Source organism: Eutrigla gurnardus (genome assembly GCF_963514095.1).
Source record: "Eutrigla gurnardus genome assembly, contig: SCAFFOLD_64, whole genome shotgun sequence".
Classification (NCBI taxonomy): Eukaryota; Metazoa; Chordata; class Actinopteri; order Perciformes; family Triglidae; genus Eutrigla; species Eutrigla gurnardus.
Genome location: NW_028155407.1, coordinates 1 through 141,825, shown reverse-complemented (window position 1 = coordinate 141,825; position 141,825 = coordinate 1). Strand labels below are relative to the sequence as shown.

The 141,825-nt window shown below is 43.5% G+C and overlaps 14 protein-coding genes and 6 pseudogenes across 22 annotated transcripts; 6 read left to right on the top strand and 14 right to left on the bottom strand.

Moving 5' to 3' along the window:
- Window positions 1-3: 3 nt before the first annotated feature.
- On the bottom strand, window positions 4-959 carry LOC311010311 (C-C chemokine receptor type 4-like). The gene has a single exon (XM_084040843.1). It carries the CDS (start codon window positions 945-947, stop codon window positions 27-29), a length of 921 nt encoding a protein of 306 aa, XP_083896969.1. The 5' UTR covers window positions 948-959; the 3' UTR covers window positions 4-26.
- Window positions 960-5,699: 4,740 nt separating this feature from the next.
- LOC311010298 (inactive serine protease 35-like) lies at window positions 5,700-7,897 on the top strand. The gene is made up of 2 exons (XM_084040834.1): window positions 5,700-5,853; window positions 6,419-7,897. The coding sequence occupies exons 1-2, from the start codon at window positions 5,801-5,803 to the stop codon at window positions 7,827-7,829; spliced, it is 1,464 nt and encodes a 487-aa protein (XP_083896960.1). The 5' UTR covers window positions 5,700-5,800; the 3' UTR covers window positions 7,830-7,897.
- A 1,087-nt stretch (window positions 7,898-8,984) lies between these two features.
- On the bottom strand, window positions 8,985-10,450 carry LOC311010317 (leukotriene B4 receptor 1-like; the record flags this gene model as incomplete). The annotated part of the gene is made up of 1 exon (XM_084040847.1): window positions 8,985-10,450. The coding sequence occupies one exon, from the start codon at window positions 10,448-10,450 to the stop codon at window positions 9,440-9,442; it is 1,011 nt and encodes a 336-aa protein (XP_083896973.1). The 3' UTR covers window positions 8,985-9,439.
- A 1,628-nt stretch (window positions 10,451-12,078) lies between these two features.
- LOC311010316 (uncharacterized protein) lies at window positions 12,079-30,415 on the bottom strand (the record flags this gene model as incomplete). The annotated part of the gene is made up of 7 exons (XM_084040846.1): window positions 12,079-12,101; window positions 13,686-13,897; window positions 14,651-14,726; window positions 14,889-14,994; window positions 15,121-15,250; window positions 29,315-29,337; window positions 29,600-30,415. The coding sequence occupies 7 exons, from the start codon at window positions 30,413-30,415 to the stop codon at window positions 12,079-12,081; spliced, it is 1,386 nt and encodes a 461-aa protein (XP_083896972.1).
- Window positions 30,416-32,373: 1,958 nt separating this feature from the next.
- LOC311010297 (inactive serine protease 35-like) lies at window positions 32,374-34,695 on the top strand (annotated as a pseudogene). Its single transcript, XR_014599435.1, has 2 exons — window positions 32,374-32,552; window positions 33,118-34,695. The product of XR_014599435.1 is annotated as an inactive serine protease 35-like (transcript).
- Window positions 34,696-47,870: 13,175 nt separating this feature from the next.
- On the bottom strand, window positions 47,871-56,128 carry LOC311010306 (uncharacterized protein). Its single transcript, XM_084040839.1, has 15 exons — window positions 55,699-56,128; window positions 54,560-55,010; window positions 53,770-53,865; window positions 53,206-53,592; window positions 52,899-53,000; window positions 52,001-52,233; window positions 51,704-51,882; window positions 51,512-51,605; window positions 51,053-51,397; window positions 50,833-50,950; window positions 50,665-50,756; window positions 50,452-50,566; window positions 49,817-50,086; window positions 49,523-49,699; window positions 47,871-49,434 (listed from the first exon to the last, which is right to left on the bottom strand). Exons 2-15 carry the CDS (start codon window positions 54,768-54,770, stop codon window positions 49,232-49,234), a joined length of 2,622 nt encoding a protein of 873 aa, XP_083896965.1. The 5' UTR covers window positions 54,771-55,010; window positions 55,699-56,128; the 3' UTR covers window positions 47,871-49,231.
- A 509-nt stretch (window positions 56,129-56,637) lies between these two features.
- On the bottom strand, window positions 56,638-57,276 carry LOC311010315 (C-X-C chemokine receptor type 4-like; the record flags this gene model as incomplete). The annotated part of the gene is made up of 1 exon (XM_084040845.1): window positions 56,638-57,276. The coding sequence occupies one exon, from the start codon at window positions 57,274-57,276 to the stop codon at window positions 56,638-56,640; it is 639 nt and encodes a 212-aa protein (XP_083896971.1).
- A 4,719-nt stretch (window positions 57,277-61,995) lies between these two features.
- On the top strand, window positions 61,996-64,099 carry LOC311010300 (inactive serine protease 35 pseudogene; annotated as a pseudogene). The gene is made up of 2 exons (XR_014599424.1): window positions 61,996-62,088; window positions 62,654-64,099. The product of XR_014599424.1 is annotated as an inactive serine protease 35 pseudogene (transcript).
- A 2,266-nt stretch (window positions 64,100-66,365) lies between these two features.
- On the top strand, window positions 66,366-92,789 carry LOC311010301 (inactive serine protease 35-like; annotated as a pseudogene). The gene is made up of 3 exons (XR_014599413.1): window positions 66,366-66,614; window positions 87,471-87,580; window positions 91,315-92,789. The product of XR_014599413.1 is annotated as an inactive serine protease 35-like (transcript).
- Window positions 68,308-87,457, bottom strand: LOC311010296 (C3a anaphylatoxin chemotactic receptor-like; the record flags this gene model as incomplete). Its single annotated transcript, XM_084040833.1, has 8 exons — window positions 68,308-68,330; window positions 69,909-70,120; window positions 70,874-70,949; window positions 71,112-71,217; window positions 71,344-71,473; window positions 74,034-74,063; window positions 75,050-75,165; window positions 86,714-87,457. Coding segments are annotated over 8 exons (1,437 nt in total), but the record flags the coding sequence as incomplete, so codon positions are not given.
- Window positions 92,790-94,402: 1,613 nt separating the features above from the next.
- On the bottom strand, window positions 94,403-95,320 carry LOC311010310 (leukotriene B4 receptor 1-like; the record flags this gene model as incomplete). The annotated part of the gene is made up of 1 exon (XM_084040842.1): window positions 94,403-95,320. One exon carries the CDS (start codon window positions 95,318-95,320, stop codon window positions 94,490-94,492), a length of 831 nt encoding a protein of 276 aa, XP_083896968.1. The 3' UTR covers window positions 94,403-94,489.
- On the top strand, window positions 95,254-98,816 carry LOC311010308 (inactive serine protease 35-like; annotated as a pseudogene). Its single transcript, XR_014599374.1, has 2 exons — window positions 95,254-95,362; window positions 96,905-98,816. The product of XR_014599374.1 is annotated as an inactive serine protease 35-like (transcript).
- Window positions 98,817-99,923: 1,107 nt separating this feature from the next.
- LOC311010314 (C-C chemokine receptor type 7-like) lies at window positions 99,924-100,938 on the bottom strand (annotated as a pseudogene). The gene has a single exon. The product of its transcript is annotated as a C-C chemokine receptor type 7-like (transcript).
- Window positions 100,939-119,868: 18,930 nt separating this feature from the next.
- Window positions 119,869-120,879, bottom strand: LOC311010313 (leukotriene B4 receptor 1-like; the record flags this gene model as incomplete). Its single annotated transcript, XM_084040844.1, has 1 exon — window positions 119,869-120,879. The coding sequence occupies one exon, from the start codon at window positions 120,877-120,879 to the stop codon at window positions 119,869-119,871; it is 1,011 nt and encodes a 336-aa protein (XP_083896970.1).
- Window positions 120,880-123,037: 2,158 nt separating this feature from the next.
- Window positions 123,038-124,297, top strand: LOC311010312 (inactive serine protease 35 pseudogene; annotated as a pseudogene). Its single transcript has one exon. The product of its transcript is annotated as an inactive serine protease 35 pseudogene (transcript).
- Window positions 124,298-125,116: 819 nt separating this feature from the next.
- LOC311010303 (C-C chemokine receptor type 4-like) lies at window positions 125,117-130,573 on the bottom strand. The gene is made up of 2 exons (XM_084040836.1): window positions 129,211-130,573; window positions 125,117-125,459 (listed from the first exon to the last, which is right to left on the bottom strand). Exon 1 carries the CDS (start codon window positions 130,364-130,366, stop codon window positions 129,365-129,367), a length of 1,002 nt encoding a protein of 333 aa, XP_083896962.1. The 5' UTR covers window positions 130,367-130,573; the 3' UTR covers window positions 125,117-125,459; window positions 129,211-129,364.
- On the bottom strand, window positions 125,451-126,661 carry LOC311010302 (C-C chemokine receptor type 4-like). The gene has a single exon (XM_084040835.1). The coding sequence runs from the start codon at window positions 126,612-126,614 to the stop codon at window positions 125,598-125,600; it is 1,017 nt and encodes a 338-aa protein (XP_083896961.1). The 5' UTR covers window positions 126,615-126,661; the 3' UTR covers window positions 125,451-125,597.
- A 2,246-nt stretch (window positions 130,574-132,819) lies between the features above and the next one.
- Window positions 132,820-134,653, bottom strand: LOC311010304 (C-C chemokine receptor type 4-like). The gene has a single exon (XM_084040837.1). The coding sequence runs from the start codon at window positions 134,062-134,064 to the stop codon at window positions 133,066-133,068; it is 999 nt and encodes a 332-aa protein (XP_083896963.1). The 5' UTR covers window positions 134,065-134,653; the 3' UTR covers window positions 132,820-133,065.
- A 52-nt stretch (window positions 134,654-134,705) lies between these two features.
- On the bottom strand, window positions 134,706-135,683 carry LOC311010305 (leukotriene B4 receptor 1-like; the record flags this gene model as incomplete). The annotated part of the gene is made up of 1 exon (XM_084040838.1): window positions 134,706-135,683. One exon carries the CDS (start codon window positions 135,681-135,683, stop codon window positions 134,715-134,717), a length of 969 nt encoding a protein of 322 aa, XP_083896964.1. The 3' UTR covers window positions 134,706-134,714.
- Window positions 135,684-138,438: 2,755 nt separating this feature from the next.
- Window positions 138,439-141,771, bottom strand: snap91b (synaptosome associated protein 91b). 3 transcript variants are annotated; one of them, XM_084040840.1, is made up of 6 exons: window positions 141,513-141,771; window positions 141,041-141,102; window positions 140,185-140,238; window positions 139,965-140,042; window positions 139,743-139,856; window positions 138,439-139,054 (listed from the first exon to the last, which is right to left on the bottom strand). In XM_084040840.1, exons 1-5 carry the CDS (start codon window positions 141,544-141,546, stop codon window positions 139,770-139,772), a joined length of 315 nt encoding a protein of 104 aa, XP_083896966.1. In that variant the 5' UTR covers window positions 141,547-141,771; the 3' UTR covers window positions 138,439-139,054; window positions 139,743-139,769. The 3 variants fall into 3 exon arrangements, 2 of the variants coding, with proteins under 2 accessions (XP_083896966.1, XP_083896967.1); XR_014596763.1 differs by lacking the exon at window positions 140,185-140,238 and having other exon boundaries at window positions 141,071-141,102; window positions 141,513-141,758; XM_084040841.1 differs by lacking the exon at window positions 140,185-140,238 and having other exon boundaries at window positions 141,513-141,767.
- Window positions 141,772-141,825: the final 54 nt, after the last annotated feature.

The following is a 141,825-nucleotide window of genomic DNA, read 5'->3' as shown; positions in this document are numbered from 1 at the left end:
ACAAGAACAAAGATAATTTCTCTAGTTTACTCATCTTCATCATCTTCATCATCAAGTTTCTGCACTCTTGGTGGATTTTCATCTATCGTACTATGACTAGACTTCCTGGAACAGTGAGTATCTGCAATAACAACAACATCTACTGTATGTTCTGTTTTTCGGCACTCAGTGCATATGTTTCGAGAAGCAAAGGCATAAAGGAGTGGATTCATGCAGTTATTCACAAATATCAGTGCTACACAGATGCTCCAGCTATACGTGCAAAATATCCAAAGCTTGTCATTTTGGAGTGAAATAGCCGCGACACCAAGCACATTTGTGATATGAAGTGGCATCCATAGGACAAAAAAGGTCACAACGATACTTGTGACCAGCCGGGTCGTCCGTGGGTTGTTGAAGAAAGCTGCCTGATTCACCGTTCTTTGGAGGCCGCTGTATGCAAATACCACGACAGCAATTGAGACAAATCCCAGCAGGAACTCTTCCAGAAGCACTGCCAGACCCTGGGCAGGGGTAGAGTAGTGATGTTTGCAGGCTGTCCTGTGCTGGTCTGAGGTCAGCTGTCGAACCACCAGAACAGGGATGGACAGGATCATTGCAACCAGCCAGAGTGTAACCAGCAGCATCCTCTTTCCTATCTGATCCAAGCCCCTCAGCTGGTGCACCACCTGTAGGTAGCGCTGGACACTCAGGGCCGTCACAGTCAGAAGGCTACTAAAAACTGTGCAGCACACAAGATACGACACAAGCTTACAGGTCACCAGTCCAATGGTCCAGCTGTCCAGGAGAGTGTAAATCCATAGAGGCAGTGTGAGCAGGCAGAGCAGGTCTGATATGGCCAAATTCAGCATCAAACTCTGGTTCAGACTGGACATTTGCTGCCAGTTTGGTCTGAGGACAATCACAGCGATATTGCCAGGAACTCCCAGCAGGAAGCAGAGGGACATCACCACCGCAGGGACCAGATGACTGAAGACCCAGGTGTCATCAGATGGAGATCCAGGAGAGGAGAGGTTCAATGGGACCAGAGTGGAGTTGAGTTGTTCCATGCTGCAAACTTGCTGGCTGACAAGCTGGATATTGTCCACTGAGCGAGTGATGATTGAACCTATGCCAGTCTGTCAGAGAAACGAGATGTTGTCTTTTGATGTTTCCAAAGAGGAACGAATAACAAATTCACAGATTAGTAAGGATAAACTGGAATCTTACCCGGATATCACGTGTTCTTTTGTGGCTACGTGGTTTTGCATGGCTTTGTTATCTGATGCAAAGATGCATAGTTCACCACAACACCTCCAGGAAAGTAAAAATAAAACCAGAGGACTACTTTTTGCATCTACTGCAACAGTGAAGACTCATATTCAAACATCGGGCCCTATCTTGGCGGTCTGTAACGGGAAAAACTAGTGTCTTTGTGGGCGGATCTCGGACACTGTTATTATAATGGCGGATAAATGACTCTTGCGCCCGACGCATATCTAAAAATTGTTTGTTTGCCGATGAAGATCATGTGATAAGATTGAAAGCTCCAGAAACCTCACAAAATGTTGGTTCCAAACACTAGCGGCGCCAGGATTTTGATTGTGGGTGGGCCACAAGAAAAGTGGATGGGCCAATTAAAATAAGCCAAAAAAAAAAAAAAAAAAACGGGGTTCCCCTTCATCTCTGTTTCAGCACTGAGGACAGCGACTCAGTAGCCTACCTGTGTGGCTCTTGTGTCGCTGTCCTCAGCTCAGTGCTGAAGCGGACAAAGACCTTGGCAGTAAGCCTGACTTCATTTATCTCTTTTGAACGTTCATACAACAAGACTGAAACGGAATTATATCTTTGGAGGGTCTATTTCTCTCTCCATTTATTTACTCAGCATGGCGGGCAGGGAACTGTCCAAAATTATTTAACTGTTTCTAATAGGCCTACATTCAGAATGACAGAAGAACATATCGACATGAATTGAAATAACAGCAGCATTGAATCCGAAACAGCTGCTAAACACAAACAGCAGGAAAACGATCCAAAATGATTTCTCCTGTAGCTTATTTCTTCAGAATAATTAAATGAATAACATATCTAACCATATACACAACAGCATAACAATCCGAGATAGCTGATAAATAATCACACATGCACACAATTTAATTCAAACGTGCTTGTGGGACTTGGGGCTTGTTACAGCAGGAGACGGCGGGGTTTCGTGCTGAACACAGCAAGAATTTCTTGATATCCCAGTGAATCAGTCAATTCCCTTTCAAATGAAAGCAGGGACAAAGCGTTCAGTCTACCTGTCAACATTGTTGCCCTGGTGCCTGTTTTTATCCGACTGACAGCTGAAAAGAGTCTCTCCACAGTACATGTCGTCATGGGCAATGTGAGGAGGGCCCGCAGGAGACTGTTCATGTTGGGGAAAATATCACGGGGGCATGCGTCGAGCACTTCTACGAGTGTTTCTCTTTTCTCGGTCTTGTTGGCCTTTGCCTTTCTTTTAAGCTGCTGCACAAACACAGTGTGCTCTGCGTCTTCCATGGGAATGGAGAAGTGCGCGCAGGCGGGCCGGATGAGAGCCTTGTCACCAAAGGTGTCTGACCATGGCAAGCAGGCAGCAGCGGCTCTCATAAAGCCGTATGTGTCGGGCTTGAAACGAGCGTTCAGCTCCATCATCTGCTTGTCCAGTATGTCATTCCACACTTTCTGTAGGTCCGAGTTTTGCTGTACAGGTGATGATTTGCCCAGAGTAGAATCAACGTGCGTATTGTCTAACCTGGCCGGCAACTTCCTCTTGCGTGATCCACTGATATCCCAGCGCACAATCTCATGTTTATTCATCAGCTCATCCGTCAGTGCCATTACTTTAGCAAATGCATCATTTTCATTCCTGAATTGTGTGTAGCTGTCCTTGAGCCCTTCAATCAGATCAATACAATCTGTAACTGAGAGTGTGGGAGATTGCAAGCCCTTAGTGGCGTAGTCGCTGACTTCAAACAACTGGTTGAATGTGACAAGCAGAAACAAAAACTTTTTTGTTTGCATTTGGTGCAGTAGGGAGTCAGCTTCAAGTTTTGTTTGGCCAGAACTTTCGGAGAATGTTGCGAGGGTCTCCAAAATAGGTCCCAGGAGCGTCAACACCTTACTGACTGCATTTGACCATGAGCTCCACCTCACATCACAGGATCTCTCCAGCTCCAGTGTTTTTTGCCCCGGTCGCATCTGCTTTTGGATTTCCAGAAATTTGGCGTGTCTGTGCGCCCCAGTCATAAAGTTGTGCAAGCTGTTTATAATATCGAAAAACGTTGAAATGCTAGGAGACACTTTAGCTGCTGTGCAGAGGACAAGGTTGAGTCTATGTGAGTTACAATGCACATATAAAGCGTGGGGAAACGTCTTCTTCAGTATCACATGTACCCCTCCTCTGTTCCCCGACATGACTGATGCGCCATCAAACCCAAATCCGACACACAGCCCCGGGTCCAGCTGCAATGGCTCCAGCACCTCCAAAATCTTAGCCGATATTGCCTCTGCAGTCATGTTGCCCGTTTCCACAAATCCCACAGCCCGTTCTTTCAGTGTGCCGTTGTGCAGGTATCTGACGCATACTGCCACTAGCTCTCTTTTTGAGATGTCTTTGCACTCATCTGCTAAAATCGCATAATATGTGTCCGGTTCATGCAAATCTGCCTTTATTTTTTTTAGAAGGAGTGATGCTGCGATTTCCAGTATCTCATTCTGTATAGAGTGGTGCAGCAGTTTACCATTCTTGGGTAGTTCATCCAGTCGCCTTTTTATTTCTGGGTCATATTTGGAAACCAGGTCAAGTAGCTCCAAAAAGTTACCCTTGTTTGACGCATCTGGATTTTCCCGATGCCCACGCAATGGGATTTCTTGTTTTGCACAGAACAGGACGAGATCTATTACCATCATGATGTGCTGCCTATGTCTTTCAATGAAGGACTTGTCACTGGCATCGTTGTTCAGCTGGTTAATAATATTTCCCCGTCCTGGCTGGTGACTTTGCTTAAAACCATCCATTTTCCCCAGCGCTGCAGCATGTGCCCTGCTGGCTTCATGTTTGCCACAACCCTCGGAAAAATGTTTCCAGTCTTTGAAGCCCGTATTAATGAACCTATTTTCATAAGCTGCTTCAGGGAAATGACGACAAGACTTACAAAATACAGCATCTCTTGAGATGCTGTATTCAAGCCACGGGAATTTTGAGTACCACCTGTCAGAAAAACTCCTATCTTTCCCCGATATGTGTGTGGCTGGGAATGTACGGAGTTTGGGCTGGCTTGCAGGCTCATCTATTGATGACAGGTCTAGCGGAAGTTGTGACAGGTCTTCTTGGGGAACGGCATTTGTGCCAGGCTGCTGAACCCTGTCTCCTATAACACATCAAACGATTTCATAAGTTACCTCTGCCTACTGCCAATATTATTTTTCCCTCTAGAAAATGTGCATACGGACACTATACCTTATACTATAACGTTAACGTTAAACTATAACGTTAACGTTAGCCTAACCGTTACTTGCCTTGCTGGTTTGAGGGAGTGGCTAGGGGAGGACTTGACGTGGAGAGGCCGGCTGAGCTGGATGGTAATTGATCACTAACGTTACTTAAAATGGTAGTTTTCTTCTCCTGCTCCTCGGAGCGTTTCTTGGAAAATTGAAATGAAAACAAGCTGCTTTGCTTCGCCATGCTAAGTTTCATATAAGCTAATAGCTACCGTCTGTGTCTATCTCATGGATCATGGTCTGTCTGTTCTGTCTGATTTCTCATCTCAAAGCTTGCGCGCCAAAGTCATTCATTTTATTGGATCACTTGCTGGTGACGATGCAGCCTGTGGGCGGGCTTAGTAGTCCACACGGGGTAGAAGCCGCTGATTGGCTGAGAAGCTTTCACTCAAAGCTTTCCTCAGGCTGCTTATTGGATGAACAGCTAGAAAGAAAATCACTCACTAATCAGTAGGCATGAGTCAAAATGGGCGGGCCCAGGCCTAAAATGGGTGGGCCCAGGCCCACCAGGCCCAATAGTAGCGCCGCGCCTGGTTCCAAAGCCAAGTAAGAACTTGGCATCTCATTATGAATCTCATTTTATAGAACCTTTCTAACTCTCTCTCGCTCTAACTAAACTGCTATGGTTGCAAGTGCACGTCATCTGTTAGGATAACAGTAGCCTAATAATTGAGCCTTTGACTGATGTGTGTGTGCCTGTAGGTCCACGTGTGTGTTGGTGTTACAACATCTAATCACGGAGAAAAGAGGAGTTCCTGCTCTGAATGAACTCTTGTTGCAGAAAGCAGAGCGACACTAGTGAAAATAAACCAACAGGGGTTAATATACTGGTTCCCCTGAGAGGTGTGTGTGTGTGTGTGTGTGTGTGTGTGTGTGTGACCACACACTTCAAATGTCACCTGACATAAATCAAATTGTTTTGGCCGCGAAAGCACCGGATAAACAAGCTGAAAGGCAACATTTTATTGGTAGATCTATCTGCAAAAAGCTTGACATCTAAACTAACTTCTGTGTAAATTTCCGACGTAATCAAAATATTTGCAGAATGCGAAAAAAACGACTCAATTTTTGACATAAAATGTAACGTCATCACATGATTAGTACCTTCATTCATGCTTGACTCCCCCTTTCTGCCTGTTTGCTCATCGCCTTTTTTCTGCATCAGAGTGGGATGTAGATTTCTCTGAGGATCTTGCACAAAGCTTCTGCTCGTGCTCCAGCTTCTTTTTTTTTTAGCCCATTAAATGATGGAAGTCAGTCTGCTGGGAGCCGTTTTGATGGAGAGGATTTTTTATTGATGAGAAGGACAACATTTACTGGAAGTTTTGTGTGTTTTTTTTATGTTTGCAGGTAGGAAGAGACATTTGTATTTCTTGATAGTCTTCTCAAAATACAATCACATCAGTCCTCTTAATATTGTTTACAAAAGCTATGTTTTCTCTGTATCTTCTTTCTCTTTTCATATTAGCTATACTGGGGTTTCACTGCTTTTCTAAGATGTATAACTTTGAGTAAGTTATACACTAATATCAGACTTACATACTTAATTAATATGAAAACAAGTCTCAAATGTCCTTCACATCACTGAATTATTGTTACATGTAGTAATAACAATAGCATTACCTGCATTTTGAACCATGTATTCTTTTAATTGAATTGTTGAAGTAAAACATCACAGTAGCAGTTTACTGCTCAGTGGTTTGTTGTTTAGAAGTTGAGCTTGTGCACCCTCTGCTGGCCATATAACATATGGAAGCGACATCATTGCTACTAATATGAGCTGTGGGAACATGCATAGAAGTCTTCTCTTGGCCTGATGAAAAAAATAAGAGATGTTAAGAGGTTTGAATCCATATTATTTGTCTCTTACACCTTGGTACTGGATATTTCTATCTCGGTGTCTCTTTCTTTTCAGTGGGATGGGACTCAATCACTACCTGTGTCTCCTGCTCTGTGCAGCAGCACTGACGTTTTCTGAAGTTACTGGTAAAGATGGGAACAGCGGCGCGTACAGGTGGACCAGGCAGAGCCTCCCAGTGCTGCTCGAGACAAACACAGAGCCTCTAAACATGCCGTTGTTCGGCGGGCAGGAGGAGGAGGAGAGAGGGGGGATGAAGACACTCTGTGGAATAGAGTGTCAAAGCAGCCTACCACCCATCGACCTTGCCGAGCAAGAGAGGATTCTGGGATATGAGACAATGCATGAGAATGGCACTCGCACGCATACAGATATCAGTCTGCAGGGTTTTAACAGGACGTCTGCAGGAACACCAGCCCTCTCGCCGGCTCATGCCCGCAGGAGACGGCAGGTTTATGGAGCAGATGGACGCTTTGTGATCTCTGATTCATATTTCATCACCAACTATCCTTTCTCTACGGCTGTTCGCCTCTCAACAGGCTGCTCTGGAGTCCTAATATCCCAGAAACACGTGCTAACAGCGGCACACTGCATCCATGATGGGAGAGACTACCTAGAGAGTGCCAGGAGGCTTAGAGTAGGGGTGTTGCAGCTCAAGACTAAGAGGAGAAGAGGAGGTGGGAGGAGAAGAGGGAGGCAGAAGGGTGGGAGGAAAGGAGAGGCAGAGTGGGGTGAGGAGCAGATGATAGAGGAAGGTGAGGAGCAGAATGGTATAGATGAAGATGTAGTGAGAAAGAGAAAGGGAGGCAAAGGCAGGAGGTATAGGAGGAGAAAAGAGGGTGAGGAGGGTGTAGCTGAGTTAGTCAGAGGAGGGAAACAAAAAAGTCCCAGACGTATGCCACGCAGTGCTGAACCCAGGAAGCAGCCTGTCTTCCGTTGGACACGAGTTAAACAAACCAAAATCCCTCAAGGATGGATCCAAAACAAGAGCTCCGCCAGCTCAGTGTCCCCCGACTACGACTACGCTCTTCTGGAGCTGAAACGACCCCTGAAGCAGAAGCACATGGAGCTTGGGGTGGCACCCTCCGACACCCCCCTGGCACGGATACACTTTTCAGGCTACGACGCTGACAAAAGCCTGCTGGACGGGCGTGGAAATGAGAAGGTGGTTTACCGGTTCTGCTCAGTCGCAAATGAGTCCGACGATTTGATGTACCAGCAGTGTGACGCACAGCCGGGCGCCACAGGGGCAGGTGTTTACGTCCGTCTGAGGCAGGAGGTGGGCGAGGAAGGCAAGAAGGGGAAGTGGCAGCGGAGGGTGATTGGAGTGTTTTCAGGCCATCAGTGGGTTGAGGTTGCGGGAGGCGAACAGAGAGACTTTAATGTTGCGGTGAGGATTACGCCACCCAAATATGCCCAGATCTGTCACTGGATCCACGGAGATCAAAGACTCTGTAAAGAGGTTTGACTGCAAAGTGATGGATTGAGTCAGTTCAACAGTATGTTCTTGTTTTACAAAATGGTCCTAAACATTGACTTGTGGGTTGAATTTGTCTTAGTTAAAAGAAGGAGGTAGCTTTGTACAGAGAAGTCAACTTTTAGCAAAGTGTTAATCTTGATTGCAGACTGCGTTGTTTTCAATTTAGCACTACAGACATGTTTACCCATAATTGCAGTTCCTCAAGAGCTTAAACAGCCAAGAGCACGCCTCCAAAGGTTATCATTCATTGCATCCAACCTTATATTTGTTTGAATATATTGTCAAGCATGATAAATGCCTATAGAGGATATCTTCTTTAGAGGTTGTAGGTAATCCTGGTGAATTAGTCAAAAATGTATTTGAATTTGATTAGTTTGGTACTTCCCTTTCTTTCACTCTCTGAATCACCCAACTTATATAACTCTGAAACTGTAATTGTAAAGGAAAAGATTTCAACAACAGCTTTTTTTTTTACCTTTGCATACTAAATAAGTCAAACCTGCTGGTCCTTGTTTTACTTCATTTTAAAGGAATACTCGGTCTACACAATATTTATACATATTTTATGATGTTTAAAACATCTTGTGCCGTTATCTTTTCCGTCACTGACCAGAAATTTTCTTGCCACACGAACATTTTCTTGTCAAAAGAAGGAATTCATGCAGATAACACGTAAAAATGTTGAATTATCAAACGACATAACGACAAAATCAAAACCGATAAGTAATGAGCTGCGAGTAAGTTTCTGCCAGGGGGGCGCTAGCTTAGCTTAGCATAACGACAGACCAGGGAAGCGGCTAGCCTGGCTCCCTCTGAAGGAAACCAAATTAAAGTTTAAAATCAGCACGTTGCTGGACTATTACTTAACTAGGTTCAATAACTTACATCATTACTGCTTGCTAGCTAGTTTCTCCCTGTTTCCACTCATTTTGCTAAGCTAACTAAGCCAACCATGTCCCAACTGTCGCCTCACATTTACAGTAACTCCAACATTCAGGAAAAAAAGTGATGCAAAAGTTGCACAAAAGGTGGAGGTTGGTAAAATGAAAGATGACAAGGAGTGATGGATGTATCAAACTACAGTAGCTTTATTGAGAATAATTCACACAGCGACTGACCAGCATCATATTTACCGCACAAATGTTTCCTTTACATTTTCAATGCAGAGTGGCCTATTTTTATTATCACTGATGATACCACTTTTGACCAAGAAAGTACAAAAGCCCATTTATTATAAAGCAAGGTAAGACATGCATTATATCTTTATCACGGTTAATGTATTGTAATTTGTTTATAATGACATGTTACAATGTCTCAACACAGTTTGTTGTCTTACCACGTGAATCCACAATACCCACACACGAACACACACTCAAAAAAGAAAAGAACACATAAGATAATATTTTTGACCTAAATGAACCAGGAATTGTATTGTTAATGCAGCGTCACTATTTTTACAGCTCTGACTGAGGACCAGTTGTAATCAGATCAATATGCCTCACTAAACCACAAATCATGTGTAGCTTTTTCTGACAAATGAGAGAAACACACCTTCAAACATTTTTTCATATCACAAGAACAAAAATAATTTCTCTAGTTTACTCGTCATCATCATCAAGTTTCTGCACTCTTGGTGGATTTTCATCTATCGTACTAAGATTAGAATTCCTGGAACAGCGAGCATCTGCAATAACAACAACATCTACTGTATGTTCTGTTTTTCGGCACTCAGTGCATATGTTTCGAGAATCAAAGGCATAAAGGAGTGGATTCACGCAGCTATTCACACATATCAGTGCTACACAGATGCTCCAGCTATCCCTGCAAGATTTCCAAAGCTTGTCATTCTGGAGTGAAATAGCCACGACACCAAGCACATTTGTGATATGATATGGCATCCATAGGACAAAAAAGGTCACAACGATACTTGTGACCAGCCGGGTCATCTGTGGGTTGTTGAAGAAAGCTGCCTGGTTCACCGTTCTTTGGAGGCCGCTGTATGCAAATACCACGACAGCAATTGAAACAAATCCCAGCAGGGACTCTTCCAGAAGCACTGCCAGACCCTGGGCAGGGGTAGAGAATTCCGGTTGGCAAGTTGTCCATTGCTGGTCTGTGGTCAGCTGGTGATCCACCAGAACAGGGATAGACAGGATCATTGCAACCAGCCAGAGCGGAACCAGCAGCATCCTCTTTCTTATATAATCCGAGCACCTCAGCTGGTGCACCACCTGTAGGTAGCGCTTGACACTCAGGGCCGTCACAGTCAGAAGGCTACTATAAAGGGTGCAGTAAACGAGATACGACACAAGCTTACAGGTCACCAGTCCAATGGTCCAGCTGTCCAGGAGAGTGTAAATCCACAGAGGCAGTGTGAGCAGACAGAGCAGGTCTGATATGGCCAAATTCAGCATCAAACTCTGGCTCAGACTGGACATGTGCTTCCAGTTTGGTCTGAGGACGATCACAGTGATATTGCCAGGAACTCCCAGCAGGAAGCAGAGGGACAACACCACCGCAGGGACCAGACGGCTGGAGACCCAGGTGTCATAAGATGGAGATCCAGGAGAGATGTTCAACAGGACCAGAGAGGAGTTGAGTTGTTCCATGCTGCAAACTTTCTTGCTGACAAGCTGGATATTGTCCACTGAGCGAGTGATGATTGAACCTATGCCAGTCTGTCAGAGAAACGAGACGGTCTCTTTTGATGTGTCCAAAGAGGAACGAATAACAAATTCACAAATTAGTAAGGATAAACTGGAATCCTACCCGGCTACGTGGTTTTGCATGGCTTTGTTATCTCATGCATTTTCTAATGATGCTGTTTCCTGCACACAGTCCTTCCACCACAACACCTCCAGGAAAGTAAAAATAAAACCAGAAAACTACTTTTTGCATCTACTGTAACATCAAAGACTCATATTCAAACATTTGGCCTTATCTTTGCGGTCTGAAACGGGAAGCACTTGTGTCTTTGTGGGCGGATCTCGGACACTGTTGCTATTATAATGGCGGATAAATGACTCTTGTGCCCGATGCAAATCTAAAAGGACGTTTGGCACTGAAAAAATTAATCTGCCCAATAAAGATCAACAACCAGGATCAGCTTTTTCTCCAAGGTTTATTCGACAAAGTATTTTCGTCTGCAGAGGAAAATAGTGTTCACCCCTGCCTTCTAATGCAAAGGTTCAGAGTCAGCGGGAACGACCCTGAGTCTAACAGCAATCTCCCTTTTAAGGAGGAGGAATAATACCGTAGACAAAAGACTGTTCATGTCCTATCTTACAAAGACAAGATGTACAGACAAAGACAAGATTTACAGAACACAGATGTCATAATGTCCTCTGAAATTATCTTATGTCAGGTGGCACTCATGCTCATATCACCTACAAACAGGCATTCGTTTTAGTCATAGCATAACAGTCCAGAAGAGGAGATGCAGATCAACGTCTGGCCTGACAAAGATTCTGATTATAAATTACAAACATCCAAAACTCCCATTACAGTCCCCCCTTTGAACATTTTATGTTCACTAGAAAAGGTAATTTATAATTGTCTATGTCTCTAATTCACGGCAAGGTTTAACAGGGCATGCATTGAAATGGGAGAAAAAGCCTTTTATATTATGAAAGAATAAAACATAAGCTGTTCTTAATTGCATTCTTCATTACGCATGTGGAAATAGTGAACAAGCAATATTGATCAAACAAGACAATCATACCATTAAGAGCATAAGCTAAACAATTTCATATCAGGAGTTGCCATCATGGTACCAGGAACAGAACCTATTTCCCAGGAGTATACAACCTTCCATACTCTACTGATAACATGTCTACTATGAGCACAATAATCACAAATATACCAATATAAGGAAAAAGAAATGGATAATTAAAAAAGAACCCTTCAACCCTGTTTTCTCTTTCTGATACAGACCACCTTTCCCTCAAACATACAGGTCATGCGTAGTGACCTGGTGCTTTGAAACCTTCACCTTACAGGGAAAATGATGCACAAAATATGATTAGCAGGTGAAGTGAGGATATAACATACATGTATCTGAACAAATTTCTACCTCAGGGCCCCATAACCTACCGTCGTAGCTCAGCTGCTTTCTAAAATCTACAGCCCCTTGACAAAGTCGTTTGCCATTCTTCACCGGGTTGAGACGAAGGGCTTCTAAACCACCCTCCCCCTTTGTAGCGGACTAGTTGAGCTGTAGAAGGTAAAGGAACTAAGTTCAGACAGGTAGATAGGCGGTCCCTGAGTGAGACAATTTGCACACAATTACATTTCAAGGTTCACACAAAAAGGGTGAGGATTTTATTGTTAAGCATGAAGTTGTAGTGTAATCACCTTCTAACATCTATGTGTGAGTTAACATATCAGATTGACTCAATATCTGAATCCAAAAAGGGCGGTACCCATAGATCTTCATCTGGAACCATGGTGATTCTCGGGTACTGTCCCACGGCAGAGCTCACCGCCGAACCCACGAGAGCTCGGCAGCAGGGCAGTACACAACAAACGACCAGCAACATTACAACCATAACCATCAACACAGGTGATAGGAATCTGACAGCGGTGGCTTTCCACCCCCCCTCTGTGAGCCAAGACCAAAGGTCCCAGCCCTCAAAAGCCTCAGAGTCTTTGCTTTTCTCCCTGTTTAACAGTTCGTTCAGGTGGGCAACAACGTGGGTCATATTGTCATCTATTGCAGGCACGAAGCTACAGCATTTTGTCCCTATGACATGGCACACGCCTCCCTGTGAGGCTAGGGTCAAGTCGAGGGCGACTCTATTTTGCAGAGCCATGTTTCTGATGCCCTGGACAAAAGGAGACAATGCCGCAAAGCTGGCAGCTGTGAGTTCAGTCAGATTTTCGAGTTCCAGGGATATTTCATCAATCTTACGTGAATTGTTGACTGTCCCCCACCAGGGGAGGACTCCTGAGAGCCCCTTCTCGGGTTGTGAGACACATGTTGTCGTGCGTCTGGCCCCGTGAGTTCTGTAGTAGTGACTGTAATGAGTGTGAAAATATTCCAGGCTCGGCACAATGGCAACAGAAGGCAAAAGTCTGGCGAGATAACAAGACCCGCACCAGACTGGTCTCAACGACTGACTGTAGATCCCTTGTATTTTTACAGCGCTGATGCTCAAAACCTCCAACCAAGGAGCGAGGTTTGTGATGATTTGATCTGTCGTTTGCACAGGCTTAGTGGAGGCCACCATGACCCCCATGGTTTCAGAGATGTTCAGCGGCCAGGGTCCTGCACGCAGCGCCGTGCCCACTGATGACCCTGATGCCTCTGCCCACGTTGTTTGTTGCACAGATCACGCATCTTTTGCAAAGTTTTTTTGGGAGTAAAGTGAGAAGAAGTTTTAGTGAACCAATGTCTAATGTCTCTTGATGTCACATACCCCCCCCCCCCCCCCCCCTAAATTGACCATGCGTCAATTTAGTGTAATGGTGAAACAAATAGCCTGGTAGGCTTTCTCTGTGTTGGTCTGCTCTGCAGTTCTTGTAAGTCTGCATCGCGTGTTACAGCTGGGCTGGAAGTGATAGCGAGCTGTGTTATCAATTGTTGCTTAGCAGCGACCTTGGCTGCAGCATCAGCACGGGCGTTTCCTTGTGAAACGTAGTCTGTTTTATGTGTGTGTGCTTCGCATTTGCATATGGCAATGTGGCGTGGCAGCAGCAAAGCATCAAGGAGGGAAGCGACCAGCCTGTGGTGAGCGATGGGTTTGCCCAATGCAGTGAGAAAGTCCCGATTGGCCCAAATTTGTCCAAAAGAGTGGCAAACCCCCCACGCATATCTGCTATCGGTGAACATAGTGACAGTCTTACCTCTAGCCAGTTTACATGCCTCAGTCAGAGCCACCAGCTCTGCAGCCTGTGCTGAATAGTTAGATGGGAGAGGCTCGGCCAAAAGTGTCTCATGTAATGTGGTGACTGCAAACCCTGATTGGTTGAGGCCTGTTTCCAGGTTCCTTGATGCTGAGCCATCCACAAAGAGCTCCATGTCGGGGTTGTCAAGTGGTGTTTCCCGGAGGTCAGGTCTGGGGGAACAGATTTCGTTAATGACAGCCACACAATCATGGGGCTCCCCATCTTCAGCAGTGGGGAGCAAAGTCGCAGGATTTAGTACGGTGCAGCGTTGTACAGTGATGTTAGGCAGCTCCAGTAAAATGGTATTGTATCTTAGCCACCGTGCAGGGGACAGATGTGAAGTTTTCTTCTCTAAAAGGATCATAGAGACTGCATGTGGTACTAATAAGGTTAGTGGAGAGTAACCTACAATGTCACGTGAAGCTACGACCGCTTTCTCAGCTGCGGCCACAGCTCTGAGGCCAGCCGGAAGGCCGGCTGCCACGGGGTCAAGTTTGGATGAGAAATAGGCAACAGGCCTTTTTTGCCCCCCATAGTCCTGCAGTAACACGGAAGTCATGTAGTGCCCCTTCTCGTCAACAGTTTGTGTAAAAGGTCGGCTGCAATCAGGGAGCCCCAGAGTGGGGGGTGTCTGTAGAGCTAGTTTTAGGTCAACAAATGCTTTTTCCGCATCAGGTGTCCAAGTGACTTTGTCCTGTGCCGTGAGACCCTGCCTATGAGCGATCGCTGCTAACAGTGCCTCGATGCTTGCATAGTCAGGAATCCATTGTCTGCAGTATGATGTCATACCAAGAAAGCTCATAACCTGTTTCTTTGTGACTGGTTTTGGGATTTCTTGGATGGCAGAGATGCCTGATTGGGAGAGTGTTTTCCCCTCTTCTGATATGATATGTCCCAGAAAGGTGACCTGATTACAGGCGAACTGTAATTTGGACGAGCTGACCTTGTGGCCGTTGTCGGCCAGGTGTTTTAGCAGGGCCAGCGTGTCAGTCACGTAAGCTTCTCGTGTGGAAGAACAAATCATTAAATCATCCACATATGCCAGCAAAGCGCTGTTTTGTGGCAGACTTAAGGATTGTAAATTGTCGCGCAGAGCGGCGTTGAAAATGGTGGGAGATTCGGACAGGCCCTGGCACAAACGGGTGAATGTGTACGTTTTACCTTCAAATGTGAATGCAAACCAGTACTGGCTGTCGGGGTGTATGGGGACGCTGAAGAAGGCATTAGCCAAATCAACAACAGAAAACCACTTACTTTCAGGTGGAACCTGTGAGAGGATTGTGTGAGGATTTGGTACCGTAGGGGCGCGTGCGTGGATTGCTGCATTTACCGCCTGCAGATCCTGGACAAACCTCCATTCATCTGGCGCGCCTGGAGGCCGAATCTTTCTCACCGGGCATATTGACGTGCAGACGGGTGAATTTTCGCAGGGGACGATGATGCCTGCTTTGAGGAGAGCCTCAAACACCGGTTTGATGCTCTCCACAGCCTCTTTCCTTAGTGGATACTGCTGCTGGCAGGGCCTGTAGGAGGATTTTGGAGTGATTACAATTGGTTCAGCATTCCTTATCAACCCTACATCATGTTTGTGTCGTGCCCATACCTGCAGTGGTACCTGTTATAGCTCTGGGATATCACTGACATTATTGACCATCATCTCTGTGTGGAGGGATGAGGTGTGGTGCGTGAAATCCCTTTGGGTTTTGAAGTTTAATTTCGACGGTTCTCCGAGCAGCGATCACTTTTGAATTTTAACCCGGTGCACCTTTAACCCCTGATGATACTCGGTGTTGGGGTCATCCGTTTGTGTCCACTCAGTTGCATCTAGGGATGGGACGATACACTTAAACTCACGATACGATGCACCTCGATATGCCAGGGTCACGAAACGATACGTCACGATACGATATCAAAAAACAAAATAACAAACTAACAAAACAAAATATTACTGCGTAATTACAACTTATTAATTTTTGTTTCAGTTGCACACAAGGAAACACACGGCCCAACAGTTCAAACACAAACAAGAACACTCCCTTAGTGCTCTAACCCTAGTTTAAGTTATCTCAGCCTCTCTTAAAAGCGCTATATGTAAGAATGTGGCCAAAAACGATACTACACTCAAATTCAAAACACTGCGGCGAGTCGTATCCGTCTCCCCCTCCACCCTCTTCCCTCCAGAGTCAAGGTTGCCGGAGCTGTTGGCCTATCCAAACGCGCCGAAGGCGGCCGGACAGCGGAGTAACAACGTTACTCATTTCGATCGTAGAAACAAACGTTAGCAGCACAGCTCGTAACAGGACAGTGCTAATGCTGCTAGCGTCCAGCCGATGTCCGGCCGGCTGCCGTCTAGCCGCTAGACAGCCGGATGCCCGTAACAGGACAGTGCTAATGCTGCTAGCGTTAGCTGTGCTGCTAACGTTTGTTTCTATGATCGAAATGAATAACGTTGTTACTCGAGCCAATTATTTTTTAATGAGAAAATACTGCCAGACAAATGACCTGTATCCAGCGGAGCGTCCTCAAAATTTCGACCTCATTCGACTCCATTGTTCGGCGGTTTGAGGGCAAGGTAGTTGGTGCTAATGTTTGTTAGCTTGCTGTACAGTGTTGTAACAACACTGTTGTTGCAGCATGCGCTGTGACCTGCACCGTTCCTCGGATGTAATTTCTTTTTCATTTAGTTTTCCGCTGCTTAACCAGCAGATGGTGCTGCCAGCCTGCCACCATAGACTGTATGCCTGCCGCACACATATACACACCAGCTGTCGTAGGCAGCCCAATCAGCTTTGAAAAGCTCCCTGTTTCTACCCCTTCTGCCCTTCTTCCTTTCCCTGTCATCTTTCTCCCTTTGCTTGAGGTTGCTTTTTAGAATTTCTAATTGCCTGAGACTAAAACTGCCTGTATCTGGAAAACTGCACTCAGTGACCCAAAATTTAAATTGATCAACGCAAGATTCACCGTGGTTTGTGATCATATACTGGAGGTTTGGGCTAAGAGCCACGCCATTATCGCGTTTGCTTTGTGCTGAGCCCATCTCTCGTTTAATTTAGGCTTTCGTTAAGGTTGAACCAGTATGTCAGTCGTTTTTTGCTTTTGGAAACAGTCCGTAGGCTGGGTTCAAAAACAAGCAGCAACAAAACTTGGGAGGAAAGGGTTTTCCCCTTTCTATTCTCTCTCTCCTCTCCCTCTCCCCTGCAGCCGAGGAAGGGAGGGTAGAGGGGGAGCGCTGTTGATGAGACCTTGGGATACCACAAGGTCCCTATTCACAGGTTATATTACATAGGCATACAGGCAAAAGATAATTAGAGAGGAAAACGGACGAAAAAGCACTAATTATAACAGCAAACAAAGTCCTTGTCGTCGCAAGGCACCTACTTCTACAATATTGGTCACCTAATGTAACCCATGGGGTCCCTTCTAAGGAAAAAAGCGCTTATAACCCATTTACTGAACAGAATTCTGCCAGCTAACTCAGCTGTCCTACAGACTCGAGGATAGGGATGTGCGATACCACTATTTTCCTTTCGATCCAATACCAGGTGATACCAAGGCTGGTATCCCGATACTAATACCGATACCGATACTTTTAGATGTCGTACATGCAAAGGCACAGAGTTTTTCCTGGATGGATATAATCTTGTATGTGTTAATAGGACGAACAAAGGCAGTGGTGGAGTGGCCCTATTCATTGACAGTAACACCAAGTATGAGACAAAATATGTCTAAAGCTGTGGATCACTTGTTGGAATGTGTGACAATTGAAATCTGTGTAACGAAAGGTAAAAATATAGTTATAAGCTGTGTTTACAGAGCTCCTGACTCAAAAATAGAAGACTTCAATGAATGTGTGGGTGAAATATTCTCTGAAAGAAGCCAAAAGAGAGTTTTTATCTGTGGTGACATAAATATTGACTTGATCAATCCAAAACAAAACACGGGAATCGATGAGTTCATTAACATGATGAATACAATGGGCTTACAACCTCTCATCACACGCCCTAGCAGGATCACTACACACAGTGCTACTCTGATTGATAACATCTTTACTAACGTTACTGACACAGCAAGTGGACTCCTGATAAATGATATAAGTGACCACCTACCTATCTTTGCTATCTATGACTGCAAATTCACTGTGGGACAGACACCGAACAAAAACATATACAGTACATAAGGGTCAGAACTGAAGAAGGAATGAATACACTGAAAAATGAACTACTGATACAAAACTGGATAAATGTTTACAATGAAACAGATGTGAATGACGCATATGATTCCTTTTTGCAAATATTAAAAACACTGTACGACAGACACTGTCCTGTGGAAAAGAGACACCCAAATCGGAATAAGGAGCAGAAACCATGGCTCACAAAAACATTGATAAACGCCTGCAGAAGAAAAAAAAACTCGTTAAACACTATCCTAAATGAACACAAGAAAGAATATTACAGCAATTTACTAGCAGAAAACATGATATCCTAAAAAAATATGGGATATTCTAAATAACGTGACTAGTAATAAAAGTAAAAAAACAAACTACCCTCCCTACTTCAAGTATAACAACATGCAGGAGGATAACCCGGAGGTCATAACAAATAGATTCAACCAATTCTTTGTAAACATCGGGCCAGAGCTAGCGAATGACATTCCTGACTCACCCCTGCACTGGAGCCACTTTGATAAGGATGGAGACAGAAATCCCAGCTCAATGTTTCTCACACCAGTGAAGGACACAGAGATTAGACACCTGGTCAACAAATGCGTAGCCAAAACTTCTACTGATGCTGATGACCTGGACATGAGGCTAATTAAGAAAGTATTAGATGGAATCATTTCACCCCTGACATACATTTTCAATCTGTCATTTCAAACTGGGACGTTTCCCACCAAAATGAAAGTTGCCAAGGTTGTGCCACTGTTTCAGAATGGTGACACACACGAGTTGACCAATTACAGACCAATCTCAATACTGCCACAACTGTCAAAAATCCTAGAGAAGTTATTCAACAATAGGCTAGACAAAATTCATCAACAAACACAAATTGTTATATGACAGCCAGTATGGCTTCAGAAGGAACCATTCGACTGCCCTAGCTTTAGCTGAGTCTGTGGAAATCATTACCGACGCTATTGACCAAAAACAATATTCCATAGGAATTTTCATAGACCTGAAAAAAGCATTTGACACCGTTAACCGTGATATTTGAATAGCTAAACTGGAGAGATATGGCCTTAGAGGTGTAGCACTGCAGTGGGTCAAGAGCTATCTACACAACAGATCCCAATAGGTCAAAATAAATGATAGCACATCGACTAGCTTGGACATAGTCTGTGGGGTCCCACAGGGGTCAGTTCTGGGTCCAAAGCTGTTTATATTATACATAAATGATATATGCAAAGTGTCAGATACTCTGAAATTAATTCGCGGATGACACAAATATTTTCTGCTCGGGGAGTGACTTGAACCAACTTGTGGAAACAGTAAATCAGGAAATGGCCAAACTTCAAGTGTGGTTTAATATAAAAATATTATCACTAAATCTTGGTAAAACTAAATACATGCTATATGGGAAAAAAGGCTGCAACAACAGTCCCAACATTCAAGTAAACAGAGTTAATATTGAGAGGGTCCGTGAGAATAAAGTTCTGGGAGTGATTATCGATGACATGTTAAGTTGGAAGCCACACATAACACAATTGAAAAGGAAGTTGGCCAGGAGTGTGTCCATACTTTGGAAAGTACAAAAAATACTAAATCAAAAAGCACTTCATCTGTTATACTGCGCACTAGTCTCTCCGCACCTGCAATACTGTGCAGAGGTGTGGGGACACACATATAAAGGCTCCACACAGCCCTTGTTAATTCTCCAAAAAAGAGCCTTGAGAATCTTACACTATGCCAACTACAGGGCACACACAAATCACTTATTTATCGAATCAAGAATACTCAAACTATATGACTTAATAAACTATCGCACAGTACAAATGATGTACCAAGCATCAAACAGAACTCTCCCTCAGAACCTGCAAAAACTCTTCATACACAGAGAGAGACACAATCTTAGAGGGAACATGATTTTCAGGCAAAGGAAGGTACGAACTACGTTAAAATCCTTTTCGTTATCGGTCACAGGTGTTAGACAATGGAATGTGTTAGAAGAAGAAGTCAAAAAATCAGCAACACTAAGTGGCTTTAAGAAGAAGTATGTAAATTCAACCGTTGACCGGTACAGATTATTGCATGAGAGTTGATAAAGGTCTGAGGCACGAATCAGCAGACATGGTGTTGTGTCGGGATGGGAGCATAACTAATGAACATTCTGTACCCAAACAATAAGTTGAACCTGAGAAGCTTGTATGGTCCGATGTCAGTTGTACGTAGCAGGGAGTACAGCTCTCTGTACCACCTACTGCTGTAAGATGTTATGTCAAATGTCACAAGTGTTGAGACCTCACTAGAAGGACTACACAATGCGGCCTACAAAAGCCTACACATGCGGCTAGGACAAAGGGACAAAGGGGATTAAAAACTACACCGCCATTTTATTTTCACATCTCACCCAGGTGAGAAATGTGACGTCACACAACTGGTGCCCTATTGGCTGACAATCTTCAGGGAACCCCGGGGGGTCCCCTGGACCGGCCTAAACTATATAATCCGGCGCCGCCGGAGGAACGCTCTCTTTCCATCGTAACTCACGTTACACCAGGAGGTGAAGATTACGTCTGCAGCGTTTTCCTTTGTCCTAGGCCGCAGTCTTTCCCCCAAACTCGCTGGACGAGCAACAGACTGTTTTACCCCTCTTTTTCTCTACTCGTTTTATTTTTCTTTTGTTTATCATTTTGGATCCCGAGGAGACCGCCGCGACAGCGCGACTCTCCCGTTCCCCGCGGTAAGAAGAAAAACGTTCTTCGTCCCAGCTGCCAGCAGAACGGATAACTCGACCCGTCTTTGTCTGAAATCAGCTGACTAAATCGCAGAGCCCCGCTATTGTTCCTCGTTCCCTGCAGAAGGAAGAATAACTAACGGTTTTCTTCAACCAATTGGATCCGGCGCTGAACGAGCGCCCACGAACTACCGTCCGTTGCCGCCGTCAAGGAACGCCATCACCGCACGGGACAAAACCCTCACATCGACGCATCTCACATCGACAAAAGTAAGAGGCTATTTGTCTGGGCAGAAGCAAGCAAGCAAGCAAATTTATTTGTATAGCACTTTTCATAGAAGGGGTTCACAAAGTGCTTCACAACAGAGTCAGGGAGTAAAACACGAATAGACAATTAAAATACAGAGGAGCAGAGAAACATAATAGCATGGCAATATAAAACTAACTTACGACAAAAACCCAGAAAACCCGCCCCTACGTAAAAGCCAGTCGAAACAGCAGAGATTTCAGATACTTTTTAAAAGACTCAATGGAGTTTAAAGTGCGTAGGGACAATGGTAGGGCGTTCCAAAGTCTGGGGGCAAGAGCTTGGAAGGCTCTGTCCCCTCTGGATTTAAAATGGGTGAGGGGGATGATAAGCAGGCATTTACCAGAGGATCTGAGGGAGCGTGTGGGGGTATAAGATTTTAGCAGCTCTGAAATGTAGGAAGGGGCTTGACCATGTAAAGCCCTGAAAGTAAGAACTAAGATTTTAAAATGAATTCTAAAATGGATTGGGAGCCAATGGAGTTCTGCTAAAATCGGCGTGATGTGTGCACTTTTTCTCGTGTGGGTTAAAAGTCTAGCTGCGGAGTTCTGAACAGCCTGGAGGCCATAAAGTGCTTTTTGGTTAAGACATGTAAAAAGGCTGTTGCAGTAATCTAGACGTGAGGAGATAAAAGCATGGATGATCATCTCAAGTTCTGCTTTGGACACCATGGATCTAATCTTAGAGATGTTCCTCAGTTGAAAGAAGCAGTTTCTAATCAGCTTGCTGGTGTGGTGCTCAAGGGACATGGCTGAGTCAAAGATGACCCCGAGGTTCCGGAGACTCGTCTGGACGGAGGAGCCTACCGTACCCAAGTGAAATTTGATAAAGGGGATGCGATTTTCAGGTGCAATAATCAGGGTCTCTGTCTTTTCTGAATTTAATTGCAAGTAATTTGAATTTAACCATTGTTTGATGGAGGACAAACAGCTGGTTAGTGAAGACAGTTTAAAAGACTCAGACTCATTAAAAGAACAATACAGCTGGATGTCATCAGCAAATAGATGATAAGAAACATGTTGGAACTGGCTAATTATCTGACCCAGGGGAACAATGTATAGTAGGAATAGAATTGGCCCCAGCACCGAACCCTGTGGAACCCCACAGGGCAGGGAGGCTGTTTCTGAGAAGATCTGGTTTGCACATACATTAAAACTTCTTTCAGAGAGATACGATTCAAACCATTTTAAGACGAGACCGGAAAACCCTAGGTCTTTGAGTCTGTTTGCCATAATTTCGTAATCAACAGTATCAAAGGCTGAGGAAAGGTCTAGTAAAACGAGGACTGAGTCTTTGCCAGAGTCGGCTGCCATCATAATATCACTAGAAACTCGAGTCAAGGCAGTTTCGGTAGAGTGATTTCTACGGAAACCCGACTGGAATTTATCCAGGACATTATTAGTCTCTAAAAACACTGTTAGTTCCTCTGCCACTATTTTCTCCAAAATCTTGGACAAAAAAGGAAGCTTAGAGATCGGCCTGTAGTTTTTAGGTAGTGATGGATCCAGGGATGGCTTTTTAAGAACGGGTTCGACGACAGCATGTTTGAAGTACCTAGGAACCACACCAGTTGAAAGTGAAAGATTAATCAAGTTCACAACACAAGGACCAATCGAGTTGAGAACAGTTTTAAGCAGCTTAGTGGGGATAACATCAGAAGGAGACGAGGAGGGTTTAATTTTTTGCAACAGCATAGTGATGTCCTGGAGCGTCACCTGGCCAAAGGAGGACCATGTGCAGGACAATTGACCAGTAGAATCGGACAGTGCAACAGAGTCAGTTGAAGACAGTGGTGGAATATTGTCTCTAATGTCACTGATTTTAACCAAAAAGTATTTAAGAAAATCATTGCTGTCGGCATTTGAATACACAGGAATTTGCGGGACAGAGGGTGAGACAAGGGAGCTGATAGTCTCAAATAAGACCTTAGGGTTTTTCTTATTAGAGGATATGATTTGAGCGAAATACTGTGACCTCGCTTTCCTCAACATTTCATTTTGAGAGGCTCTAAGCTCCCTTAGGTGGAGTCTATGGACCTCCAGTTTAGTTGACTTCCACAGTCGTTCCACTTTGCGACAGTTTCTCCTAAGAGAGCGGACAGAGTCGTTTATCCAGTGGTGAGCTACATTTGCAGGTACACAGCTTGTTTTCACCACAGAGACTTTATCTAAGATGGACGCACAGTGACTATTAAAAGACTGGATGAAGACATCTCGGTGATCAATACCCGTCAGTAGTTGTGGCTCAAACATAGAAGAGAAACCATCAGCAGCATCCTGGTTTAAAATCCACCTTTGAGATTTTATTTTCAGAGGGGGAGGAATTACGGGAACGTTGACATTAAAAAGCACACAGCTATGGTCACTGACTTGGAAGTCCTCCACAAGCACATTTCCAACATCTAGGCCTAATGAAAAAACAAGGTCTAATGTGTGACCCTTGTTGTGCGTGGGTCCAGAGACATGCTGGGTGAGGTTAAAACAATCAGTGGTGGATAAAAAGCCAGCAGCTGAGTTACTTGAGACATCATCGATGTGGATATTAAAATCACCGATGATTAAAACTCTCTCTAGCTTAATAATGGAGGATAAAAATTCAGTAAAATCAGTGAGGAAGGCTCCCACAGGGCCAGGGGGGCGATAAATTAGAACACAATAAAAGGGGCTAGAAGACCCAACTTTTATTATCTGAGACTCAAAAGAAGAGAGAGGCTCGGAATTTACCAGTCTGCACAGGAGGCTGTCCTGCAGAGATTCGATAGTGTAGGACATGCTGGTAATTCTTGTTAATGTGTTTTAAGTTCTGATCGCGGACCGCCGAGTCCGTTGTTATGTGCTGCTGTATTTTGAATGCTGATCGTGTACCCACGCAGCTGGGTTGATTTCTGTAACAGTGTTTTCGACTAACCTCCGCCATATTCGCAAGCTCAGAAAGCCTCTACTATCAGTTAAAAGACCGGTCTCGCGGAATAAACACCAGTTCATTCACGCGCGCCCGTGTGATAGCGGCACGCCTTCTGAGCCTCAGAATATCGCTCGCGCATTCTCCCTCTCTTTGTTTGTGTCCCGCTAACACATACACACACATATACGCTGCACACACGAGTCCTAAGCCAGCTGTTTCCACGTTGTCCCTATTTAAATACGGTTACGTGAGTAGTTACACGACCCAAGTTTGGTTACACAAAATGAAACATGCCAATTTTTCTAAGCGGATAACAAGGATAACTATATAGTATGGCGGAATAACAACTGGAAGCACTTCGACGTTGGCGCAGTAATATCATCACTCCGCTCCCGTCAATAGAACCTACGTGACCTGCACGCCGTCGCCTGCACTACCTGTAGTAGTTTGTGCACAGTTGAGGAAGCATCAGGATGTAGTTAGATAGTTTGTGAACAATCAAACATCATGGTTATAACGTGCATCGTACAGGGTTGTGAAAACAAGCAGAAGGTATATAGTCCCGTCATGTTTTGAGTGATGATATTACTGCGCCGACATCTTGTGCTTGGTCGCTTCTAACTTCACCCCCCTTTGGATCCTAAGGAATATACTGGGACAAGCTACATGCTAGCAAATTAGCGCTGCGCGGAGTGCGCGCAAGAGCCATTGAGTGCACGCACAGAGGAGAGGGAGGTATGTATCACCTCGTCTAAGATCAGAGCAGAACATAGTTCAGTATGGAAATGCGGTGGTGTTTTCCTTTAATAACTGAAAGGACGGTACAACTTTAGCACTCTCATCATCATTGTTTCCAGCAACAGCTGTTGCTAGGCTACGCCAACTGCCCAGCACAAATATATGGTGGGACAAAGCGATTAGCTAGCTGGTGAATATTTTGCAGCTAAAGAGCATTGCCCTCAGGAGTTGGTGGAGACCAAAAACGGTGTGAAAAGTACAGTACATGAATCCAAATGAATGCTGATGTGCCACATCTGCTGGGAACGCAACTGTTTGCCATCTCAGTTTTATTGGATGGTTTCTTCGTTGTCATTATCAGTGTTTGTGTGTTTAAGAAAAACGATTTTGTTGTAATAGATTTTCTGAAAAGTATCTGTGTGATCAGTGTGTAAATGAAAACCTCCTACCACCCTGAATATCGGTATTTAATGCAACACTGCAAAACCAACTGAAGTCGATGGGCCCTAGTTTCGTGGCGCAGCGCAGGGCGGCGCAGGGTGGCGGAGCCGGCGCAATGCAAGTTTCGACCCGCGCAGCCTTGCGCACCGTCAGTTTGGCAGTTTGGTGGATCGCCTGCGCCAAGATGGGTGTGGCGGCGCAACAGGGGGAGGCGTCACAGATTCAGCTTGGCGTAGCGGAAGTTTCGTGGCAAAAAGCCTCGCCGAGACTGCGCTGAAAGCTCGCCAGCTCCAACCTGGTCTACTTTCGGCGCAAGGCGCAAGGCGTAAGCAGGCTTGTTTCGAATCAAGCATGCACATGCATTTGCCTCGCAAAACAAGGCATTCTGGGAAAAAAACGTCACAAATGCTGGTGATAACTTCCCTTTGCGACATGTCACATGACTTTAAAAACTCGCGGTATCTCCAGGTACCTCCCTTCGCATGCTTTTCTCTGCAGATGGTCTGAAATAAGTGCGGACATAAGACACTCCCCTCAACGTTGCCCTAGTTGGTTAGAATTATCACGTGGTATTTCCCACGTGAGAAAATTCCTCAGCCTCCGTCAACAACGGGACTTCAAATGCCTCGGCTCGAGTTCGTCAGCGACGAAGAAAGCCAGCGCCACTGAGTAGGCCATATTCTTTGTGCAAAGTCCGTGAAGTTTCCCCTGGCGCGATAGTTTTTGTTATGTATACAATTATTAATAAAGTTTAAATAAAAAAAAATAAAAAAAAGGTCCGTGAAGTGCACCTGTGTCCGAAAAACACAGCGAGCTCGAATTTCCCATAACATCGATGTTCTCCGTTCATCTCCGAGCTGTGGATGATTTGTTTACGTCTCTCTAAAAAGATGTTCATGCAGGCATCTATATGCAGCTGTGGGGAACGTCCCTGCTGTAAGTTACTGTGGAACTTGAGCTGAATGTCCATGAACCCAGATCTCATTCAAATGAAAACAAAGGTTACTGGAAAGCTGCGTTACAGATCGCTGCTCTGTTGTCTGGCTTATTTCAGGCTAATGCCTGCTATTTGATTGCACACAGACTGTATTTGCTGGGCGACGCCCAGCTCAGACTCTTTCCATTTTATTAACAAAAGCAGGTATTGATCTTGCCTGAATTAATGGCTTCAAAAGAATTGCTGTACAGCTGTGAAAATGGTGTGTGCATGAATGCCCATGCATGTATGTAGGTGGATGCACGTGTGCGTTCTGTGTTTTTAATTTGCGCATAAAATGCATTTTCTCAATGCACGAACGTAAACTCCTGAAAGGACCTCTGTCTCAGAATTCATGGGAATAGTTTGATCCGTCTGCTTGCATGCAGTTTGCTTGCAGTATCATTTTGCATTGGCACCTGCCTGAGGCCACAGTCTGCTGCACTCACATGCACATGATGTCCAGTGGTGGAATGTAACCAAGTACATTTACTCAAGTACTTAAATTCCCAGTGAAATGTAAGTAAGTTAGTGCATTTTTAGTTTCTGTACAGTGACATATTCCCCAGTGAAACAGAATATTTAAGCGGTGTCCCTCACATTTGATTGTTTTGATGGATGATGTCATGATATATTTGGTTGAAATTGGTTGGCACTAGGCAGACATCATAAGAAAAAAATTATTTGAATTTGATATAAACATACAAAGAACTTGATTCTTTTTTGGTATTTGTTTTGTATGTATAATTACAGCTTATTATTATTATTATTATTTTCCCTGAGGACTTCTATTTCATGCAAATGTATACATCTAAGAGGCAAATGTTGTATTGTGTGCAGGGGAGTATTTTCATAGTGTGCTAATGATGTGTTTACTTACAGCAAGTAACTGAACTAAAATAAGATTTAGCATGTCATTAGACATCTTACTTGTTAAAGTGTCTTTGCTTCAACACGTAACATTCTTCATACACTGGAAAGTATACAAAGAACAAGCCACAAGCTTTTTCAGAAGCTTGCAATTCAGGTCGGCACTTAATGCGGGAGATATCGGAGCAAACTAAGGCCACGTTATTAAAAATATCAGCAGGTCACAGAGAGCCTAAAAACTTGAATTTGACTGGTGATGAGTGGGGGAACTTTCCACTTAGCTGAAAAAATCCCACTCAAACTAAGGATTACAGTTGGGCAGGAACCAGTAAAGCTGCATTACAAGGAAGCCGAGATAAACCAGCTCCTCTCTGTCTCGCACCTTGCTTCTCTCCCAATGCTGCCAGCTGGAAGAAACCTGCAGGAGAGTGGCGCGAGAGACAAAGAAAAACACACTTGTCGTCTTTTAATAAAACTTAATTAAAAAGTAGATTTGAGTGAAGGAAAGGGCAAGACGTGACATTTCAGATTCCTAACTGAAGGATGAGGAGGGGGGAAAGGACGGCAAATCCTAGATGCGTGAGAAGAGAGGATTCAGGCAACGATGAGTCATCTGACATCCCCGAGCAATAATCTAACTGTTATCACTAGTTCTCCACAGACTTGACCCAAAAAAATCTCACTAAGTCACAGAGTGTCTCAGTGCTTGCCTCCCACATCTTAAGTTATTGAATTACTTTTTTTTTTGGTGGATTTACTTAAAACCACAAATTATTGTTTGACGCACGGATAAGCTTTGTTTTTTAAATGCGTCGTCCTGTCGTGTGTTCGCGATAAATATGAAGTGTCTGCCAGGAGGCGCTAGCTTAGCTTAGCATAAGACACACCAGGGAAGCAGCTAGCCTGGCTCGCTCTGAAGGGAACCAAATTCAAGTTTAAAATCAGCACGTTGCTGGACTATTTCTTTGACCAATAACTTCTGTCATCAGTGCTAGTTAGCTAGTTTCCCTCTGTTTCCACTCATTTTCCGAAGCTAACTAAACTATCCATGTCTCAACGGTAGCCTCACATTAACAGTAACTCTCCAACTTTCAGGGGGAAAAAACAACCAAATTAGTGTATTTCCAAAAATGTAGAACTATGAGCAAAACCAGCATGCTTTGCATTATTGTAAACACTCAATGATTAGATGGATTTTGCTGTGAGTTGGAATTCATCATGGTGCAGGCAGAGTGACTATAGTCAAATTATAATTTGAAAAGCAATATAAAGTACTGGATGTGATTTATAGGCATCATAACTGTACTATAATGTATTACAAACAAACACTCCGCTATGCAACAACTTTCAGCATGCACATACACTTAAAATGATTCTCCGATTATTTCTTCCTTTGTCTGCCAAAGGTCAAGATAAATTCCATTCTGATGACCAAAAAATGTGAGTTGCAGATCAAGTAAATTGTAGGCGAGCAGGTTGGCAGCAGTACATAGGCTGAATGTAGAGAAGTCATCGTTGCATGGGAAAGGGATGCTTTCACTGTTGAGAAGTAGCCAGAGAAAACCCTGCCTGGGCCCAAAGGAGCAGCTGGGGGAAATACTGAGTCACAAACAGCACATATACAAACACTCTCTCTTGTTCCATTTTTTATTATTTTTTTTAACAGTGGTGTCTAGACAGAGTTCAGCACTAAAAGGATTGTGAGTCAACTTGACCTGCTGTCCACACAGCCTGAGGAGGGAACGTAAATCGTGGCATTTTCTCAACGTCCGAGGGCACGAACCGGCAGAGTTACTGCAGGAAAAAAAAGCCCTTTCTTCTCTCACACGGGGGAAGACCCCCCTCCCGGACATCCGGGTTCACCAAACATATCAAAGTATCAGTTTCAGTCCTGCCGGAAAGTAATGCAAAGATCGCACAAAAGGTGAAGGTTGGTAAGATGAAAAATGACAAGAAATTATGGATGTAACAACAGTAGCTTTATTGAGACGGATTCACACAGCGACTGACTAGCTTCATATTTACCACACAAACGTTTTCTTTACATTTTCAATGCAGAACTTATACTTGGAGCGGCCTATTTCTATTATCACGTTTGGCCATGAAAGTACAAAAGCCCATTTATCATAAAGCAAGATGCATTATGTCTTTATCACGGTTAATATAATTTATACATGTTTAAAATGACATGTTACAATGCTTCACCACAGTTTGCTGATACAAAAAATGTATACAAAGTACAAACAAAATGCAGAATAAATGTATGAATGAGTTAAATAAATAAAATAAATTAGTTTATACATCTCCTGACATTCTAAGTGGCACATCCCTTTCTCTCTTCCCCTCCTCTGTCTCTATGTCCGTCTGTTGCTAAACATTGCAGACAAATGGTCTTCGCTCTTGTTGGATGCGCTCCAACACGAACATTTTATCATTTAATTGTAATCAGATGTTGCTTAACCTCAACATGATCATGAACTTTTTCTGACAAATGAGAGAAACACACCCTTAAATTTTTTCATATCACAAGAACAAAAATAATTTCTCTAGTTTACTCGTCATCATCATCAAGGTTCTGCACTCTTGGTGGATTTTCATCTATCATACTATGATTGGACTTCCTGGAACAGTGAGTATCTGCAATAACAACAACATCTACTGTATGTTCTGTTTTTCGGCACTCAGTGCATATGTTTCGAGAAGCAAAGGCATAAAGGAGTGGATTCATGCAGTTATTCACAAATACCAGTGCTACACAAATGCTCCAGCTATCTGTGAAACAATTCCGAAGCTTGTCATTTTTGAGTGAAATAGCCACGACACCAAGCACATTTGTGATATGATATGGCATCCATAGGACAAAAAAGGTCACAACGATACTTGTGACCAGCCGGTTCGTCTGTGGGTTGTTGAAGAAAGCTGCCTGGTTCACCGTTCTTTGGAGGCCGCTGTATGCAAATACCACGACAGCAATTGAAACAAATCCCAGCAGGGACTCTTCCAGCAGCCTTGCCAGACCCTGGGCCGGGGAAGAGAAGTGATGTTTGCAGGTTGTCCTGTGCTGGTCTGAGGTCAGCTGTTGAACCACTAGAGCAGGGATGGACAGGATCATTGCAACCAGCCAGAGTGTAACCAGCAGCGTCCTCTTTCTTATATAATCCAAGCACCTCATCTGGTGCACCACCTGTAGGTAGCGCTGGACACTCATTGCCGTCACAGTCAGTAGGCTACTATAAACGGTGCAGTAAACGAGATACGTCACAAGCTTACAGGTCACCAGTCCAATGGTCCAGCTGGCCAAGAAATCGTAAATCCATAGAGGCACTGTGAGCAGGCAGAGCAGGTCTGATATGGCCAAATTCAGCATGAAACTCTGGCTCAGACTGGACATGTGCTTCCAGTTTGGTCTGAGGACGATCACAGCGATATTGCCAGGAACTCCCAGCAGGAAGCAGAGGGACAACACCACCGCAGGGACCAGACGGCTGGAGACCCAGGTGTCATAAGATGGAGATCCAGGAGAGATGTTCAACAGGACCAGAGAGGAGTTGAGTTGTTCCATGCTGCAAACTTTCTTGCTGACAAGCTGGATATTGTCCACTGAGCGAGTGATGATTGAACCTATGCCAGTCTGTCAGAGAAACGAGACGGTCTCTTTTGATGTGTCCAAAGAGGAACGAATAACAAATTCACAAATTAGTAAGGATAAACTGGAATCCTACCCGGCTACGTGGTTTTGCATGGCTTTGTTATCTCATGCATTTTCTAATGATGCTGTTTCCTGCACACAGTCCTTCCACCACAACACCTCCAGGAAAGTAAAAATAAAACCAGAAAACTACTTTTTGCATCTACTGTAACATCAAAGACTCATATTCAAACATTTGGCCTTATCTTTGCGGTCTGAAACGGGAAGCACTTGTGTCTTTGTGGGCGGATCTAGGACACTGTTGCTATTATAATGGCGGATAAATGACTCTTGTGCCCGATGCAAATCTAAAAGGACGTATGGCACTGTTGTGGAAAAAATGAATCTGCCCAATAAAGATCAACAACCAGGATCAGCTTTTTCTGGATATTGTCCACTGAGCAAGTGATGATTGAACCTATGCCAGTCCGTCAGAGAAACGAGACGTTCTCTTTTGATGTGTCCAAAGAGGAACGAATAACAAATTCACAGATTAGTAAGGATAAACTGGAATCTTACCCGGATATCACATGTTCTTTTGTGGCTACATGGTTTTGCATGGCTTTGTTATCTGATGCATTTTCTAATGATGCTGTTTCATATTCATATTGCATATTCAAACATCGGGCCCTATCTTGGCGGTCTGAAACGGGAAACACAAGTGTCTTTGTGGGCGGATCTCGGACACTGTTATTATAATGGCGGATAAATGACTCTTACGCCTGACGCATATCTTAAAAGGGTTGGTCTTAAGTGGCTTGATTACTAATAGGTGTGTTTTGGGTGTAACATGCAATAAGACAATCAGAACATCATCTACCATTTCCTTTAAAAGCGAGAGGCACTTGTTCTATTAGCCACCAAATTGAGCCATTTTCTCACATTTTCACATATTCTGTCTATTAATATATAGAAATTACATTGTGATGCAAGTCACACTTCCTTGACCCTCCCCATCTCCCCCCCCTCTCTGTCTCTCTCACACAGTATGTACACACCTTCACCCACCCACTGACATACACAGCCCTGGCTTCAAAATTGATTTAACATATTCACCAGATTGAGCCTTTTCCACACAATTCCTTTCTCCCGCAAACGGCATCTGCCGATGAAGATCATGTGATAAGATTGAAAGCTCCAGAAACCTCACAAAATGTTGGTTCCAAAGCCAAGTAAGAACTTGGCATCTCATTATGAATCTCATTTTACAGAACCTTTCTAACTCTCTCTCGCTCTAACTAAACTGCTATCGTTGCAAGTGCACGTCATCTGTTAGGATAACAGTAGCCTAATAATTGAGCCTTTGACTGATGTGTGTGTGCCTGTAGGTCCATGTGTGTGTTGGTGTTACAACATCTAATCACGGAGAAAAGAGGAGTTCCTGCTCTGAATGAACTCTTGTTGCAGCAAGCAGAGCGACACTAGTGAAAATAAACCAACAGGGGTTAATATACAGGTTCCCCTGAGAGGTGTGTGTGTGTGTGTGTGTGTGTGTATATGTGTGTGTGTGTGTGTGTGTGTGTGTGTGTGTGTGTGTGACCACACACTTCAACTGTCACCTGACATAAATCAAATTGTTTTGGCCGCGAAAGCACCGGATAAACACGCTGAAAGGCAACATTTTATTGGTAGATCTATCTGCAAAAAGCTTGACATCTAAACTAACTTCTGTGTAAATTTCCGACGTAATCAAAATATTTTCAGAATGCGAAAAAATCGACTCAATTTTTGACCTAAAATGTAACGTCATCACATGATTAGTACCTTCATTCATGCTTGACTCCCCCTTTCTGCCTGTTTGCTCATCGCCTTTTTTCTGCATCAGAGTGGGATGTAGATTTCTCTGAGGATCTTACACAAAGCTTCTGCTCGTGCTCCAGCTTCTTTTTTTTTTTAGCCCATTAAATGATGGAAGTCAGTCTGCTGGGAGCCGTTTTGATGGAGAGGATTTTTTATTGATGAGAAGGACAACATTTACTGGAAGTTTTGTGTGTTTTTTTTATGTTTGCAGGTAGGAAGAGACATTTGTATTTCTTGATAGTCTTCTCAAAATACAATCACATCAGTCCTCTTAATATTGTTTACAAAAGCTATGTTTTCTCTGTATCTTCTTTCTCTTTTCATATTAGCCATACTGGGGTTTCACTGCTTTTCTAAGATGTATAACTTTGAGTCAGTTATACACTAATATCAGACTTACATTCTTAATTAATATCAAAACAAGTCTCAAATGTCCTTCACATCACTGAATTATTGTTACATGTAATAATAACAATAGCATTACCTGCATTTTGAACCATGTATTCTTTTAATTGAATTGTTGAAGTAAAACATCACAGTAGCAGTTTACTGCTCAGTGGTTTGTTGTTTAGAAGTTGAGCTTGTGCACCCTCTGCTGGCCATATAACATATGGAAGCGACATCATTGCTACTAATATGAGCTGTGGGAACATGCATAGAAGTCTCCTCTTGGCCTGATGAAAAAAATAAGAGATGTTAAGAGGTTTGAATCCATATTATTTGTCTCTTACACCTTGGTACTGGATATTTCTATCTCGGTGTCTCTTTCTTTTCAGTGGGATGGGACTCAATCACTACCTGTGTCTCCTGCTCTGTGCAGCAGCACTGACGTTTTCTGAAGTAACTGGTAAAGATGGGAACAGCGGCGCGTACAGGTGGACCAGGCAGAGCCTCCCAGTGCTGCTCGAGACAAACACAGAGCCTCTAAACATGCCGTTGTTCGGCGGGCAGGAGGAGGAGGAGAGAGGGGGGACGAAGACACTCTGTGGAATAGAGTGTCAAAGCAGCCTACCACCCATCGACCTTGCCGAGCAAGAGAGGATTCTGGGATATGAGACAATGCATGAGAATGGCACTCGCACGCATACAGATATCAGTCTGCAGGGTTTTAACAGGACGTCTGCAGGAACACCGGCCCTCTCGCCGGCTCATTCCCGGAGGAGACGGCAGGTTTATGGAGCAGATGGACGCTTTGTGATCTCTGATTCGCATTTCATCACCAACTATCCTTTCTCTACGGCTGTTCGCCTCTCAACAGGCTGCTCTGGAGTCCTAATATCCCAGAAACACGTGCTAACAGCGGCACACTGCATCCATGATGGGAGAGCCTACCTAGAGAGTGCCAGGAGGCTTAGAGTAGGGGTGTTGCAGCTCAAGACTAAGAGGAGAAGAGGAGGTGGGAGGGTGGGAGGAAAGGAGAGGCAGAGGGGGGTTAGGAGCAGATGATAGAGGAAGGTGAGGAGCAGAATGGTATAGATGAAGATGTAGTGAGAAAGAGAAAGGGAGGCAAAGGCAGGAGGTATAGGAGGAGAAAAGAGGGTGAGGAGGGTGTAGCTGAGTTAGTCAGAGGAGGGAAACAAAAAAGTCCCAGACGTATGCCACGCAGTGCTGAACCCAGGAAGCAGCCTGTCTTCCGTTGGACACGAGTTAAACAAACCAAAATCCCTCAAGGATGGATCCAAAACAAGAGCTCCGCCAGCTCAGTGTCCCCCGACTACGACTACGCTCTTCTGGAGCTGAAACGACCCCTGAAGCAGAAGCACATGGAGCTTGGGGTGGCACCCTCCGACACCCCCCTGGCACGGATACACTTTTCAGGCTACGACGCTGACAAAAGCCTGCTGGACGGGCGTGGAAATGAGACGGTGGTTTACCGGTTCTGCTCAGTCGCAAATGAGTCCGACGATTTGATGTACCAGCAGTGTGACGCACAGCCGGGCGCCACAGGGGCAGGCGTTTACGTCCGTCTGAGGCAGCAGGTGGGCGAGGAAGGCAGGAAGGGGAAGTGGCAGCGGAGGGTGATTGGAGTGTTTTCAGGCCATCGGTGGGTTGAGGTAGCGGGAGGCGAACAGAGGGACTTTAATGTTGCGGTGAGGATTACGCCACCCAAATATGCCCAGATCTGTCACTGGATCCACGGAGATCCAAGACTCTGTAAAGAGGTTTGACTGCAAAGTGATGGATCAAATCAGTTCAACAGTATGTTCTTGTTTTACAAAATGGTCCTAAACATTGACTTGTGAGTTGAATTTGTCTTAGTTAAAAAGTAGGAGGTAGCTTTGTACAGAGAAGTCAACTTTTAGCAAAGTGTTAATGTTGATTACAGACTGCGTTGTTTTCAATTAAGCATTACAGACATGTTTACCCATAATTGCAGTTCCTCAAGAGCTTAAACAGCCAAGAGCACGCTTCCAAAGGTTATCATTCATTGCATCCAACCTTATATTTGTTTGAATATATTGTCAAGCAGGAGGAATGCCTATAGAGGATATCTTCTTTAGAGGCTGTAGAAAATCCTGGTGAATTAGTCAAACATATATTTGAATTTGATTAGTTAGGTACTTCCGTTTCTTTCACTCTCTGAATCACCCAACTTATATAACTCTGAAACTGTAATTGTGAAGGAAAAGATTTCAACAACAGCTTTTTTTTAACCTTATACTAAATAAGTCAAACCTGCTGGTCCTTGTTTCACTTCATTTTAAGGGAATACTCGGTTTACACAACATTTATACATATTTTATGATGTTTAAAACATCTTGTGCCGTTATCTTTTCCGTCACTGAACAGAAATGTTCTTGCCACACGAACATTTTCTTGTCAAAAGAAGGAATTCATGCAGATAACACGTAAAATTTTTGAATTATCAAACGACACGTCGACAAAATCAAAACAGATTAGTAATGAGCTGCGAGGGATGTTTGGATCAGTTTATTTTGTCTTTTGTCTTGTTGTGTGTTTGTGATAAATATTACGTTTCTGCCAGGAGGCGCTAGCTTAGCTTAGCATAAAGACACACCAGGGAAGCGGCTAGCCTGGCTCCCTCTGAAGGAAACCAAATTAAAGTTTAAAATCAGCACGTTGCTGGACTATATCTTAACTAGGACCAATAACTTCTGTCATCACTGCTAGCTAGCTAGTTTCTCCCTGTTTCCACTCATTTTGCCAAGCTAACTAAGCCAACCATGGCCCAACTTTAGCCTCACATTTACAGTAACTCTCCAACAAAAACGAAAGGCAAAAATTGGTAAGATGAAAGATGACAAGGAGTGATGGATGTATCCAACAGTAGCTTTATTGAGAATAATTCACACAGCGACTGACCAGAATCATATTTTACCGCACAAACATTTCCTTTACATTTTCAATGCAGAGCGGCCTATTTTTTATTATCGCTGATGATACCACTTTTGACCATCATTTATTATAAAGCAAGGTAAGACATGCATTATATCTTTATCACGGTTAATGTATTGTAATTTGTTTATAATGACATGTTACAATGTCTCAACACAGTTTGTTGTCTTACCACATGAATCCACAATACCCACACACGAACACACACTCAAAAAAGAAAAGAACACATAAGATAATATTTTTGACCTAAATGAACCAGGAATTGTATTGTTAATGCAGCGTCACTATTTTTACAGCTCTGACTGAGGACCAGTTGTAATCAGATCAACATGCCTCACTAAACCACAAATCATGTGTAGCTTTTTCTGACAAATGAGAGAAACAAACCTTCAAAACATTTTTCATATCACAAGAACAAAAATAATTTCTCTAGTTTACTCATCTTCATCATCTTCATCATCAAGTTTCTGCACTCTTGGTGGATTTTCATCTATCGTACTATGACTAGACTTCCTGGAACAGTGAGTATCTGCAATAACAACAACATCTACTGTATGTTCTGTTTTTCGGCACTCAGTGCATATGTTTCGAGAAGCAAAGGCATAAAGGAGTGGATTCATGCAGTTATTCACAAATATCAGTGCTACACAGATGCTCCAGCTATACGTGCAAAATATCCAAAGCTTTTTTTTGGAGTGAAATAGCCGCGACACCAAGCACATTTGTGATATGAAGTGGCATCCATAGGACAAAAAAGGTCACAACGATACTTGTGACCAGCCGGGTCGTCCGTGGGTTGTTGAAGAAAGCTGCCTGATTCACCGTTCTTTGGAGGCCGCTGTATGCAAATACCACGACAGCAATTGAGACAAATCCCAGCAGGAACTCTTCCAGAACAACACAGTCTCACTCCCAGAACGTCAAATAGCGACTGACGGCAAGGGCCCTTTAGCGTCAGTCACTGACGGAAAAAGTACCCTTCGACGTCGTCTGCAGACGGAGATGGGGTTCAATTCACTACAATGTAATGCCGTCCCCGTCGATATTTGACGTCCAGAGCGGCTGCTTCACTACAATGTAATGCCGTCAGCGGCGATATTTGACGTTCAGAGCGGCTGCTTTCCCGTCGATATTTGACGTTCAGAGCGGCTGCTTCACTACAATGTAATGCCGTCAGCGGCGATATATGACGTTCAGAGCGGCTGCTTTCCCGTCGATATTTGACGTTAGAGCGGCTGCTTTCCCGTCGATATTTGACGTCCAGAGCGGCTGCTTCACTACAATGTAATGCCGCAGCCCATTCACTCCTGTATTAACCCGACCACGGCTCTAATGGACGATGTGAGCATCCGTCCTATTGGATAGCCTACTTGTTAGGAAGATTTTATGGCCAGACAGCTGTTTCAATGACGTCGGGTTGCTAGGGACTACGGCTGAAAGACGCCGTGAGCACCTGTCCGATAGGGAGGACCTATTACCCGGAAGTACTGTCATTTCTTTAGGATTTTACACTAACGATGATTTTACAATAATACCTGTGACGTTTCTAGCAACTAACACAGCAGTGTATCCTTGTTAATTACACAAGACGAATGGGCCTTGTACATCTGTTTCCGCGTTTCCCCTTCAATTCGTTAAACAAAACTTAAATAAAATAAATAAAAAATAATTATCCTAAAAATAATAAAAAGAGCCAAGGCACAAAGCCTATATAATACTATTAAAGAGTTCCCCACAGAACAGGATAACACACGAGACAGAATTTGTTCCACTTCATTTCATTTTTTATTAATAAAAATGTGAGTATAATGTGAATAAATCTGATAAATAATTAAACTAGTGTCTCAAGACATCAACATTTAGATTCAGCTTTTTTATTTTATTATTTTATTCAGTTGCTGTTACATCTCTCACGCCCCAATGCGGCCTTCAAGGCAGCGCTGCATGGAAGGCAAACCCCGCCCTCCTTAACCTTAACAGCATCACCATCAACTGAATGCACCTTGCGTTGCCTTGAAGGCTTCGTTGGGGGCGCAAAACACCAAACACCGCCGTTCGCGTCATAGTAGACGTGACTCATGTCGGGACTATTCGGGACCGGTCGTGACTCTTCGGAACTCTGGACTGATACGTAGCCTACCGGATCTACCGACCCAGTCTACGTCCATGCACCAGACCAAGGTAAGTTGTAGTAAACTGTCATGTTCATTTTAATATCGACACAAATAGCCTAACAAAAATGAAATATCTCCAAAAAGGAGATGCTGTTCTATTTTATTTTTTTGCAAAATGTGTTCATGTAAAAGTTTCTCGCATAGCTAGCTAGGTTAATACTAGTAGGCCTATAGCCTACGATTCCTAGTCAAATGTAGTAACCGTGTTGTTGCCCAAATTAGCTTTTAGTTCAATTGTACGGAGCCCCCCTGGTGACATTGGATAAAAAAAATAAAAGCAAACAGCTTCGCACTCAACTGTTTGCCAGTACATGTCACCGGGTAGTGCGTGGCCACGAGATAGTAATGCGTGGTCACGCGTTATTTTTTTTATATCCAATGTCACCAGGGGGGCTCCGTACAATTAGAATCAACTCTCAAAAAATGTGGGATTCTCCTCCTTTTATTATATTGACCATATTAAGCCAAGTCTCGACGGTTCTATATCTATTAAGTATACATGCGTTTAATAACATAAAAAAAGGAGGAGCACATGCACTTCTTCATGTTCAACATTAAATTGCCCAACATTGCGCCACCTAGGGGTCACAACCTTTCCTTTCACTGCAGATGACCTACAAATCTATCTGCCAGTGAAGCCTAACAGTAACAGTGCACAATGTTCTTTATCTGATTGTATCGCTGATATTAAGCTGTGGCTGGCCCAAAATTTTCTTCATTTAAATGATGATAAAACTGAATGTATTATGTTTGGAGATGATGTGACAGCTGGCTTTGGCACCTTGTCTTCAAATCTCAGTTCAACTGTACGAAATCTGGGAGTGACCTTTGACAGTCACCTGATGTTTGACAAACATATCTGCAATGTTGTCAGGACAAGTTTTTTCCAATTACGTCTTCTTGCTAAAGTTAAAATGTTTTTAAGCCGTCATGACCTTGAGAAAGCCATCCATGCATTCATAAGTTCAAGGATCGACTACTGTAACGCACTTTATGTTGGCGTCTCCAAGTCCTCTCTTAGTCGCCTTCAGCTTGTGCAAAACGCTGCTGCCCGTCTTTTAACCAACACTAACAGACGTATGCACATCACTCCTGTTCTTAACTCCCTTCATTGGCTTCCTGTCCTGTATAGAATTGATTTTAAACTTTTAACGTTTGTTTTTAAAGCTCTTACCGCCCCTGCCCCATCGTATTTATCTGAGCTTTTAACCGTTCGTAATCCTGGTAGAGCTCTGAGGTCAGTTAACCAAAGATTGCTAGAAGTGCCCAGGTCAAAATATAAACACTGGGGGGACCGGGCCTTTTCTGTTGCTGCTCCCAGGCTCTGGAATAAGCTCCCCACTGAGATGCGTCTTATTTCTGACGTGGGCCTCTTCAAGGCTAAGCTAAAAACCTATTTATTTAAGATGGCTTTTAATACTCAGTAGCGTGATGACACTTCTTATCTTTTTTTTCACTTTCACTGTTTTAATTGTTTTTAATTGTCTTTATTTTCTTTTTGCTCTTTTAATTTATTACCTGCTGTAAAGCACTTTGGTACGCCGAAAGGTCTGTTGTAAAGGGCTGTATAAATAAAGTACATTTACATTACATTTACAAGTAGGGATACCATTGCTGCCCTCCCACTGGCAGCCCTTTGAATGTATATTTGCATCAATAAAATAAAAAAAAAGTATTGACTGCATATTATAGCTGCATATTATAGCTTCTATCACTCTAATTGCAATGGCCCAACAAATATGAATGAAACAACGTACCATATTTATGTATTTGATACTGTAATGAACTGACAGCAAACTTTTCACTATCATTTGCAGAATGACAAAGCCCAAAACAAGGCCGTGCCCTTCCTGCCAGGCCCCAAATCCTTTGAAGAGGAAGACCTGCATAAATTGCGTCTGCCGTCTTCAGGAGGATCAAGATCTTAATAGTTGGGCATCAACTGTTAAGAAAAACAAAAACACACACCGGACGTTAAAATCTGCCCAGACATCTGTAAGTTTTAATCCCTTCAATTCAAGTCGTTTGGCCTCGTCTTACATGTTTACATGATGATAATTTTTTATAAATTAGTCCTGCTTTTAGTGAATGTGAAACTATTAGGCCTGTAACAAATCATGATTTTTTTTATCATTGTAGTCGATGGTGAAATTGCCTTACGTCTTTGCAGTAAGATGCCTGATGTCCTAGCCTATATCTTATACTGTGTATAACTCGCAAGCTATGTAGGCCCATATGGTTTTCTTTATTTCCTAAATGTTTGCATTTAATTTGGCCAACACCTGTTCCAAAAATATGTTCTATTAATAAAAATGGTATGCCAATGGTAGTGGAAACACTGCTTAAACTCCTGTTATACTTAATTGTCAAGTCACTTTGTAATTCCATATACTTTTTCTTCTCCCTATATCTTGCAGGTTTCTAAACTAAATGCTCTCGGCTACTGCCCCCTGCTCTTTATTGGACACCGTGGACGAAAGGGGGACATGAATGCTGATATGATCCACCATATCTCCGAAGATGGAGTTATCCGTGAAATTTTAAAAAAAATGGGGAAGCTGTACGAGCACCTCCTGAGAAGTAAGACCATCCTAGTTCATAATGAGCTCAAATGTCTGTCTAGCCTCACATGTTGTTTTGATTTCAAAAACCCTCAAGAACCCTTTCAAAAGCCCTAAAGTCTTCAAACTAATTAGGGCCCGAGCACGAAAGTGCCAGGGGCCGAAATGGCCGAAATGGCACTGAAACTGAAAAGGAAACCTATTGTTTTTGATGAAATTATTATTTTTCTACTGCGCCATCGCAGTTTTGAGGGGCTTAGGATGCACCTAGTGTCACAGAAATTGGCACACAGGTCAGAAGTGGCGAAAATTGCAAAGTTCAAAAGTCATTGGGGTCGGGTATGGCCAGTGGGCTCCCAAACGCACGCCATGGTTGGGATAAAGTTTTCTTGATGTTCATGAAATTTGGTGGGATCATTGCTCTCATCTTAAAGAGCACATGTACATTTATACTTTTTTTTTTCGCAGAAAGTCGGCCATCTTAAATTTAGTGCATTCATTTTGTTTTTATGAACACATGTTTGAGGCCTTTAGGATGCACAAAACTGTAAACGCATGTGGCTGCGGGAATGTATGGTTGGGTCTGCCAGCGTCCCACCAGCCATGCTGCTTGCAGCTTTGATTAATGTTATTTTTCCTTTGAATTCATTTATTTATTTATTTCAATATTTATTTGCAATATTTGCAGAGTTGCTTCTTCCACAAGTAGCTGGGACATCACCAGCTGTACCTGGGCCACTGTCAGACGTACCAGCCCCTCCCATGGACCAGTCTGGAGCCGGACCAGGACCGGAAGAGGAATTCGTTCTTCACCTGGTGCCTGTATCACCCCCCACCCTAACCGCCACCTCCTCTCCTTCTCCCCCCCCCCCCAATCTCCACCTCCTCTCTGCCTGCCACCCCCCCAACCTTCACCTCCTCTCCTCCCGCCCCCCCCAACCTTCACCTCCTCCCCCCCCCCCCCCAACCTTCACCTCCTGTCCCCCCCCCAACCTCCATCTCCTCTCTGCCTCCTCCCCCCCCAACCTCCATCTCCTCTCTGCCTCCTCCCCCCCCAACCTCCATCTCCACTCTGCCTCCTCCCCCCCAACCTCCATCTCCACTCTGCCTCCTCCCCCCCCAACCTCCATCTCCACTCTGCCTCCTCCCCCCCAACCTCCATCTCCACTCTGCCTCCTCCCCCCCCCAACCTCCATCTCCACTCTGCCTCCTCCCCCCCAACCTCCATCTCCACTCTGCCTCCTCCCCCCCAACCTCCATCTCCTCTCCTCCCGTGAAAAGAAGACGAGTGAAAGGTTAGATTTACTCTCTTCTTCATGCCTAATGACCTTGCTCAAACAAATGCAAAAACAAAACAATGATGTTTTGAAATGTTTAAATATTCATATATATATATATATATATATACTGTATATATATATATATACTGTATATATATATATATATATATATATATATATATATATGTATATATAAATAGTATGTCTGATATCACATATACATGACATTTACATTAAGCCAGTTTTGTTCACAGCTTCTCCTTTATAAAAAATATTGTTAAATATATATCTTCTCTGATCACGACATCTTCAATATTACCAAAATACAGGGAAGGTATTTGGGATTTCCTATCCCAACATATTTTTAATAAAATATGCATATTTGGTATGTGTGTGCATCTATAGTGAAATAAGGGTTTTGCCATGCAACAGCAAACTCTCCCATTTTACTCCATGCAGTTGTGTGCAAGGCTTGTCCCTGAATATTGTTACAAAACAGAATTAATGCCAGTGAGACTAGCTACACTACATAATCCGCATCATCAACGTTTAACGTTAAACTGTGTTATTGTGTTTCGCTGTTTTATTCAAGTTTGTTTATTCCAGAGAGGACAAAATGTCAAAATGGCTTAGGATGCACGTAGGGTCACATAAATTGGCACACAGGTCACTGTGTACTCTACTTTCTTTCTTTAGAATGCAGAAAACACAGGACCCAGAAGGTTTTCTTTTTCGAAGAGCTTCTTGACCGAAGAGTTTTAAATGTAAGTATGTTCTCCTTTCTTTCTCTTGGTTTTTCTAGTAAAATACAAAGACATTTAAGGTTCACAATCAATTTATTGTTCATTCTTCAACACAGTGTTATATGAGGATTATATTAGAAAACACAAATTTTAGTCCTTTGATGTTTCAAAAGACGAACAAATAATGGTGTAGTGAAGAGCTGTCCCCGACTAAGAATTTACCTAGTCAAATCTAATTCGTCATGTCTTTCCTATAGTCAACTGATTGTCAAATCATGCCGATTTTTAATTGCAAAATCAAGGCCTCTACATATGATCAGCGGAAATACTCCTGATAATGCGCTGGCTGTCCAATTGTTTTTTCGGCAGTGCTGTGCCATGATCCACTCTGGAAAGTAGCTTGTGGAAGGTGTTGTTGGGCAAGGCTTCACGGCTGAGCACTGTTGGGCGGCTGGAGACCGAGGACTGCCCCTGGTACAGAATTATGCGCGTTGCGATGACACAAGATAATGTGGTTATAAACCACAATAGGTTATAAACACTGCTTCCCTTGTTGTGGCCCTCCTGGAACCCTCTACCCCCATGTCTAAACTTTTAAAGACGTATACCTGCAGCTGTGCAACTACGTTGTTGGTGTTGGTTTTATGTGTAAGGACCCTTATCATGCTACTGAAGAGGTTTGGTGCTATTTTGAGCAATATTAGTGATTAAAATATGCCGTTGTGGATGCGTTAGGCGCATCGCCCCAATCTAATCAGTGTTAGCGCTATGGGGCTGTTAGCGTCTTTCGAGGCTTTCTCGATACATGGGTGATCACTGAAAAAAAATGTCTGGATGGCTTATTTGATGTTTTTTCATGGCGAAAAAGACTATGGGGTCCATTTTCACCGGTCTTACACTTTAAGGAGATTGATGAAAAGCGTTTTATTAACAATAATATTAAGAGGTTGATATACAGTATATACCACAATAGGTGATGTATCATTCTCATATTTGTGTGACAATTTTACTGAATCATAGAATATTTGAGTATTTGTGGTCATCCCTAGTGTAGTGTTGTAGAGGATGGATTGAGGAATCTCCCTGTGTAACGAGAGAATCTGCTCTGTACTCCGGTGGTACAGCAGCGAGTACTTGTGTATCTTCTTCAAGATGGCAGCAGTATGAACACTCAGTGGCTATTGTCATTTGGTATCCTTTGGGCTCTGCGCAGACATCTTACTTCACTGATAACACTGATGGTCTGTAGATGGTACCTGATGATGTTCTGGAAAGTTTGAATCACCCATTGCAGAGCCTTTCTGTCCTCGGATCGGTTGCACCAGATAGACAGACACTCAGACATAAGACAAGGCTTGAAAGAATAGAAATAATTGAAAGATGACCTATTCTACTTATGTTCAGGTCTTTGCTTTCAATGTTTGACTCCTACAGAGCAGATAGACACAACTGACCGCACAGTAAACAGGAAACTGCCTGTATAGACCAAACGCGTTTCAGATGTGTTTTTTTCACTCGCAGACAAACACTCTCGTGTTAATCTATGCAGCTGTCTCCACCAACACCGTCGGGCACTTTTTTTCAGCTTTGCTGTCATAGGTGTTTTTTGGAAATGGATGAATTATTAAATATATTAAGCATTTCATAGTACAGATATATTTAAGAACTGTCTCTATCAGAAATGCTTGTTTCCCTCATAACTACTTCATGTTAGTTCTTCATCATTTTTTCCTAATGTCATGCCTTTCAGGGAAGAGAAGAGGTCAAAGTTCGGTGGAAACCGTGCTCTAAATGGTAAGTTCTTCCTCAATTACAACAAACAGGTGTTGGACTGGAAAAAAATTACTTATACAGTGCTACAGTAGATATCCTCCCATTTTAAATACACATTTTTGGCTGAGTACAATTGATGCTATTTCATGCATTCACATTTGACCCAGATGGACCATGCCGTGTTTTAGGATTATTGACCCCCCCCCTCTTCCCCCGCGGCCCAGGCCCGCTTGAGGATGGTCTTGAGCAGCAGTTACAGTCTTTTCTTATTTGTTGTTTTTACATTTTTTGAGCACAAGACAGCCAACAACATACATACTGCTTTTAACGCCAATGTCTATTTACACTAGTGTAGCAGCAACTCTTTCCTGATCTCATCCAAACTCCGTGGAGGACAGCGGGTGGTTATTGACCGGTGACCAACATGTAGTCCGTCACGTCTCTCAGCCCCCATGGCCACCAATTGTTTGACACAGTGACCATTGGAACACACAAAAAGATTGTCTAGTTTGACACCAGCATAAGTGCACACAAACACTTTAATTGATTTTAAGATGTACTATAGCATGACAAACTAACATGTAAGACATGTTTAATAAGCAAATTGTTAAAAAAAATGTTATTATGTCAGAAGCTTTATTTCCTGTTAATATGTGTTCTCTCTTTCATTTCCTGGCAGTGGCAAGGACTGGGAGGACACGTGGGAGCCGGCTCAAAATTACATATAGCTGCCCGAATTACAGCCTGAAAGTTCCTTTCCTGTTCAGATCTTTATTTTATAAAAGCGTATGTCTTATTTACATTTATCTTATTTTTTCATTTTTATTTATTTGTTCCTTTTTTATTTACATCCTTGTGACACAAAACAGTTTCAATAAAATATGGTTTAAGGTATGTTTGTTGTCTTTTTGATGCATTTTGAAATTATTTTTCAGTAGAGTAATACTTTTGAAAATGTAATTGAAGCTCTGATCGTGGAACCATACATAACAAAACAACTTAAAGGAGATATATTATTGAAATCTCTCCTTTTCTGTACTTGTTCACATAAATGTTAGTGTCTGGAGTGCCTACAAAGCCACAAAGTGTGAAAGTACACACTCAGTATTTTTTGGTGGGCTCAGCCAGAAATCATGAGATTAAACATGCTTTTGAGATGTTGGTCTCTTCCATGTCATGTGGGACTTCAATGAATAATACTGCTTCCAATCTGAGTATTCCCGACAACGTTGCAATCAGAGCAGACCTCCATCCATCCATCCATTTTCTACCGCTTATCCTGTATTCAGGGTCACGGGGGGGCTGGAGCCGATCCCAGCTGTCATTGGGCGAAGGCAGGGTTCACCTGGACAGGACGCCAGTCTATCACAGGGCCAACATGTAGAGACAGACAACCATTCACTCTCACATTCACACCTACGGGACATTTAGAGTCATCAATGAACCTATCCCCATCCTGCATGTCTTTGGACTGTGGGAGGAAGCCGGAGAACCCGGAGAGAACCCACGCTTACACGGGGAGAACATGGAAACTCCACACAGAAGGAACCCGGGCCGACTCAGAGCAGACCTGATTTACTAAATTAACTCGGCAGTGAACACTTTATTGTTGTTACAACATGAAATACATTTTAAAAACAATGATCAATAACCATAATGGAGTCTTGAATGCAGTGTTATTACAGCTGTTCCTGTGACAATACAGAAGGGATTTTCCATGCCATTACTTCAGGTAACAATAAAACTAGATTCTGCAGTGTATTTAAATTGCCTCATGATGTTATGTTTTTGTCTGTCTTGTTGAAAATAAAAAGTGAAATTGTTCATTTTGTCATTTTTTTTTAACTTAAGCCTAAACCTCTTATAGGCCCTATATATAGGATATACAACCATCAGATTATTATTTTTTTGCTGAAAAGAACTTATCAGGATGTCCAGAATTCTAAAGGCTACAAAGTTGTCTACATATTGATATGTAATAGAGACGAATTTGACCTCCAAAACAACCCACACAATAAGCCTTTCTCTCTAAAGCTCCTCTTTGACATATATTCTGTCTTTTTCTAAGCTTTGATATCTAAATACAACAATAATTACCCCAAGGGAAAAGAAAGATAAAGAGACAGATCCATATCTTGTGATGGACTGCTTAAATATAAACCATTCATTGTCCAGTGAAGTAGGCCTCTGTGTCTCCCTTCCCCATGCACAGCATGTTATGGCACAGTCCTACTTTCTCTCAAAAGCTCATATCTTGGTCAATTAAAAAAACAAGTGTGTGTAAAAATGTAACCATTCACAGAAATAAATTTGCATTACCATATTATATACTATTGGTTCATCCAGGGCAATCCTGTCAGCCCTGGGGGAGGGGACACAATGGCTATAAATGGTCTTATAAAGTAATACTGAGGCTAACCTTAAGTCGTTTAAGGGGTAAATGGGGTCTCATGGTCTAAATTGAAAAACATGACAAAGGATAAGGTCACCATCAATATATTAGACACATTTTGCCACTAAATATCCCTTACAATATGTTTTAGTGATTTGATCCATCTTGGCTCTATATAGGCTGTGAGAAAGTACACATCGCAGTGCCTTGGCAGTGAGCAAGATGAAAATGAAACTTTGTTGTAGGAGGACAGTGAAGACATCATTGGAAAGGTCTTGATTTGCAGAGTACAGATATGCCACTGTGAACATTCTGGATGGTTCCTGCTCCTCTGGAATGCCCTTTGAACCTTGAACCTGAGGCACTTTTAAAGGCTTACAGAAAGGCAACACAATGTAATACAAACATGGGGAAAACATTTTTGGAAAGCTCTTGACTTCTTCTATTGTTACCTTTGTCAAACCAAAAGGGGGCCCTACTGGGTAGGGTCAAAAACAGGAAAAAACATGATTTCACCCAATTAACAATAGTAAAAATTAAATCTGACCAAATAAATGTGCTCCCCAGTTCCTAAAACATAGAATAGAATTACGAAGTTCCTTGACACATGTTCACATAATAGGGAGAACACTTTAGAACTACAAAAAACATGGCGTCGCCCACTTAAATGTATTGCATTTTCGGAACGTTTGTAGTTTTTTTGATTGATTTTCCGGGTTAGGGGTAAGGGTTTTAGAATTGAACTATCTGCCCGTTTTTCAAGAGACAAAGTATAACCTGAACATATTTTGTTCATATTATAGCGAGATTGATGTTGTCAAAATATAAATAGGCTTCTTTTAGTGCTTTTTTAAAACTTGTTTCCAGCTGCTTCGTTTGTCCAAAAGAAGGGTGCGTTCAATGACGGATTGAGCAACGTTTTAAAAACAGAGCTTTATGGATTTCGACCCCGATTTATTTTTGTTTCTATAAAGTGTAAGTGCAGAGGCTAGTTTGATTACATGTTGTTTCAAAATGAACCGGTGTAGATGTTGTCATATAAACACAGCACACATGAGTTCAACATTTATTTTATTATTGAAGTTCACATATACTGTATGTTTGTATCATAACCAAGGACATCGTGGAATGTTTTTGTGGTCAGTATATCTTGTGGTCATTCCATTTTCATTTCATATATTTTTTGGCACACATATAGACAGACTATCATAATAGCAAATGTAATGCTTAGGTGAAATTAAAGTAAAATAATATCAGGACGCGGATAGGTTAATTGATTACTCTAAATGTCCCGTAGGTGTGAATGTGAGCGTGAATGGTTGTCTGTCTCTACATGTTGGCCCTGTGATAGACTGGCGTCCTGTCCAGGGTGTACCCTGCCTTCGCCCAATGACAGCTGGGATCGGCTCCAGCCCCCCCGCGACCCTGAATACAGGATAAGCGGTAGAAAATGGATGGATGGATGGATGGATAATATCAGGACATGGTGGCTAATTTACATGTTTAAGCTATTTGTCTGATACTAACAAACGTAAACGGCAACTTCCGGTCCCAGAATATGAAAAAAAAAATGAATTTTTGAACTAGAAATTGAAAATCAAATCATTTTTTAAATTAAGTCCATCCCTTTATAAAGAAAACACCTTTTAATTAAATTTTCATTTTTGTATTTTAAAACGAAAATCAAATAACCACTTATTTTTTGTTTTTTAATATCCTTTTGTGAAATGAAAATCCAATAAAAACATACACTGACCGTGACCTTTATTGCTATTAGACATTCAAACTTGTTACGAGTTTCATAGTAGAAGTGTAACTAACTACAAAGTAAGGAAGATTTGAATTAAATGCACATTTTCCAAAGTGTGTTTTTAAAAGAGGTGCCTTAAATTCAATTCAATAACCTTTATTTTCACTCGAAAGACTTAGAGGTTTCCCTCATTTACAGTGACGAGGAACATACAAACACAATTACAAGGATAACATATAATGAACAAACAGAAATAAAATAGTATAAAAATTACGTAGATTAAGTATATAAAATACAAAAAAAGGGCAAGAATAAAAATAAGATGAATTACTAAAGGAGCCATGAATTCAACTAAAACAGTTAGTCAGATGTGTAGCGTCTTCCTCACCTCAGATCTCGGTGCCCAGCCATGTCTCCTCAGCAACAGCTAGTGTATGTGTGTGGGTCGGTGTGCGTGGGTGTGTATGTCTGTGCATATGGCTATGTGTGTGCGTGAGTGTGTATGTCTCTGTGTATCTCTGTGTGTATATTTGTGGGGGTGGGAGGCTTGGGTTTCATGGTGTTCTTTGTTGTTCATATCTTGTTTCGTTTTTGTTTTGTTCGCTTTTATTTTCTGTGAGGCACTTTGTGCTACTTTAAAGTATGAAAAGTGCCATATAAATAAAGTTTGATTTGATTTGAACATTCAGAAAAAACAGTAACGTGGATTCACACTGGACTGGTAATGAAACATCAGAAGCATCATTTTCACTTTTCCTCACGATATGACGGCCCTGTTTTTGGAGCTGTAAGAAGGCAGAGCAGGAAGCAATACAAAGACTCGTTTAAACATCACCAAAACGTCCTTTTCCCTGCAGTGTTCACTCCAGATCCTCAAGGTCAGAGTCAGAGTCACTGTCAGAATAGTCCTCTGAAAAGCTTTGAAGGAAGTTCTCTGCTCCAGTCAAAACTTGAAGGTAGCACTGTCTCGCAAAAGCCATCCTTTCCCTGACACGATGAAGTTTCTGTTTGGCGATGCTCTGCAGACCTTTCATCCCGTCTTCAGTCAAAGCCCAGGGTGAATCTTGATCATAAAACCAAGCCAGTATTAGTGACTTGATCATCAGTCATTGATGTGAACATTCATGTGATGTCAAATCTAAAAAACATACCTTGCATTGCTGTCCTAGTAATGAGAGAAGACAGCTCTTTTAAGGAATCCCCACGAACTGTTAAGGACCTCCAGTGGCGGTTCATCTCTGACAACAGGATCGTTTTTTCCTCCTGAAGTCTCCGTTCTGCCATGATACTGTCAAATACTCTCCTCTTCGTCCTGAGGTCCACAGAGTCTGTGAAGCATTTATGACAAGAATTTCATTCATGTATGAAAGATCAAAATAAATCTAATTGAATCCATTAAAAGTGTGCCACATTTGATGGAAGCATTAAACAGCTGTTGTCCCTACCATTGTCAGGTAGCTGCCATGGCCAAGCTGTCTCTCCAGACAGAATGGTTTCCAAGCACAAAGTTTCTGTGCTTGGAACCATTCCATTGTACTGCTCTACAACTGCAGTCAAGATCCCTTTCTCCTCCCTGATCTTCCGGCGGATCCTTGCGCGACCTTTGTTGGAGTCGTAGTCTTTGTAAAGTCGCTGGGAGCGTCTCTTTATACTCACAACCAGCATCTCTATCTTAGTGGCCAAGGCAGCAGCGTCTGTTGTGTTGTTGGTTGTTGCTGTAGAGAAGAAAAGTGTGTGTTACACTTTGAGTAACTTATATAATAGTGCGATTTGATCTCAGTTTTTTAAAATTCTCCAATACCATTATATTAAGGCAATGAACTGGAAACCTTAGTGTCGTATGCCTTTCTGAGATGAATCCCAACATAAAACATATTTGACTATTAATCCAAAATTAGCTATAAGTCCAAAGTATCAGAATATATCCAGAAAGCTCTATGGATACTAGTTAGTGAAGAATTTTATTAGACAGTGTTATCACTAATTCTGAGTCTAAGAAAAAAATAACAAATTACTCATGATGGCATTAAAGTCAGTCATACACTTTGCTGGAAAAAAAACCCAGTAATAATTTCCTCACTTTCAGCCCAATCCTTCACATCCCTGACCCAGTCTTCAAATTGCCCATCGGTCGCTGCCATCTCTGCCTTCATCGACTCCACTTCCTTTTTCTTCACTTCAAGAGCTTTTGTGGTCTACAAACAGACACATTGAAATAATTAAGTAAAAATTCAGCCCACAATTGAACTATAACTACCAATGAATCTTAAACGCTTTTAAAAAATGTAATTACTTTTAAATATCTGCGGGACAGGTAGGTGGCCAAGTTGTCCATCTTCTGCTCATTCCACCGCATGGCCATGAGTGTTAACATGTCCGTACGCCCTACAACAGAAAATATGATGTTATCACTATTTTGCCTATTTCCTAAACCAAAGTTTGTACTATGTGGCCAACTCACCCGCTTTTGACATGTGCTTTGTTGTAACTGCTATCCTAGAGAGGAAGGCATTCACTTGTTCCACCTCCTCCCCAAGTGTTAACCCAGCCCCTTCCAGAAATGCTCCACTCCATTTGATCTGTTTAAAATATATTAAAAAACAAGGCATGTTATAATTTGTCAATGTTGACGTTAAGGTTTTCACATGAAGTAATTCTGTCATATGGTGATGATTACTTACTTCACATTTAAAATCATGAGCTTTTGCATGAAACACCGAGAGGAACGGCTTCATTTCCAGCAGATGTTCAAACTCTGGGCAGCTTTTAATAATTTTCTCCAGGTATGGCCAATACTTGCAGGCTACATCCATGCAAAAGAATGTAGGCCTACTGCTGGCCAGCTTTTCCTGGAGAAAAAGAGGATAGGCAAAGATTTCTCCCCTGTACATGTTGAGGGCACAGAGAAGGACTCCATGCCGACACACAGCCAGCTCCAGTCCCTCCTCGTCCAGTTTGCTGGCTGATTTTTGTGAGGTCTCTCGAGCCGCAGACCATTCCCCGCCACAAACACCTCTTCCGGAGACCTACGATATTAAAATTGATTGATGAAAATGGTCTAGAGACTTACAGTTCTTATCAATACTCGTTAATAGGAGATATTGTATTCTTGTATATATAATTATAAAATGCAATATTACATGTTTTGTTGTGCTGTGTATGTAGTTTACAAATCGTGTGACGTCTTCATCCTTTGCAATGAAGACGTTATCAAAAATGGCCTGCTCCTCAGATCTAAATAAAACAAAGGGACAGTTTATGATATCAGACATTAAGAGACTTATTTTTTGTTATTAGTTCAAACACTGTGACATCATGAATGTTTATTGTACCTTCCTGCGTTTTTGAAACGGTAATGTTTGCGGTTTCCATCCACGGAAACCGCTAGCATATCCGGGCTGCAAGCTTGACAGGTGAAGGGCTCCTCCTTGCAGAGGCTGTCCACCTCATATCTCACAGCCTCCCACTCGAAGAAGCTTTTGAGGAAGCTATTGCTGGAGATTTTCCCAGTCTATCACAAAAACGACATCTTGATCAAATGATATTTAAAAACTAAAATAGAAGGACACAGCTTTTGCACAATGCACAATACAAATTGGTCAAAAACGACAAATAACTTCAATACTCACACGGCCAAAGCGGACAGTTCGCCGATCAAGCATTTTTAAAAATGCCTGACAGGACAGTCCAGGTGCAGCCATTTTAATTTCTTCATATGAGAAGAAAACATCAATGGCATAGATTGTGGCAAAGTGAAGGGTTGCTGGCCAGTAATCACTCTTTACAACATCCTCCACTCCAGCAGTCCACGTGGCTTTGCATGCACTGCAAGCCAACTCTGGCATGCTGAGCTCATGTCGGCCTTGAAAAAAACAAAACAAACACTGTAATGTCAATTTTCACACACTTAATTATAGAATTGTTTTTTAAAGAATATGTTATTAATTTCTCATTAATGTAACGTTATGCATATCCATATGAGGCTGGGGGCTGGGCAGGAAAAAATACACATGCATCTAAAAAAGAAAATCATGGAAAATGCCAAGCCTTGTTCTGTACAACAAACAGGTCATGAAAATAAAAAATGTAGTACCTCACATTATTAGAATATTACATATACCAATCAAAATAAAAGGATTGATCAAACAGAAATGTCAATGTTATGAAAAGTACTGTATGTACTGAATGTGTGTAATGAATCTGGAATTCACTCTTCACTTTAAGAATTACATCACAGAAAATAAAACTTTCAAATGATATTTTAATTTTTTGAAATGCAATCGAAGTAGCAAAAAATGAAAGCGGTCTGACAAATTTGGTCTTCCTCACTATTGAAATGTTGTGTCATTTCTAGAATCAGAGTGTTTTCGGAGCATTTAGTTGTTGTGCAGATGTCACTGTCTTTTAGCCTTACTCAGTACTCAGTATGTTAAGATATCATACAAAGCTATTACAAACATTTGTGAGTTTGTGAGATGGGATAGATATTATTAGGAACAAACTTTTAAAAAAGTTTCACATTCTTACCATTCATTGTGATCACAGCCACAGCCTTTCCTGGTTTGAGATTGAATGAGTCTGTTGAACAACCACATATTTTTTCTGGGATCTCCACAGGTACGTAACGTACTGAAAAAAGAAAATGTGGATTAAGAATCATTTTTATCGAATGGGATGTACAATATTGTAAAGTGACAGATTTCTGACTAAAAAAGACTGAACTTTACTGAAGAATGTGAAGCACTGCTGATAAGTATTAAAGTGAACATGAAGAAGCAAAAATGTTCAGTCCAGCGAGAAAATATTTTTTGTACACTGACAAAACAGAACTTACCACAGGGAGAAAGGGCCTTATTCAGCACATACGTTGTTGGGGGCAAGGGCTGGAAAAATCCCAAAGTGCTGCCATCTCTGTTATGGAGGGGGTGTCTGGTGTGCATGCTGACATCACACTCGGCACAGAAGAAGGGGCGTGGGCGGCAATCACGGCAGCGGACAACAGCGGAATTGCTTGAACACTGTTGGCAGATATGGGCTTCCATATTTTCTAGTGCCACTGCGGTGTTAACCAGCTGTGGTCTTGCTGCCCTCCAGCTTTCTGAAAAGATGCTTTTTCTGGTGCTCCAGTTTGTAGAAGCCAGAAGAGCTCTTGGGGTTGGTGCTTCCATCTCATCTCCTGTGGCATCACACAATGATAGCTGGAGATCTTGTAAAAAACCCTCTATTAAAATGGTAAAAAAATAAATATATATATATATATTAAAAAGTTTGATACCTTGAATTTCAAATAAATACAAAGAGAGTTTACATTTAACTCTGTATTACATACACTGAAGATACAAGTAAAAATATCTGAACACAATGCTTTGAACAACTGTTGGCAACGTAAAGTACATACCAATAGCATCTGGAGCAAAGACCACATCAGAGCTAGTGCCGGGAGCACTAGTGTCAGGAGCATCAAAAGAAGGATGAGTCTTCTGACTGCAGCCAGCTGTATCAGAATAAAAACAAACAATTATTCACAGCATTAAACTGGTCTACTTGTCCCAACACTACTTGCACATGATAGCCCGGTTAACAGAGTCAATTACGAAATCCTCACCATCAAACATTTATCTAGGAGACTATGTGGAAGGGACAAGTGGACTTTTTTTCACACATCATGATGTGGACATGTATTGAACTGTACACACAATGACAGTAAATTAAAATACTGGCAACACAATCAGAACAAACTATTTGAAAGGCAGTCTTGCCAAGAACAATATATATAAAAAACTGACATGGTTGATACACAGCCAAGGACAGAAAGACTCTGCAGCATGTGATTAAAACTTCTCACCAGAACATCATTAATAACATCTACAGTGCATCAGTGATATCAGTGCACAGATTTAAAAGACAACACACACCACAGCCACGGTCTGTTCCCCCTTCTGACAAAACCGAAATTGTATAAGTCTGTGTAGTGGTCTAGTATGGCAATTGCGATGTTCGATATAATGTTGTTACTTGAAGAAAACTAAGGAAAGAAGATAAATTCCCTTTGCGAATCAGTTCTCTAAATATTGGTTATGGTTTTGTTAGTCATGGTATAATACATGAAAAACTTTATGTTCTCCTTGGTTTGGCATAAACAAAAATCAGGATCTTTAAAATATCATGAATGCTAAAACAATACTGACCCTTGTTAGACTGACGCCTGCTGGAGCGTGGCGGTCGGATTACGTTGCCATCGCTGTCCCTCTTTGTCCACCTCATTGTTGGAAGAGGTGCAGCAGCTTGCTCTTTCTGGAGCACACCAAGTAAGTGATCCACCCCTTGCAGGTCATCACTGAGATTTTCAGCCAGGTCATCTGCACTCTTGAGCAGATCCTGGAGCTCTGAATCGCTCATGATGAAGACACAGACAGATAGACAGACAACAGAAAGTTGGACAAATAAGACAAACACAAAGGTAAGCACAGTGACAGTGAGAGAGACAGAGTGTTAGAGTGAGTGAGAGAGAGAACGGCTAACAGGTAAAACACAGCAAGGACAGGTTAACAAGAAAGACGTGGCTCTAAAAAGTGCCTTTGTGTTGTTTGGTTTTCAATAAAACAGGAAAGGGTTGGTAGGATGATAAATTTGCAGGATCTGTTGAGAAAAGAGAGAGCAGAATTGGAAACTCAAACCTGAAGAAGATACAGTACAGATTGTATTATCATAATTGACAAATAGAAGGTAACATTTCATTTGAAGAGATATAGGCTAGGTCTAGGCTATGTCTAGGCTAGGTCACTGTGCAAAAATACCACAGCCTCCAGTCATTACAACAAGGTAAGGGTGGCAGTAGGGAAGTGGTCTTGACAGAAGTGGTAGGATAAAGAAGTATGTGAAGGCCCACAGATTTTGCCCTGCCCTTCAGTGATCTTTTTGTTGAACTTCTGGTGGTAGCATATCACTTCTATATTTAAGTAGGTTACAACTTGTAATAATTTAACATAAAAGTGTGGAAACAATGATTAAAGCCATTTTTTAATGATTTTTCAGACAGAACCGTATTTATTTATACAACTTTTATTCTGCATAGACGCAGCCTTTTTCATTCTGGAGGCCTACTAGCCGGCTGTAGGCCTAGGCTAGGCTACTCGTTTGCTAAAATACTTCTCTGCACATTTAAGACAGTGTAGTGTCTTAAATAAATCAGTCGAATGAAATTTATATTCTACAGTTCTATATGGGCTACCAGCTACATTTGCGCTGATTCTATCAGTTTTTGGGGCGCAGATTTTAGTGCTATTTTGTTCTTTTTACTCTCTTAACCATGCATACATGCTCTTACCTGAAGGGGAAGACTGCAACTGCCGCGAAGGACGCCGGTCCTGGTCGCACACCATGACGTATATCGCGCATTTCGTTTGATGGCGCACGCACCTTTGAATACAAATCTTTATCTATAAAGATACGGACATTTTACACTGCGGTACAGAGGGAAACAAATAAATGAGCCTATTATGTATGCTGTCATATCACATCAGTAAGAACATGTTTACAGCATGAATTGTTTGGAGTTCCCATCGTAGCCTACGTTAAGTTTTGTTTGGACAGTTGAGGATTATGGGTAATGTAGGCTGGTGCCTTCAGCTACGAAAAACTGGCAACAAACGAATTGAAGGGGAAACGCGGAAACAGATGTACAAGGCCCATTCGTCTTGTGTAATTAACAAGGATACACTGCTGTGTTAGTTGCTAGAAACGTCACAGGTATTATTGTAAAATCATCGTTAGTGTAAAATCCTAAAGAAATGACAGTACTTCTGGGTAATAGGTCCTCCCTATCGGACAGGTGCTCACGGCGTCTTTCAGCCGTAGTCCCTAGCAACCCGACGTCATTGAAACAGCTGTCTGGCCATAAAATCTTCCTAACAAGTAGGCTATCCAATAGGACGGATGCTCACATCGTCCATTAGAGCCGTGGTCGGGTTAATACAGGAGTGAATGGGCTGCTGCAGCAGCCGCTCTGAACGTCAAATATCACCGCTGACGGCATTACATTGTAGTGAAGCAGCCGCTCTGGACGTCAAATATCGACGGGAAAGCAGCCGCTCTAACGTCAAATATCGACGGGAAAGCAGCCGCTCTGAACGTCAAATATCGCCGCTGACGGCATTACATTGTAGTGAAGCAGCCGCTCTGGACGTCAAATATCGACGGGGACGGCATTACATTGTAGTGAATTGAACCCCATCTCCGTCTGCAGACGACGTCGAAGGGTACTTTTTCAGTCAGTGACTGACGCTAAAGGGCCCTTGCCGTCAGTCGCTATTTGACGTTCTGGGAGTGAGACTGTGTTGTCCAGAAGCACTGCCAGACCCTGGGCAGGGGTAGAGTAGTGATGTTTGCAGGCTGTCCTGTGCTGGTCTGAGGTCAGCTGTCGAACCACCAGAACAGGGATGGACAGGATCATTGCAACCAGCCAGAGTGTAACCAGCAGCATCCTCTTTCCTATCTGATCCAAGCCCCTCAGCTGGTGCACCACCTGTAGGTAGCGCTGGACACTCAGGGCCGTCACAGTCAGAAGGCTACTAAAAACTGTGCAGCACACAAGATACGACACAAGCTTACAGGTCACCAGTCCAATGGTCCAGCTGTCCAGGAGAGTGTAAATCCATAGAGGCAGTGTGAGCAGGCAGAGCAGGTCTGATATGGCCAAATTCAGCATCAAACTCTGGTTCAGACTGGACATTTGCTGCCAGTTTGGTCTGAGGACAATCACAGCGATATTGCCAGGAACTCCCAGCAGGAAGCAGAGGGACAACACCACCGCAGGGACCAGATGACTGAAGACCCAGGTGTCATCAGATGGAGATCCAGGAGAGGAGATGTTCAATGGGACCAGAGTGGAGTTGAGTTGTTCCATGCTGCGAACTTGCTGGCTGACAAGCTGGATATTGTCCACTGAGCGAGTGATGATTGAACCTATGCCAGTCTGTCAGAGAAACGAGATGTTGTCTTTTGATGTTTCCAAAGAGGAACGAATAACAAATTCACAGATTAGTAAGGATAAACTGGAATCTTACCCGGATATCACGTGTTCTTTTGTGGCTACGTGGTTTTGCATGGCTTTGTTATCTGATGCAAAGATGCATAGTTCACCACAACACCTCCAGGAAAGTAAAAATAAAACCAGAGGACTACTTTTTGCATCTACTGCAACAGTGAAGACTCATATTCAAACATCGGGCCCTATCTTGGCGGTCTGAAACGGGAAAAACAAGTGTCTTTGTGGGCGGATCTCGGACACTGTTATTATAATGGCGGATAAATGACTCTTGCGCCCGACGCATATCTAAAAATTGTTTGTTTGCCGATGAAGATCATGTGATAAGATTGAAAGCTCCAGAAACCTCACAAAATGTTGGTTCCAAACACTAGCGGCGCCAGGATTTTGATTGTGGGTGGGCCACAAGAAAAGTGGATGGGCCAATTAAAATAAGCCAAAAAAAAAAAAAAAAAAACGGGGTTCCCCTTCATCTCTGTTTCAGCACTGAGGACAGCGACTCAGTAGCCTACCTGTGTGGCTCTTGTGTCGCTGTCCTCAGCTCAGTGCTGAAGCGGACAAAGACCTTGGCAGTAAGCCTGACTTCATTTATCTCTTTTGAACGTTCATACAACAAGACTGAAACGGAATTATATCTTTGGAGGGTCTATTTCTCTCTCCATTTATTTACTCAGCATGGCGGGCAGGGAACTGTCCAAAATTATTTAACTGTTTCTAATAGGCCTACATTCAGAATGACAGAAGAACATATCGACATGAATTGAAATAACAGCAGCATTGAATCCGAAACAGCTGCTAAACACAAACAGCAGGAAAACGATCCAAAATGATTTCTCCTGTAGCTTATTTCTTCAGAATAATTAAATGAATAACATATCTAACCATATACACAACAGCATAACAATCCGAGATAGCTGATAAATAATCACACATGCACACAATTTAATTCAAACGTGCTTGTGGGACTTGGGGCTTGTTACAGCAGGAGACGGCGGGGTTTCGTGCTGAACACAGCAAGAATTTCTTGATATCCCAGTGAATCAGTCAATTCCCTTTCAAATGAAAGCAGGGACAAAGCGTTCAGTCTACCTGTCAACATTGTTGCCCTGGTGCCTGTTTTTATCCGACTGACAGCTGAAAAGAGTCTCTCCACAGTATATGTCGTCATGGGCAATGTGAGGAGGGCCCGCAGGAGACTGTTCATGTTGGGGAAAATATCACGGGGGCATGCGTCGAGCACTTCTACGAGTGTTTCTCTTTTCTCGGTCTTGTTGGCCTTTGCCTTTCTTTTAAGCTGCTGCACAAACAGTGTGCTCTGCGTCTTCCATGGGAATGGAGAAGTGCGCGCAGGCGGGCCGGATGAGAGCCTTGTCACCAAAGGTGTCTGACCATGGCAAGCAGGCAGCAGCGGCTCTCATAAAGCCGTATGTGTCGGGCTTGAAACGAGCGTTCAGCTCCATCATCTGCTTGTCCAGTATGTCATTCCACACTTTCTGTAGGTCCGAGTTTTGCTGTACAGGTGATGATTTGCCCAGAGTAGAATCAACGTGCGTATTGTCTAACCTGGCCGGCAACTTCCTCTTGCGTGATCCACTGATATCCCAGCGCACAATCTCATGTTTATTCATCAGCTCATCCGTCAGTGCCATTACTTTAGCAAATGCATCATTTTCATTCCTGAATTGTGTGTAGCTGTCCTTGAGCCCTTCAATCAGATCAATACAATCTGTAACTGAGAGTGTGGGAGATTGCAAGCCCTTAGTGGCGTAGTCGCTGACTTCAAACAACTGGTTGAATGTGACAAGCAGAAACAAAAACTTTTTTGTTTGCATTTGGTGCAGTAGGGAGTCAGCTTCAAGTTTTGTTTGGCCAGAACTTTCGGAGAATGTTGCGAGGGTCTCCAAAATAGGTCCCAGGAGCGTCAACACCTTACTGACTGCATTTGACCATGAGCTCCACCTCACATCACAGGATCTCTCCAGCTCCAGTGTTTTTTGCCCCGGTCGCATCTGCTTTTGGATTTCCAGAAATTTGGCGTGTCTGTGCGCCCCAGTCATAAAGTTGTGCAAGCTGTTTATAATATCGAAAAACGTTGAAATGCTAGGAGACACTTTAGCTGCTGTGCAGAGGACAAGGTTGAGTCTATGTGAGTTACAATGCACATATAAAGCGTGGGGAAACGTCTTCTTCAGTATCACATGTACCCCTCCTCTGTTCCCCGACATGACTGATGCGCCATCAAACCCAAATCCGACACACAGCCCCGGGTCCAGCTGCAATGGCTCCAGCACCTCCAAAATCTTAGCCGATATTGCCTCTGCAGTCATGTTGCCCGTTTCCACAAATCCCACAGCCCGTTCTTTCAGTGTGCCGTTGTGCAGGTATCTGACGCATACTGCCACTAGCTCTCTTTTTGAGATGTCTTTGCACTCATCTGCTAAAATCGCATAATATGTGTCCGGTTCATGCAAATCTGCCTTTATTTTTTTAGAAGGAGTGATGCTGCGATTTCCAGTATCTCATTCTGTATAGAGTGGTGCAGCAGTTTACCATTCTTGGGTAGTTCATCCAGTCGCCTTTTTATTTCTGGGTCATATTTGGAAACCAGGTCAAGTAGCTCCAAAAAGTTACCCTTGTTTGACGCATCTGGATTTTCCCGATGCCCACGCAATGGGATTTCTTGTTTTGCACAGAACAGGACGAGATCTATTACCATCATGATGTGCTGCCTATGTCTTTCAATGAAGGACTTGTCACTGGCATCGTTGTTCAGCTGGTTAATAATATTTCCCCGTCCTGGCTGGTGACTTTGCTTAAAACCATCCATTTTCCCCAGCGCTGCAGCATGTGCCCTGCTGGCTTCATGTTTGCCACAACCCTCGGAAAAATGTTTCCAGTCTTTGAAGCCCGTATTAATGAACCTATTTTCATAAGCTGCTTCAGGGAAATGACGACAAGACTTACAAAATACAGCATCTCTTGAGATGCTGTATTCCAGCCACAGGAATTTTGAGCACCACCTGTCAGAAAAACTCCTATCTTTCCCCGATATGTGTGTGGCTGGGAATGTACGGAGTTTGGGCTGGCTTGCAGGCTCATCTATTGATGACAGGTCTAGCGGAAGTTGTGACAGGTCTTCTTGGGGAACGGCATTTGTGCCAGGCTGCTGAACCCTGTCTCCTATAACACATCAAACGATTTCATAAGTTACCTCTGCCTACTGCCAATATTATTTTTCCCTCTAGAAAATGTGCATACGGACACTATACCTTATACTATAACGTTAACGTTAAACTATAACGTTAACGTTAGCCTAACCGTTACTTGCCTTGCTGGTTTGAGGGAGTGGCTAGGGGAGGACTTGACGTGGAGAGGCCGGCTGAGCTGGATGGTAATTGATCACTAACGTTACTTAAAATGGTAGTTTTCTTCTCCTGCTCCTCGGAGCGTTTCTTGGAAAATTGAAATGAAAACAAGCTGCTTTGCTTCGCCATGCTAAGTTTCATATAAGCTAATAGCTACCGTCTGTGTCTATCTCATGGATCATGGTCTGTCTGTTCTGTCTGATTTCTCATCTCAAAGCTTGCGCGCCAAAGTCATTCATTTTATTGGATCACTTGCTGGTGACGATGCAGCCTGTGGGCGGGCTTAGTAGTCCACACGGGGTAGAAGCCGCTGATTGGCTGAGAAGCTTTCATTCAAAGCTTTCCTCAGGCTGCTTATTGGATGAACAGCTAGAAAGAAAATCACTCACTAATCAGTAGGCATGAGTCAAAATGGGCGGGCCCAGGCCTAAAATGGGTGGGCCCAGGCCCACCAGGCCCAATAGTAGTGCCGCGCCTGGTTCCAAAGCCAAGTAAGAACTTGGCATCTCATTATGAATCTCATTTTATAGAACCTTTCTAACTCTCTCTCGCTCTAACTAAACTGCTATGGTTGCAAGTGCACGTCATCTGTTAGGATAACAGTAGCCTAATAATTGAGCCTTTGACTGATGTGTGTGTGCCTGTAGGTCCACGTGTGTGTTGGTGTTACAACATCTAATCACGGAGAAAAGAGGAGTTCCTGCTCTGAATGAACTCTTGTTGCAGAAAGCAGAGCGACACTAGTGAAAATAAACCAACAGGGGTTAATATACTGGTTCCCCTGAGAGGTGTGTGTGTGTGTGTGTGTGTGTGTGTGTGTGTGTGTGTGTGTGACCACACACTTCAAATGTCACCTGACATAAATCAAATTGTTTTGGCCGCGAAAGCACCGGATAAACAAGCTGAAAGGCAACATTTTATTGGTAGATCTATCTGCAAAAAGCTTGACATCTAAACTAACTTCTGTGTAAATTTCCGACGTAATCAAAATATTTGCAGAATGCGAAAAAAACGACTCAATTTTTGACATAAAATGTAACGTCATCACATGATTAGTACCTTCATTCATGCTTGACTCCCCCTTTCTGCCTGTTTGCTCATCGCCTTTTTTCTGCATCAGAGTGGGATGTAGATTTCTCTGAGGATCTTGCACAAAGCTTCTGCTCGTGCTCCAGCTTCTTTTTTTTTTAGCCCATTAAATGATGGAAGTCAGTCTGCTGGGAGCCGTTTTGATGGAGAGGATTTTTTATTGATGAGAAGGACAACATTTACTGGAAGTTTTGTGTGTGTTTTTTTATGTTTGCAGGTAGGAAGAGACATTTGTATTTCTTGATAGTCTTCTCAAAATACAATCACATCAGTCCTCTTAATATTGTTTACAAAAGCTATGTTTTCTCTGTATCTTCTTTCTCTTTTCATATTAGCTATACTGGGGTTTCACTGCTTTTCTAAGATGTATAACTTTGAGTAAGTTATACACTAATATCAGACTTACATACTTAATTAATATGAAAACAAGTCTCAAATGTCCTTTGCATCACTGAATTATTGTTACATGTAGTAATAACAATAGCATTACCTGCATTTTGAACCATGTATTCTTTTAATTGAATTGTTGAAGTAAAACATCACAGTAGCAGTTTACTGCTCAGTGGTTTGTTGTTTAGAAGTTGAGCTTGTGCACCCTCTGCTGGCCATATAACATATGGAAGCGACATCATTGCTACTAATATGAGCTGTGGGAACATGCATAGAAGTCTTCTCTTGGCCTGATGAAAAAAATAAGAGATGTTAAGAGGTTTGAATCCATATTATTTCTCTCTTACACCTTGGTACTGGATATTTCTATCTCGGTGTCTCTTTCTTTTCAGTGGGATGGGACTCAATCACTACCTGTGTCTCCTGCTCTGTGCAGCAGCACTGACGTTTTCTGAAGTTACTGGTAAAGATGGGAACAGCGGCGCGTACAGGTGGACCAGGCAGAGCCTCCCAGTGCTGCTCGAGACAAACACAGAGCCTCTAAACATGCCGTTGTTCGGCGGGCAGGAGGAGGAGGAGAGAGGGGGGATGAAGACACTCTGTGGAATAGAGTGTCAAAGCAGCCTACCACCCATCGACCTTGCCGAGCAAGAGAGGATTCTGGGATATGAGACAATGCATGAGAATGGCACTCGCACGCATACAGATATCAGTCTGCAGGGTTTTAACAGGACGTCTGCAGGAACACCAGCCCTCTCGCCGGCTCATGCCCGCAGGAGACGGCAGGTTTATGGAGCAGATGGACGCTTTGTGATCTCTGATTCATATTTCATCACCAACTATCCTTTCTCTACGGCTGTTCGCCTCTCAACAGGCTGCTCTGGAGTCCTAATATCCCAGAAACACGTGCTAACAGCGGCACACTGCATCCATGATGGGAGAGACTACCTAGAGAGTGCCAGGAGGCTTAGAGTAGGGGTGTTGCAGCTCAAGACTAAGAGGAGAAGAGGAGGTGGGAGGAGAAGAGGGAGGCAGAAGGGTGGGAGGAAAGGAGAGGCAGAGTGGGGTGAGGAGCAGATGATAGAGGAAGGTGAGGAGCAGAATAGTATAGATGAAGATGTAGTGAGAAAGAGAAAGGGAGGCAAAGGCAGGAGGTATAGGAGGAGAAAAGAGGGTGAGGAGGGTGTAGCTGAGTTAGTCAGAGGAGGGAAACAAAAAAGTCCCAGACGTATGCCACGCAGTGCTGAACCCAGGAAGCAGCCTGTCTTCCGTTGGACACGAGTTAAACAAACCAAAATCCCTCAAGGATGGATCCAAAACAAGAGCTCCGCCAGCTCAGTGTCCCCCGACTACGACTACGCTCTTCTGGAGCTGAAACGACCCCTGAAGCAGAAGCACATGGAGCTTGGGGTGGCACCCTCTGACACCCCCCTGGCACGGATACACTTTTCAGGCTACGACGCTGACAAAAGCCTGCTGGACGGGCGTGGAAATGAGAAGGTGGTTTACCGGTTCTGCTCAGTCGCAAATGAGTCCGACGATTTGATGTACCAGCAGTGTGACGCACAGCCGGGCGCCACAGGGGCAGGCGTTTACGTCCGTCTGAGGCAGGAGGTGGGCGAGGAAGGCAGGAAGGGGAAGTGGCAGCGGAGGGTGATTGGAGTGTTTTCAGGCCATCGGTGGGTTGAGGTAGCGGGAGGCGAACAGAGGGACTTTAATGTTGCGGTGAGGATTACGCCACCCAAATATGCCCAGATCTGTCACTGGATCCACGGAGATCCAAGACTCTGTAAAGAGGTTTGACTGCAAAGTGATGGATTGAGTCAGTTCAACAGTATGTTCTTGTTTTACAAAATGGTCCTTAACATTGACTTGTGGGTTGAATTTGTCTTAGTTAAAAGAAGGAGGTAGCTTTGTACAGAGAAGTCAACTTTTAGCAAAGTGTTAATCTTGATTGCAGACAGCGTTGTTTTCAATTTATCACTACAGACATGTTTACCCATAATTGCAGTTCCTCAAGAGCTTAAACAGCCAAGAGCACGCCTCCAAAGGTTATCATTCATTGCATCCAACCTTATATTTGTTTGAATATATTGTCAAGCATGATAAATGCCTATAGAGGATATCTTCTTTAGAGGTTGTAGGTAATCCTGGTGAATTAGTCAAAAATGTATTTGAATTTGATTAGTTTGGTACTTCCCTTTCTTTCACACTCTGAATCACCCAACATAACTCTGAAACTGTAATTGTAAAGGAAAAGATTTCAACAACAGCTTTTTTTTTTACCTTTGCATACTAAATAAGTCAAACCTGCTGGTCCTTGTTTTACTTCATTTTAAAGGAATACTCGGTTTACACAATATTTATACATATTTTATGATGTTTAAAACATCGTGTCGTTATCTTTTCCGTCACTGACCAGAAATGTTCTTGCCACACGAACATTTTCTTGTCAAAAGAAGGAATTCATGCAGATAACACGTAAAAATGTTGAATTATCAAACGACATAACGACAAAATCAAAACCGATAAGTAATGAGCTGTGAGTAAGTTTCTGCCAGGGGGGCGCTAGCTTAGCTTAGCATAACGACAGACCAGGGAAGCGGCTAGACTGGCTCCCTCTGAAGGAAACCAAATTAAAGTTTAAAATCAGCACTTTGCTGGACTATTACTTAACTAGGTTCAATAACTTACATCATTACTGCTTGCTAGCTAGTTTCTCCCTGTTTCCACTCATTTTGCTAAGCTAACTAAGCCAACCATGTCCCAACTGTCGCCTCACATTTACAGTAACTCCAACATTCAGGAAAAAAAGTGATGCAAAAGTTGCACAAAAGGTGGAGGTTGGTAAAATGAAAGATGACAAGGAGTGATGGATGTATCAAACTACAGTAGCTTTATTGAGAATAATTCACACAGCGACTGACCAGCATCATATTTACCGCACAAATGTTTCCTTTACATTTTCAATGCAGAGTGGCCTATTTTTATTATCACTGATGATACCACTTTTGACCAAGAAAGTACAAAAGCCCATTTATTATAAAGCAAGGTAAGACATGCATTATATCTTTATCACGGTTAATGTATTGTAATTTGTTTATAATGACATGTTACAATGTCTCAACACAGTTTGTTGTCTTACCACGTGAATCCACAATACCCACACACGAACACACACTCAAAAAAGAAAAGAACACATAAGATAATATTTTTGACCTAAATGAACCAGGAATTGTATTGTTAATGCAGCGTCACTATTTTTACAGCTCTGACTGAGGACCAGTTGTAATCAGATCAATATGCCTCACTAAACCACAAATCATGTGTAGCTTTTTCTGACAAATGAGAGAAACACACCTTCAAACATTTTTTCATATCACAAGAACAAAAATAATTTCTCTAGTTTACTCGTCATCATCATCAAGTTTCTGCACTCTTGGTGGATTTTCATCTATCGTACTAAGATTAGAATTCCTGGAACAGCGAGCATCTGCAATAACAACAACATCTACTGTATGTTCTGTTTTTCGGCACTCAGTGCATATGTTTCGAGAATCAAAGGCATAAAGGAGTGGATTCACGCAGCTATTCACAAATACCAGTGCTACACAGATGCTCCAGCTATCCCTGCAAGATTTCCAAAGCTTGTCATTCTGGAGTGAAATAGCCACGACACCAAGCACATTTGTGATATGATATGGCATCCATAGGACAAAAAAGGTCACAACGATACTTGTGACCAGCCGGGTCATCTGTGGGTTGTTGAAGAAAGCTGCCTGGTTCACCGTTCTTTGGAGGCCGCTGTATGCAAATACCACGACAGCAATTGAAACAAATCCCAGCAGGGACTCTTCCAGAAGCACTGCCAGACCCTGGGCAGGGGTAGAGAATTCCGGTTGGCAAGTTGTCCATTGCTGGTCTGTGGTCAGCTGGTGATCCACCAGAACAGGGATAGACAGGATCATTGCAACCAGCCAGAGCGGAACCAGCAGCATCCTCTTTCTTATATAATCCGAGCACCTCAGCTGGTGCACCACCTGTAGGTAGCGCTTGACACTCAGGGCCGTCACAGTCAGAAGGCTACTATAAAGGGTGCAGTAAACGAGATACGACACAAGCTTACAGGTCACCAGTCCAATGGTCCAGCTGTCCAGGAGAGTGTAAATCCACAGAGGCAGTGTGAGCAGACAGAGCAGGTCTGATATGGCCAAATTCAGCATCAAACTCTGGCTCAGACTGGACATGTGCTTCCAGTTTGGTCTGAGGACGATCACAGTGATATTGCCAGGAACTCCCAGCAGGAAGCAGAGGGACAACACCACCGCAGGGACCAGACGGCTGGAGACCCAGGTGTCATAAGATGGAGATCCAGGAGAGATGTTCAACAGGACCAGAGAGGAGTTGAGTTGTTCCATGCTGCAAACTTTCTTGCTGACAAGCTGGATATTGTCCACTGAGCGAGTGATGATTGAACCTATGCCAGTCTGTCAGAGAAACGAGACGGTCTCTTTTGATGTGTCCAAAGAGGAACGAATAACAAATTCACAAATTAGTAAGGATAAACTGGAATCCTACCCGGCTACGTGGTTTTGCATGGCTTTGTTATCTCATGCATTTTCTAATGATGCTGTTTCCTGCACACAGTCCTTCCACCACAACACCTCCAGGAAAGTAAAAATAAAACCAGAAAACTACTTTTTGCATCTACTGTAACATCAAAGACTCATATTCAAACATTTGGCCTTATCTTTGCGGTCTGAAACGGGAAGCACTTGTGTCTTTGTGGGCGGATCTCGGACACTGTTGCTATTATAATGGCGGATAAATGACTCTTGTGCCCGATGCAAATCTAAAAGGACGTTTGGCATTGAAAAAATTAATCTGCCCAATAAAGATCAACAACCAGGATCAGCTTTTTCTCCAAGGTTTATTCGACAAAGTATTTTCGTCTGCAGAGGAAAATAGTGTTCACCCCTGCCTTCTAATGCAAAGGTTCAGAGTCAGCGGGAACGACCCTGAGTCTAACAGCAATCTCCCTTTTAAGGAGGAGGAATAATACCGTAGACAAAAGACTGTTCATGTCCTATCTTACAAAGACAAGATGTACAGACAAAGACAAGATTTACAGAACACAGATGTCATAATGTCCTCTGAAATTATCTTATGTCAGGTGGCACTCATGCTCATATCACCTACAAACAGGCATTCGTTTTAGTCATAGCATAACAGTCCAGAAGAGGAGATGCAGATCAACGTCTGGCCTGACAAAGATTCTGATTATAAATTACAAACATCCAAAACTCCCATTACAGTCCCCCCTTTGAACATTTTATGTTCACTAGAAAAGGTAATTTATAATTGTCTATGTCTCTAATTCACGGCAAGGTTTAACAGGGCATGCATTGAAATGGGAGAAAAAGCCTTTTATATTATGAAAGAATAAAACATAAGCTGTTCTTAATTGCATTCTTCATTACGCATGTGGAAATAGTGAACAAGCAATATTGATCAAACAAGACAATCATACCATTAAGAGCATAAGCTAAACAATTTCATATCAGGAGTTGCCATCATGGTACCAGGAACAGAACCTATTTCCCAGGAGTATACAACCTTCCATACTCTACTGATAACATGTCTACTATGAGCACAATAATCACAAATATACCAATATAAGGAAAAAGAAATGGATAATTAAAAAAGAACCCTTCAACCCTGTTTTCTCTTTCTGATACAGACCACCTTTCCCTCAAACATACAGGTCATGCGTAGTGACCTGGTGCTTTGAAACCTTCACCTTACAGGGAAAATGATGCACAAAATATGATTAGCAGGTGAAGTGAGGATATAACATACATGTATCTGAACAAATTTCTACCTCAGGGCCCCATAACCTACCGTCGTAGCTCAGCTGCTTTCTAAAATCTACAGCCCCTTGACAAAGTCGTTTGCCATTCTTCACCGGGTTGAGACGAAGGGCTTCTAAACCACCCTCCCCCTTTGTAGCGGACTAGTTGAGCTGTAGAAGGTAAAGGAACTAAGTTCAGACAGGTAGATAGGCGGTCCCTGAGTGAGACAATTTGCACACAATTACATTTCAAGGTTCACACAAAAAGGGTGAGGATTTTATTGTTAAGCATGAAGTTGTAGTGTAATCACCTTCTAACATCTATGTGTGAGTTAACATATCAGATTGACTCAATATCTGAATCCAAAAAGGGCGGTACCCATAGATCTTCATCTGGAACCATGGTGATTCTCGGGTACTGTCCCACGGCAGAGCTCACCGCCGAACCCACGAGAGCTCGGCAGCAGGGCAGTACACAACAAACGACCAGCAACATTACAACCATAACCATCAACACAGGTGATAGGAATCTGACAGCGGTGGCTTTCCACCCCCCCTCTGTGAGCCAGGACCAAAGGTCCCAGCCCTCAAAAGCCTCAGAGTCTTTGCTTTTCTCCCTGTTTAACAGTTCGTTCAGGTGGGCAACAACGTGGGTCATATTGTCATCTATTGCAGGCACGAAGCTACAGCATTTTGTCCCTATGACATGGCACACGCCTCCCTGTGAGGCTAGGGTCAAGTCGAGGGCGACTCTATTTTGCAGAGCCACGTTTCTGATGCCCTGGACAAAAGGAGACAATGCCGCAAAGCTGGCAGCTGTGAGTTCAGTCAGATTTTCGAGTTCCAGGGATATTTCATCAATCTTACGTGAATTGTTGACTGTCCCCCACCAGGGGAGGACTCCTGAGAGCCCCTTCTCGGGTTGTGAGACACATGTTGTCGTGCGTCTGGCCCCGTGAGTTCTGTAGTAGTGACTGTAATGAGTGTGAAAATATTCCAGGCTCGGCACAATGGCAACAGAAGGCAAAAGTCTGGCGAGATAACAAGACCCGCACCAGACTGGTCTCAACGACTGACTGTAGATCCCTTGTATTTTTACAGCGCTGATGCTCAAAACCTCCAACCAAGGAGCGAGGTTTGTGATGATTTGATCTGTCGTTTGCACAGGCTTAGTGGAGGCCACCATGACCCCCATGGTTTCAGAGATGTTCAGCGGCCAGGGTCCTGCACGCAGCGCCGTGCCCACTGATGACCCTGATGCCTCTGCCCACGTTGTTTGTTGCACAGATCACGCATCTTTTGCAAAGTTTTTTTGGGAGTAAAGTGAGAAGAAGTTTTAGTGAACCAATGTCTAATGTCTCTTGATGTCACATACCCCCCCCCCCCCTAAATTGACCATGCGTCAATTTAGTGTAATGGTGAAACAAATAGCCTGGTAGGCTTTCTCTGTGTTGGTCTGCTCTGCAGTTCTTGTAAGTCTGCATCGCGTGTTACAGCTGGGCTGGAAGTGATAGCGAGCTGTGTTATCAATTGTTGCTTAGCAGCGACCTTGGCTGCAGCATCAGCACGGGCGTTTCCTTGTGAAACGTAGTCTGTTTTATGTGTGTGTGCTTCGCATTTGCATATGGCAATGTGGCGTGGCAGCAGCAAAGCATCAAGGAGGGAAGCGACCAGCCTGTGGTGAGCGATGGGTTTGCCCAATGCAGTGAGAAAGTCCCGATTGGCCCAAATTTGTCCAAAAGAGTGGCAAACCCCCCACGCATATCTGCTATTGGTGAACATAGTGACAGTCTTACCTCTAGCCAGTTTACATGCCTCAGTCAGAGCCACCAGCTCTGCAGCCTGTGCTGAATAGTTAGATGGGAGAGGCTCGGCCAAAAGTGTCTCATGTAATGTGGTGACTGCAAACCCTGATTGGTTGAGGCCTGTTTCCAGGTTCCTTGATGCTGAGCCATCCACAAAGAGCTCCATGTCGGGGTTGTCAAGTGGTGTTTCCCGGAGGTCAGGTCTGGGGGAACAGATTTCGTTAATGACAGCCACACAATCATGGGGCTCCCCATCTTCAGCAGTGGGGAGCAAAGTCGCAGGATTTAGTACGGTGCAGCGTTGTACAGTGATGTTAGGCAGCTCCAGTAAAATGGTATTGTATCTTAGCCACCGTGCAGGGGACAGATGTGAAGTTTTCTTCTCTAAAAGGATCATAGAGACTGCATGTGGTACTAATAAGGTTAGTGGAGAGTAACCTACAATGTCACGTGAAGCTACGACCGCTTTCTCAGCTGCGGCCACAGCTCTGAGGCCAGCCGGAAGGCCGGCTGCCACGGGGTCAAGTTTGGATGAGAAATAGGCAACAGGCCTTTTTTGCCCCCCATAGTCCTGCAGTAACACGGAAGTCATGTAGTGCCCCTTCTCGTCAACAGTTTGTGTAAAAGGTCGGCTGCAATCAGGGAGCCCCAGAGTGGGGGGTGTCTGTAGAGCTAGTTTTAGGTCAACAAATGCTTTTTCCGCATCAGGTGTCCAAGTGACTTTGTCCTGTGCCGTGAGACCCTGCCTATGAGCGATCGCTGCTAACAGTGCCTCGATGCTTGCATAGTCAGGAATCCATTGTCTGCAGTATGATGTCATACCAAGAAAGCTCATAACCTGTTTCTTTGTGACTGGTTTTGGGATTTCTTGGATGGCAGAGATGCCTGATTGGGAGAGTGTTTTCCCCTCTTCTGATATGATATGTCCCAGAAAGGTGACCTGATTACAGGCGAACTGTAATTTGGACGAGCTGACCTTGTGGCCGTTGTCGGCCAGGTGTTTTAGCAGGGCCAGCGTGTCAGTCACGTAAGCTTCTCGTGTGGAAGAACAAATCATTAAATCATCCACATATGCCAGCAAAGCGCTGTTTTGTGGCAGACTTAAGGATTGTAAATTGTCGCGCAGAGCGGCGTTGAAAATGGTGGGAGATTCGGACAGGCCCTGGCACAAACGGGTGAATGTGTACGTTTTACCTTCAAATGTGAATGCAAACCAGTACTGGCTGTCGGGGTGTATGGGGACGCTGAAGAAGGCATTAGCCAAATCAACAACAGAAAACCACTTACTTTCAGGTGGAACCTGTGAGAGGATTGTGTGAGGATTTGGTACCGTAGGGGCGCGTGCGTGGATTGCTGCATTTACCGCCTGCAGATCCTGGACAAACCTCCATTCATCTGGCGCGCCTGGAGGCCGAATCTTTCTCACCGGGCATATTGACGTGCAGACGGGTGAATTTTCGCAGGGGACGATGATGCCTGCTTTGAGGAGAGCCTCAAACACCGGTTTGATGCTCTCCACAGCCTCTTTCCTTAGTGGATACTGCTGCTGGCAGGGCCTGTAGGAGGATTTTGGAGTGATTACAATTGGTTCAGCATTCCTTATCAACCCTACATCATGTTTGTGTCGTGCCCATACCTGCAGTGGTACCTGTTATAGCTCTGGGATATCACTGACATTATTGACCATCATCTCTGTGTGGAGGGATGAGGTGTGGTGCGTGAAATCCCTTTGGGTTTTGAAGTTTAATTTCGACGGTTCTCCGAGCAGCGATCACTTTTGAATTTTAACCCGGTGCACCTTTAACCCCTGATGATACTCGGTGTTGGGGTCATCCGTTTGTGTCCACTCAGTTGCATCTAGGGATGGGACGATACACTTAAACTCACGATACGATGCACCTCGATATGCCAGGGTCACGAAACGATACGTCACGATACGATATCAAAAAACAAAATAACAAACTAACAACTTATTAATTTTTGTTTCAGTTGCACACAAGGAAACACACGGCCCAACAGTTCAAACACAAACAAGAACACTCCCTTAGTGCTCTAACCCTAGTTTAAGTTATCTCAGCCTCTCTTAAAAGCGCTATATGTAAGAATGTGGCCAAAAACGATACTACACTCAAATTCAAAACACTGCGGCGAGTCGTATCCGTCTCCCCCTCCACCCTCTTCCCTCCAGAGTCAAGGTTGCCGGAGCTGTTGGCCTATCCAAACGCGCCGAAGGCGGCCGGACAGCGGAGTAACAACGTTACTCATTTCGATCGTAGAAACAAACGTTAGCAGCACAGCTCGTAACAGGACAGTGCTAATGCTGCTAGCGTCCAGCCGATGTCCGGCCGGCTGCCGTCTAGCCGCTAGACAGCCGGATGCCCGTAACAGGACAGTGCTAATGCTGCTAGCGTTAGCTGTGCTGCTAACGTTTGTTTCTATGATCGAAATGAATAACGTTGTTACTCGAGCCAATTATTTTTTAATGAGAAAATACTGCCAGACAAATGACCTGTATCCAGCGGAGCGTCCTCAATTTCGACCTCATTCGACTCCATTGTTCGGCGGTTTGAGGGCAAGGTAGTTGGTGCTAATGTTTGTTAGCTTGCTGTACAGTGTTGTAACAACACTGTTGTTGCAGCATGCACTGTGACCTGCACCGTTCCTCGGATGTAATTTCTTTTTCATTTAGTTTTCCGCTGCTTAACCAGCAGATGGTGCTGCCAGCCTGCCACCATAGACTGTATGCCTGCCGCACACATATACACACCAGCTGTCGTAGGCAGCCCAATCAGCTTTGAAAAGCTCCCTGTTTCTACCCCTTCTGCCCTTCTTCCTTTCCCTGTCATCTTTCTCCCTTTGCTTGAGGTTGCTTTTTAGAATTTCCAATTGCCTGAGACTAAAACTGCCTGTATCGGGAAAACTGCACTCAGTGACCCAAAATTTAAATTGATCAACGCAAGATTCACCGTGGTTTGTGATCATATACTGGAGGTTTGGGCTAAGAGCCACGCCATTATCGCGTTTGCTTTGTGCTGAGCCCATCTCTCGTTTAATTTAGGCTTTCGTTAAGGTTGAACCAGTATGTCAGTCGTTTTTTGCTTTTGGAAACAGTCCGTAGGCTGGGTTCAAAAACAAGCAGCAACAAAACTTGGGAGGAAAGGGTTTTCCCCTTTCTATTCTCTCTCTCCTCTCCCTCTCCCCTGCAGCCGAGGAAGGGAGGGTAGAGGGGGAGCGCTGTTGATGAGACCTTGGGATACCACAAGGTCCCTATTCACAGGTTATATTACATAGGCATACAGGCAAAAGATAATTAGAGAGGAAAACGGACGAAAAAGCACTAATTATAACAGCAAACAAAGTCCTTGTCGTCGCAAGGCACCTACTTCTACAATATTGGTCACCTAATGTAACCCATGGGGTCCCTTCTAAGGAAAATAGCGCTTATAACCCATTTACTGAACAGAATTCTGCCAGCTAACTCAGCTGTCCTACAGACTCGAGGATAGGGATGTGCGATACCACTATTTTCCTTTCGATCCAATACCAGGTGATACCAAGGCTGGTATCCCGATACTAATACCGATACCGATACTTTTAGATGTCCTACATGCAAAGGCACAGAGTTTTTCCTGGATGGATATAATCTTGTATGTGTTAATAGGACGAACAAAGGCGGTGGTGGAGTGGCCCTATTCATTGACAGTAACACCAAGTATGAGACAGTACAAAATATGTCTAAAGCTGTGGATCACTTGTTGGAATGGTTGACAATTGAAATCTGTGTAACGAAAGGTAAAAATATATTTATAAGCTGTGTTTACAGAGCACCAGACTCAAAAATAGAAGACTTCAATGAATGTGTGGGTGAAATATTCAATGAAACAAGCCAAAAGAGAGTTTTTATCTGTGGTGACATAAATATTGACTTGATCAATCCAAAACAAAACACGGGAATCGATGAGTTCATTAACATGATGAATACAATGGGCTTACAACCTCTCATCACACGCCCTAGCAGGATCACTACACACAGTGCTACTCTGATTGATAATATCTTTACTAACGTTACTGACACAGCAAGTGGACTCCTGATAAATGATATAAGTGACCACCTACCTATCTTTGCTATCTATGACTGCAAATTCACTGTGGGACACCGAACAAAAACATATACATAAGGGTCAGAACTTAAGAAGGAATGAATACACTAAAAAATGAACTACTGATACAAAACTGGATAAATGTTTACAATGAAACAGATGTGAATGACGCATATGATTCCTTTTTGCAAATATTAAAAACACTGTACGACAGACACTGTCCTGTGCAGTGCTTGAATTGGAATAAAAAAGGTGCCAGTACTCAATCAGCAACTGCACAGCACGCGCGCTTGTGGCTCTCATGGATACCATGTGTTTTTGCCTGGTTTACCTAGATAAACCCTATACTAGTTGCTTAGATAAACCATATACTAGTTGATAATTTTCACACACACATTTCTCTGTAAAAAAAAAAGAAAAAAAAAAAAACTTCAATCCATATCTTCAAATTTATTTGGTTCATATTTTTGTACAGGAAAATATTGTTTGTCTAAATGGATACAATGTACAGTGAGATGGCAACTATGTGTGGTTTTATTGTAGCTACTTGCTTTCTGCTTGCTTGTTTGCTCTGTCTCTCAAGAGAGAGAGAGAGTGTGTGTCTTGGAATAAAGATATCACAACTAAATACTCACTCTTGAATTCCTCTGTCTAGTCCTCTCCATCCAGAGAGGGTGACCGGTTTTATTTTTCCATTTCTGCTCCCTGTACATAAATAACGGCGGAGGTAAATAACGGCCGTTCTCTAATGGAGGCCGGGGCAAGTGTCGACAGGCAGCGTTATTTCCACGCTTCCCATTCATTGTCAGGTTCGCGTCGCGAAGATTTTGGCCTATTTTAAAGGATTTACGGTATGCCCTGAAATGCATTCGACTGACGGCGAGTGTGGAGAGACGGTGCGCCGCAGCCTCACGCAAGCTGTCGAAAATCTTTTAAACTGAATCTTGTCGATCTAAAATGAAGACAGATTCATCAACTGCATAGCTTATTATAGGTATCCACAACATGATAAAATAACTACAATATGCGTACCTTGATGCGTCATGAGGTGGCGGTACGCTGTAAGAAGTAATGGTACGCAGATGGGTAAAAATCAGAAGTCCCGGTACTGCGTACTGGTGAGTACCGGCCCAATTCAAGCACTGGTCCTGTGGAAAAGAGACACCCAAATCGGAATAAGGAGCAGAAACCATGGCTCACAAAAACATTGATAAACGCCTGCAGAAAAAAAAAAACTCCTAAAAAAACCTCCTAAAAAACACTATCCTAAATGAACACAAGAAAGAATATTACAGCAATTTACTAGCAGAAAACATGATATCCTAAAAAATTATGGGATATTCTAAATAACGTGACTTGTAATAAAAGTAAAAAAACAAACTACCCTCCCTACTTCAAGTATAACAACATGCAGGAGGATAACCCGGAGGTCATAACAAATAGATTCAACCAATTCTTTGTAAACATCGGGCCAGAGCTAGCGAATGACATTCCTGACTCACCCCTGCACTGGGGTCACTTTGATAAGGATGGAGACAGAAATCCCAGCTCAATGTTTCTCACACCAGTGAAGGACACAGAGATTAGACACCTGGTCAACAAATGCGTAGCCAAAACTTCTACTGATGCTGACGACCTGGACATGAGGCTAATTAAGAAAGTATTAGATGGAATCATTTCACCCCTGACATACATTTTCAATCTGTCATTTCAAACCGGGACGTTTCCCACCAAAATGAAAGTTGCCAAGGTTGTGCCACTGTTTAAGAATGGTGACACACACGAGTTTACCAATTACAGACCAATCTCAATACTGCCACAACTGTCAAAAATCCTAGAGAAGTTATTCAACAATAGGCTAGACAAAATTCATCAACAAACACAAATTGTTATATGACAGCCAGTATGGCTTCAGAAGGAACCATTCGACTGCCCTAGCTTTAGCTGAGTCTGTGGAAATCATTACCGACGCTATTGACCAAAAACAATATTCCATAGGAATTTTCATAGACCTGAAAAAAGCATTTGACACCGTTAACCGTGATATTTTAATAGCTAAACTGGAGAGATATGGCCTTAGAGGTGTAGCACTGCAGTGGGTCAAGAGCTATCTACACAACAGATCCCAATAGGTCAAAATAAATGATAGCACATCGACTAGCTTGAACATAGTCTGTGGGGTCCCACAGGGGTCAGTTCTGGGTCCAAAGCTGTTTATATTATACATAAATGATATATGCAAAGTGTCAGATACTCTGAAATTAATTCGCGGATGACACAAATATTTTCTGCTCGGGGAGTGACTTGAACCAACTTGTGGAAACAGTAAATCAGGAAATGGCCAAACTTCAAGTGTGGTTTAATATAAAAATATTATCACTAAATCTTGGTAAAACTAAATACATGCTATATGGGAAAAAAGGCTGCAACAACAGTCCCAACATTCAAGTAAACAGAGTTAATATTGAGAGGGTCCGTGAGAATAAGGTTCTGGGAGTGATTATCGATGACATGTTAAGTTGGAAGCCACACATAACACAATTGAAAAGGAAGTTGGCCAGGAGTGTGTCCATACTTTGGAAAGTACAAAAAATACTAAATCAAAAAGCACTTCATCTGTTATACTGCGCACTAGTCTCTCCGCACGTGCAATACTGTGCAGAGGTGTGGGGACACACATATAAAGGCTCCACACAGCCCTTGTTAATTCTCCAAAAAAGAGCCTTGAGAATCTTACACTATGCCAACTACAGGGCACACACAAATCACTTATTTATCGAATCAAGAATACTCAAACTATATGACTTAATAAACTATCGCACAGTACAAATGATGTACCAAGCATCAAACAGAACTCTCCCTCAGAACCTGCAAAAACTCTTCATACACAGAGAGAGACACAATCTTAGAGGGAACATGATTTTCAGGCAAAGGAAGGTACGCACTACGTTAAAATCCTTTTCCTTATCGGTCACAGGTGTTAGACAATGGAATGTGTTAGAAGAAGAAGTCAAAAAATCAGCAACACTAAGTGGCTTTAAGAAGAAGTATGTAAATTCAACCGTTGACCGGTACAGATTATTGCATGAGAGTTGATAAAGGTCTGAGGCACGAATCAGCAGACATGGTGTTGTGTCGGGATGGGAGCATAACTAATGAACATTCTGTACCCAAACAATAAGTTGAACCTGAGAAGCTTGTATGGTCCGATGTCAGTTGTACGTAGCAGGGAGTACAGCTCTCTGTACCACCTACTGCTGTAAGATGTTATGTCAAATGTCACAAGTGTTGAGACCTCACTAGAAGGACTACACAATGCGGCCTACAAAAGCCTACACATGCGGCTAGGACAAAGGGACAAAGGGGATTAAAAACTACACCGCCATTTTAGTTTCACATCTCACCCAGGTGAGAAATGTGACGTCACACAACTGGTGCCCTATTGGCTGACAATCTTCAGGGAACCCCGGGGGGTCCCCTGGACCGGCCTAAACTATATAATCCGGCGCCGCCGGAGGAACGCTCTCTTTCCATCGTAACTCGCGTTACACCAGGAGGTGAAGATTACGTCTGCAGCGTTTTCCTTTGTCCTAGGCCGCAGTCTTTCCCCCAAACTCGCTGGACGAGCAACAGACTGTTTTACCCCTCTTTTTCTCTACTCGTTTTATTTTTCTTTTGTTTATCATTTTGGATCCCGAGGAGACCGCCGCGACAGCGCGACTCTCCCGTTCCCCGCGGTAAGAAGAAAAACGTTCTTCGTCCCAGCTGCCAGCAGAACGGATAACTCGACCCGTCTTTGTCTGAAATCAGCTGACTAAATCGCCGAGCCCCGCGATTGTTCCTCGTTCCCTGCAGAAGGAAGAATAACTAACGGTTTTCTTCAACCAATTGGATCCGGCGCTGAACGAGCGCCCACGAACTACCGTCCGTTGCCGCCGTCAAGGAACGCCATCACCGCACGGGACAAAACCCTCACATCGACGCATCTCACATCGACAAAAGTAAGAGGCTATTTGTCTGGGCAGAAGCAAGCAAGCAAGCAAATTTATTTGTATAGCACTTTTCATAGAAGGGGTTCACAAAGTGCTTCACAACAGAGTCAGGGAGTAAAACACGAATAGACAATTAAAATACAGAGGAGCAGAGAAACATAATAGCATGGCAATATAAAACTAAGTTACGACAAAAACCCAGAAAACCCGCCCCTACGTAAAAGCCAGTCGAAACAGCAGAGATTTCAGATACTTTTTAAAAGACTCAATGGAGTTTAAAGTGCGTAGGGACAATGGTAGGGCGTTCCAAAGTCTGGGGGCAAGAGCTTGGAAGGCTCTGTCCCCTCTGGATTTAAAATGGGTGAGGGGGATGATAAGCAGGCATTTACCAGAGGATCTGAGGGAGCGTGTGGGGGTATAAGATTTTAGCAGCTCTGAAATGTAGGAAGGGGCTTGACCATGTAAAGCCCTGAAAGTAAGAACTAAGATTTTAAAATGAATTCTAAAATGGATTGGGAGCCAATGGAGTTCTGCTAAAATCGGCGTGATGTGTGCACTTTTTCTCGTGTGGGTTAAAAGTCTAGCTGCGGAGTTCTGAACAGCCTGGAGGCCATAAAGTGCTTTTTGGTTAAGACATGTAAAAAGGCTGTTGCAGTAATCTAGACGTGAGGAGATAAAAGCATGGATGATCATCTCAAGTTCTGCTTTGGACACCATGGATCTAATCTTAGAGATGTTCCTCAGTTGAAAGAAGCAGTTTCTAATCAGCTTGCTGGTGTGGTGCTCAAGGGACATGGCTGAGTCAAAGATGACCCCGAGGTTCCGGAGACTCGTCTGGACGGAGGAGCCTACCGTACCCAAGTGAAATTTGATAAAGGGGATGCGATTTTCAGGTGCAATAATCAGGGTCTCTGTCTTTTCTGAATTTAATTGCAAGTAATTTGAATTTAACCATTGTTTGATGGAGGACAAACAGCTGGTTAGTGAAGACAGTTTAAAAGACTCAGACTCATTAAAAGAACAATACAGCTGGATGTCATCAGCAAATAGATGATAAGAAACATGTTGGAACTGGCTAATTATCTGACCCAGGGGAACAATGTATAGTAGGAATAGAATTGGCCCCAGCACCGAACCCTGTGGAACCCCACAGGGCAGGGAGGCTGTTTCTGAGAAGATCTGGTTTGCACATACATTAAAACTTCTTTCAGAGAGATACGATTCAAACCATTTTAAGACGAGACCGGAAAACCCTAGGTCTTTGAGTCTGTTTGCCATAATTTCGTAATCAACAGTATCAAAGGCTGAGGAAAGGTCTAGTAAAACGAGGACTGAGTCTTTGCCAGAGTCGGCTGCCATCATAATATCACTAGAAACTCGAGTCAAGGCAGTTTCGGTAGAGTGATTTCTACGGAAACCCGACTGGAATTTATCCAGGACATTATTAGTCTCTAAAAACACTGTTAGTTCCTCTGCCACTATTTTCTCCAAAATCTTGGACAAAAAAGGAAGCTTAGAGATCGGCCTGTAGTTTTTAGGTAGTGATGGATCCAGGGATGGCTTTTTAAGAACGGGTTCGACGACAGCATGTTTGAAGTACCTAGGAACCACACCAGTTGAAAGTGAAAGATTAATCAGGTTCACAACACAAGGACCAATCGAGTTGAGAACAGTTTTAAGCAGCTTAGTGGGGATAACATCAGAAGGAGACGAGGAGGGTTTAATTTTTTGCAACAGCATAGTGATGTCCTGGAGCGTCACCTGGCCAAAGGAGGACCATGTGCAGGACAATTGACCAGTAGAATCGGACAGTGCAACAGAGTCAGTTGAAGACAGTGGTGGAATATTGTCTCTAATGTCACTGATTTTAACCAAAAAGTATTTAAGAAAATCATTGCTGTCGGCATTTGAATACACAGGAATTTGCGGGACAGAGGGTGAGACAAGGGAGCTGATAGTCTCAAATAAGACCTTAGGGTTTTTCTTATTAGAGGATATGATTTGAGCGAAATACTGTGACCTCGCTTTCCTCAACATTTCATTTTGAGAGGCTCTAAGCTCCCTTAGGTGGAGTCTATGGACCTCCAGTTTAGTTGACTTCCACAGTCGTTCCACTTTGCGACAGTTTCTCCTAAGAGAGCGGACAGAGTCGTTTATCCAGTGGTGAGCTACATTTGCAGGTACACAGCTTGTTTTCACCACAGAGACTTTATCTAAGATGGACGCACAGTGACTATTAAAAGACTGGATGAAGACATCTCAGTGATCAATACCCGTCAGTAGTTGTGGCTCAAACATAGAAGAGAAACCATCAGCAGCATCCTGGTTTAAAATCCGCCTTTGAGATTTTATTTTCAGAGGGGGAGGAATTACGGGAACGTTGACATTAAAAAGCACACAGCTATGGTCACTGACTTGGAAGTCCTCCACAAGCACATTTCCAACATCTAGGCCTAATGAAAAAACAAGGTCTAATGTGTGACCCTTGTTGTGCGTGGGTCCAGAGACATGCTGGGTGAGGTTAAAACAATCAGTGGTGGATAAAAAGCCAGCAGCTGAGTTACTTGAGACATCATCGATGTGGATATTAAAATCACCGATGATTAAAACTCTCTCTAGCTTAATAATGAAGGATAAAAATTCAGTAAAATCAGTGAGGAAGGCTCCCACAGGGCCAGGGGGGCGATAAATTAGAACACAATAAAAGGGGCTAGAAGACCCAACTTTTATTATCTGAGACTCAAAAGAAGAGAGAGGCTCGGAATTTACCAGTCTGCACAGGAGGCTGTCCTGCAGAGATTCGATAGTGTAGGACATGCTTGTAATTCTTGTTAATGTGTTTTAAGTTCTGATCGCGGACCGCCGAGTCCGTTGTTATGTGCTGCTGTATTTTGAATGCTGATCGTGTACCCACGCAGCTGGGTTGATTTCTGTAACAGTGTTTTCGACTAACCTCCGCCATATTCGCAAGCTCAGAAAGCCTCTACTATCAGTTAAAAGACCGGTCTCGCGGAATAAACACCAGTTCATTCACGCGCGCCCGTGTGATAGTGGCACGCCTTCTGAGCCTCAGAATATCGCTCGCGCATTCTCCCTCTCTTTGTTTGTGTCCCGCTAACACATACACACACATATACGCTGCACACACGAGTCCTAAGCCAGCTGTTTCCACGTTGTCCCTATTTAAATACGGTTACGTGAGTAGTTACACGACCCAAGTTTGGTTACACAAAATGAAACATGCCAATTTTTCTAAGCGGATAACAAGGATAACTATATAGTATGGCGGAATAACAACTGGAAGCACTTCGACGTTGGCGCAGTAATATCATCACTCCGCTCCCGTCAATAGAACCTACGTGACCTGCACGCCGTCGCCTGCACTACCTGTAGTAGTTTGTGCACAGTTGAGGAAGCATCAGGTTGTAGTAAGATAGTTTGTGAACAATCAAACATCATGGTTATAACGTGCATCGTACAGGGTTGTGAAAACAAGCAGAAGGTATATAGTCCCGTCATGTTTTGAGTGATGATATTACTGCGCCGACATCTTGTGCTTGGTCGCTTCTAACTTCACCCCCCTTTGGATCCTAAGGAATATACTGGGACAAGCTACATGCTAGCAAATTAGCGCTGCGCGGAGTGCGCGCAAGAGCCATTGAGTGCACGCACAGAGGAGAGGGAGGTATGTATCACCTCGTCTAAGATCAGAGCAGAACATAGTTCAGTATGGAAATGCGGTGGTGTTTTCCTTTAATAACTGAAAGGACGGTACAACTTTAGCACTCTCATCATCATTGTTTCCAGCAACAGCTGTTGCTAGGCTACGCCAACTGCCCAGCACAAAAATATGGTGGGACAAAGCGATTAGCTAGCTGGTGAATATTTTGCAGCTAAAGAGCATTGCCCTCAGGAGTTGGTGGAGACCAAAAACGGTGTGAAAAGTACAGTACATGAATCCAAATGAATGCTGATGTGCCACATCTGCTGGGAACACAACTGTTTGCCATCTCAGTTTTATTGGATGGTTTCTTCGTTGTCATTATCAGTGTTTGTGTGTTTAAGAAAAACGATTTTGTTGTAATAGATTTTCTGAAAAGTATCTGTGTGATCAGTGTGTAAATGAAAACCTCCTACCACCCTGAATATCGGTATTTAATGCAACACTGCAAAACCAACTGAAGTCGATGGGCCCTAGTTTCGTGGCGCAGGGCGGCGCAGGGTGGCGGAGCCGGCGCAATGCAAGTTTCGACCCGCGCAGCCTTGCGCACCGTCATTTTGGCAGTTTGGTGGATCGCCTGCGCCAAGATGGGTGTGGCGGCGCAACAGGGGGAGGCGTCACAGATTCAGCTTGGCGTAGCGGAAGTTTCGTGGCAAAAAGCCTCGCCGAGACTGCGCTGAAAGCTCGCCAGCTCCAACCTGGTCTACTTTCGGCGCAAGGCGTAAGTAGGCTTGTTTCGAATCAAGCATGCGCATGCATTTGCCTCGCAAAACAAGGCATTCTGGGAAAAAAACGTCACAAATGCTGGTGATAACTTCCCTTTGCGACATGTCACATGACTTTAAAAACTCGCGGTATCTCCAGGTACCTCCCTTCGCATGCTTTTTTCTGCAGATGGTCTGAAATAAGTGCGGACATAAGACACTCCCCTCAACGTTGCCCTAGTTGGTTAGAATTATCACGTGGTATTTCCCACGTGAGAAAATTCCTCAGCCTCCGTCAACAACGGGACTTCAAATGCCTCGGCTCGAGTTCGTCAGCGACGAAGAAAGCCAGCGCCACTGAGTAGGCCATATTCTTTGTGCAAAGTCCGTGAAGTTTCCCCTGGCGCGATAGTTTTTGTTATGTATACAATTATTAATAAAGTTTAAATAAAAAAAAATAAAAAAAAGGTCCGTGAAGTGCACCTGTGTCCGAAAAACACAGCGAGCTCGAATTTCCCATAACATCGATGTTCTCCGTTCATCTCCGAGCTGTTGATGATTTGTTTACGTCTCTCTGAAAAGATGTTCATGCAGGCATCTATATGCAGCTGTGGGGAACGTCCCTGCTGTAAGTTACTGTGGAACTTGAGCTGAATGTCCATGAACCCAGATCTCATTCAAATGAAAACAAAGGTTACTGGAAAGCTGCGTTACAGATCGCTGCTCTGTTGTCTGGCTTATTTCAGGCTAATGCCTGCTATTTGATTGCACACAGACTGTATTTGCTGGGCGACGCCCAGCTCAGACTCTTTCCATTTTATTAACAAAAGCAGGTATTGATCTTGCCTGAATTAATGGCTTCAAAAGAATTGCTGTACAGCTGTGATAATGGTGTGTGCATGAATGCCCATGCATGTATGTAGGTGGATGCACGTGTGCGTTCTGTGTTTTTAATTTGCGCATAAAATGCATTTTCTCAATGCATGAACATAAACTCCTGAAAGGACCTCTGTCTCAGAATTCATGGGAATAGTTTGATCCGTCTGCTTGCATGCAGTTTGCTTGCAGTATCATTTTGCATTGGCACCTGCCTAAGGCCACAGTCTGCTGCACTCACATGCACATGATGTCCAGTGGTGGAATGTAACCAAGTACATTTACTCAAGTACTTAAATTCCCAGTGAAATGTAAGTAAGTTAGTGCATTTTTAGTTTCTGTACAGTGACATATTCCCCAGTGAAACAGAATATTTAAGCGGTGTCCCTCACATTTGATTGTTTTGATGGATGATGTCATGATATATTTGGTTGAAATTGGTTGGCACTAGGCAGACATCATAAGAAAAAAATTATTTGAATTTGATATAAACATACAAAGAACTTGATTCTTTTTTGGTATTTGTTTTGTATGTATAATTACAGCTTATTATTATTATTATTATTTTCCCTGAGGACTTCTATTTCATGCAAATGTATACATCTAAGAGGCAAATGTTGTATTGTGTGCAGGGGAGTATTTTCATAGTGTGCTAATGATGTGTTTACTTACAGCAAGTAACTGAACTAAAGTAAGATTTAGCATGTCATTAGACATCTTACTTGTTAAAGTGTCTTTGCTTCAACACGTAACATTCTTCATACACTGGAAAGTATACAAAGAACAAGCCACAAGCTTTTTCAGAAGCTTGCAATTCAGGTCGGCACTTAATGCGGGAGATATCGGAGCAAACTAAGGCCACGTTATTAAAAATATCAGCAGGTCACAGAGAGCCTAAAAATTTGAATTTGACTGGTGATGAGTGGGGGAACTTTCCACTTAGCTGAAAAAATCCCACTCAAACTAAGGATTACAGTTGGGCAGGAACCAGTAAAGCTGCATTACAAGGAAGCCGAGATAAACCAGCTCCTCTCTGTCTCGCACCTTGCTTCTCTCCCAATGCTGCCAGCTGGAATAAACCTGCAGGAGAGTGGCGCGAGAGACAAAGAAAAACACACTTGTCGTCTTTTAATAAAACTTAATTAAAAAGTAGATTTGAGTGAAGGAAAGGGCAAGACGTGACATTTCAGATTCCTAACTGAAGGATGAGGAGGGGGGAAAGGACGGCAAATCCTAGATGCGTGAGAAGAGAGGATTCAGGCAACGATGAGTCATCTGACATCCCCGAGCAATAATCTAACTGTTATCACTAGTTCTCCACAGACTTGACCCAAAAAAATCTCACTAAGTCACAGAGTGTCTCAGTGCTTGCCTCCCACATCTTAAGTTATTGAATTACTTTTTTTTTTGGTGGATTTACTTAAAACCACAAATTATTGTTTGACGCACGGATAAGCTTTGTTTTTTAAATGCGTCGTCCTGTCGTGTGTTCGCGATAAATATGAAGTGTCTGCCAGGAGGCGCTAGCTTAGCTTAGCATAAGACACACCAGGGAAGCAGCTAGCCTGGCTCGCTCTGAAGGGAACCAAATTCAAGTTTAAAATCAGCACGTTGCTGGACTATTTCTTTGACCAATAACTTCTGTCATCAGTGCTAGTTAGCTAGTTTCCCTCTGTTTCCACTAATTTTCCGAAGCTAACTAAACTATCCATGTCTCAACGGTAGCCTCACATTAACAGTAACTCTCCAACTTTCAGGGGGAAAAAACAATCAAATTAGTGTATTTCCAAAAATGTAGAACTATGAGCAAAACCAGCATGCTTTGCATTATTGTAAACACTCAATGATTAGATGGATTTTGCTGTGAGTTGGAATTCATCATGGTGCAGGCAGAGTGACTATAGTCAAATTATAATTTGAAAAGCAATATAAAGTACTGGATGTGATTTATAGGCATCATAACTGTACTATAATGTATTACAAACAAACACTCCGCTATGCAACAACTTTCAGCATGCACATACACTTAAAATTATTCTCCGATTATTTCTTCCTTTGTCTGCCAAAGGTCAAGATAAATTCCATTCTGATGACCAAAAAATGTGAGTTGCAGATCAAGTAAATTGTAGGCGAGCAGGTTGGCAGCAGTACATAGGCTGAATGTAGAGAAGTCATCGTTGCATGGGAAAGGGATGCTTTCACTGTTGAGAAGTAGCCAGAGAAAACCCTGCCTGGGCCCAAAGGAGCAGCTGGGGGAAATACTGAGTCACAAACAGCACATATACAAACACTCTCTCTTGTTCCATTTTTTATTATTTTTTTTAACAGTGGTGTCTAGACAGAGTTCAGCACTAAAAGGATTGTGAGTCAACTTGACCTGCTGTCCACACAGCCTGAGGAGGGAACGTAAATCGTGGCATTTTCTCAACGTCCGAGGGCACGAACCGGCAGAGTTACTGCAGGAAAAAAAAGCCCTTTCTTCTCTCACACGGGGGAAGACCCCCCCTCCCGGACATCCGGGTTCACCAAACATATCAAAGTATCAGTTTCAGTCCTGCCGGAAAGTAATGCAAAGATCGCACAAAAGGTGAAGGTTGGTAAGATGAAAAATGACAAGAAATTATGGATGTAACAACAGTAGCTTTATTGAGACGGATTCACACAGCGACTGACTAGCTTCATATTTACCACACAAACGTTTTCTTTACATTTTCAATGCAGAACTTATACTTGGAGCGGCCTATTTCTATTATCACGTTTGGCCATGAAAGTACAAAAGCCCATTTATCATAAAGCAAGATGCATTATATCTTTATTACGGTTAATATAATTTGTACATGTTTAAAATGACATGTTACAATGCTTCACCACAGTTTGCTGATAAAAAAAATGTATACAAAGTACAAACAAAATGCAGAATAAATGTATGAATGAGTTAAATAAATAAAATAAATGAGTTTATACATCTCCTGACATTCTAAGTGGCACATCCCTTTCTCTCTTCCCCTCCTCTGTCTCTATGTCCGTCTGTTGCTAAACATTGCAGACAAATGGTCTTCGCTCTTGTTGGATGCGCTCCAACACGAACATTTTATCATTTAATTGTAATCAGATGTTGCTTAACCTCAACATGATCATGAACTTTTTCTGACAAATGAGAGAAACACACCCTTAAATTTTTTCATATCACAAGAACAAAAATAATTTCTCTAGTTTACTCGTCATCATCATCAAGGTTCTGCACTCTTGGTGGATTTTCCTCTATCATACTATGATTAGACTTCCTGGAACAGTGAGTATCTGCAATAACAACAACATCTACTGTATGTTCTGTTTTTCGGCACTCAGTGCATATGTTTCGAGAAGCAAAGGCATAAAGGAATGGATTCATGCAGTTATTCACAAATATCAGTGCTCCACAGATGCTCCAGCTATCCGTGCAAAACTTCCAAAGCTTGTCATTTTGGAGTGAAATAGCCACGGCACCAAGCACATCTATGAGATGAAGTGGCATCCATAGGACAAAAAAGGTCACAATGATACTTGTGACCAGCCGGTTCGTCTGTGGGTTGTTGAAGAAAGCTGCCTGGTTCACCGTTCTTTGGAGGCCGCTGTATGCAAATACCACGACAGCAATTAAAACAAATCCCAGCAGGGACTCTACCAGCAGCCTTGCCAGACCCTGGGCCGAGGAAGAGTAGTGACTTTTGCAGGCTGTCATGTTCTGTTCTGAGGGCAGCTGTCGAACCACTAGAGTAGGGATAGACAGGATCATTGCAACCAGCCAGAGTGTAACCAGCAGCGTCCTCTTTCTTATATAATCCAAGCACCTCAGCTGGTGCACCACCTGTAGGTAGCGCTGGACACTCATTGCCGTCACAGTCAGAAGGCTACTATAAACGGTGCAGTAAACGAGATACGACACAAGCTCACAGGTCACCAGTCCAATGGTCCAGCTGTCCAGGATATCGTAAATCCACAGAGGCACTGTGAGCAGGCAGAGCAGGTCTGATATGGTCAAATTCAGCATGAAACTCTGGCTGAGACTGGACATTTGCTGCCAGTTTGGTCTGAGGACGATCACAGCGATATTGCCAGGAACTCCCAGCAGGAAGCAGAGGGACATCACCAGCACAGGGACCAGAGGGCTGGAGATCAAGGTGGCATCAGATGGAGATCCAGGAGAGGAGATGTTCAACGGGATCAGAGTGGAGTTGAGTTGTTCCATGCTGCAAACTTGCTGGCTGACAAGCTGGATATTGTCCACTGAGTGAGTGATGATTGAACCTAAGCCAGTCTGTCAGCGAAACGAGATGTTCTCTTTTGATGTGTCCAAAGAGGAACGAATAACAAATTCACAAATTAGTAAGGATAAACTGGAATCTTACCCGGATATCACATGTTCTTTTTTGGCTACGTGGTTTTGCATGGCTTTGTTATCTGATGCATTTTCTAATGATGCTGTTTCATATTCATATTGCATATTCAAACATCGGGCCCTGTCTTGGCGGTCTGAAACGGGAAGCACAAGTGTCTTTTTGGGCGGATCTCGGACACTGTTGTTACACTCAACAAAAATATAAACGCAACACTTTTGTTTTTGCTAAAATTCATTCCAGATACACAATATTACCATTTCTCTCAAACATTGTTCACAAATCTGTCTAAATGTGTGATAGTGAGCACTTCTGCTTTGCTGAGATAATCCATCCCACCTCACAGGTGTGCCACATCAAGATGCTGATCTGACATCATGATTAGTGCACAGGTGTGCCTTAGACTGTCCACAATAAAAGGCCACCCTGAAATGTGCATTTTTTTGCTTTATTGGGGGTCTGGGGACTCAGAACCAGTCAGTATCTGGTGTGACCACCATTTGCCTCATGCAGTGCAACACATCTTCTTCGCATAGAGTTTAACAGATTGTCAATTGTGGCCTGTGGAATGTTGGTCCACTCCTCTTCAATGGCTGTGCGAAGTTGTTGGATATTAGTGGGAACTGGTACACGCTGTCGTATACGCCGGTCAAGCACATCCCAAACATGCTCAATGGGTGACATATCCGGTGAGTATGCTGGCCATGCAAGAACTGGGACATTTTCAGCTTCCAAGAATTGTGTACAGATCCTTGCAACATGGGGCCGTGCATTATCTTGCTGAAACATGAGGTGATGTTCATGGATGTATGGCACAACAATGGGCCTCAGGATCTCATCACGGTATCTCTGTGCATTCAAAATGCCATCAATAAAATGCACCTGTGTTCTTCGTCCATAACAGATGCCTGCCCATACCATAACCCCACCACCACCATGGGCCACTCGATCCACAACATTGACATCAGCAAAGTGCTCACCCACACGACGCCACACACGCTGTCTGCCATCTGCCCTGAACAATGTAAACCGAGATTCATCCGTGAAGAGAACACCTCTCCAACGTGCCAGACACCATCGAATGTGAGCATTTGCCCACTCAAGTCTGTTACGGCGACGAGCTGGAGTCAGGTCAAGACCCCGATGAGGACGACGAGCATGCAGTTGAGCTTCCCTGAGACGGTTTCTGACAGTTTGTGCAGAAATTGTTTGGTTATGCAAACCAATTGTTTCAGCAGCTGTCTGAGTGGCTGGTCTCAGACGATCTTGGAGGTGAACCTGCTGGATGTGGAGGTCCTGGGCTGGTGTGGTTACACGTGGTCTGCGATTGTGAGGCCGGTTGGATGTACTGCCATATTCTCTGAAACGCCTTTGGAGACGGCTTATGGTGGAGAAATGAACATTCAATGCACGAGCAAGAGATCTGGTTGACATTCCTGCTGTCAGCATGCCAATTGCACGCTCCCTCAATGCTTGTGGCATCTGTGGCATTTTGCTGTGAGACAAAACTGCACATTTCAGAGTGGCCTTTTATTGTGGGCAGTATAAGGTACACCTGTGCACTAATCATGATGTCAGATCAGCATCTTGATGTGGCACACCTGTGAGGTGGGATGGATTATCTCAGCAAAGCAGAAGTGCTCACTATCACACATTTAGACAGATTTGTGAACAATGTTTGAGAGAAATGGTAATATTGTGTATCTGGAATGAATTTTAGATCTTTAAGTCCATCTCATGAAAAATAGGAGCAAAAACAAAAGTGTTGCGTTTATATTTTTGTTGAGTGTATAATGGCGGATAAATGACTCTTACGCCCGACGCATATCTTAAAAGGGTTGGTCTTAAGTGGCTTGATTACTAATAGGTGTGTTTTGGGTGTAACATGCAATAAGACAATCAGAACATCATCTACCATTTCCTTTAAAAGTGAGAGGCACTTCTATTTTCCACCAAATTGAGCCATTTTGTCACATTTTCACATATTCTGTCTATTAATATATAGAAATTACATCGTGATGCAAGTCACACTTCCTCGCCCCTCCCCATCCCCCCCCCTCTCTGTCTCTCTCACACAGTATGTACACACCTTCACCCACCCACTGACATACACAGCCCTGGCTTCAAAATTGATTTAACATATTCACCAGATTGAGCCTTTTCCACATAATTCCTTTCTCCCGCAAACGGCATCTGCCGATGAAGATCATGTGATAAGATTGAAAGTTCCAGAAACCTCACAAAATGTTTGTTCCAAAGCCAAGTAAGAACTTGGCATCTCATTTTGAATCTCATTTTACAGAACCTTTCTAACTCTCTCTCGCTCTAACTAAACTGCTATGGTTGCAAGTGCACGTCATCTGTTAGGATAACAGTAGCCTAATAATTGAGCCTTTGACTGATGTGTGTGTGCCTGTAGGTCCATGTGTGTGTTGGTGTTACAACATCTAATCACGGAGAAAAGAGGAGTTCCTGCTCTGAATGAAGTCTTGTTGCAGCAAGCAGAGCGACACTAGTCAAAATAAACCAACAGGGGTTAATATACAGGTTCCCCTGAGAGGTGTAGGTGTGTGTGTGTGTGTGTGTGCGTGTGTGTGTGTGACCACACACTTCAAATGTCACCTGACATAAATCAAATTGTTTCGGCCCTGAAAAACACGCTGAAAGGCAACATTTTATTGGTAGATCTATCTGCAAAAAGCTTGACATCTAAACTAACTTCTGTGTAAATTTCCGACGTAATCAAAATATTTTCAGAATGCGAAAAAATCGACTCAATTTTTGACCTAAAATGTAACGTCATCACATGATTAGAACCTTCATTCATGCTTGACTCCCCCTTTCTGCCTGTTTGCTCATCGCCTTTTTTCTGCATCAGAGTGGGATGTAGATTTCTCTGAGGATCTTGCACAAAGCTTCTGCTCGTGCTCCAGCTTCTTTTTTTTTTTAGCCCATTAAATGATGGAAGTCAGTCTGCTGGGAGCCGTTTTGATGGAGAGGATTTTTTATTGATGAGAAGGACAACATTTAGTGGAAGTTTTGTGTGTTTTTTTATGTTTGCAGGTAGGAAGAGCCATTTGTATTTCTTGATAGTCTTCTCAAAATACAATCACATCAGTCCTCTTAATATTGTTTACAAAAGCTATGTTTTCTCTGTATCTTCTTTCTCTTTTCATATTAGCCATACAGGGATTTCACTGCTTTTCTAAGATGTTTAACTTTGAGTCAGTTATACACTAATATCAGACTTACATACTTAATTAATATCAAAACAAGTCTCAAATGTCCTTCACATCACTGAATTATTGTTACATGTAATAATAACAATAGCATTACCTGCATTTTGAACCATGTATTCTTTTAATTGAATTGTTGAAGTAAAACATCACAGTAGCAGTTTACTGCTCAGTGGTTTGTTGTTTAGAAGTTGTGCTTGTGCACCCTCTGCTGGCCATATAACATATGGAAGCGACATCATTGCTACTAATATGAGCTGTGGGAACATGCATAGAAGTCTTCTCTTGGCCTGATGAAAAAAATAAGAGATGTTAAGAGGTTTGAATCCATATTATTTGTCTCTTACACCTTGGTACTGGATATTTCTATCTCGGTGTCTCTTTCTTTTCAGTGGGATGGGACTCAATCACTACCTGTGTCTCCTGCTCTGTGCAGCAGCACTGACGTTTTCTGAAGTTACTGGTAAAGATGGGAACAGCGGCGCGTACAGGTGGACCAGGCAGAGCCTCCCAGTGCTGCTCGAGACAAACACAGAGCCTCTAAACATGCCGTTGTTCGGCGGGCAGGAGGAGGAGGAGAGAGGGGGGACTCTGTGGAATAGAGTGTCAAAGCAGCCTACCACCCATCGACCTTGCCGAGCAAGAGAGGATTCTGGGATATGAGACAATGCATGAGAATGGCACTCGCACGCATACAGATATCAGTCTGCAGGGTTTTAACAGGACGTCTGCAGGAACACCGGCCCTCTCGCCGGCTCATTCCCGGAGGAGACGGCAGGTTTATGGAGCAGATGGACGCTTTGTGATCTCTGATTCGCATTTCATCACCAACTATCCTTTCTCTACGGCTGTTCGCCTCTCAACAGGCTGCTCTGGAGTCCTAATATCCCAGAAACACGTGCTAACAGCGGCACACTGCATCCATGATGGGAGAGCCTACCTAGAGAGTGCCAGGAGGCTTAGAGTAGGGGTGTTGCAGCTCAAGACTAAGAGGAGAAGAGGAGGTGGGAGGGTGGGAGGAAAGGAGAGGCAGAGGGGGGTTAGGAGCAGATGATAGAGGAAGGTGAGGAGCAGAATGGTATAGATGAAGATGTAGTGAGAAAGAGAAAGGGAGGCAAAGGCAGGAGGTATAGGAGGAGAAAAGAGGGTGAGGAGGGTGTAGCTGAGTTAGTCAGAGGAGGGAAACAAAAAAGTCCCAGACGTATGCCACGCAGTGCTGAACCCAGGAAGCAGCCTGTCTTCCGTTGGACACGAGTTAAACAAACCAAAATCCCTCAAGGATGGATTCAAAACAAGAGCTCCGCCAGCTCAGTGTCCCCCGACTACGACTACGCTCTTCTGGAGCTGAAACGACCCCTGAAGCAGAAGCACATGGAGCTTGGGGTGGCACCCTCTGACACCCCCCTGGCACGGATACACTTTTCAGGCTACGACGCTGACAAAAGCCTGCTGGACGGGCGTGGAAATGAGAAGGTGGTTTACCGGTTCTGCTCAGTCGCAAATGAGTCCGACGATTTGATGTACCAGCAGTGTGACGCACAGCCGGGCGCCACAGGGGCAGGCGTTTACGTCCGTCTGAGGCAGGAGGTGGGCGAGGAAGGCAGGAAGGGGAAGTGGCAGCGGAGGGTGATTGGAGTGTTTTCAGGCCATCGGTGGGTTGAGGTAGCGGGAGGCGAACAGAGGGACTTTAATGTTGCGGTGAGGATTACGCCACCCAAATATGCCCAGATCTGTCACTGGATCCACGGAGATCCAAGACTCTGTAAAGAGGTTTGACTGCAAAGTGATGGATTGAGTCAGTTCAACAGTATGTTCTTGTTTTACAAAATGGTCCTAAACATTGACTTGTGGGTTGAATTTGTCTTAGTTAAAAGAAGGAGGTAGCTTTGTACAGAGAAGTCAACTTTTAGCAAAGTGTTAATCTTGATTGCAGACAGCGTTGTTTTCAATTTATCACTACAGACATGTTTACCCATAATTGCAGTTCCTCAAGAGCTTAAACAGCCAAGAGCACGCTTCCAAAGGTTATCATTCATTGCATCCAACCTTATATTTGTTTGAATATATTGTCAAGCATGATAAATGCCTATAGAGGATATCTTCTTTAGAGGTTGTAGGAAATCCTGGTGAATTAGTCAAAAATGTATTTGAATTTGATTAGTTTGGTACTTCCCTTTCTTTCACTCTCTGAATCACCCAACTTATATAACTCTGAAACTGTAATTGTAAAGGAAAAGATTTCAACAACAGCTTTTTTTTTTACCTTTGCATACTAAATAAGTCAAACCTGCTGGTCCTTGTTTTACTTCATTTTAAAGGAATACTCGGTTTACACAATATTTATACATATTTTATGATGTTTAAAACATCGTGTCGTTATCTTTTCCGTCACTGAACAGAAATGTTCTTGCCACACGAACATTTTCTTGTCAAAAGAAGGAATTCATGCAGATAACACGTAAAAATGTTGAATTATCAAACGACATAACGACAAAATCAAAACCGATAAGTAATGAGCTGTGAGTAAGTTTCTGCCAGGGGGGCGCTAGCTTAGCTTAGCATAACGACAGACCAGGGAAGCGGCTAGACTGGCTCCCTCTGAAGGAAACCAAATTAAAGTTTAAAATCAGCACTTTGCTGGACTATTACTTAACTAGGTTCAATAACTTACATCATTACTGCTTGCTAGCTAGTTTCTCCCTGTTTCCACTCATTTTGCTAAGCTAACTAAGCCAACCATGTCCCAACTGTCGCCTCACATTTACAGTAACTCTCCAACGTTCAGGAAAAAAAGTGATGCAAAAGTTGCACAAAAGGTGGAGGTTGGTAAAATGAAAGATGACAAGGAGTGATGGATGTATCCAACTACAGTAGCTTTATTGAGAATAATTCACACAGCGACTGACCAGCATCATATTTACCGCACAAATGTTTCCTTTACATTTTCAATGCAGAGTGGCCTATTTTTATTATCACTGATGATACCACTTTTGACCAAGAAAGTACAAAAGCCCATTTATTATAAAGCAAGGTAAGACATGCATTATATCTTTATCACGGTTAATGTATTGTAATTTGTTTATAATGACATGTTACAATGTCTCAACACAGTTTGTTGTCTTACCACATGAATCCACAATACCCACACACGAACACACACTCAAAAAAGAAAAGAACACATAAGATAATATTTTTGACCTAAATGAACCAGGAATTGTATTGTTAATGCAGCGTCACTATTTTTACAGCTCTGACTGAGGACCAGTTGTAATCAGATCAATATGCCTCACTAAACCACAAATCATGTGTAGCTTTTTCTGACAAATGAGAGAAACACACCTTCAAACATTTTTTCATATCACAAGAACAAAAATAATTTCTCTAGTTTACTCGTCATCATCATCAAGTTTCTGCACTCTTGGTGGATTTTCATCTATCGTACTAAGATTAGAATTCCTGGAACAGCGAGCATCTGCAATAACAACAATATCTACTGTATGTTCTGTTTTTCGGCACTCAGTGCATATGTTTCGAGAATCAAAGGCATAAAGGAGTGGATTCACGCAGCTATTCACACATCAGTGCTCCACAGATGCTCCAGCTTTCCGTGCAAAACTTCCAAAGCTTGTCATTTTGGAGTGAAATAGCCGCGACACCAAGCACATTTATGATATGATATGGCATCCATAGGACAAAAAAGGTCACAACGATACTTGTGACCAGCCGGGTCATCTGTGGGTTGTTGAAGAAAGCTGCCTGGTTCACCGTTCTTTGGAGGCTGCTGTATGCAAATACCACGACAGCAATTGAAACAAATCCCAGCAGGGACTCTTCCAGAAGCACTGCCAGACCCTGGGCAGGGGTAGAGAATTCCGGTTGGCAAGTTGTCCATTGCTGGTCTGTGGTCAGCTGGTGATCCACCAGAACAGGGACAGACAGGATCATTGCAACCAGCCAGAGCGGAACCAGCAGCATCCTCTTTCTTATATAATCCGCGCACCTCAGCTGGTGCACCACCTGTAGGTAGCGCTTGACACTCAGGGCCGTCACAGTCAGAAGGCTACTATAAAGGGTGCAGTAAACGAGATACGACACAAGCTTACAGGTCACCAGTCCAATGGTCCAGCTGTCCAGGAAAGTGTAAATCCACAGAGGCAGTGTGAGCAGGCAGAGCAGGTCTGATATTGCCAAATTCAGCATCAAACTCTGGCTCAGACTAGACATCTGCTGCCAGTTTGGTCTGAGGACGATCACAGTGATATTGCCAGGAACTCCCAGCAGGAAGCAGAGGGACAACACCACCGAAGGGACCAGACGGCTGGAGACCCAGGTGGCATCAGATGGAGATCCAGGAGAGGAGATGTTCAACGGGATCAGAGTGGAGTTGAGTTGTTCCATGCTGCAAACTTGCTGGCTGACAAGCTGGATATTGTCCACTGAGTGAGTGATGATTGAACCTATGCCAGTCTGTCAGAGAAACGAGACGTTCTCTTTTGATGTGTCCAAAGAGGAACGAATAACAAATTCACAGATTAGTAAGGATAAACTGGAATCTTATCCGGATATCACATGTTCTTTTGTGGCTACGTGGTTTTGCATGGCTTTGTTATTTGATGCAAAGATGCTGTTTCCTGCACATAGTCCACCACAACACCTCCAGGAAAGTAAAAATATAACCAGGAGGATTACTTTTTGCATCTATTGCAACAGCGAAGACTCACATTCAAACATTGGGCCCTATCTTGGCGGTCTGAAACGGGAAACACAAGTGTCTTTGTGGGCGGATCTCGGACACTGTTATTATAATGGCGGATAAATGACTCTTGCGCCTGACGCAATCTAAAAAGGGTTTGTTTTAAGTGGCTTGATTACTAATAGGTGTGTTTTGGGTGTAACATGCAATAAGACAATCAGAGCATCATCTACCATTTCCTTTAAAAGCGAGAGGCGCTTGTTCTATTTTCCACCAAATTGAGCCATTTTGTCACATTTTCACATATTCTGTCTATTAATATATAGAAATTACATTGTGATGCAAGTCACACTTCCTCACCCCTCCCCATCTCTCTTCCCCACCTTCACCCACCCACTGACATACACAGCCCTGGCTTCAAAATTGATTTAACATATTCACCAGATTGAGCCTTTTCCACACAATTCCTTTCTCCCGCAAACGGCATCTGCCGATGAAGATCATGTGATAAGATTGAAAGCTCCAGAAACCTCACAAAATGTTGGTTCCAAAGCCAAGTAAGAACTTGGCATCTCATTATGAATCTCATTTTATAGAACCTTTCTAACTCTCTCTCGCTCTAACTAAACTGCTATGGTTGCAAGTGCACGTCATCTGTTAGGATAACAGTAGCCTAATAATTGAGCCTTTGACTGAAGTTTTGTGTGTTTTTTTATGTTTGTAGGTAGGAAGAGACATTTGTATTTCTTGATAGTCTTCTCAAAATACAATCACATCAGTCCTCTTAATATTGTTTACAAAAGCTATGTTTTCTCTGTATCTTCTTTCTCTTTTCATATTAGCTATACTGGGATTTCACTACTTTTCTAAGATGTATAACTTTGAGTCAGTTATACACTAATATCAGACTTACTTACTTAATTAATATCAAAACAAGTCTCAAATGTCCTTCGCATCACTGAATTATTCTTACATGTAGTAATACTAATAGCATTACCTGCATTTTGAACCATGTATTCTTTTAATTGAATTGTTGAAGTAAAACATCACAGTAGCAGTTTACTGCTCAGTGGTTTGTTGTTTAGAAGTTGTGCTTGTGCACCCTCTGCTGGCCATATAACATATGGAAGTGACATCATTGCTACTAATATGAGCTGTGGGAACATGCATAGAAGTCTTCTCTTGGCCTGATGAACAAAATAAGAGATGTTAAGAGATTTGAATCCATATTATTTGTCTCTTACACCTTGGTACTGGATATTTCTATCTCGGTGTCTCTTTCTTTTCAGTGGGATGGGACTCAATCACTACCCGTGTCTCCTGCTCTGTGCAGCAGCACTGACGTTTTCTGAAGTTACTGGTAAAGATGGGAACAGCGGCGCGTACAGGTGGACCAGGCAGAGCCTCCCAGTGCTGCTCGAGACAAACACAGAGCCTCTAAACATGCCGTTGTTCGGCGGGCAGGAGGAGGAGGAGAGAGGGGGGATGAAGACACTCTGTGGAATAGAGTGTCAAAGCAGCCTACCACCCATCGACCTTGCCGAGCAAGAGAGGATTCTGGGATATGAGACAATGCATGAGAATGGCACTCGCACACATACAGATATCAGTCTGCAGGGTTTTAACAGGACGTCTGCAGGAACACCGGCCCGCTCGCCGGCTCATGCCCGCAGGAGACGGCAGGTTTATGGAGCAGATGGACGCTTTGTGATCTCTGATTCGCATTTCATCACCAACTATCCTTTCTCTACGGCTGTTCGCCTCTCAACAGGCTGCTCTGGAGTCCTAATATCCCAGAAACACGTGCTAACAGCGGCACACTGCATCCATGATGGGAGAGACTACCTAGAGAGTGCCAGGAGGCTTAGAGTAGGGGTGTTGCAGCTCAAGACTAAGAGGAGAAGAGGAGGTGGGAGGAGAGGGAGGCAGAAGGGTGGTAGGAAAGGAGAGGCAGAGGGGGGTGAGGAGCAGATGATAGAGAAAGGTGAGGAGCAGAATAGTATAGATGAAGATGTAGTGAGAAAGAGAAAGGGAGGCAAAGGCAGGAGGTATAGGAGGAGAAAAGAGGGTGAGGAGGGTGTAGCTGAGTTAGTCAGAGGAGGGAAACAAAAAAGTCCCAGACGTATGCCACGCAGTGCTGAACCCAGGAAGCAGCCTGTCTTCCGTTGGACACGAGTTAAACAAACCAAAATCCCTCAAGGATGGATCCAAAACAAGAGCTCCGCCAGCTCAGTGTCCCCCGACTACGACTACGCTCTTCTGGAGCTGAAACGACCCCTGAAGCAGAAGCACATGGAGCTTGGGGTGGCACCCTCCGACACCCCCCTGGCACGGATACACTTTTCAGGCTACGACGCTGACAAAAGCCTGCTGGACGGGCGTGGAAATGAGACGGTGGTTTACCGGTTCTGCTCAGTCGCAAATGAGTCCGACGATTTGATGTACCAGCAGTGTGACGCACAGCCGGGCGCCACAGGGGCAGGCGTTTACGTCCGTCTGAGGCAGGAGGTGGGCGAGGAAGGCAGGAAGGGGAAGTGGCAGCGGAGGGTGATTGGAGTGTTTTCAGGCCATCGGTGGGTTGAGGTAGCGGGAGGCGAACAGAGGGACTTTAATGTTGCGGTGAGGATTACGCCACCCAAATATGCCCAGATCTGTCACTGGATCCACGGAGATCCAAGACTCTGTAAACAGGTTTGACTGCAAAGTGATGGATTGAGTCAGTTCAACAGTATGTTCTTGTTTTACAAAATGGTCCTAAACATTGACTTGTGGGTTGAATTTGTCTTAGTTAAAAGAAGGAGGTAGCTTTGTACAGAGAAGTCAACTTTTAGCAAAGTGTTAATCTTGATTGCAGACTGCGTTGTTTTCAATTAAGCACTACGGAAATGTTACCCATAATTGCAGTTCCTCAAGAGCTTAAACAGCCAAGAGCACGCCTCCAAAGGTTATCATTCATTGCATCCAACCTTATATTTGTTTGAATATATTGTCAAGCATGATAAATGCCTATAGAGGATATCTTCTTTAGAGGTTGTAGGAAATCCTGGTGAATTAGTCAAAAATGTATTTGAATTTGATTAGTTTGGTACTTCCCTTTCTTTCACTCTCTGAATCACCCAACTTACATAACTCTGAAACTGTAATTGTAAAGGAAAAGATTTCAACAACAGCTTTTTTTTTTACCTTTGCATACTAAATAAGTCAAACCTGCTGGTCCTTGTTTTACTTCATTTTAAAGGAATACTCGGTCTACACAATATTTATACATATTTTATGATGTTTAAAACATCTTGTGCCGTTATCTTTTCCGTCACTGACCAGAAATGTTCTTGCCACACGAACATTTTCTTGTCAAAAGAAGGAATTCATGCAGATAACACGTAAAAATGTTGAATTATCAAACGACATAACGACAAAATCAAAACCGATAAGTAATGAGCTGCGAGTAAGTTTCTGCCAGGGGGGCGCTAGCTTAGCTTAGCATAAAGACACACCAGGGAAGCGGCTAGCCTGGCTCCCTCTGAAGGAAACCAAATTAAAGTTTAAAATCAGCACGTTGCTGGACTATTACTTAACTAGGTTCAATAACTTACATCATTACTGCTTGCTAGCTAGTTTCTCCCTGTTTCCACTCATTTTGCTAGGCTAACTAAGCCAACCATGTCCCAACTGTCACCTCACATTTACAGTAACTCTCCAACGTTCAGGAAAAAAAGTGATGCAAAAGTTGCACAAAAGGTGGAGGTTGGTAAAATGAAAGATGACAAGGAGTGATGGATGTATCCAACTACAGTAGCTTTATTGAGAATAATTCACACAGCGACTGACCAGCATCATATTTACCGCACAAATGTTTCCTTTACATTTTCAATGCAGAGTGGCCTATTTTTATTATCACTGATGATACCACTTTTGACCAAGAAAGTACAAAAGCCCATTTATTATAAAGCAAGGTAAGACATGCATTATATCTTTATCACGGTTAATGTATTGTAATTTGTTTATAATGACATGTTACAATGTCTCAACACAGTTTGTTGTCTTACCACGTGAATCCACAATACCCCCACACGAACACACACTCAAAAAAGAAAAGAACACATAAGATAATATTTTTGACCTAAATGAACCAGGAATTGTATTGTTAATGCAGCGTCACTATTTTTACAGCTCTGACTGAGGACCAGTTGTAATCAGATCAATATGCCTCACTAAACCACAAATCATGTGTAGCTTTTTCTGACAAATGAGAGAAACACACCTTCAAACATTTTTTCATATCACAAGAACAAAAATAATTTCTCTAGTTTACTCATCGTCATCATCATCAAGTTTCTGCACTCTTGGTGGATTTTCATCTATCGTACTAAGATTAGAATTCCTGGAACAGCGAGCATCTGCAATAACAACAACATCTACTGTATGTTCTGTTTTTCGGCACTCAGTGCATATGTTTCGAGAATCAAAGGCATAAAGGAGTGGATTCACGCAGCTATTCACACATATCAGTGCTACACAGATGCTCCAGCTATCCCTGCAAGATTTCCAAAGCTTGTCATTCTGGAGTGAAATAGCCACGACACCAAGCACATTTGTGATATGATATGGCATCCATAGGACAAAAAAGGTCACAACGATACTTGTGACCAGCCGGGTCATCTGTGGGTTGTTGAAGAAAGCTGCCTGGTTCACCGTTCTTTGGAGGCTGCTGTATGCAAATACCACGACAGCAATTGAAACAAATCCCAGCAGGGACTCTTCCAGAAGCACTGCCAGACCCTGGGCAGGGGTTAGAGAATTCCGGTTGGCAAGTTGTCCATTGCTGGTCTGTGGTCAGCTGGTGATCCACCAGAACAGGGATAGACAGGATCATTGCAACCAGCCAGAGCGGAACCAGCAGCATCCTCTTTCTTATATAATCCGAGCACCTCAGCTGGTGCACCACCTGTAGGTAGCGCTTGACACTCAGGGCCGTCACAGTCAGAAGGCTACTATAAAGGGTGCAGTAAACGAGATACGACACAAGCTTACAGGTCACCAGTCCAATGGTCCAGCTGTCCAGGAGAGTGTAAATCCATAGAGGCAGTGTGAGCAGGGAGAGCAGGTCTGATATGGCCAAATTCAGCATCAAACTCTGGCTCAGACTGGACATGTGCTTCCAGTTTGGTCTGAGGACGATCACAGCGATATTGCCAGGAACTCCCAGCAGGAAGCAGAGGGACAACACCACCGCAGGGACCAGACGGCTGGAGACCCAGGTGTCATAAGATGGAGATCCAGGAGAGATGTTCAACAGGACCAGAGAGGAGTTGAGTTGTTCCATGCTGCAAACTTTCTTGCTGACAAGCTGGATATTGTCCACTGAGCGAGTGATGATTGAACCTATGCCAGTCTGTCAGAGAAACGAGACGGTCTCTTTTGATGTGTCCAAAGAGGAACGAATAACAAATTCACAAATTAGTAAGGATAAACTGGAATCCTACCCGGCTACGTGGTTTTGCATGGCTTTGTTATCTCATGCATTTTCTAATGATGCTGTTTCCTGCACACAGTCCTTCCACCACAACACCTCCAGGAAAGTAAAAATAAAACCAGAAAACTACTTTTTGCATCTACTGTAACATCAAAGACTCATATTCAAACATTTGGCCTTATCTTTGCGGTCTGAAACGGGAAGCACTTGTGTCTTTGTGGGCGGATCTAGGACACTGTTGCTATTATAATGGCGGATAAATGACTCTTGTGCCCGATGCAAATCTAAAAGGACGTATGGCACTGTTGTGGAAAAAATGAATCTGCCCAATAAAGATCAACAACCAGGATCAGCTTTTTCTCCAAGGTTTATTCGACAAAGTATTTTCGTCTGCAGAGGAAAATAGTGTTCACCCCTGCCTTCTGATTCAAAGGTTCAGAGTCAGCTGGAACGACCCTGAGTCTAACAGCAATCTCCCTTTTAAGGAGGAGGAATGGTACCGTAGACAAAAGACTGTTCATGTCCTATCTTACAAAGACAAGATGTACAGACAAAGACAAGATTTACAGAACACAGATGTCATAATGTCCTCTGAAATTATCTTATGTCAGGTGGCACTCATGCTCATATCACCTACAAACAGGCATTCGTTTTAGTCATAGCATAACAGTCCAGAAGAGGAGATGCAGATCAACGTCTGGCCTGACAAAGATTCTGATTATAAATTACAAACATCCAAAACTCCCATTACAGTCCCCCCTTTGAACATTTTATGTTCACTAGAAAAGGTAATTTATAATTGTCTATGTCTCTAATTCACGGCAAGGTTTAACAGGGCATGCATTGAAACGGGAGAAAAAGCCTTTTATATTATGAAAGAATAAAACATAAGCTGTTCTTAATTGCATTCTTCATTACGCATGTGGAAATAGTGAACAAGCAATATTGATCAAACAAGACAATCATACCATTAAGAGCACAATCTAAACAATTTCATATCAGGAGTTGCCATCATGGTACCAGGAACAGAACCTATTTCCCAGGAGTATACAACCTTCCATACTCTACTGATAACATGTCTACTATGAGCACAATAATCACAAATATACCAATATAAGGAAAAATAAATGGATAATTAAAAAAGAACCCTTCAACCCTGTTTTCTCTTTCTGATACAGACCACCTTTCCCTCAAACATACAGGTCATGCGTAGTGACCTGGTGCTTTGAAACCTTCACCTTACAGGGAAAATGATGCACAAAATATGATTAGCAGGTGAAGTGAGGATATAACATACATGTATCTGAACAAATTTCTACCTCAGGGCCCCATAACCTACCGTCGTAGCTCAGCTGCTTTCTAAAATCTACAGCCCCCTGACAAAGTCGTTTGCCATTCTTCACCGGGTTGAGACGAAGGGCTTCTAAACCACCCTCCCCCTTTGTAGCGGACTGGTTGAGCTGTAGAAGGTAAAGGAACTAAGTTCGGACAGGTAGATAGGTGGTCCCTGAGTGAGACAATTTGCACACAATTACATTTCAAGGTTCACACAAAAAGGGTGAGGATTTTATTGTTAAGCATGAAGTTGTAGTGTAATCACCTTCTAACATCTATGTGTGAGTTAACATATCAGATTGACTCAATATCTGAATCCCAAAAAGGGCGGTACCCACAGATCTTCATCTGGAACCATGGTGATTCTCGGGTACTGTCCCACAGCAGAGCTCACCGCCGAACCCACGAGAGCTCGGCAGCAGGGCAGTACACAACAAACGACCAGCAACATTACAACCATAACCATCAACACAGGTGATAGGAATCTGACAGTGGTGGCTTTCCACCCCCCCTCTGTGAGCCAGGACCAAAGGTCCTAGCCCTCAAAAGCCTCAGAGTCTTTGCTTTTCTCTCTGTGTAACAGTTCTTTCAGGTGGGCAACAACGTGGGTCATATTGTCATCTATTGCAGGCACGAAGGTACAGCATTTTGTCCCTATGACATGGCACACGCCTCCCTGTGAGGCTAGGGTCAAGTCGAGGGCGACTCTATTTTGCAGAGCCACGTTTCTGATGCCCTGGACAAAAGGAGACAATGCCGCAAAGCTGGCAGCTGTGAGTTCAGTCAGATTTATCGAGTTCCAGGGATATTTCATCAATCTTACGTGAATTGTTGACTGTCCCCCACCAGGGGAGGACTCCTGAGAGCCCCTTCTCGGGTTGTGAGACACATGTTGTCGTGCGTCTGGCCCCGTGAGTTCTGTAGTAGTGACTGTAATGAGTGTGAAAATATTCCAGGCTCGGCACAATGGCAACAGAAGGCAAAAGTCTGGCGAGATAACAAGACCCGCACCAGACTGGTCTCAACGACTGACTGCAGATCCCTTGTATTTTTACAGCGCTGATGCTCAAAACCTCCAACCAAGGAGCGAGGTTTGTGATGATTTGATCTGTCGTTTGCACAGGCTTAGTGGAGGCCACCATGACCCCCATGGTTTCAGAGATGTTCAGCGGCCAGGGTCCTGCACGCAGCGCCGTGCCCACTGATGCCTCTGCCCACGTTGTTTGTTGCACAGATCACGCATCTTTTGCAAAGTTTTTTTGGGAGTAAAGTGAGAAGAAGTTTTAGTGAACCAATGTCTAATGTCTCTTGATGTCACATACCCCCCCCCCCCCCCCCCCCCCCCCCCCACGTGGTCCTGACCATGTGTCAATTTAGTGTAATGGTGTTGGTCTGCTCTGCAGTTCTTGTAAGTCTGCATCGCGTGTTACGGGCTGGAAGTGATAGCGAGCTGTGTTATCAATTGTTGCTTAGCAGCGACCTTGGCTGCAGCATCAGCACGGGTGTTTCCTTGTGAAATGTAGTCTGTTTTATGTGTGTGTGCGTCGCATTTGCATATGGCAATGTGGCGTGGCAGCAGCAAAGCATCAAGGAGGGAAGCGACCAGCCTGTGGTGAGCGATGGGTTTGCCCAATGCAGTGAGAAAGTCCCGATTGCCCCAAATTTGTCCAAAAGAGTGGCAAACCCCCCACGCATATCTGCTATCTGTGAACATAGTGACAGTCTTACCTCTAGCCAGTTGACATGCCTCAGTCAGAGCCACCAGCTCTGCAGCCTGTGCTGAATAGTTAGATGGGAGAGGCTCGGCCAAAAGTGTCTCATGTAATGTGGTGACTGCAAACCCTGATTGGTTGAGGCCTGTTTCCAGGTTCCTTGATGCTGAGCCATCCACAAAGAGCTCCATGTCGGGGTTGTCAAGTGGTGTTTCCCGGAGGTCAGGTCTGGGGGAACAGATTTCGTTAATGACAGCCACACAATCATGGGGCTCCCCATCTTCAGCAGTGGGGAGCAAAGTCGCAGGATTTAGTACGGTGCAGCGTTGTACAGTGATGTTAGGCAGCTCCAGTAAAATGGTATTGTATCTTAGCCACCGTGCAGTGGACAGATGTGAAGTTTTCTTCTCTAAAAGGATCATAGAGACTGCATGTGGTACTAATAAGGTTAGTGGAGAGTAACCTACAATGTCACGCGAAGCTACGACCGCTTTCTCAGCTGCGGCCACAGCTCTGAGGCCAGCCGGAAGGCCGGCTGCCACGGGATCAAGTTTGGATGAGAAATAGGCAACAGGCCTTTTTTGCCCCCCATAGTCCTGCAGTAACACGGAAGTCATGTAGTGCCCCTTCTCGTCAACAGTTTGTGTAAAAGGTCGGCTGCAATCAGGGAGCCCCAGAGTGGGGGGTGTCTGTAGAGCTAGTTTTAGGTCAACAAATGCTTTTTCCGCATCAGGTGTCCAAGTGACTTTGTCCTGTGCCGTGAGACCCTGCCCATGAGCGATCGCTGCTAACAGTGCCTCGATGCTTGCATAGTCAGGAATCCATTGTCTGCAGTATGATGTCATACCAAGAAAGCTCATAACCTGTTTCTTTGTGACTGGTTTTGGGATTTCTTGGATGGCAGAGATGCCTGATTGGGAGAGTGTTTTCCCCTCTTCTGATATGATATGTCCCAGAAAGGTGACCTGATTACAGGCGAACTGTAATTTGGACGAGCTGACCTTGTGGCCGTTGTCGGCCAGGTGTTTTAGCAGGGCCAGCGTGTCAGTCACGTAAGCTTCTCGTGTGGAAGAACAAATCATTAAATCATCCACATATGCCAGCAAAGCGCTGTTTTGTGGCAGACTTAAGGATTGTAAATTGTCGCGCAGAGCGGCGTTGAAAATGGTGGGAGATTCGGACAGGCCCTGGCACAAACGGGTGAATGTGTACGTTTTACCTTCAAATGTGAATGCAAACCAGTACTGGCTGTCGGGGTGTATGGGGACGCTGAAGAAGGCATTAGCCAAATCAACAACAGAAAACCACTTACTTTCAGGTGGAACCTGTGAGAGGATTGTGTGAGGATTTGGTACCGTAGGGGCGCGTGCGTGGATTGCTGCATTTACCGCCTGCAGATCCTGGACAAACCTCCATTCATCTGGCGCGCCTGGAGGCCGAATCTTTCTCACCGGGCATATTGACGTGCAGACGGGTGAATTTTCGCAGGGGACGATGATGCCTGCTTTGAGGAGAGCCTCAAACACCGGTTTGATGCTCTCCACAGCCTCTTTCCTTAGTGGATACTGCTGCTGGCAGGGCCTGTAGGAGGATTTTGGAGTGATTACAATTGGTTCAGCATTCCTTATCAACCCTACATCATGTTTGTGTCGTGCCCATACCTGCAGTGGTACCTGTTATAGCTCTGGGATATCACTGACATTATTGACCATCATCTCTGTGTGGAGGGATGAGGTGTGGTGCGTGAAATCCCTTTGGGTTTTGAAATTTAATTTCGACGGTTCTCCGAGCAGCGATCACTTTTGAATTTTAACCCGGTGCACCTTTAACCCCTGATGATACTCGGTGTTGGGGTCATCCGTTTGTGTCCACTCAGTTGCATCTAGGGATGGGACGATACACTTAAACTCACGATACGATGCACCTCGATATGCCAGGGTCACGAAACGATACGTCACGATACGATATCAAAAAACAAAATAACAAACTAACAAAACAAAATATTACTGCGTAATTACAACTTATTAATTTTTGTTTCAGTTGCACACAAGGAAACACACGGCCCAACAGTTCAAACACAAACAAGAACACTCCCTTAGTGCTCTAACCCTAGTTTAAGTTATCTCAGCCTCTCTTAAAAGCGCTATATGTAAGAATGTGGCCAAAAACGATACTACACTCAAATTCAAAACACTGCGGCGAGTCGTATCCGTCTCCCCCTCCACCCTCTTCCCTCCAGAGTCAAGGTTGCCGGAGCTGTTGGCCTATCCAAACGCGCCGAAGGCGGCCGGACAGCGGAGTAACAACGTTACTCATTTCGATCGTAGAAACAAACGTTAGCAGCACAGCTCGTAACAGGACAGTGCTAATGCTGCTAGCGTCCAGCCGATGTCCGGCCGGCTGCCGTCTAGCCGCTAGACAGCCGGATGCCCGTAACAGGACAGTGCTAATGCTGCTAGCGTTAGCTGTGCTGCTAACGTTTGTTTCTATGATCGAAATGAATAACGTTGTTACTCGAGCCAATTATTTTTTAATGAGAAAATACTGCCAGACAAATGACCTGTATCCAGCGGAGCGTCCTCAAAATTTCGACCTCATTCGACTCCATTGTTCGGCGGTTTGAGGGCAAGGTAGTTGGTGCTAATGTTTGTTAGCTTGCTGTACAGTGTTGTAACAACACTGTTGTTGCAGCATGCGCTGTGACCTGCACCGTTCCTCGGATGTAATTTCTTTTTCATTTAGTTTTCCGCTGCTTAACCAGCAGATGGTGCTGCCAGCCTGCCACCATAGACTGTATGCCTGCCGCACACATATACACACCAGCTGTCGTAGGCAGCCCAATCAGCTTTGAAAAGCTCCCTGTTTCTACCCCTTCTGCCCTTCTTCCTTTCCCTGTCATCTTTCTCCCGTTGCTTGAGGTTGCTTTTTAGAATTTCTAATTGCCTGAGACTAAAACTGCCTCTATCTGGAAAACTGCACTCAGTGACCCAAAATTTAAATTGATCAACGCAAGATTCACCGTGGTTTGTGATCATATACTGGAGGTTTGGGCTAAGAGCCACGCCATTATCGCGTTTGCTTTGTGCTGAGCCCATCTCTCGTTTAATTTAGGCTTTCGTTAAGGTTGAACCAGTATGTCAGTCGTTTTTTGCTTTTGGAAACAGTCCGTAGGCTGGGTTCAAAAACAAGCAGCAACAAAACTTGGGAGGAAAGGGTTTTCCCCTTTCTATTCTCTCTCTCCTCTCCCTCTCCCCTGCAGCCGAGGAAGGGAGGGTAGAGGGGGAGCGCTGTTGATGAGACCTTGGGATACCACAAGGTCCCTATTCACAGGTTATATTACATAGGCATACAGGCAAAAGATAATTAGAGAGGAAAACGGACGAAAAAGCACTAATTATAACAGCAAACAAAGTCCTTGTCGTCGCAAGGCACCTACTTCTACAATATTGGTCACCTAATGTAACCCATGGGGTCCCTTCTAAGGAAAAAAGCGCTTATAACCCATTTACTGAACAGAATTCTGCCAGCTAACTCAGCTGTCCTACAGACTCGAGGATAGGGATGTGCGATACCACTATTTTCCTTTCGATCCAATACCAGGTGATACCAAGGCTGGTATCCCGATACTAATACCGATACCGATACTTTTAGATGTCGTACATGCAAAGGCACAGAGTTTTTCCTGGATGGATATAATCTTGTATGTGTTAATAGGACGAACAAAGGCAGTGGTGGAGTGGCCCTATTCATTGACAGTAACACCAAGTATGAGACAAAATATGTCTAAAGCTGTGGATCACTTGTTGGAATGTGTGACAATTGAAATCTGTGTAACGAAAGGTAAAAATATAGTTATAAGCTGTGTTTACAGAGCTCCTGACTCAAAAATAGAAGACTTCAATGAATGTGTGGGTGAAATATTCTCTGAAAGAAGCCAAAAGAGAGTTTTTATCTGTGGTGACATAAATATTGACTTGATCAATCCAAAACAAAACACGGGAATCGATGAGTTCATTAACATGATGAATACAATGGGCTTACAACCTCTCATCACACGCCCTAGCAGGATCACTACACACAGTGCTACTCTGATTGATAACATCTTTACTAACGTTACTGACACAGCAAGTGGACTCCTGATAAATGATATAAGTGACCACCTACCTATCTTTGCTATCTATGACTGCAAATTCACTGTGGGACAGACACCGAACAAAAACATATACAGTACATAAGGGTCAGAACTGAAGAAGGAATGAATACACTGAAAAATGAACTACTGATACAAAACTGGATAAATGTTTACAATGAAACAGATGTGAATGACGCATATGATTCCTTTTTGCAAATATTAAAAACACTGTACGACAGACACTGTCCTGTGGAAAAGAGACACCCAAATCGGAATAAGGAGCAGAAACCATGGCTCACAAAAACATTGATAAACGCCTGCAGAAGAAAAAAAAACTCGTTAAACACTATCCTAAATGAACACAAGAAAGAATATTACAGCAATTTACTAGCAGAAAACATGATATCCTAAAAAAATATGGGATATTCTAAATAACGTGACTAGTAATAAAAGTAAAAAAACAAACTACCCTCCCTACTTCAAGTATAACAACATGCAGGAGGATAACCCGGAGGTCATAACAAATAGATTCAACCAATTCTTTGTAAACATCGGGCCAGAGCTAGCGAATGACATTCCTGACTCACCCCTGCACTGGAGCCACTTTGATAAGGATGGAGACAGAAATCCCAGCTCAATGTTTCTCACACCAGTGAAGGACACAGAGATTAGACACCTGGTCAACAAATGCGTAGCCAAAACTTCTACTGATGCTGATGACCTGGACATGAGGCTAATTAAGAAAGTATTAGATGGAATCATTTCACCCCTGACATACATTTTCAATCTGTCATTTCAAACTGGGACGTTTCCCACCAAAATGAAAGTTGCCAAGGTTGTGCCACTGTTTCAGAATGGTGACACACACGAGTTGACCAATTACAGACCAATCTCAATACTGCCACAACTGTCAAAAATCCTAGAGAAGTTATTCAACAATAGGCTAGACAAAATTCATCAACAAACACAAATTGTTATATGACAGCCAGTATGGCTTCAGAAGGAACCATTCGACTGCCCTAGCTTTAGCTGAGTCTGTGGAAATCATTACCGACGCTATTGACCAAAAACAATATTCCATAGGAATTTTCATAGACCTGAAAAAAGCATTTGACACCGTTAACCGTGATATTTGAATAGCTAAACTGGAGAGATATGGCCTTAGAGGTGTAGCACTGCAGTGGGTCAAGAGCTATCTACACAACAGATCCCAATAGGTCAAAATAAATGATAGCACATCGACTAGCTTGGACATAGTCTGTGGGGTCCCACAGGGGTCAGTTCTGGGTCCAAAGCTGTTTATATTATACATAAATGATATATGCAAAGTGTCAGATACTCTGAAATTAATTCGCGGATGACACAAATATTTTCTGCTCGGGGAGTGACTTGAACCAACTTGTGGAAACAGTAAATCAGGAAATGGCCAAACTTCAAGTGTGGTTTAATATAAAAATATTATCACTAAATCTTGGTAAAACTAAATACATGCTATATGGGAAAAAAGGCTGCAACAACAGTCCCAACATTCAAGTAAACAGAGTTAATATTGAGAGGGTCCGTGAGAATAAAGTTCTGGGAGTGATTATCGATGACATGTTAAGTTGGAAGCCACACATAACACAATTGAAAAGGAAGTTGGCCAGGAGTGTGTCCATACTTTGGAAAGTACAAAAAATACTAAATCAAAAAGCACTTCATCTGTTATACTGCGCACTAGTCTCTCCGCACCTGCAATACTGTGCAGAGGTGTGGGGACACACATATAAAGGCTCCACACAGCCCTTGTTAATTCTCCAAAAAAGAGCCTTGAGAATCTTACACTATGCCAACTACAGGGCACACACAAATCACTTATTTATCGAATCAAGAATACTCAAACTATATGACTTAATAAACTATCGCACAGTACAAATGATGTACCAAGCATCAAACAGAACTCTCCCTCAGAACCTGCAAAAACTCTTCATACACAGAGAGAGACACAATCTTAGAGGGAACATGATTTTCAGGCAAAGGAAGGTACGAACTACGTTAAAATCCTTTTCCTTATCGGTCACAGGTGTTAGACAATGGAATGTGTTAGAAGAAGAAGTCAAAAAATCAGCAACACTAAGTGGCTTTAAGAAGAAGTATGTAAATTCAACCGTTGACCGGTACAGATTATTGCATGAGAGTTGATAAAGGTCTGAGGCACGAATCAGCAGACATGGTGTTGTGTCGGGATGGGAGCATAACTAATGAACATTCTGTACCCAAACAATAAGTTGAACCTGAGAAGCTTGTATGGTCCGATGTCAGTTGTACGTAGCAGGGAGTACAGCTCTCTGTACCACCTACTGCTGTAAGATGTTATGTCAAATGTCACAAGTGTTGAGACCTCACTAGAAGGACTACACAATGCGGCCTACAAAAGCCTACACATGCGGCTAGGACAAAGGGACAAAGGGGATTAAAAACTACACCGCCATTTTATTTTCACATCTCACCCAGGTGAGAAATGTGACGTCACACAACTGGTGCCCTATTGGCTGACAATCTTCAGGGAACCCCGGGGGGTCCCCTGGACCGGCCTAAACTATATAATCCGGCGCCGCCGGAGGAACGCTCTCTTTCCATCGTAACTCACGTTACACCAGGAGGTGAAGATTACGTCTGCAGCGTTTTCCTTTGTCCTAGGCCGCAGTCTTTCCCCCAAACTCGCTGGACGAGCAACAGACTGTTTTACCCCTCTTTTTCTCTACTCGTTTTATTTTTCTTTTGTTTATCATTTTGGATCCCGAGGAGACCGCCGCGACAGCGCGACTCTCCCGTTCCCCGCGGTAAGAAGAAAAACGTTCTTCGTCCCAGCTGCCAGCAGAACGGATAACTCGACCCGTCTTTGTCTGAAATCAGCTGACTAAATCGCAGAGCCCCGCGATTGTTCCTCGTTCCCTGCAGAAGGAAGAATAACTAACGGTTTTCTTCAACCAATTGGATCCGGCGCTGAACGAGCGCCCACGAACTACCGTCCGTTGCCGCCGTCAAGGAACGCCATCACCGCACGGGACAAAACCCTCACATCGACGCATCTCACATCGACAAAAGTAAGAGGCTATTTGTCTGGGCAGAAGCAAGCAAGCAAGCAAATTTATTTGTATAGCACTTTTCATAGAAGGGGTTCACAAAGTGCTTCACAACAGAGTCAGGGAGTAAAACACGAATAGACAATTAAAATACAGAGGAGCAGAGAAACATAATAGCATGGCAATATAAAACTAACTTACGACAAAAACCCAGAAAACCCGCCCCTACGTAAAAGCCAGTCGAAACAGCAGAGATTTCAGATACTTTTTAAAAGACTCAATGGAGTTTAAAGTGCGTAGGGACAATGGTAGGGCGTTCCAAAGTCTGGGGGCAAGAGCTTGGAAGGCTCTGTCCCCTCTGGATTTAAAATGGGTGAGGGGGATGATAAGCAGGCATTTACCAGAGGATCTGAGGGAGCGTGTGGGGGTATAAGATTTTAGCAGCTCTGAAATGTAGGAAGGGGCTTGACCATGTAAAGCCCTGAAAGTAAGAACTAAGATTTTAAAATGAATTCTAAAATGGATTGGGAGCCAATGGAGTTCTGCTAAAATCGGCGTGATGTGTGCACTTTTTCTCGTGTGGGTTAAAAGTCTAGCTGCGGAGTTCTGAACAGCCTGGAGGCCATAAAGTGCTTTTTGGTTAAGACATGTAAAAAGGCTGTTGCAGTAATCTAGACGTGAGGAGATAAAAGCATGGATGATCATCTCAAGTTCTGCTTTGGACACCATGGATCTAATCTTAGAGATGTTCCTCAGTTGAAAGAAGCAGTTTCTAATCAGCTTGCTGGTGTGGTGCTCAAGGGACATGGCTGAGTCAAAGATGACCCCGAGGTTCCGGAGACTCGTCTGGACGGAGGAGCCTACCGTACCCAAGTGAAATTTGATAAAGGGGATGCGATTTTCAGGTGCAATAATCAGGGTCTCTGTCTTTTCTGAATTTAATTGCAAGTAATTTGAATTTAACCATTGTTTGATGGAGGACAAACAGCTGGTTAGTGAAGACAGTTTAAAAGACTCAGACTCATTAAAAGAACAATACAGCTGGATGTCATCAGCAAATAGATGATAAGAAACATGTTGGAACTGGCTAATTATCTGACCCAGGGGAACAATGTATGGTAGGAATAGAATTGGCCCCAGCACCGAACCCTGTGGAACCCCACAGGGCAGGGAGGCTGTTTCTGAGAAGATCTGGTTTGCACATACATTAAAACTTCTTTCAGAGAGATACGATTCAAACCATTTTAAGACGAGACCGGAAAACCCTAGGTCTTTGAGTCTGTTTGCCATAATTTCGTAATCAACAGTATCAAAGGCTGAGGAAAGGTCTAGTAAAACGAGGACTGAGTCTTTGCCAGAGTCGGCTGCCATCATAATATCACTAGAAACTCGAGTCAAGGCAGTTTCGGTAGAGTGATTTCTACGGAAACCCGACTGGAATTTATCCAGGACATTATTAGTCTCTAAAAACACTGTTAGTTCCTCTGCCACTATTTTCTCCAAAATCTTGGACAAAAAAGGAAGCTTAGAGATCGGCCTGTAGTTTTTAGGTAGTGATGGATCCAGGGATGGCTTTTTAAGAACGGGTTCGACGACAGCATGTTTGAAGTACCTAGGAACCACACCAGTTGAAAGTAAAAGATTAATCAAGTTCACAACACAAGGACCAATCGAGTTGAGAACAGTTTTAAGCAGCTTAGTGGGGATAACATCAGAAGGAGACGAGGAGGGTTTAATTTTTTGCAACAGCATAGTGATGTCCTGGAGCGTCACCTGGCCAAAGGAGGACCATGTGCAGGACAATTGACCAGTAGAATCGGACAGTGCAACAGAGTCAGTTGAAGACAGTGGTGGAATATTGTCTCTAATGTCACTGATTTTAACCAAAAAGTATTTAAGAAAATCATTGCTGTCGGCATTTGAATACACAGGAATTTGCGGGACAGAGGGTGAGACAAGGGAGCTGATAGTCTCAAATAAGACCTTAGGGTTTTTCTTATTAGAGGATATGATTTGAGCGAAATACTGTGACCTCGCTTTCCTCAACATTTCATTTTGAGAGGCTCTAAGCTCCCTTAGGTGGAGTCTATGGACCTCCAGTTTAGTTGACTTCCACAGTCGTTCCACTTTGCGACAGTTTCTCCTAAGAGAGCGGACAGAGTCGTTTATCCAGTGGTGAGCTACATTTGCAGGTACACAGCTTGTTTTCACCACAGAGACTTTATCTAAGATGGACGCACAGTGACTATTAAAAGACTGGATGAAGACATCTCGGTGATCAATACCCGTCAGTAGTTGTGGCTCAAACATAGAAGAGAAACCATCAGCAGCATCCTGGTTTAAAATCCACCTTTGAGATTTTATTTTCAGAGGGGGAGGAATTACGGGAACGTTGACATTAAAAAGCACACAGCTATGGTCACTGACTTGGAAGTCCTCCACAAGCACATTTCCAACATCTAGGCCTAATGAAAAAACAAGGTCTAATGTGTGACCCTTGTTGTGCGTGGGTCCAGAGACATGCTGGGTGAGGTTAAAACAATCAGTGGTGGATAAAAAGCCAGCAGCTGAGTTACTTGAGACATCATCGATGTGGATATTAAAATCACCGATGATTAAAACTCTCTCTAGCTTAATAATGGAGGATAAAAATTCAGTAAAATCAGTGAGGAAGGCTCCCACAGGGCCAGGGGGGCGATAAATTAGAACACAATAAAAGGGGCTAGAAGACCCAACTTTTATTATCTGAGACTCAAAAGAAGAGAGAGGCTCGGAATTTACCAGTCTGCACAGGAGGCTGTCCTGCAGAGATTCGATAGTGTAGGACATGCTTGTAATTCTTGTTAATGTGTTTTAAGTTCTGATCGCGGACCGCCGAGTCCGTTGTTATGTGCTGCTGTATTTTGAATGCTGATCGTGTACCCATGCAGCTGGGTTGATTTCTGCAACAGTGTTTTCGACTAACCTCCGCCATATTCGCAAGCTCAGAAAGCCTCTACTATCAGTTAAAAGACCGGTCTCGCGGAATAAACACCAGTTCATTCACGCGCGCCCGTGTGATAGCGGCACGCCTTCTGAGCCTCAGAATATCGCTCGCGCATTCTCCCTCTCTTTGTTTGTGTCCCGCTAACACATACACACACATATACGCTGCACACACGAGTCCTAAGCCAGCTGTTTCCACGTTGTCCCTATTTAAATACGGTTACGTGAGTAGTTACACGACCCAAGTTTGGTTACACAAAATGAAACATGCCAATTTTTCTAAGCGGATAACAAGGATAACTATATAGTATGGCGGAATAACAACTGGAAGCACTTCGACGTTGGCGCAGTAATATCATCACTCCGCTCCCGTCAATAGAACCTACGTGACCTGCACGCCGTCGCCTGCACTACCTGTAGTAGTTTGTGCACAGTTGAGGAAGCATCAGGATGTAGTAAGATAGTTTGTGAACAATCAAACATCATGGTTATAACGTGCATCGTACAGGGTTGTGAAAACAAGCAGAAGGTATATAGTCCCGTCATGTTTTGAGTGATGATATTACTGCGCCGACATCTTGTGCTTGGTCGCTTCTAACTTCACCCCCCTTTGGATCCTAAGGAATATACTGGGACAAGCTACATGCTAGCAAATTAGCGCTGCGCGGAGTGCGCGCAAGAGCCATTGAGTGCACGCACAGAGGAGAGGGAGGTATGTATCACCTCGTCTAAGATCAGAGCAGAACATAGTTCAGTATGGAAATGCGGTGGTGTTTTCCTTTAATAACTGAAAGGACGGTACAACTTTAGCACTCTCATCATCATTGTTTCCAGCAACAGCTGTTGCTAGGCTACGCCAACTGCCCAGCACAAAAATATGGTGGGACAAAGCGATTAGCTAGCTGGTGAATATTTTGCAGCTAAAGAGCATTGCCCTCAGGAGTTGGTGGAGACCAAAAACGGTGTGAAAAGTACAGTACATGAATCCAAATGAATGCTGATGTGCCACATCTGCTGGGAACGCAACTGTTTGCCATCTCAGTTTTATTGGATGGTTTCTTCGTTGTCATTATCAGTGTTTGTGTGTTTAAGAAAAACGATTTTGTTGTAATAGATTTTCTGAAAAGTATCTGTGTGATCAGTGTGTAAATGAAAACCTCCTACCACCCTGAATATCGGTATTTAATGCAACACTGCAAAACCAACTGAAGTCGATGGGCCCTAGTTTCGTGGCGCAGCGCAGGGCGGCGCAGGGTGGCGGAGCCGGCGCAATGCAAGTTTCGACCCGCGCAGCCTTGCGCACCGTCAGTTTGGCAGTTTGGTGGATCGCCTGCGCCAAGATGGGTGTGGCGGCGCAACAGGGGGAGGCGTCACAGATTCAGCTTGGCGTAGCGGAAGTTTCGTGGCAAAAAGCCTCGCCGAGACTGCGCTGAAAGCTCGCCAGCTCCAACCTGGTCTACTTTCGGCGCAAGGCGCAAGGCGTAAGCAGGCTTGTTTCGAATCAAGCATGCACATGCATTTGCCTCGCAAAACAAGGCATTCTGGGAAAAAAACGTCACAAATGCTGGTGATAACTTCCCTTTGCGACATGTCACATGACTTTAAAAACTTGCGGTATCTCCAGGTACCTCCCTTCGCATGCTTTTCTCTGCAGATGGTCTGAAATAAGTGCGGACATAAGACACTCCCCTCAACGTTGCCCTAGTTGGTTAGAATTATCACGTGGTATTTCCCACGTGAGAAAATTCCTCAGCCTCCGTCAACAACGGGACTTCAAATGCCTCGGCTCGAGTTCGTCAGCGACGAAGAAAGCCAGCGCCACTGAGTAGGCCATATTCTTTGTGCAAAGTCCGTGAAGTTTCCCCTGGCGCGATAGTTTTTGTTATGTATACAATTATTAATAAAGTTTAAATAAAAAAAAATAAAAAAAAGGTCCGTGAAGTGCACCTGTGTCCGAAAAACACAGCGAGCTCGAATTTCCCATAACATCGATGTTCTCCGTTCATCTCCGAGCTGTGGATGATTTGTTTACGTCTCTCTGAAAAGATGTTCATGCAGGCATCTATATGCAGCTGTGGGGAACGTCCCTGCTGTAAGTTACTGTGGAACTTGAGCTGAATGTCCATGAACCCAGATCTCATTCAAATGAAAACAAAGGTTACTGGAAAGCTGCGTTACAGATCGCTGCTCTGTTGTCTGGCTTATTTCAGGCTAATGCCTGCTATTTGATTGCACACAGACTGTATTTGCTGGGCGACGCCCAGCTCAGACTCTTTCCATTTTATTAACAAAAGCAGGTATTGATCTTGCCTGAATTAATGGCTTCAAAAGAATTGCTGTACAGCTGTGAAAATGGTGTGTGCATGAATGCCCATGCATGTATGTAGGTGGATGCACGTGTGCGTTCTGTGTTTTTAATTTGCGCATAAAATGCATTTTCTCAATGCACGAACGTAAACTCCTGAAAGGACCTCTGTCTCAGAATTCATGGGAATAGTTTGATCCGTCTGCTTGCATGCAGTTTGCTTGCAGTATCATTTTGCATTGGCACCTGCCTGAGGCCACAGTCTGCTGCACTCACATGCACATGATGTCCAGTGGTGGAATGTAACCAAGTACATTTACTCAAGTACTTAAATTCCCAGTGAAATGTAAGTAAGTTAGTGCATTTTTAGTTTCTGTACAGTGACATATTCCCCAGTGAAACAGAATATTTAAGCGGTGTCCCTCACATTTGATTGTTTTGATGGATGATGTCATGATATATTTGGTTGAAATTGGTTGGCACTAGGCAGACATCATAAGAAAAAAATTATTTGAATTTGATATAAACATACAAAGAACTTGATTCTTTTTTGGTATTTGTTTTGTATGTATAATTACAGCTTATTATTATTATTATTATTTTCCCTGAGGACTTCTATTTCATGCAAATGTATACATCTAAGAGGCAAATGTTGTATTGTGTGCAGGGGAGTATTTTCATAGTGTGCTAATGATGTGTTTACTTACAGCAAGTAACTGAACTAAAGTAAGATTTAGCATGTCATTAGACATCTTACTTGTTAAAGTGTCTTTGCTTCAACACGTAACATTCTTCATACGCTGGAAAGTATACAAAGAACAAGCCACAAGCTTTTTCAGAAGCTTGCAATTCAGGTCGGCACTTAATGCGGGAGATATCGGAGCAAACTAAGGCCACGTTATTAAAAATATCAGCAGGTCACAGAGAGCCTAAAAACTTGAATTTGACTGGTGATGAGTGGGGGAACTTTCCACTTAGCTGAAAAAATCCCACTCAAACTAAGGATTACAGTTGGGCAGGAACCAGTAAAGCTGCATTACAAGGAAGCCGAGATAAACCAGCTCCTCTCTGTCTCGCACCTTGCTTCTCTCCCAATGCTGCCAGCTGGAAGAAACCTGCAGGAGAGTGGCGCGAGAGACAAAGAAAAACACACTTGTCGTCTTTTAATAAAACTTAATTAAAAAGTAGATTTGAGTGAAGGAAAGGGCAAGACGTGACATTTCAGATTCCTAACTGAAGGATGAGGAGGGGGGAAAGGACGGCAAATCCTAGATGCGTGAGAAGAGAGGATTCAGGCAACGATGAGTCATCTGACATCCCCGAGCAATAATCTAACTGTTATCACTAGTTCTCCACAGACTTGACCCAAAAAAATCTCACTAAGTCACAGAGTGTCTCAGTGCTTGCCTCCCACATCTTAAGTTATTGAATTACTTTTTTTTTTGGTGGATTTACTTAAAACCACAAATTATTGTTTGACGCACGGATAAGCTTTGTTTTTTAAATGCGTCGTCCTGTCGTGTGTTCGCGATAAATATGAAGTGTCTGCCAGGAGGCGCTAGCTTAGCTTAGCATAAGACACACCAGGGAAGCAGCTAGCCTGGCTCGCTCTGAAGGGAACCAAATTCAAGTTTAAAATCAGCACGTTGCTGGACTATTTCTTTGACCAATAACTTCTGTCATCAGTGCTAGTTAGCTAGTTTCCCTCTGTTTCCACTCATTTTCCGAAGCTAACTAAACTATCCATGTCTCAACGGTAGCCTCACATTAACAGTAACTCTCCAACTTTCAGGGGGAAAAAACAACCAAATTAGTGTATTTCCAAAAATGTAGAACTATGAGCAAAACCAGCATGCTTTGCATTATTGTAAACACTCAATGATTAGATGGATTTTGCTGTGAGTTGGAATTCATCATGGTGCAGGCAGAGTGACTATAGTCAAATTATAATTTGAAAAGCAATATAAAGTACTGGATGTGATTTATAGGCATCATAACTGTACTATAATGTATTACAAACAAACACTCCGCTATGCAACAACTTTCAGCATGCACATACACTTAAAATGATTCTCCGATTATTTCTTCCTTTGTCTGCCAAAGGTCAAGATAAATTCCATTCTGATGACCAAAAAATGTGAGTTGCAGATCAAGTAAATTGTAGGCGAGCAGGTTGGCAGCAGTACATAGGCTGAATGTAGAGAAGTCATCGTTGCATGGGAAAGGGATGCTTTCACTGTTGAGAAGTAGCCAGAGAAAACCCTGCCTGGGCCCAAAGGAGCAGCTGGGGGAAATACTGAGTCACAAACAGCACATATACAAACACTCTCTCTTGTTCCATTTTTTATTATTTTTTTTTACAGTGGTGTCTAGACAGAGTTCAGCACTAAAAGGATTGTGAGTCAACTTGACCTGCTGTCCACACAGCCTGAGGAGGGAACGTAAATCGTGGCATTTTCTCAACGTCCGAGGGCACGAACCGAGTTACTGCAGGAAAAAAAAGCCCTTTCTTCTCACACGGGGAAGACCCCCCTCCCGGACATCCGGGTTCACCAAACATATCAAAGTATCAGTTTCAGTCCTGCCGGAAAGTAATGCAAAGAACGCACAAAAGGTGAAGGTTGGTAAGATCAAAGATGACAAGAAATGATGGATGTAACTACAGTAGCTTTATTGAGACAGATTCACACAGCGACTGACTAGCGTCATATTTACCACACAAACGTTTTCTTTACATTTTCATTGTAGAACTTATACTTGGAGCGGCCTATTTCTATTATCACGTTTGGCCATGAAAGTACAAAAGCCCATTTATCATCAAGCAAGATGCATTATATCTTTATCACGGTTGATATAATTTATACATGTTTAAAATGACATGTTACAATGCCTCACCACAGTTTGCTGATAAAAAAAATGTATACAAAGTACAAACAAAATGCAGAATAAATGAATGAATGAGTTAAATAAATAAAATAAATGAGTTTATACATCTCCTGACATTCTAAGTGGCACATCCCTTTCTCTCTACCCTTCCCCTCCTCTGTCTCTATGTTTGTCTGTTGCTAAACATTGCAGACAAATGGTCTTCGCTCTTGTTGGATGCGCTCCAACACGAACATTTTATCATTTAATTGTAATCAGATGTTGCTTAACCTCAATATGATCATGAACTTTTTCTGACAAATGAGAGAAACACACCCTTCAATTTTTTCATATCACAAGAACAAAAGTAATTTCTCTAGTTTACTCGTCATCATCATCAAGGTTCTGCACTCTTGGTGGATTTCCATCTGTCATACTATGATTAGACTTCCTGGAACAGTGAGTATCTGCAATAACAACAACATCTACTGTATGTTCTGTTTTTCGGCACTCAGTGCATATGTTTCGAGAAGCAAAGGCATAAAGGAGTGGATTCACGCAGCTATTCACAAATACCAGTGCTGCAAAGATGCTCCGGCTATCCATGAAAAACTTCTCAAGCTTGTCATTTTGGAGTGAAATAGCCACGACACCAAGCACATTTATGATATGATATGGCATCCATAGGACAAAAAAGGTCACAACGATACTTGTGACCAGCCGGTTCGTCTGTGGGTTGTTGAAGAAAGCTGCCTGATTCACCGTTCTTTGGAGGCCGCTGTATGCAAATACCACGACAGCAATTGAAACAAATCCCAGCAGGGACTCTTCCAGCAGCATTGCCAGACCCTGGGCCGGGGAAGAGTATTGACATTTGCAGGTTGTCCAGTGCTGGTCTGAGGTCAGCTGTCGAACCACCAGAGCAGGGATGGACAGGATCATTGCAACCAGCCAGAGTGCAACCAGCAGCATCCTCTTTCCTATCTGATCCAAGCCCCTCAGCTGGTGCACCACCTGTAGGTAGCGCTGGACACTCATTGCCGTCACAGTCAGAAGGCTACTATAAAGGGTGCAGTAAACGAGATACGACACAAGCTCACAGGTCACCAGTCCAATGGTCCAGCTGTCCAGGAAATTGTAAATCCACAGAGGCAGTGTGAGCAGGCAGAGCAGGTCTGATATGGCCAAATTCAGCATCAAACTCTGGCTCAGACTGGACATTTGGTGCCAGTTTGGTCTGAGGACGATCACAGTGATATTGCCAGGAACTCCCAGCAGGAAGCAGAGGGACAACACCACCGAAGGGACCAGACGGCTGTAGACCCAGGTGTCATCAGAAGGAGATCCAGGAGAGGAGAAGTTCGGGAATAGAGTGGAGTTGAGTTGTTCCATGCTGCAAACTTGCTGGCTGACAAGCTGGATATTGTCCACTGAGCGAGTGATGATTGAACCTATGCCAGTCTGTCAGAGAAACGAGACGTTATCTTTTGATGTGTCCAAAGAGGAACGAATAACAAATTCACAGATTAGTAAGGATAAACTGGAATCCTACCCGGATATCACATGTTCTTTTGTGGCTACGTGGTTTTGCATGGCTTTGTTATTTGATGCATTTTCTAATGATGCATTATTTTCTGAATGGTCTGAAACGGGAAACACAAGTGTCATTGTGGGCAGATCTCGGACACTGTTATTATAATGGCGGATAAATGACTCTTACGCCTGACGCATATCTTAAAAGGGTTGGTCTTAAGTGGCTTGATTACTAATAGGTGTGTTTTGGGCGTAACATGCAATAAGACAATCAGAACATCATCTACCATTTCCTTTAAAAGTGAGAGGCACTTGTTCTATTTTCCACCAAATTGAGCCATTTTGTCACATTTTCACATATTCTGTCTATTAATATATAGAAATTACATTGTGATGCAAGTCACACTTCCTCGCCCCTCCCCATCTCTCCCCCCCCCCCTCTCTGTCTCTCTCACACAGTATGTACACACCTTCACCCACCCACTGACATACACAGCCCTGGCTTCAAAATTGATTTAACATATTCACCAGATTGAGCCTTTTCCACATAATTACTTTCTCCTGCAAACGGCATCTGCCGATGAAGATCATGTGATAAGATTGAAAGCTCCAGAAACCTCACAAAATGTTGGTTCCAAAGCCAAGTAAGAACTTGGCATCTCATTATGAATCTCATTTTACAGAACCTTTCTAACTCTCTCTCGCTCTAACTAAACTGCTATGGTTGCAAGTGCACGTCATCTGTTAGGATAACAGTAGCCTAATAATTGAGCCTTTGACTGATGTGTGTGTGCCTGTAGGTCCATGTGTGTGTTGGTGTTACAACATCTAATCACGGAGAAAAGAGGAGTTCCTGCTCTGAATGAACTCTTGTTTCAGAAAGCAGAGCGACACTAGTCAAAATAAACCAACAGGGGTTAATATACAGGTTCCCCTGAGAGGTGTAGGTGTGTGTGGGTGTGTGTGTGTGTGTGTGTGTGTGTGTGACCACACACTTCAAATGTCACCTGACATAAATCAAATTGTTTCGGCCCTGAAAAACACGCTGAAAGGCAACATTTTATTGGTAGATCTATCTGCAAAAAGCTTGACATCTAAACTAACTTCTGTGTGAATTTCCGACGTAATCAAAATATTTACAGAATGCGAAAAAAACTACTAAATTTTTTACCTAAAATGTAACGTCATCACATGATTAGAACCTTCATTCATGCTTGACTCCCCCTTTCTGCCTGTTTGCTCATCGCCTTTTTTCTGCATCAGAGTGGGATGTAGATTTCTCTGAGGATCTTACACAAAGCTTCTGCTCGTGCTCCAGCTTCTTTTTTTTTTTAGCCCATTAAATGATGGAAGTCAGTCTGCTGGGAGCCGTTTTGATGGAGAGGATTTTTTATTGATGAGAAGGACAACATTTACTGGAAGTTTTGTGTGTTTTTTTTACGTTTGCAGGTAGGAAGAGACATTTGTCATTTTTCTTGATAGTCTTCTCAAAATACAATCACATCAGTCCTCTTAATATTGTTTACAAAAGCTATGTTTTCTCTGTATCTTCTTTCTCTTTTCATATTAGCCATACTGGGGTTTCACTGCTTTTCTAAGATGTATAACTTTGAGTCAGTTATACACTAATATCAGACTTACTTACTTAATATCAAAACAAGTCTCAAATGTCCTTCACATCACTGAATTATTGTTACATGTAATAATAACAATAGCATTACCTGCATTTTGAACCATGTATTCTTTTAATTGAATTGTTGAAGTAAAACATCACAGTAGCAGTTTACTGCTCAGTGGTTTGTTGTTTAGAAGTTGAGCTTGTGCACCCTCTGCTGGCCATATAACATATGGAAGTGACATCATTGCTACTAATATGAGCTGTGGGAACATGCATAGAAGTCTCCTCTTGGCCTGATGAAAAAAATAAGAGATGTTAAGAGGTTTGAATCCATATTATTTCTCTCTTACACCTTGGTACTGGATATTTCTATCTCGGTGTCTCTTTCTTTTCAGTGGGATGGGACTCAATCACCACCTGTGTCTCCTGCTCTGTGCAGCAGCACTGACGTTTTCTGAAGTTACTGGTAAAGATGGGAACAGCGGCGCGTACAGGTGGACCAGGCAGAGCCTCCCAGTGCTGCTCGAGACAAACACAGAGCCTCTAAACATGCCATTGTTCGGCGGGCAGGAGGAGGAGGAGAGAGGGGGGATGAAGACACTCTGTGGAATAGAGTGTCAAAGCAGCCTACCACCCATCGACCTTGCCGAGCAAGAGAGGATTCTGGGATATGAGACAATGCATGAGAATGGCACTCGCACGCATACAGATATCAGTCTGCAGGGTTTTAACAGGACGTCTGCAGGAACACCAGCCCTCTCGCCGGCTCATGCCCGCAGGAGACGGCACGTTTATGGAGCAGATGGACGCTTTGTGATCTCTGATTCGCATTTCATCACCAACTATCCTTTCTCTACGGCTGTTCGCCTCTCAACAGGCTGCTCTGGAGTCCTAATATCCCAGAAACACGTGCTAACAGCGGCACACTGCATCCACGATGGGAGAGACTACCTAGAGAGTGCCAGGAGGCTTAGAGTAGGGGTGTTGCAGCTCAAGACTAAGAGGAGAAGAGGAGGTGGGAGGAGAAGAGGGAGGCAGAAGGGTGGGAGGAAAGGAGAGGCAGAGTGGGGTGAGGAGCAGATGATAGAGGAAGGTGAGGAGCAGAATAGTATAGATGAAGATGTAGTGAGAAAGAGAAAGGGAGGCAAAGGCAGGAGGTATAGGAGGAGAAAAGAGGGTGAGGAGGGTGTAGCTGAGTTAGTCAGAGGAGGGAAACAAAAAAGTCCCAGACGTATGCCACGCAGTGCTGAACCCAGGAAGCAGCCTGTCTTCCGTTGGACACGAGTTAAACAAACCAAAATCCCTCAAGGATGGATCCAAAACAAGAGCTCCGCCAGCTCAGTGTCCCCCGACTACGACTACGCTCTTCTGGAGCTGAAACGACCCCTGAAGCAGAAGCACATGGAGCTTGGGGTGGCACCCTCTGACACCCCCCTGGCACGGATACACTTTTCAGGCTACGACGCTGACAAAAGCCTGCTGGACGGGCGTGGAAATGAGAAGGTGGTTTACCGGTTCTGCTCAGTCGCAAATGAGTCCGACGATTTGATGTACCAGCAGTGTGACGCACAGCCAATTGCAGTTCCTCAAGAGCTTAAACAGCCAAGAGCACGCCTCCAAAGGTTATCATTCATTGCATCCAACCTTATATTTGTTTGAATATATTGTCAAGCACGATAAATGCCTATAGAGGATATCTTCTTTAGAGGCTGTAGGTAATCCTGGTGAATTAGTCAAAAATGTATTTGAATTTGATTAGTTTGGTACTTCCCTTTCTTTCACTCTCTGAATCACCCAACTTACATAACTCTGAAACTGTAATTGTAAAGGAAAAGATTTCAACAACAGCTTTTTTTTTTACCTTTGCATACTAAATAAGTCAAACCTGCTGGTCCTTGTTTTACTTCATTTTAAAGGAATACTCGGTTTACACAACATTTATACATATTTTATGATGTTTAAAACATCTTGTGCCGTTATCTTTTCCGTCACTGAACAGAAATTTTCTTGCCACACGAACATTTTCTTGTCAAAAGAAGGAATTCATGCAGATAACACGTAAAAATGTTGAATTATCAAACGACACGCCGTCAAAATCAAAACCGATAAGTAATGAGCTGTGAGTAAGTTTCTGCCAGGGGGCGCTAGCTTAGCTTAGCATAACGACAGACCGGGGAAGCAGCTAGCCTGGCTCCCTCTGAAGGAAACCAAATTAAAGTTTAAAATCAGCACGTTGCTGGACTATTTCTTAACTAGGAACAATAACTTCTGTCATCACTGCTAGCTAGCTAGTTTCTCCCTGTTTCCACTCATTTTGCCAAGCTAACTAAGCTAACCACGTCCCAACTTTAGCCTCACATTTACAGTAACTCTCCAACTAAAACGTAAGACAAAAATTGGTAGGATGAAACATGACAAGGAGTGATGGATGTATCCAACTACAGTAGCTTTATTGAGAATAATTCACACAGCGACTGACCAGCATCATATTTACCGCACAAATGTTTCCTTTACATTTTCAATGCAGAGCGGCCTATTTTAATTATCGCTGATAATACCACTTTTGACCAAGAAAGTACAAAAGCCCATTTATTATAAAGCAAGGTAAGACATGCATTATATCTTTATCACGGTTAATGTATTGTAATTTGTTCATAATGACATGTTACAATGTCTCAACACAGTTTGTTGTCTTACCACATGAATCCACAATACCCACACACGAACACACACTCAAAAAAGAAAAGTACACATAAGATAATATTTTTGACCTAAATGAACCAGAAATTGTAATGTTAATGCAGCGTCACTATTTTTACAGCTCTGACTGAGGACCAGTTGTAATCAGATCAACATGCCTCAATAAACCACAAATCATGTGTAGCCTTTTCTGACAAATGAGACAAACACACCTTTAAACATTTTTTCATATCACAAGAACAAAAGTAATTTCTCTTGTTTACACAACATCATCATCATCAAGGTTCTGCACTCTTGGTGGATTTTCATCTATCGTACTATGATTGGACTTCCTGGAACAGTGAGCATCTGCAATAACAACAACATCTACTGTATGTTCTGTTTTTCGGCACTCAGTGCATATGTTTCGAGAAGCAAAGGCATAAAGGAGTGGATTCACGCAGTTATTCACAAATACCAGTGCTACACAGATGTCCCAGCTGTCTTCGTGAAATTTCCAAAACTTGTCATTTTGGAGTGAAATAGCCGCGACACCAAGCACATTTGTGATATGAAGTGGCATCCATAGGACAAAAAAGGTCACAACGATACTTGTGACCAGCCGGTTCGTCTGTGGGTTGTTGAAGAAAGCTGCCTGGTTCACCGTTCTTTGGAGGCCGCTGTATGCAAATACCACGACAGCAATTGAGACAAATCCCAGCAGGGACTCTTCCAGCAGCACTGCCAGACCCTGGGCCGGGGAAGAGAAGTGATGTTTGCAGGTTGTCCTGTGCTGCTCTGAGATCAGCTGTTGAACCACCAGAGCAGGGATGGACAAGATCATTGCAACCAGCCAGAGTGTAACCAGCAACATCCTCTTTCTTATATAATCCAAGCACCTCAGCTGGTGCACCACCTGTAGGTAGCGCTGGACACTCAGGGCCGTCACAGTCAGAAGGCTACTATAAAGGGTGCAGTAATCGAGATACGCCACAAGCTTACAGGTCACCAGTCCAATGGTCCAGCCGTCCAGGAGAGTGTAAATCCATAGAGGCAGTGTGAGCAGACAGAGCAGGTCTGATATGGCCAAATTCAGCATCAAACTCTGGCTGAGACTGGACATTTGCTGCCAGTTTGGTCTGAGGACGATCACAGCGATATTGCCAGGAACTCCCAGCAGGAAGCAGAGAGACAACACCACCGAAGGGACCAGACGGCTGGAGACCCAGTGGGCATCAGATGGAGATCCAGGAGAGGAGATGTTCAACGGGACCAGAGTGAAGTTGAGTTGTTCCATGGTGCAAACTTGCTGGCTGACAAGCTGGATATTGTCCACTGAGTGAGTGATGATTGAACCTATGCCAGTCTGTCAGACAGACTTTGATGTGTCCAAAGAGGAACAAAAAACACACAAACTTATTAGTAATGATGAACTGGAATCTTACCCGGATATCACATGTTCTTTTGTGGCTACGTGGTTTTGTTATCTGATGCATTTTCTAATGATGCTGTTTCCTGCACATAGTCATTCCACCACAACACCTCCAGGAGAGTAAAAATAAAACCCAGAACTACTTTTCGCATCTAGTGTAAGAGTGAGCCGCATCCTCTTTCCTATCTGATCCAAGCACCTCAGCTGGTGCACCACCTGTAGGTAGCGCTGGACACTCAGTGCCGTCACAGTCAGAAGGCTACTATAAAGGGTGCAGTAAACGAGATACGACACAAGCTTACAGGTCACCAGTCCAATGGTCCAGCTCTCCAGGAAAACGTAAATCCACAGAGGCAGTGTTAGCAGGTAGAGCAGGTCTGATATGGCCAAATTCAGCATTAAACTCTGGCTCAGACTGGACATCTGCTGCCAGTTTGGTCTGAGGACGATCACAGCGATTTTGCCAGGAACTCCCAGCAGGAAGCAGAGAGACATCACCACCGCAGGTAGCAGATGACTGGAGATGCAGGTGTCATAAGAAAGAGATCCAGGAGAGGAGATGTTCAACGGGACCAGAGTGGAGTTGAGTTGTTCCATGCTGCAAACTTGCTGGCTGACAAGCTGGATATTGTCACGGAGTGATTGATGATTGCAACTGCACTAACAATCTATTATGTGTTTGACTAGGATTTTAATAACCAAGAAACTGTATTTTTTTTCATGCAAATTATGAAATCCTTCGGAACTTCTCTGTTCACTTACTACCCACACCTATCGGGTAACTTGGGGAGAATCTGAGAACTACTGCAACTTCCTCCTGGCCTGGAGGAAGTTGCAGTAGTTTTTAGTTAGTCGAGGCTCTTTTCATCTCATACGTAATGCAACTTCCTCCTGGCCGGGTCGCCTTCATGTGCCATCCCAGCTCTGCAGCTCATCCAGAATACAGAATTTCAGTTGGTCTTCAACCTACCTGAATTCTCCCACACTACACTGCTTGAATCCCCATTGACATCAGGATGGAGGAAACTGGAGACATCTTCTTTCTCTATCTCCTATTGTTTAAATTTAATCACTTTCAGCATATTTGATGACGTTGAACTTGAACCTGCATTATTCTTCCAGTTTTTAGCTTGTCTCCATGGTTTAATGCATTTATTATCTCTGCAAATCAAATCATGCAATAGGTTGCATGTGTGCGTTTCCATGAGTGAGTGAAGGAGTGAGTTTGCACCTGTGTCTGTCCGGGTAATCTCTCATTCAGCTGCAGAAAACTTCATTATTTTTCGGGTGCCCAGCTACGGCTACATGTGCAAAGACTTCTTGTGGTTGACTTCTGTTTTATGCACTCCTTACTCACCGCTAGTTCTAACACAGCTGAGAGCATCACTCAATTCCCATCTGCTACTCAGCAACCACAGTGGAGGCAGAACTGTTTGCAGTGTGTTTGTCGAACAGCTGATGGAATGGACGTTGTGTTTGGCTAGCAGAACTACCAGCACGCACACTACTTGAAATCAGCACGTTGCTGGACTATTTCTTGGCTAGGACCAATAACTTCTGTCATCAGTGCTAGCTAGCTAGTTTCTCCCTGATTCCACTCATTTTGCTAAGCTAACTAAGCTAACCATGTCCCAACTGTAGCCTCACATTTACAGTAACTCTCCAACTTTCAGGGAAAAAGTAAGGCAAAAGTCGCACAAAAGGTGGAGGTTGGTAAGATGAAAGATGACAAGGAGTGATGGATGTAGTCAACTACAGTAGCTTTATTGAGAATAATTCACACAGCGACTGACCAGCATCATATTTACCGCACAAACGTTTCCTTTACATTTTCAATGCAGCGCGGCCTAATTTTATTATCGTTGATAATACAACTTTTGACCAAGAAAGCACAAAAGCCCATTTATTATAAAGCAAGATAAGATGCATTATGTCTATCACAATTAATGTATTGTAATTTATATAGTTTATAAATTCACCACAGTTTGTCGATAAAAAATACATAGTCTTCCTGAAAATGTTTCTAGTTTCCTGTGGTTGTAGATAAAAAAAAACAGAATAAATGAATGAAGAAATGCGTTTATCTGTTGACATAAGTACAGCACATCCCTTTCTCTCTACCCTTCCTCTCCTCTGTCTCTATGTCTGTTGCTAAACATTGGAGACAAATGGTCTTCGCTCTTGTTGGATGCGCTGTAACAAAATCATTTAACGGTTTCATTAGTTTAGGATCTGACCATTAAAAGCTACGATGCTGAGATGGACAGTAGATTTCCAGCGAAAAACTTATATTTAAAAAAAAAGATGAATAATCTTTGTGGACAGTCGTACCACATGAATCCACAATACCCCCCCCCCCCCCCCCCAACAAACACACAAAAAAGAAAAGTACACATAAGATAATATTTTTGACCGAAATGAACCAGAATTTGTATTGTAAATGCAGCGTCACTATTTTTACAGCTGACTGACCTCAACCTTAACATGCCTCACTAAACCACAAATCATGTGTAGCTTTTTCTGACAAATGAGAGAAACACACCCTCAAACATTTTGTTCATATCACAAGAACAAAAGTAATTTCTCTAGTTCACGCATCATCATAATCATAATCATCAAGGTTCTGCACTCTTGGTGCTTTTTTCATCTGTCGTACTATGACTAGACTTCCCGGAACAGTGAGTATCTGCAATAACAACAATATCTACTGTATGTTCTGTTTTTCGACATGCAGTGCATATGTTTCGAGAAGCAAAGGCATAAAGGAGTGGATTCACGCAGCTATTCACACATACCAGTGCTACACAGATGTCCCAGCTGTCTTTGTGAAACTCCCAAAGCTTGTCATTTTGGAGTGAAATAGCCACGACACCAAGCACATTTGTGATATGAAGTGGCATCCATAGGACAAAAAAGGTCACAACGATACTTGTGACCAGCCGGGTCATCTGTGGGTTGTTGAAGAAAGCTGCCTGGTTCACCGTTCTTTGGAGGCCGCTGTATGCAAATACCACGACAGCAATTGAGACAAATCCCAGCAGGGACTCTTCCAGCAGCACTGCCAGCCCCTGGGCCGGGGAAGAGTAGTGACTTTTGCAGGCTGTCCAGTGCTGGTCTGAGATCAGCTGTCGAACCACCAGAGCAGGGATGGACAGGATCATTGCAACCAGCCAGAGTGTAACCAGCAGCATCCTCTTTCTTATATAATCCAAGCACCTCAGCTGGTGCACCACCTGTAGGTAGCGCTGGACACTCAGGGCCGTCACAGTCAGAAGGCTACTATAAAGGGTGTAGTAAACGAGATATGACACAAGCTTACAGGTCACCAGTCCAATGGTCCAGCTGTCCAGGTAATCGTAAATCCACAGAGGCAGTGTGAGCAGGCAGAGCAGGTCTGATATGGCCAAATTCAGCATCAAACTCTGGCTGAGACTGGACATTTGCTGCCAGTTTGGTCTGAGGACGATCACAGCGATATTGCCAGGAACTCCCAGCAGGAAGCAGAGAGACATCGCCACCGCAGGGACCAGATGGCCGGAGACCCAGTTGGCATCAGATGGAGATCCAGGAGAGAAGGAGATGTTCAACGGGACCAGAGTGGAGTTGAGTTGTTCCATGCTGCAAACTTGCTGGCTGACAAGCTGGATATTGTCCACTGAGTGAGTGATGATTGAACCTATGCCAGTCTGTCAGAGACAGACTTTGATGTGTCGAAAGAGGAACAAATTACACATGAACTTATTAGTAATGATGAACTGGAATCTTACCCGGATATTACAGGTTCTTTTTTGGCTATGTGGTTTTGTTATCTGATGCATTTTCTAATGATGCTGTTTCCTGCACATAGTCATTCCACCACAACACCTCCAGGAGAGTAAAAATAAAACCCAGAACTACTTTTCGCATCTAGTGTAAGTGTGAGCCACATCCTCTTTCCTATCTGATCCAAGCACCTCAGCTGGTGCACCACCTGTAGGTAGCGCTGGACACTCAGGGCCGTCACAGTCAGAAGGCTACTATTAGGGATGCAGTAAACGAGATACGACACAAGCTTACAGGTCACCAGTCCAATCGCCCAGCTGTCCAGGAAATTGTAAATCCACAGAGGCAGTGTTAGCAGGTAGAGTAGGTCTGATATGGCCAAATTCAGCATTAAACTGTGGCTCAGACTGGACATCTGCTGCCAGTTTGGTCTTTGGACGATCACAGCAATATTGCCAGGAACTCCCAGCAGGAAGCAGAGGGACAACACCACCGCTGGGACCAGACGGCTGGAGAAGCAGGTGTCATAAGATGGAGATCCAGGAGAGGAGATGTTCAACGGGACCAGAGAGGAGTTGAGTTGTTCCATGCTGCAAACTTGCTGGCTGACAAGCTGGATGTTGTCACGGAGTGATTGATGATTGCAACTGCACTAACAGTCTACTATGTGTTTGAAGAGGATATTAATAACCAAGAAACTGTATTTTTTTCATGCAAATTATTAAATCTTTCGGAACTTCTCTGTTCACATACTACCCACACCTACCGGGTAACTTGGGGGAGAATCTGAGAACAACTGCAACTTCCTCCTGGCCTGGAGGAAGTTGCAGTAGTTTTTAGTTAGTGGAGGCTCTTTTCATCTCATACGTAATGCAACTTCCTCCTGGCCGGGTCGCCTTCATGTGCCATCGCAGCTCTGCAGCTCATTCAGAATACAGAATTTCTGGATGAGAAAAACTGGACACATCTTCTTTCTCTATCTCTTATTGTTTAAATTTAATCACTTTCAGCATATTTGATGACGTTGAACTTGAACCTGCATTATTCTTCCAGTTTTTAGCTTGTCTCCATGGTTTAATGCATTTATTATCTCTGCAAATCAAATCATGCAATAGGTTGCATGTGTGCGTTTCCATGAGTGAGTGAAGGAGTGAGTTTGCACCTGTGTCTGTCCGGGTAATCTCTCATTCAGCTGCAGAAAACTTCATTATATTTCGGGTGCCCAGCTACGGCTACATGTGCAAAGACTTCTTGTGGTTGACTTCTGTTTTATGCACTCCTTACTCACCGCTAGTTCTAACACAGCTGAGAGCATCACTCAATTCCCATCTGCTACTCAGCAACCACAGTGGAGGCAGAACTGTTTGCAGTGTGTTTGTCGAACAGCTGATGGAATGGACGTTGTGTTTGGCTAGCAGAACTACCAGCACGCACACTACTTGAAATCAGCACGTTGCTGGACTATTTCTTGGCTAGGACCAATAACTTCTGTCATCAGTGCTAGCTAGCTAGTTTCTCCCTGTTTCCACTCATTTTGCTAAGCTAAATAAGCTAACCATGTCCCAACTGTAGCCTCACATTTACAGTAACTCTCCAACTTTCAGGGAAAAAGTAAGGCAAAAGTTGCACAAAAGGTGGAGGTTGGTAAGATGAAAGATGACAAGGAGTGATGGATGTAGTCAACTACAGTAGCTTTATTGAGAATAATTCACACAGCGACTGACCAGCATCATATTTACCGCACAAACGTTTCCTTTACATTTTCAATGCAGCGCGGCCTAATTTTATTATCGTTGATAATACAACTTTTGACCAAGAAAGCACAAAAGCCCATTTATTATAAAGCAAGATAAGATGCATTATGTCTATCACAATTAATGTATTGTAATTTATATAGTTTATGTTACAATGCCTCACCACAGTTTGTCGATAAAAAATACATAGTCTTCCTGAAAATGTTTCTAGATTCCTGTGGTTCTAGATAAAAAAAGCAGAATAAATGAATGAAGAAATGCGTTTATCTGTTGACATAAGTACAGCACATCCCTTTCTCTCTACCCTTCCTCTCCTCTGTCTCTATGTCTGTTGCTAAACATTGGAGACAAATGGTCTTCGCTCTTGTTGGATGCGCTGTAACAAAATCATTTAACGGTTTCATTAGTTTAGGATCTGACCATTAAAAGCTACGATGCTGAGATGGACAGTAGATTTCCAGCGAAAAACTTATATTTAAAAAAAAAGATGAATAATCTTTGTGGACAGTCGTACCACATGAATCCACAATACCCCCCCCCCCCCCCCCCCCAACAAACACACAAAAAAGAAAAGTACACATAAGATAATATTTTTGACCGAAATGAACCAGAAATTGTATTGTAAATGCAGCGTCACTATTTTTACAGCTGACTGACCTCAACCTTAACATGCCTCAGTATACCACAAATCATGTGTAGCTTTTTCTGACAAATGAGAGAAACACACCCTCAAACATTTTGTTCATATCACAAGAACAAAAGTAATTTCTCTAGTTCACGCATCATCATAATCATAATCATCAATGTTCTGCACTCTTGGTGCTTTTTTCATCTGTCGTACTATGACTAGACTTCCCGGAACAGTGAGTATCTGCAATAACAACAATATCTACTGTATGTTCTGTTTTTCGACACTCAGTGCATATGTTTCGAGAAGCAAAGGCATAAAGGAGTGGATTCACGCAGCTATTCACACATACCAGTGCTACACAGATGTCCCAGCTGTCTTTGTGAAATTTCCAAAGCTTGTCATTTTGGAGTGAAATAGCCACGACACCAAGCACATTTGTGATATGAAGTGGCATCCATAGGACAAAAAAGGTCACAACGATACTTGTGACCAGCCGGGTCATCTGTGGGTTGTTGAAGAAAGCTGCCTGGTTCACCGTTCTTTGGAGGCCGCTGTATGCAAATACCACGACAGCAATTGAAAGAAATCCCAGCAGGGACTCTTCCAGCAGCACTGCCAGACCCTGGGCCGGGGAAGAGTATTGATGTTTGCAGGCAGTCCAGTGCTCGTCTGAGATCAGCTGTCGAACCACTAGAGCAGGGATGGACAGGATCATTGCAACCAGCCAGAGTGTAACCAGCAGAATCCTCTTCCTCATATAATCCAAGTACCTCAGCTGGTGCACCACCTGTAGGTAGCGCTGGACACTCAGTGCCGTCACAGTCAGAAGGCTACTATAAACGGTGTAGTAAACGAGATACGTCACAAGCTTACAGGTCACCAATCCAATTGTCCAGTTGTCCAGGTAATCGTAAATCCACAGAGGCAGTGTGAGCAGGGAGAGCAGGTCTGATATGGCCAAATTCAGCATCAAACTCTGGCTCAAACTAGACATTTTCTGCCAGTTTGGTCTGAGGACGATCACAGCGATATTGCCAGGAACTCCCAGCAGGAAGCAGAGAGACATCGCCAGTGCAGGGACCAGATGGCCGGTGACCCAGGTGGCATCAGATGGAGATCCAGGAGAGGAGATGTTCAACGGGACCAGAGTGGAGTTGAGTTGTTCCATGCTGCAAACTTGCTGGCTGACAAGCTGGATATTGTCCACTGAGTGAGTGATGATTGAACCTATGCCAGTCTGTCAGCGAAACAAGATGTTCTCTTTTGATATGTTAAAAGAGGAACGAATAACAAATTAAGTTCTTTGTCATGATACACTGTAATTTAACCCGGATATCCCACCTTCTTTTCTGGCTACGTGGTTTTGCATGGTTTTGTTATCTCATGCATTTTCCTATAATGCTGTTTTCTGCACATAGTCCTTCCGCCACAACACTACTTTTCACATCTTCTGCAACAGTGGAAACTCATATTTAAACATTGTTAAAGCATTTTCCACACATTTTTATATAGATGTGTTCCTTGTCTAACATCTTTCATCGTGTTTGTTCTCATTTAACAGTAATAGATCTAAAACATCATACTTTTTTTCCTTCACCCTGCAGATACATTTTCGTAGAAATGCTGTTTAATTAACTACTGAAGCAATATTTGAGTAAAACCTTGCATTTTTTTTGTCAAAATAATCCCCCCATAAGGTCCATCCAGTGACTTTTTAGTAGCCATACTAGAGCCTTTAGTCATTTAATATGATATTTAAGTTTTCCAACAACAGCTGACAAAATATTTCTTGTGACATCTGAGGAGCCCTAAAAGATTTTAATCAACCAGGCTATGACTAGACTTCCTGGAACAGTGAGTATCTGCAATAACAACATCTACTGTATGTTCTGTTTTTCGACATGCAGTGCATATGTTTCGAGAAGCAAAGGCATAAAGGAGTGGATTCACGCAGCTATTCACAAATACCAGTGCTCCAAAGATGCTCCAGATATCCGTGCAGAACTTCAAGAGCTGGTCATTTTGGAGTGAAATAGCCGTGACACCAAGCACATTTGTGATATGATATGGCATCCATAGGACAAAAAAGGTCACAACGATACTTGTGACCAGCCTGTTCGTCTGTGGGTTGTTGAAGAAAGCTGTCTGGTTCACCGTTCTTTGGAGGCCGCTGTATGCAAATACCACGACAGCAATTGAAAGAAATCCTGGCAGAGATTCTGTCAGAAGCACTGCCACCCGCTGGGCCGGGGAAGAGAATTCAGGTTGGCAAGTTGTCCAGTGCTGGTCTGTGGTCAGCTGTCGGACCACCAGAGCAGGGATAGACAAGATCATTGCAACCAGCCAGAGTGTAACCAGCAGCATCCTCTTTCCTATCTGATCCAAGCACCTCAGCTGGTGCACCACCTGTAGGTAGCGCTGGACACTCAGGGCCGTCACAGTCAAAAGGCTACTATAAAGGGTGCAGTAAATGAGAAAAGATAGGAGCTTACAGGTCACCAGTCCAATGGTCCAGCTGTCCAGGAGAGTGTAAATCCACAGAGGCAGTGTGAGCAGGCAGAGCAGGTCTGATATGGCCAAATTCAGCATCAAACTCTGGCTCAGACTGGACATGTGCTTCCAGTTTGGTCTGAGGACGATCACAGCGATATTGCCAGGAACTCCCAGCAGGAAGCAGAGGGACAACACCACCGCAGGGACCAGACGTCTGGAGACCCAGGTGTCATAAGATGGAGATCCAGGAGAGGAGATGTTCAACAGGACCAGAGAGGAGTTGAGTTGTTCCATGCTGCAAACTTGCTGGCTGACTGATTGAGTGATGATTGAAACTGCACTAACAGTCATTTAGAGACTAAAGATGTTCCTCTATAGTTCCGCTACGACCCACTAGCCCTATATGGTAACTCCTATATTGGGGAGAATCCGAAAACTACTGCAACTTCCTCCTGGTCAGGGGGAAGTTGCAGTCGAGGCTCTTTTCATCTTATACCTAATGCAACTTCCTCCTGGCCGGGTCGCCTTCATGTGCCATCGCAGCTTTGCAGCTCATCCAGAATACAGAATTTCAGTTGGTCTTCAACCTACCCAAGTTCTCCCACACTACACTGCTTGAATCCCCATTGACATCGGGATGGAGGAAACTGGACACATCTTCTTTCTCTATCTCTTATTGTTTCTAAATGTAGCAATTTAATCACTTAAAGCATATTTGATGATGTTGAACTTGAACTTGCATGATTCTTCCAGTCTCAGGAGACCGGCACAAGCGACCCAGGCCGGTCAGAGGGCCGGGCAGGAGGGTGACCATGCAGGCGAGGCCGCTCGGGAGGACCAGCAGAAGGTCGAGGCCAGGCAGCAGATCGAGGCCGTCGTACACTTGGAGTGGTAGAGTGGATGGAGGTGGGGGTAGGCGAACAGAGGGACTTTAATGTTGTGGTTAGGATTACGCCACCCAGATATTGCCAGATTTGCCACTGGGTCCATTGAGTTCCAAGACTGTAAAGAGGTTCGACTGCAAAGTGATGGATCAAGAAAAATATCGTCGGTTCATTGTCAGTTCAACAGCATGTTCTTGTTTTACAAAATGGTCCTAAAAATTGACTTGTGAGTTGAATTTGTGGCATGGCATCTTCAACCGCTTATCCGGGTGCGGTTCGTGGGGGCAGCAGCTTTAGCAGGGGACCCCAAACTTCCCTTTCCCTGGCCACATCAGCCAACTCTGACTGGGGGATCCCAGGCTAGTGTGGAGGTATAATCTCTCCACCTAGTCCTGGGTCTTCCCCGTGGCCTCCTCCCAGCTGGTCGCGCCTGAAACACCTCCCTAGGGAGGCGCCCAGGGGGCATCCTTACCAGATGCCTGAACCACCTCAGCTGTCTCCTTTTGATGCAAAGGAGCAGCGGCTCTACTCCGAGTCCCTCAGGGATGACTGAGCTTCTCATCCTATCTCTAAGGGAGACGCCAGCCACCCTCCTAAAGAAACTCACTCAAAAAGCAGCAATAGTGCTCCACCTCCCACACGAGCTCCGGCTCCTTCCGTCGAGTTCCCTGACCTTCACTGCCACCCGTATGGCAGCGCACCCGACCCCAATGGTTTCTCCCGCGGGTGGTGAGCCCACAGGATGGCTGAGAAGCCGTTGCCATGTAGCTTCTTCAGGCTGTGCCCGACCAGGCTCCGTGGCAAGCCAGACGCTCGCTGACAGGCCCTCCCTCGGGTCCTGGCTCCAGAAAGGGGCCCCGGGCTTCCTCCGGGCTGGGTCACTCCTCTTATCCCTGGCTTTTACATAGGGTCTTTGTTAAAAATTCTTAGTCTGGCCCCCTCGCCTGAGACCAATTTGCCATGGGAGACCCTACCAGGAGCACAAAGCAGACAACACAGCCCTCAAGGACATAGGGACACACAAACATCTCCACCAAACCTGCTGGTCCTTGATTTACTTCATCTTAAGTAAATACAGCAAGATACTGAACAAGATGAAGCCCCAATTGGACCCGATAGTGCGCCATCGGCGTGTGACTCTGTATGAATGAGTTAGATAATAGATACACGGATTCATGCCGATAACACGTAACAATATTGAACTATCAAACAACACACCGAAAAAAAAAAAAAATCAGAACAGAGTAATGAGCCACGAGGGATGTTTGAATCAGTGTATTTTGTCTTTTATTGCATCTCATTTGGACTCGCATGCAGGTAAGGGTGAGGGAGAGAGAAGGATGCCGTCCATAATAACCTCCAGAACAAAAAAACAAAAAAAACAGCCTTCAATTGAATACTGAGCAAACATTATTTATCCACATTCTTTTTTTTTTCTTCTTTTTTTTTATGTGTCTTAGTCGTCTTTATTTTTCTTTCAACACTTTTGTTAATGCCACAACGGATTAAGATACAGTCACTTTTGGAAATAAACAACACAGAAGAACATCCAGCATACACTTGAGTGCTTTACAGTGAGAGTCCTCAAGACTTCCAGTGGTGCTGCGTCACTCCAGGAGGACTGAGGCCACATCCCAACCACATACACAAATGCGTTGTTGTCCCTTTTGATTTCCACTCTCACACTGAATCGGCTTGCGTGGAGACCGAGACCAGAAAAGGAGCTCTCTGAAAGTATTAGAATGCACCCCAGATTGTGTCGCATGCTATGAGGCAGTATCACTCCACACCAGCTGAGGGCGAAATGGGGGCAAAGGATCCATTCAATACTGCCTCTGATTACAGATTGAGAGTTATATACAAAGACAGGATTTTTTTTCTACTTGCCTTATTTTTAACAATATCATTTAACTAAAATATATGATACATTTTTTTCTCAAAATAAAGATTAAAGAAAATATGTATAATCTATCATTTAAAATAGTCTAAAAATGCATATGTCAATTCGAACACAATTCACAATTTTTTTTGCATGTTTCATACGATCCCTAAAAAAAACAAAAAAAGAGGTAAAAATCAAACTGAACACAATTCGATGTGTTTGATGATGAAGTCTAGATTTGCTGTGCAAGCTGTTTTCAGGTACAATTTGAATGGTTCTCCAAAAAAACTTGAAAGTAGACAAGTGGGAGGATGGATGGCCAAGCAGATATAGGTACAACCAAGTTTTTAATGACATAAACAGAGCTCAGTATTAGTTTGGACAACAGGGGTGGAGGAGGGGGGTGGGGGGTATCAGTGGAGTTACACACACTGAACACAGTCCACATTTAACAACACAGTCCTCGCTTGGGAGATGCGCAAAGAAACCAACATTTATCCACCATTCCAAGTCAGCTGATATGCGGAAATCCAGAATGAATCTAAATACACATTAATTAATTTTTTTTGTTCATTTTTCCATAGTATATCAAGTAAAGATTAACACTGAATTACACGCACACCCACACACACATAAACAGAGTTTTGTTTTTCTGCATCTAGGGATTCACATTCACAGTTGTGCTACAACATTAGATAAGGAGGGCAGGGTTTTTTTCTTTTTTCTTTTTTTCTCTGGGTCACGGCTTGTACGAGGTCAGAGGTCAAAGATCGCAGATGTAATGGCTGGTTGGCTGAAGGGGGCTGGGGCGGGGGGGGGGGGGGTGGTGTGACTGAGGGGAAGGCAGTGGGGGAAGTGCAGACATCCACATCCACAGAGCTCCAGACACAACGACAAACCTGCAAAGGAGGCAGAGAAAATGACTTATTTAATCATGTATGCTCTGAAAAGACAGACATATTCACACCGTTTTTGTTTGCTCTTCCATTACAGGCTGGTTTCACCCCAAATAGTGACCCTATATTTCCTGTAATGCCACAAATGGTATCTTTTCTTGGATCCTCCAAGCCTGGTCAATTTGCGTCTTTCCACACTTCCAGTCTGAAACACCAGCTTCCTGTTGTACATGTTTAGTCTGCAAGGCCAAGCTGAGATGCCCCTGATGTCAGCGTTATGATGTCATCAGGTTATCCTCTCAGGCCTTACAGTTCTGCATCTGTTTTCACGGGTTGAGTAGTACTTCTTGATGATGAGTAAACTGACCTGCACAAGTCGACTTGTGATCTCTTATCACAGGTCTTTAGAGTGGACACGGGTTGCAAGTATAGGTTGTTCCTTCTGAGATTGTTTCTTTTGTAGTTGTTTTTAATGCCTGAAGAGTTAAAATATTTCACGAGAAATGTCACTAATCATTTTGTGACATTTTGGATTTTTCTTGGAACGTTCCATTCAGGGAGTACTGTTGGCTAGCCAAGACTGCAGGATTAAACCTGTCTCATGTGTAGCTAATGTTGTGCGTGGTACTCCATAACCTTTGCTATGACAAGTGATGCGATTTCATCTCTACAGCTTTCTGTCTCTATATACCTTGGGGAGGTTTACAGGTCAGCCAGTCTACATGAAGTCCTTAATGTTGAGGTCATCCAGAGCGTTCCTCGGTGGCGGGGGCTTTCTGGGGCTCTGGGCTGCTCCGGGAGACATCTGCGGACACAGTTTAGCACTTTAACTCCTTTTTGTCCGTACATCTGCAACCTTTATGCATGAAATTGTCACGAGTGTGTATAATCCATTTGAGAGCAAGTGTGTTACCGGTGCTCCGGGGGTCGCTCCGGTGGCAGGGAAGCCTGGCCTCACCATGGGCATCATGGGAGCTCCTGGTGCCCCGGGCTTACACAAGGAAACAGAAACAGTGAGACACGTTTCCAGCCAAGTGATGGGTGTGAGGGCCACCGAAAGGGGGTAATTGTCCATTAATGTCCAGACTTGGCTCAGGGACATTACTGGACCATTAATGGACTGGTGGTCTTACCATGCTGAAGGTGGGGTGAGTCCCCATGAAAGGAGGAACACCCATGGGTACGGTCTAAAGGTTTGGATGGGAGGGAGAGGTGTCGGGACGTTACAACACTACATATAAGACGGACACACACAAACAATGCAACTGCACAAACGCAAATTTCAAAATAAATCACACAATGGGTTGAAAGATTCTAGCAACACACGGAAGTGATAGAGAAGGGAGACAGACACGCCCAAACCTGGACACACAGCTGGCACACCACAGAAACAAGACAACACGGGCCCTAACTTAACCTAATAGTGAATAAAAGTCCTTGATTCACACATGCTCAAGATTTAGAGAGCAGAGAGGAAGCTTTTTTGCAGGTAGCCTTCAGATAGAGTGTAATTTCTGAATGAAATATCCAGAAGAAGCAATGAAGGGGTGAGTTCAAGCTATGAGGGGGAGGGTTGTCTGGACTCCAACAAGTTTAAAAGAGCATTTAAACTTAACAGAGAGAGAGAGAGACGTTTCCAAGCAACAACAACTAATTTGGCACTACTATTCTGCCACTTCATCACTCTCCAGTAGATATTCCGTTACAAGATAAAGAATTATCTCGGCCCCAGACTGCCTGTTGAAATCTGCTTGTTATTCAGCCTTTGGTTTGGACCATTTAAATAAAAATCCACCATCTACTCATAGGTTGCTATAGCATTGTTTCCTTTTTCTTCACTGCCCTGCACGCCTCTCAGTTTCCTGGGTCTATGATTGGACCTGGAACCTTGGAGAGCCAGATGAAGGCAATGCTTGTGATCGCTGCTACGGCCTGTCTGTCGCTGCCATGCGGCTTCACTCCATGCTTTAAGACACAGACAACATTTACCATGGGAGCACCCCAACAGGGGGGAGCTACCTGAGGTGCCGCTGGGGTTCCCATCGTGAGATCTGAGAGAGAGAGAGAGAGACAAACAGAGAGAGAGAGGTACTGCAAACTTACAGTTTTCATTTGCTGTCATAATGATCACGTAGGATAAATAAAGGGGCTATAAAAATAAGTTGAATCAATAGAATGGTTTGAAATTTTGCTAGCTTTTTTCGATGAGGAGATTGATACCACATGGGTGTCATTTTTATGCTTTAGTTTTTTGTGTCGATTAAACACACAATATATTATGTTTTTAATGAATGAGTGCTGTTTTTTTTGCCGTGGTTGGCAGAACCAGGAATAAGCTTATTTCAGCTTAAAGCCGAGTCGACTGATGTGAGCGTGGCATCAATCTTCTCCCTCTGACAATTACAAATGAAGTAAGTAAGCATGTTATTTTACTCAAGTCAACGTCTGCATGGCTACTTACTACTTGCCATGTTAAGCCATGGAGGTGTCAACATCCCCAACCTGAGGGGTCAAAGTGGGCTTCATTACATCCCCTAGTCCGTCAAATACTACAGAAGGGAAGGAAGGGAGGGAAGAGGACAAGGGAGGAGGAGAGGGGAGAGGGAGGGAGATATTAGCATCCTTCAAAGCGAGCGATCCTCAAATTAGCAAGCCCTCCTTACTACTGGGGATTACCATGACAACCGATAGATGTCTCCATGACAACAAGTGATGAGAGAGGGGTATTGAATGTGCACGAGAGCAGGTTAATATCGTGAAATAACAAATGAAAT

Coding starts and splice junctions, on each gene's coding strand:
- LOC311010311 (XM_084040843.1), bottom strand. CDS start 947: ATGTCCCTCTGCTTCCTGCTGGGAGTTCCTGGCAATATCGCTGTGATT.
- LOC311010298 (XM_084040834.1), top strand. CDS start 5,801: ATGAGAAGGACAACATTTACTGGAAGTTTTGTGTGTTTTTTTTATGTT. Junction 5,854..6,418: donor TGTTTTTTTTATGTTTGCAG/GTAGGAAGAGAC, acceptor CTTTCTTTTCAG/TGGGATGGGACTCAATCACT.
- LOC311010306 (XM_084040839.1), bottom strand. CDS start 54,770: ATGAGCGATTCAGAGCTCCAGGATCTGCTCAAGAGTGCAGATGACCTG. Junction 53,866..54,559: donor CAGGCGTCAGTCTAACAAGG/GTCAGTATTGTT, acceptor ATTCTGATACAG/CTGGCTGCAGTCAGAAGACT. Junction 49,435..49,522: donor TACTAGGACAGCAATGCAAG/GTATGTTTTTTA, acceptor TTTATGATCAAG/ATTCACCCTGGGCTTTGACT.
- LOC311010302 (XM_084040835.1), bottom strand. CDS start 126,614: ATGGAACAACTCAACTTCACTCTGGTCCCGTTGAACATCTCCTCTCCT.
- LOC311010303 (XM_084040836.1), bottom strand. CDS start 130,366: ATGGAACAACTCAACTCCACTCTGGTCCCGTTGAACATCTCCTTCTCT.
- LOC311010304 (XM_084040837.1), bottom strand. CDS start 134,064: ATGGAACAACTCAACTCCACTCTGGTCCCGTTGAACATCTCCTCTCCT.
- snap91b (XM_084040840.1), bottom strand. CDS start 141,546: ATGTTGACACCTCCATGGCTTAACATGGCAAGTA. Junction 141,103..141,512: donor ATGGCTTAACATGGCAAGTA/GTAAGTAGCCAT, acceptor TCTCTCTCTCAG/ATCTCACGATGGGAACCCCA. Junction 140,043..140,184: donor CTCACCCCACCTTCAGCATG/GTAAGACCACCA, acceptor TCCTTGTGTAAG/CCCGGGGCACCAGGAGCTCC.